Below are 144,179 nucleotides of genomic sequence, written 5' to 3' on the forward strand. Positions count from 1 at the left end.
TGGCGTTGGCGAACGCACGTCGGACACGGATCACCGCGATCCGCAGGCAGGGGTCCACCAGATCACCAGCAAGTTCAATGTCAGTGTCAGTGTTTGCGGCAAAAGAGTGTTCCGTCCATCAGTGCGGACGCCAATCGACACTGACGGCAATGCGACACCACGACGATGATGATGATGATGATGATGGCGATAATGATGGCGAATGGCAACGGCTGCCTGCCCCGGTGGATCGAGTCACGTTTGCACGATCGGTCGGCTGCGATCTCCAATCTCGCGCTCTCCGGTCCGCTCCAAGAGCCAGTGCCAGATCATCTAGCCACGGCCTCGTGGCCTTACGCGAGCCGGCAGCTCGCAGCGCGGCCAGCGAAAAACCGTCACCGGGCTGCCGGGTTAACGTACGGAGCAAAGGCGAATGTTTGTGTGGGGACGTTTTTTTTTCGAAATGACAGGTACCGACGACAAGGCGAAGTAATACTTGGCGCGAAGGAACAATGCAAAACTATGATTTTGGAGAGCGTAATGTTGCTTGTCGGAAAGGTGTATTGTGTTTCGGAAACAAGTTTTTTTTTTTTATTTTGCTGAGGGTTTTGAAACGGAACAGGCTACACGAAACCCTGCAGATTGCGATGGCGATGGCGGCCCATAAGGGAAGGGACCTTGGCGGGTGTACCCGGGCTGCTGTTCTACAGCTACGAGTACGAGATCCGCGTGTGTGTGTGTGTTCTTAAGCGTCACGCTCACCCAGAATGCTCGTGCACGGCGAATAAGAATAAATTAATTAGCCTGCCCCACACTACCCCCCCCCCTCCCTTCGAATGCTTGCAGGACCGCACCAGGGCCCCCCTTGAAGCGCGCATTTGCACTGGTTTCCTACCGTCAAAGGGGCCAACAAACTGACGCCGCGTTCTAAACTGCACCTTGCCGTTCGCGCACACACTACCAGCAAGCGCGCGCGTCCTTGCGCGTGTGCCTTCCGCCAGCCAAGCGTCAACCTCGTCAAGAACTTTCCGCCACAAACACACACACAGACAGACAGACAGTGCCGGGAAAGGGAAAGGATACATAGCGAGACAATGGCATTGCCTTCGAAAGGGGCGGGTGGTTCTGAAGCGCGCGTGTACACTGCCGAGTGACACACACCGATTGGGAGGGCAATCCTTGGACCGGCCGCGAACCTTGAAAGGAGCTGCATTTTCTTGCACTCTGTCCATGTGCGTGTGAGTGTGTGTCCTCCGGTACTTTGCTTGGGATTCGAAGGGTGTAATTTATTTTGCCATTCGATTGCGAAGCGATCCAATGACAAAGCGAAACATCGGAAACAAACGCCTTTACAGGCTGATAAGGGTGAACGGTGCCTTAGAAGCCAGCCGCAGCGCTGCTTTCCCGACCGGGGACTGCTTCGCCCGGCTGCGCTGCAATTAAATGCACTTGCGCATTGTTTCGATCGATCATCGCTTTGTTTACCACTCGGCTGCAGCATATTATCCTTGTCTGTGCTTCTGTTCGTTCGGCGTCATCTGATGCTAAGCACTCGGCGCAGGAAAGCTGACCTCCAAGCGGAGATAAAGATCGCGTAGCCCGAACGCACAGCTGATGATTGCAGGCGTTGCACAACAAGACCTCCTGTTTCTCTTGCAATCGATTCTCAGCTCATACAAGTATAATATTTGTTCGCACTCTGACGACTTGTATCGCCCTCACCCAACCCGCTTCCGTCTCGGTGCACATTAGCATATCTTCCATTAGATTAGTGTAACGCTTTTTTTTGCGGAACCACCTGTTACTAAGAAGCACTCTACTTGGGGATAGTCTTGCCAACTTGGGGAAGGCAAACACTTCACACCTTGCACACCCACACCGCGTAGAAGCCGGTACGGTGTATACAAACAAACAACAAAAAAAACACCACCACGGTAGGAAATTCCGACGACCGCTAGTAGGTTAATTTGCTCCATTCCATTCCGAGCGCGGACAGCAGGCTAATATGTAATCAACGTCAGTCAAGCGGCGGAGAATGATAAGGTGAATCGATTCGCAACGAACGCAATGCGATACACCTTGGGAAGGGTGCGCTGCAAAAGGCGGGGTAGAATTTATTGTACGAGCATCTTAACACAGAATGAGGGCGACTTCCAAGAGCAGCAGCAGCAAAAAAACAAAAGGTTTCACATGATGTCTGCTACTATCCTTAGCTTGGTTGGTGTTATGTTGGTGAGTCAACATTGCTGGAACGAAGTAATGTCACGGGATGGTCTGCCCGCTCTGTGCTAGGAGCAGGAGAATCACATGTTACTATACCCAAACAATGATTGTCACCATTCCTTCTGTCAGAACATACTAGACTGATCATCTCTGGTGCATGGCCATTGAATACTCAGCAGTTTTGCCCTGCTCGATCATTCTATTCAACCCAGCAAACACAGCACGCTTGCCACCCCGAAACTGCACTCCAGCCCGGACAGGTGTGCAGGTGTTAACTCCTGTTACTGGTTAATTGAAACCGTTTTACTATACAGTTTAGCGTACAGTTTGCATGTTGAATATGCAATGTTGTTTGCACGCCCGGTTTGTAGTGCGTCAGGTCAGAAAACCTGCTAGCACGATCCCACGCCAGCACGGTAGGAAAGCGAACGGTAGGCATGAGCAAAACCGGTCGTAGTTGTGATAATTATAAGGATTTACCCTTAAAGAGCATCCTTGCATCGGATCGGACTAGCGAATTCGTTGGAGTTGGCGAGCGTTGGAGTGACGAGATGTTCCTGGGATTTTCCTGGAGTACGATCAGAAGCGATCAGTCTGCACGAGCGCCGGAAGATCTCCATAATAAAAAGCATTCAAATTTCAAATCTTTCCTATACGATCGTACATGATCATCGCATACGTTCAAATTTCACAATTCTTTTGAAGCTTCTGAACAAGCGAAGAGATGATCCTAGGATTTTCCTGCTCGTAAAGCCCCGGAGAGGAAATCCGAATCAAGAAGATGTGAAATACGATCGGAAGAGCCCACTCTACACGTAATCTGGTAGATCCAACCCATACAAAGAAGGGTTCGTCACTGTGATGTCTCCCCAAGCTCTCGCTTTCTTCTGACGGGATATTCCCTATCCAATCGTACCCATTCGTCGTCTAATTTCGTAACGTTCACCCGAGTTTATGACGCCCTTCCTACTTCCTATTAACGAATGTGGTGAAAATCCTGGGAATGGGAAATTTTGGAACCCGCAACCTCGCACTCTTATGTGCACACCTCACGCGCGCGTGTACTTGCCCACCATTCGCAGCACGGTAAACGCACCGGTCCGATGCGTTTGGAATTACCCGGAACCGGTTCTTCACCTGTCTCGGGGCCCCCAGCAAACCAGCTAACGGGGGTTGGGCAGATGAGTGGTAGGGGACGAAGACGACACGAACCGCATCACGTACCGCGTCCGATCGGCAAAAAAGGCCCGTCCTCTCATGCACAGTAGAACACGCGCGGCCCCCGCCCGTCTGTTGCCTGTTGGGTGGTGGTCGCCGAATCGGGGAATCTCCGCGAAGACGCTCGCTTTGCTCGCTACGGGGCTGGTGCGATTTTGCAATGACGTACCGGACCAACCAACCGACCGACGCCGGCTCTTCGGCCGTGCCAATATAGTCACGCAAAGCGAAGGGGATTCCAGCAGCGGTCGGCGAGCTTTGCCAACCATTCTCGTCTCAATCGTGTGGTCAACGATCTGGTCTAATGTCATTATTCCGCATCGCATCTGTCAACATGGTCGTCGGTCATCATCAACCACCACCACCATCACTACCGACTGCTCCATTAAGGCTAATATTCTCGAACAACACAAAACCTTCCATAGGAAAGCTTGCAGCACGAAAACAAACGACAACAAAAAATTGGCACTCGGTGCCTTCAGTCTTGATGAGTTTTTGTCTGGCGCGCGAACTAGAAAACGGTGGCGAAACACTCATTCGTACCCACAAACGAACCCTCGCTATGCAGAGGGAGGCAGAGAGAGAGAAAGAGATAGAAATAGAGGTAAAACCCACATCCCCATTTGCAAGGTTATATTGTTATATTACGTCTAATTACGATTATAATTGCATAGCATTTCGGCAATAAGCGGTAACTTGAAGCGTTTCCTCAAAATTAAAGCACAACACACAAAGTATGAGCTAGCAGAAGCAGAAGAAGAAGAGAAAGAAGAAGAAGAGGAGGAAAAAATCAACAACAACAGACATACAGGATGATGCAAACTTTCGCTTCTGAGCGTCATCCTTATTGGTAGCTCATCACCCTGCCCCGCAAGGCGCCACTCCAACTTCTTCCCGGGAGATGGACGCTTATGATGGGGGAACGTTCCAACGGGTCCGGGATATCTCTAGGTCTGCGCGAATCTTCGAGAGCCTACAGACGGCCGAACACTCTTAACTAGCCCATTAGCAGGGGCCTCGGTGCCGGCTGCCGGCATTCCCTGAAGATGCGTCCCTAAAGCGAAGACGACGACGTGATCATTTTCACGCGCCATCACCACCGAGGCGCTGTGTTCGCGTGTCTCGCGGGCTCCTCTGTAAACGCACTTTTAAATCAATTAACTCGGGACGCTTTTACTCTATACAGACGCTTGGTGTTTGGCACATTAGCGCAAGTGGTCGCAAGTGGCAAAGACGCACCGTTGTCAATCAAGCCAGTTTATTGTGATCCTCTTCAGTCAGGCCGCACGGCCCGATCACCGTACCCTGCCCTGACCGTTCGTTTGTGGTGCCGCAATTTTCGGGTGTAGCGATGCTGTTGCTGGCCATTGTAATCTTCACACCGATGCGCCATAATTATGCAGAATTTAATGCTTCATGCTCGCTCTCTCTCTCTCTCTCTCTCTCTCTCTTTCTTGCGTCTGTGTCCTTTTGGGGTTATTTTTAGGCCTCGCACCGATTGTGATGGACGGAGGGAAGGTTTGTCTTGAGGGATTTACACAACAAAAACCATCACAAGTTTTGCGTATGCGTTGACGCGCCCCAAAACAACAACACTTGAACGGTGGCTGCATGTTTTTTTTTTTTTTTGTTATGCTTGCAGGCCCAAAACAACTCTGTTGCTCTGTTGCATATGATCTTTTCGATATGTTATGGATCGTTTTTTGCTCCTCTGCGATCGAAGGAGATGTAAAAAAATAAGGTACACGATGTGTTTGCTGTATTACAAGTGTTCCTTCTTCCCCGTTGCCCAGCACCTGGAAGGGTGGTTGTGAAATGGTAAACATAAACCCCATCAATGGAAAATAACGCAAAACAATGATGCTTCACTTTTTTAAGCATCGGCATTAGAAAGCAGTGTGCGTACGTGACCGTACGCCCGAAGGTCATTTGGCTAAGTATCTGGCCCCCCTCGCCCGAGAACACACTCTTCTAGACTGTTCCGAGTAGCTTCCTGCACCACCTGCTGGGCTGCGTTTTCATGAATGAAAGTGAAGCGAACAATGGAAACAGTTTGAATGGAAGTGGCCGACCGGTGGGAAAAGCGTGCACAGCTGTGCCTCGATTAGCTGATCCCGTGATAGTTATCACGAACCACACAAATGAATGAGGAAAATCGCTTCGCCTTCATTCATCGATTCCGGTCCTAATGGGCGTTATCTAATACAGCGGTGCAGCTGCCAACGCTGCCCTTATCTTATCCGCTTGTATTGTTCTAGGACGCGCACGCAATCTGCCCCGATCTGTACCAGTCTGTGCTTCGCATCAAAATTGCTGGCAATAATTAATTGTAACCGAACGCTTCAATCGATCGCTAACAAGTCTCATCTATCGATCTAGGCGTAACACGGCACAACAAATTCCAGCAAAACCAGCGCCTAATGTTAGCAACGATGCGAAAAAATCACACTCTTCTTCTAAGTGAACAAAATATTCCACCCTTGCGGAACGTTTTCTTCCATTACGTGGTGTTTAATGGTTAATCCACCCATCCGTGTTGGGTCGCTGTGCGGCTGAAGTTACCACCACCTCTCGAGATTGAGATGATTCACGCACGGCTCTGTCTCAGCTGTCGCTAGCGCCCAAGTCCACCGTGCAAGTGCGCGGTGACGCTGTGTCGTTGGGAGATTCCGAACGAAAGATCGCCGTCCGGGGCTTCCCGGTAGGCTTCCGAAAGAATGAATGTTTCCGCCCATCGCCCCAAGACATCGACGCCTCGTGCGAAGACGACGTTAAACCTGATCTTGTTTGTTTATATCTTCCATTTCTCTTCGCTGTGGATAAGGGCGGCTTTCAGCAGCGCACCGTTGTCACCAATGGATTATAGTTGGAAACAATTTGCCTCCCAAAATCGCATCTATTGATAACATTTTGTCAAAATTACAAAAAACGCTGAATAAAATCTTTAGCTTTATACTTTTTATCATACAGAATTGAACTGGAACTAGAATATTACTTAGAAGACTTCATTGGAGCATTCAAGATAATCATAACAAACATAAGATGTTGACGTTTTCAATTGTTTTATAGTCTTTTTGATAATCTTGAATGCTCCAATGGAGTCTTCTAAGTTAGCTTACAATTTTCGGTATAAAACATTGCAACAAATTATTAATTTTAAATAATGCTGCATACTTAAAACTGAACTTAGAAACACCATTAAATGCTTGAAGTAAAGCAATTTGGGCATAAAAAGCGTGCCTGTGAGACAAAATTTGACTCACAACGGTCGATTAAGACGCATGTTAGACAAACATTAGCGACATTAATACAAAAACTGGGTCCTTAGAGACAAAAATTGGTGGGTTTGAGGCGAATGTTATCGCCAACGACTGGTCCGGACACTGGTAACCCTTGTATGGCCGTCAAGAGGCAATGATCACGCTTCTATTGTCTGCCAGGTTACCGCACAGCCCAGGGATACCTGACGCAACTACTCGAGCCACTCCAGGGGGTCTTGAGGTTTGAGGAGCTACGTGAAAAAATGGGCCCATCCAGGGTTGATGAAATTATTCAAAAATATTGCACAGGTAGCAGTGGCCGGTGACATTTGCCGGCCTGCGAGGGTAGTAGGGCGTCGAGACGCTTACACCATTTATTGGCCATCCGGGGTGCGTGAGATAATAAAGCAGCGGCAGCAACAACAGTAAAAGAAAGGGTCACCGTGCTCGGTTGGTAACAAATGCTTATTCTATTTTCTTCAACGAAACAACTCTTAAAAACGGTACCTAACTTCCTTCAAAACCCCAAAATCTGCGCTGTAAAAACAAGAAACAAAAAATCCCGCCACTACCGTCGCTCGGTTAACCGTTTAGCCACCGCACAGCCTGGCTAATGGTTAGCTAGCAGCCAGAACCGGGGACCAGAACCTGTTTAGTTTGGTTGCCCTTCCTCCTCCACTGGCAGGGCAACAAGGCGTCTCGATACGCGGGGCGTTCGATTTTTCGGCCATGCGCCGAAAAATCCCAAAACCGGAGCCGGCCTCCGGTTCTTCCGCATCCAAATTCCCGGCCAGACCGGTCTCCGTATTCTGGGAGCACGGGTCATTTCCGCAAACCCCGGCAATCTGTCTCGTCTGCGTGTCTCCCTGTCTGCCTGCCTGCCCGATTGCTACCTGTTGCTGTTGGCTACCTAAAGCCACCTTTCTGGGCAGACAATCGGACCGCGGTTGGGTGAGCGGGTACAACACAACAAGGAACAACAACAACCCTTCGTAACACAACACTGTATAGTTGTCCTGGCTCGGATTGTGCGTCGGTCGTGTCGTGCTATTGTTGTGTCGTACGAAGCGGCCTGTCCAATGTTGCACGGTGGCCGTGTAATGCGCACGCGCCCCTTCTCGCTCGCACACCCGCACAGGTGTGTGTAGCATAAACACACGAACCGGCAGGGTGAGAGGGGGCTAAGGGGGTTGCTTTGGCCCGCTTCGGCACACACAGAGACGGGCGCATGTCGCGTCGGTGCTTTGTTGCATTCGTGTGTAGCGGATTCGTCGTGCCCTCTCGGGTGTGCGTGTGTACATGACGGGTGGGGGAATGCTGAGCCATGCTACGTCGCGCGAACGATGTTCGTGTGTGTGTGTGCGGCTACCCACCCCTACAGGCGAACGAGCGCGCGCGCAAAAAAAAAACCGGACCCGGAGATCGAACTGGCCCCACGCGCTGGCCTGGCGGGTATTTAAACTGATGCAAACCAAAAGTGGCATGCATTCATTGGTTTGCTTGCGTTTTGCAAAGTGCCGAAGTTTCGGAGACAGCGAAAGCCCGTAACACAGCTCGAGTGGAAGGTCCTTGCCTTAGCAGCTCGCCGTAGTAATTTAATACAGTAACGCTTGTTCGTGCGTGTGTGCAGTGCAGTTTTTTGTTTCGAAGAGTTTCGAAAGATCCCTGAATCCCCTCGGTAACAGTCACGACCGTGTGTGTCCAGCGATCTCTATTCCCAGCTATAGCGAAATCCTACCGCAAGGAGTCGCTATTTGGATCATCCCCTAAACACACAAAACACCGCGAAAAGCGCTAAGCATTAATTAGACGGCACGAACTGCCCGCTCGAAGTCGCTCCGAAACAGGAAGTAGCAGTTTCTACACGCGAAAAAGGCTACTACAGCAGTCAGTTGCAAATTTTACAAACGTTCTTATCACCAACCTTACAAAGCACCAAATATAATGATGGCCGTCGCTGCTGCCCAGAAGAACCGTGAAATGTTCGCGATCAAGAAATCATACAGCATTGAGGTAAGCTATTGCGGAGGAAGGAGTTGTCTGAGAGTCCTGAGAGGGATAAGGGAGGAAGTTCAAGTAGTTCTGTGCAAGATTTGGAGGAACTCTTAAGAAAAACTGGAAAACAAACTGCAACAACCTGAGTGACTAAGTGTGCAAGTGCATTGATACTGTCCTGTGTGTCTGTGTGGGTGTGTGTGTGTGTGTGTGTGTGTGTGTGTGTGTGTGTGTGTATGTGTGTCTTTGTGTGTGCCCAGTGTTGCTCGAAACAACTCCAGTAGGTCCAGGAATTACATGAATTAGTAAACTCCTTAGGAACAATCAATTCCAACAGTTTCGCTGAGAAATTTGAATTCTCCTAGAATAGTGCCCCTTTCCAGAAATTCCCTACATTGTTGCTACCACTAATCTAGTGTGTACAATGTGTGTGTGTGTCTATACAGTGTGTGTTCAATTCAGTTTTTTAATTGAAAAGCACTTATCGTGTGCTTCGTTCTAACCCCACTCCAGAGAGTTCCCTTCTCTGTGTGCAGGCTTTTCAAGATGGCAACGCCACTTAGCTGGCAATGATAATTGCCTGGGAATGGATGGATTGGAGCAAGCGTGAGTCAAGCCCGTGGTGAGCTGCGAGCTACCACAAACGAGGAGAACATACTAAAATTCAAGCCTTAGAACAAGCTGCTAATGTGCGATCGCGTTTGATTGCTTGAAGTTATCCTTGGATAATCGGAGAAGCGTTTCGTTCTCTCTAAGCAAATATGAAACAGCAAGCAATGTATGTGTGTGTGTTTTTTGTTGTTGTTGTGCGTTTTTGCTTTGCGGCATTTCGGGTTGATGCGTGCAATAAAACTAGCTCCACAGGTGGGCCCAAAGGTGGTTCTAGAAGCTTTGATAAATGGTTTACGATTGTCTCGTAAAATGTGATATGTTGTCCCGCATACGATAGCGATGTTCTCTTTATTTCATTTTACCGAAGGTCGGTTCCTTCTAGAATATCTTTTTCTCTACGAAAACCTTAGTGTGGCACAAAATCAAGCAGAAATCAGTTTTAGCGAACGCGTTTCAAATCGTTCGCATCAATCATTCGCTTTAAAATCCTTCATGTCCCACAAAGCAACCGGGGGGAGGGAAAAAAACACTTCTAGAAGTAGATTTTCCTATCTCCCCCGGAGTGAAATCGCAAACACATAAAAGTTTCACCTGACCTGTGCCAGGCCTCGCTGATGTGCGGGGCACTTGCGAACCACCACAAACAGCGCAGGAAAAAGGAAACGGATCGGCGACGGCGGTGATCGGTCGGTCGCCGAAATCGATTCATCATCCTCGATCGGTCACCGTAATGGAACCGAAACCTAATTACGGCCAATTTCCTTCCCGCCCCCGCCATACGGCCCCCGATGTTGAGGTTAAGGCCGTCGCTTCGGAAACGGAAGGAAATCACACAATGCATCGCTCGCGCGCACACACACACACACATACGAAGCGCAGAAGGTCACCGACCACTTTTGCTCGTACGGCGACGACGACGATCGGTGATCGGAAACTGCCAAAGCGGTCAGGCCAAGAAAATGGCCAAGCTAATTTGCGTTACAAAGTTTTTCCTCTTGCTTTGTGCTGGCGACGGCTCGTTGTCTTTCTGCGCTGTGGTTCCGCGGGTTTTTTTGCTGGCACTGGCCCGTATCCTGGCCCGTAAACGGTTCCCTCGCCAATGTTGACTCGTTGGCTTGTGGCGAGCTTGGGCTCCGTTAGATCAATACAGCGCAACAGACCTAACCGTCATGCCAATTTTCCCTCGCCGAGTGGCGCTCTCCAAAGCAAAGTCTCGGGCCCACTTGACATCAAAGGATGTCGGCGATCTTAGCCAAAGCTAGCCGTGGCTTTGTTGCTAACGGACACTCCTTTTTTCTATGCCGTTCTGTACAGCCCAGAACGGTTGTCGAAGCAAACAGAAAAACGAGTTGTGCGAGGCTTGCGGAAGTGATTGCCACGCGCGCAGTCCGTTGTCCTGCGGTCTCCGTGGCCAGGTGCCTTTCACCAGCCGAACCGAAAAGCCCGCGTGAGACGGGGGAACTGTTGGCTATCTCAAGGTCAGCTGGAGCGGAAAGTGGACAAATCGGGACCACCGTCGTCCCCTTCGCGTGCGCACCCCCCCTCGAGAAGTTTTGGGGTGTCTTGTTAAAGCAAAGTACAAACAAGATCACGTTCACTCCCAGCAGCACAGAGACGGACAGAGAGGACAGGCTTTAGGCAGGGCACGAAACAGGGCGCATTATAATCTACTTATTGACATTGAATTTGGCAGCAAATAGGCAGTAAAGCCCGAGCCCGAGCCCGACCCGAGAGTGAGTGTCATTAAACCGGTCCTCATTACCGACCAGCCCGCAGCACGAACGCACACACACGCACACACACACAAGACCTTCCGGAGCGGGAATCCTTCGCCAAGATCGCGCTCAAGGAACTCCACTCCAACTGGTGTGCTCCAACTGATGTGCGAAGATGCAAACGTTGCTTTTTTTTTGTGCGAGAAGTGTTGGAATGCATCATTCATGTACAACTCGTACATGCACCTGTCACGCCAGTGTTGATGGATCTGATGGAGGTGTTTGGAGTGCGTGCCACACTAACAACTAAACACCAAACCGGGTGCACCTAGCAACACCTGCCAAGCAACACGCAGCCCACGCGCAGGAGGCCACCCTCCAAGCGCTTTAACGCCCGTTACCAATGTCAATGGCGAACGAGGCGATCGAAGGTCCCGCAAAGCGGGTGCTAACACGTGCTCCGGTTGCTGGTGGGGAAGGCGGGGATTGCTCTTGAAAGGTTCCGATCTTCCACTAGGCCTCCTACCAACCCAAAAAAAAAAAAAAACACGGAAATGGAACCAATTTTTCGGCGGTCCGACAGTCAACTGTGTTCGATGAACTGTGCATTCTGACACGCACTTGTGGTTAGTTGCTGTGTGTGTGTTGGGGGAAGAGGAGGTGGATGGTGGTATTAAGGGGAGGCACACACACACACACACACGTCCACACACCAGCACACTAATCAGGTCAATTCGCGTTCGTTTCGTTGCGCACCGGTAGATCGCGATCATGTCAAGGTTTCGGCCGTAAAACCGATTCCGAACACTTTACAACATACCGGCTAGGGGGGTAGATGTATGTCTTGGGTGAGCACACACACACACACACGCATATAGATGTGTGGTTCCGGTGGCATGGGAAAATATGGTCAGCCGGAGCGGAGCAACACACAGCAAGCCCGCAAGCGCATTTTGCATCGCGTCGATTGCGTCATCGCGGTGGCCGCAGTGGCTGTTTGGGAGGAAAAAGGGTGCACCAGCCCCGTGTGCGCTTGTTGCATCAGAAGCACGCGCGTGTGTGTGTGTGTGTGTGTGTGTTGACATGTTGGCGTACAAACACACACGGTGGCCACACGGTGAACATTTCAATCACGGTCCAGGCCGTGGCTTAGGCATGCGCACGGCCCACCGATGGTCATTAGGCGCATAAAAAACTCACTGACACCCATGCATACGATACGGCCGAAGGTGCTGCAAAAAGGCACCCAGTTGGTGGCTTTGACCATTTTTAGCGGTCACATCATATGCCACCGTGCTGTGGTCTGCGTGTCGGATGGGCCTCTTGCAATTAAAGCATCTTAATGTACGGGGGAGCAGCAAAAAAAAAGAGCTTCAACAGAGCTTTACATCGATTAACTAGCGATTAATTCTCATTTTCCTCCTTCCCTACTCCCTCTCTTCCACCTACTCTTTAGAACGGATACCCATCCCGGCGCCGTTCTCTGGTCGACGATGCCCGCTTTGAGACGATTGTGGTCAAGCAAACCAAACAAACCGTTCTGGACGAGGCCCGCGCAAAGGCCAACGGTAAGTAGTAGCTGTAATGCGGAAATGTCTTCCGGGCATGCTGCCCTGTCGCCTGTCGAAAGACCCGCACACACACCCAACTAAGTGGTAATTCCTGTTTGTACTTATGAGTTTTGCTTTTGTGTTCTTTTTTGTTTTTTTTTTTTTTTGCTATTTTATGTTCTTGCTGTCATTTGTCGAATTTGGCTGTGTTGAAAATCAAAAAAAAAACGACGTCCACCTACCGCAGACTCTAGCTTGGAGTGTACCATTCTGCAGGCCCAAGAACAGCATCAACAAGGTAAGGGCCGTTCACTCTGCCGGTCGAAAGCACACGAAGCACACAAGAACGAGACCAGCAAGGTGGCGCGGGTTTCAGCTTTTCCGCAGAGGAACTACTGATGGCTATCGCCCCCTCCCCCCCCCCCCCCTCCTAGAACGATTCTGAAAGGGAAGGGAAAGGGTTCTTTGTAACCCAGCAAGGAGTTGGTGGACCGCTTTTGTCACAAAGCGAACCAAAAACGGGCCCACGAGTAGCAGTGAATTTTGAACCAAACCAACCGAAGGTCACACTCCAATCTCCGTTCACTTTCCAGTGGATTGTTTTAAGTTTTATGTCTTGTTTTTTTTTTGCTACAATTTTTGTTCCTCTCCACTACCTCTCCGCACCTGCTGTGGGGTAGTTTTCAGCCTCCCTTCAGTTTTAGTTCTTTGTGCTTTTGTGTTTCGTCTTTCACGATTTTTTTACCTTTAATTTCTGTTTTTTTTCTAATTTTGTTTCCTTCCTTTTCTTGTGTTTCTGCTTTTCCGTTCCCTTTTCCGTTCGAATATCATTTCCGATCACGCAGAAGACAAAATTCCACAAGAGGTTCAACAGACAGTCGAGGATCAGAACGATGACGAAGAGGAAATTCGAATGGTCGCAGGTAAGGCATCGGAAATGGCTCCAGGTTTTTTGGAGTTTCTGTTCCACTATTGCCTGATTTTCATTCTGCATGATGCATTATTGATGTACTTATGAGTTTTTCCCCCTCTTTATTTTTGCTCCAATTTCCCTGCTTTTTGTATGTGTGTGTGTGTGTGTGCGCGCCTGATTGTTGTATACTTAGTTGATGAGCTACCCCAGAAGCCGCAGGAACACGTTCCAAGTGCCGACGATGAGGACAAGGAAACAGGTACGTGTTTGCTACTACCAAGCATCTTCAGAAATAGAGCATAGAACAACACCCCCTCTCCCAAGAACCACGCTCCCAGGAACTATTCGCTACGAAAGTAATCCTTTCTCCGCTAGAAAGCTTTTCCACGTCACCATAATTCATGCTTTACGTCAGCAGCGCATTGTCCGTTGCAGGCAAAAGGTCACACAATAAGCTCCTCCTTTCTTTTCCTTTCTTTTTTTTTCGATTCGAAAATTGCTCCCCATTAACGGCAGCTCGAAGTTCACTCGGTCCGTTCCTTTTGGCACATTTGGCGTAATCGTGTGCCTTCCCATTTCTAGCTCCCATAATCGCCCGCAACTCGAAATCCCACGCGCCCGGCAAGGCAATAATCTTTCCCCAAAGCGAGCGAAGCTCACCTTTTTAAAAAAAAGGAAAAATGAAACGGAGGAAATAAAAAGGATTTACTTGTACGATTAGTGGCTGGACACGGTCCGTTGGAGAGCTACGCTTGGAGCGCGTTTTTCCCACCGCGTGGAAGAAAACTGACAAAGACCGTTATTAATCGGCGCGTTCTTTCCCCTTTTTCCCTTTCCCGCCACTAGACGCTGGGCTAACGGAGGAGGAGGTTGTGCTGCAGAATGCCGCCTCGGAGTCGCCCGAAGCCGAGAAGGAGGTGGTCCGTGCCGCCGTGGTCGTACGGCTGCGCGACGGCATGGGATCGCTCGGACGCATCCTCAAGGCGGTGGAGGCGTACCACGGCACCGTGGTACACCTGGAGTCGCGCCAGTCCCGCAGCGAGGGCGTCCAGTTCGACGTCCTGGTGAAGGTCGACATGGCCCGCGCCAACCTGCTGCAGCTGATCCGTTCCCTGCGCCAGACGCAGTCCTTCGGCAGCGTTAGCCTGCTGTCGGAGAACAACGTCAACGTGAAGGCGCCCTGGTTCCCGAAGCACGCCTCGGAGCTGGACAACTGCAACCATCTGATGACCAAGTACGAGCCGGACCTTGACATGAACCATCCCGGTTTCGCAGACCAGGTGTACCGCGCTCGTCGCAAGGAGATTGCCGAGATTGCATTCGCCTACCGATAGTAAGTACCCCGCCGGGGGGGTTTCCCAAAAAAGTTTTGTGGTGATGAGCGTGATCTAACCACCTCTTTTTTCATCCCCCGCCCACACCAACAGTGGAGATCCGATCCCGCACATTGACTACACCGAGACGGAAAACAAGACCTGGGCGGCCGTGTTCGGGCGCGTGAAGGAGCTGATGGTGCAGCACGCCTGCTCGGAGTACATTGCCGTGTTCCGGAAGCTCGAGGACGAGAAGATCTTCGTGAAGGAGCGCCTGCCCCAGCTGCAGGAAATGAGCGACTTCCTGCGCAAGAACACCGGATTCACGCTCCGGCCGGCCGCCGGTCTGCTGACCGCTCGCGACTTCCTTGCCTCGCTGGCGTTCCGCATCTTCCAGAGCACGCAGTACGTGCGACACATCAACTCGCCCTACCACACGCCGGAACCGTAAGTTGATAGCCCATTTTTTTTGCCTCACTCCTCCCCTTTCTGTTTCCGAATGTCGATGCGACGATGCTTTTGCTCAATCCGGAAGCTGCCAAGCTCCCCTTTTAGCTTTCCATTACGGTGGCCGCTGCTGCTGCAGCAGAAGTTCCTCGTCTACGTCGTTGCTTTTGATGAGTGGCTGCCTCCCTTCTCGCACTCTAGCACTTGGGTAGAACAATTTATGGCACCATTGTGTGCGTGCAAGGACATGTGAAAGGAGATGTGTGAGCAGCCAAATGGGCCATTTTCCTGATGCTTTTTAATGCTCTCCCGTCTCGCGCGGACGACATCCAGCATTTGGAACTGAAAGTTCACACTAGAATGATGCATTCAGGGGTTTTTTTGAGAATAAAGAATGAAGCTTTAGACTCAGCTTTGCAACATTGTTGCTGCCATAAGTGCTCCTTTAGACGTCTTTTTCTGCGTGAGCTCTCTCTCTCTCTCTCTTTCTCAAAAGTAGAGTTTTATTTAAAGGAAAAAGAGATTTTTCGTTTTGCCTATTTCAGGCTGAGTTTCAACCTTTATCCTTGCGCTCTCAGGCACAAGGTACCGCTCAATACACTTTGGCCCTTTCCTACATTTGTTCCAGTCGTTTGAACACTCCAACAACCCTCCAGCCAGATGTACGCAGTGGCAAAAGTGGCGTAAGATGTTCATAATAGAATAAAATGATTTTAACGGTCTCGCACCCGTCGCACGCTTGGTGTGCCGCCCGTTTCCGGAGCCCGAGAGGTGCTACGGCCAGACTTGCTACCACTTTTCGCTTCCACTCCCTTTCCCTTCACACCCACCAAAATGGGTCATTTCCGCTGGGAGTTCTGTGCCACATTGCCACGTGCCATTTGAAGCTAAGCTTTTGATGTATTTTCCCTTTTGGCTTCTCGGCTCGTTGCTCGTTGTCACCTCCTAACAGCATCCCAGTCCGGAACAGTCGGAACTTGTGCTTATGCCCTTATGCTCTGTACATGTCGGCGGAGTCGACGCAACAAGTCATCATCCTTGTCCGTTGTGCGGTACCGAGTGGGGAACTATGCTTGCGCATCAACAACCCCTGGAAAGGAAACTCAATTAAAATGTCGCTCGAAAGCATTCCACCCGGGACCCGAGCGATAGGTCGGTTATTGTAATTGATTTTTCCGATACTTTCACATCGTTGATGACGTCCTCAATGATGATGCTGATAGGGAGTCATCGAATAAATGCCTTGTTTTTTGTTGCTGTCTCTAGTGCCGCTAAACGATTGGGAACTAAAATGGGAAAAGTTGCCATGGTTGGAAAGCGCTTCAGAAATTCGCCTTCATCCTTCAAGTCAAATCCACCGTCCCTCTGGGGCCGCAGTAGAGCCACCGTAAAGATAACGCTGGAAAAATAGAATTATTACGAAAATGCAAAGCAAAAAAAAAAACGAGAACGCAACATTCGAGTCGACATGTATTGCCATGTTGTCTTTGCACGATTTCACAATTTCACTCATTCTTATGTGCGTGTGTCCATCTCTCTGCTCTCTGCCATTCCCAGCGATTGCATCCACGAGCTGCTCGGTCACATGCCGCTGCTCGCCGACCCGAGCTTCGCCCAGTTCTCGCAAGAAATCGGATTAGCCTCGCTCGGTGCGTCGGATGAGGAAATTGAAAAGCTCTCGACGGTAAGTAAAGGCGCAATAGATGCCACCACGACCATCACCACCACCACCACCACCAGCAACAAGTGCTTTAGCACTCCCCCCTCAAAAACGAAGAAGAAGAAAAAGAAAAAAACCGTTCCACGGACACCCACCTCCCCGCCAAGTAGCAAACGGTAATTGCGCCTCGGGTCGAACCCCGACAAAAAGCGCGATCGCAATTCTCGCCAGGTCATCACCACATGACCATACCGATTCGAGCAGTTTTCGAGCAGCTAGTTTCGATGAAACCCACCACTCTAAAACACTTGCCATTGGCATTAACACACACAAACACACATGGAGAGTACAGAGCGTGCGTGCAAAAAACCGGAAAGGAGGCCACGAAGGACACGGGCCACTGTTTTGCGGTCACTTTGCCTGCTCGCGCTGGACTTTCGCAGTTTAGAAGATGATGATGTGTGTTTGTGTGTGGCGGGTGGTAGGTTGCGTGCCGCGCTTAGAACGGTTTTCTGTTTTTTTCTTCTTTTTTTGCTTCTTCTACCTCAAACTCACCTAGAACCAACTGGATCGCAGCACAGTTTAGCAAGTGGCGTTGATTTATTCCGATCCAGTTACGCTGAGCGCTGTTAATCGCTCTTGGTTGGCGTGTAAATTGGCGTTAGCCGTTGGTTCTGGTGCTGGAACAGGTTCTGTTTGCCAGGCAAGGGTGCTCAAACGCTTCCCTTTCTCCTTCGCTTCTAGGTATACTGGTTCACGGTTGAGTTTGGGCTGTGCAAGGAAAAGGACGAGGTGAAGGCGTACGGTGCCGGGCTGCTGTCCGCCTACGGCGAGCTGCTGCACGCCATCAGCGACAAGCCGGAGCACCGGCCGTTCGAGCCTGCCTCGACCGCCGTGCAGCCGTACCAGGACCAGGAGTACCAGCCGATCTACTACGTCGCGGAGAGCTTCGAGGACGCGAAGGAGAAGTTCCGCCGCTGGGTCTCGACCATGTCCCGGCCGTTCGAGGTGCGCTTCAACCCGCACACCGAGCGGGTGGAGGTGCTCGACTCGGTCGACAAGCTGGAGACGCTCGTGTCGCAGCTCAACACGGAGGTGCTGCACCTGACCAATGCCATCGCCAAGCTGAAGCAACCGTTCTGCTAAGGTTGCCCACGCCTTGCAGTCTACGCGCACCAACACCCTTCCGTCTCACTCCCAAAAAAAACCTTAAGCAGCAGCAGCATGTGATCTGATGCGTGTGCGAACGTATGCGTGTGTATGTGTGTGTGTGTGAGAGAGAGAGAGCGAACGAGCGAGCGAGTCGGAGCGAGTGAGAGAGAGAAGCGAGACACTTTTAAAAAGCAATTCACAAACGGGAAGAAAATATGTCTTGATCGACAAAAGGACAATAGGCGTATGCCTCCTCTTACAACGATGTCCTGGTCCCAACCCCCTGGTGACGCGTCCTGGATGACGCCCAGCAAGCGAGGAAAGGATAAACATAGGAGGGGGTCACGTTAGCTCTCGCCATCCTGCGGACTACGCTGAAAACACGATGTATACTATATCCGCTACTACCCAACAACAACTACATCACTACTACTATTACTACTACTACTACTACTACGGAGCAGTATTCTACAAGCAAATCGCAACCCCCACTCGCAAAAAGGGACGGTCGCTCGATTCCCTGGGTGTGTGTGTGTGTGTGTTTGAGAGTTTTATTTTACTACGTTTACTACACCCCAAGCGCACCAGCACACCCTCTTTTAACCGTATGATCATCATACGATCGAACCGACCCACAACGATCATCCTTAGTACTGGTGGAACATTGTACAAAAAGCTGAGCGATGTGACGATGCGGCGCTCCGTATTGTCCGGAAAATATGGACCACCCCATCGCCACTAGGGTCGAAAGCGCACCCACAGGAGTATCCAACTCCAACGAAAAAAAAAAAACGAAAACCAACAACACCGCCACAGCTGTACAGCTTCGGTATTCGAAGCTTGCGTGTAGCCCTCGCAAACGAAGTGAACGAAGGAAAGGAACAATCCCATTTTGGGAGGACCGAACGGAAGAAGTAAACGGCAAATTTACATCGCAATAACATCGCCACAATCACTCCCCCGTAACACCAACAGAGAAGAAAAGATTCCTCAGACCGACGACTCGATTCGGTAGTGTCGAGTGGTGTGCAGCTCGAGTTCGCTCGTGTTCGTGTACTGAGCGTTTCCTCGTTCCCGTCGGCTTCCTCGACGAACAAACATAGCAAACCGGACACCGTAACGCAGAAGCGTTACGGGGGGTGGTTCGCGTAGCGTAACGTTTTCGGTATTTTTTTTTTTTTGCTAAAACAAAAACAAACGGCACGGACGACACACAAAACACACTGGATGGCTGCCAGCCTGAGCTTCTAGTAAGGATGAGCAGGAGACACAACAACACCCACACCTACCCTTTGTCCCACCCATCCAACAACTGTCCGTTTCCTTCCGCCCGTTCCTTCCCCACCAAATTACCGTTCCCTGTTTTTTTTTTTTCGTTATTGCGAGTCGATGTGCAGTTTTCCCCCGTGAAGATCGTGTGAGAGAGAGTATGATCTCTTTACCAGTTCCTTTCCCATAATCCCAACAACCCATACCCCAATTCCCTAGCTCCCCAACCCAACCAAGTTATGTGTACGTCCTGTCAAAAACGTAAGCGTAGAAAGAGTATTGTTTTTTCAAGAGAGCATATTTTTTTATTTAAAAGTATTCTTAGTATTGTATACTATTTAAAGTTTAGTGTTTAACGGTTAAATTATTCACTTGACTTGATGCGGAGAGATACTTTGTTTTTCGTTACAACGCAGAATAGCAAAGATGTGGCAGTAGCAAGGTTCAGGGAGGGGGCGGGTCAGGATCGCGACGATGGCTTGAATAGTTCATTCCTGGTTGTTCTCTCGCGCTCTCCCTTCTCTATACCGCATCTCCCTGCGAATGGGACACCTTGCACCCATGGCCATCGAAAATCGTAAAGGAAGTGACTGTCCGATACGATGCAACATACCAACACATGGCCACGATGGCCATTGGGTGGAAGCGTGGTGGGATAGAGTTTGGCAAAACGGGGACCAAAACACAATTGAACCATTCCATCCCTCCTTCCGATCCTGGTCGGTGCCAGAAAGTGCCGGAAAGTCCCGCTTCTTGAGTGAATGTGGGCGAAACCGTGCCGGGTGCCGTACCACCCTCTTTCCCCCTTGGTACATGCCTGCGGTATGGCAACATTCTCGGCAGCAAGTTTTTTTTTTTTTGAGAGAGAGCGAGAGAGTATTCAAGTATCCTAAAAAAAAGACAACACACTGCAACGAAAAAATTCATCCTCGACTGTCTGTAATCTCATGTTTGTTTTTTTTTATTAATATATAAATGTGTATTTTTTATAACTGTGTATAAAGCAAGCAGAATATGAGCATGGGCGGAAAATTTCTATTTATATTTATATATACAAAAAATACCCAACTGGACAATTTGACAATCTTAGCACGTGCACGTATAAGAAAGTGAAAACAAAAACTTACAACAAAAAAAAAAAACAGAGTAAAGTGAAAGTAATGTGGATACAGGTATAAATTTTCCGTCTTCATGAGATCATCTTATATGTAAAAGCTATCCAGCACAAAAGTAGCGATGCAAAATAAAAGAAACTAAAAAAAAACAACAAGCAAAACAAACTCTTCTTTCGTTTTTGTGGTCTTTGGTACTTGATTTGAGAAACTTTGGGATAATGGTTCTGGTTGAAAACTTCGCCTTGACATTAAACCTTGAATTACAATGCGAGGAAGCAAATAAATTAGCTAACCGATTTTAATTAGCACTAAAATCTGAGATTGTAATTAATTCAAAAGTTTGTTTTACGATCAATCGATTCAATTAGTATTACTTTCCTTCTTTTAGTTTAGTAGCATAGGGTTTTCTTGACTTCATTTTACTATTAGCTTTTCTATGTTTGTTTTCTATTCCACTTCTAACTTTGTCAGAAGTATCGTTAATCTCATTACATATTTATTTGCTTTTGTTCGCCCTACCTTTAAACAAAATCTACTTACTCGTTGTTAGATTTGGCAAAGTTCTTCAATTTGTTTACCATTTTTCTTATTTGCTAGTTTATTTTTTCATTACGTCTAATTTCTTTAATCATTTGTTTTGTGTTAATCAAATTATTTGGACAGAAAATAAAAGAAGAAAATATATGATGAATGCAAAAATTGCAATTCAATTGCGCATATCCAATGATATTTTTACCAGACAGCTAATTATCCTTTAGTTTAAGTTACAATATTCCACATTGTTCAGATAGTAGTGTTACTCATTCAAAGAATTTTAACTGTTCATAAACTCATCAAATATCCCAAAATTTCAATATTTCACTACATAATGCTAGCTTTTTTATAGCCACTAATCTGTGGGCTTGGTTCTCAGTGACTTTAGTGGTTTAGCGATAGCTGTAAAGTCATTCCTAAATAAAAAGGGCGTTGAGTGACATATGGGGCTTAAATGTATGACGGGCAAGTTGTTAAGTCGTGTGAGTTAATCACTTCATTACAGTTGTACCTTCGATTAATATCATTTTTTATTGAAAACCTCTCTTTATTCATCTCCACCTTGGTAATACAAATGTATTTCTGTACCGAACAAGAATCATAAACCAACTCTGGTCAAGTTTCATGCCTCTGATCTGTCGATTTCATTGTGTCTCAGCCTATTCGTTCCAGCGTATCTGTTCCAGCATAATTTCCGCTTTGGAGTATTCGTTCTCGAATGATCGCAAGAAACACTGTGAAGGGTAGGTGCTAGACGAGTTTAAACAAGCGCTAAATCCTATTAAGCTGTTCATTCTTGCGTTAACATCAGCATTCGAGTCGCTTAATGTGTAGATAGTCTTTCTTAGATGACAGTTCTTTGTCCTCCGTATAAGACCCATCGTATGCTGCACGATTTTTGTACTTCGTAGAACGACCGGTAACCTTGACTGTGCTAGGACGCTTAAAACGGGCATGTTATTGAACTGTTGACGTTTCTCTGTTTTAGTAGGAACGCGTTTGACGCGTGCTATTTCAACGCGTGTTTGACACTTAGGATTTTTGAAAGAAATACGCATGTTTGTGCCAAATACAAAGCATGGAGCGTTAAGGAGAAGAATGAACCACGAGCTTGCTGAGCTGTACGGCGAACCGAACATCCTGACGGTGGCGAAGGTTGGTAGGATACGCTGGCTGGGGCATGTCTTGAGGATGCCGGACTCATGCCCCACCAAGAAGGTGTTCGACAGCGATCCCCAGTTCGGCATAAGGCCCAGGGAAGTACAGCGAACGCAGAAGAAAGAAGAGAGAGAGAGAGAGAGAGAGAGGGAGAGAGAGAGAGAGAACAAAAAGAGTTTATTTATACCTTTTAAAATTCATGGAAAGAAAATACGATGGAGCACCGTTTATCCGGGCTCAGCGGGACTTTACCTTGCCCGGATATGCAAATAACACGGATTATGAGTCAAATAATATATTTTATCACAAACTCCTGATTAGTTTCAAAAAATTATCTTATTTTTGGATAAAAATTGCCAAGTTTTTATCAACATCATGTTTTTCCTTTGAGAATATTTGAAATTTGCCATGAATTATAATGTTTTTGTTCTGACAATGTGCTCTGATAACCGATTTTTTTTAAGTATCCTTCTCATAATGCAATGTAACTTTTATACTAAACTAGCATTTTTAAACAGCACGGGTAAACGGAGAGCCGTATAAAAGTTACCCGGATAAACGGCGCCCCACTGTACATACTTTGTTCATCAGCGAATCATGAATCCATTAACACATACGATCTCAAACAATTTTCAAACAAATTTCATAAAATATTTAAAAAAACATACATTCCCGTTTTATAGACAAGCGATGGTTTCGGTTGCAAATAACAAAAAAAACCATTCAAAACAACACCGTTTCCCTCCAACCGTCATCGCTGAAATGTTTCACGCGAAATCTTTCCATTCAAACCGTTTCAGTGCAGCGCCGTTTTCACGCAACGAACGAAAGCGAACATTCCTACCCCCTTGACGTTACTTTGACACAGCAGTGACAGGCAACCAGAGTGACCAGAAATACCGATTTATCTGTATTCCTACCGATTTTTTATATGCCTACCGATTCACAGATGACCGCCCTAAAACTACCGATTTTCCATTTATCCTACCGAAAATCACAGATATTTGATTTTTCAGTCGTTTAAGCTTAATCTGTGGCGCTTGGGATGCTATTTCAAGGATTGTTAACCACATTTGTTACTTAACGCGCGGATGCACGTTTGTTTGCCTGGCACTTTTTATCCGTTAAAATTTAATGTTCATAATAAGTAGAAAATGTCAGTTGCGTGGATTCCGAAAATTTCTCGTCAAAGAAAGTCATTTAAATTTGAATTTGAATTTCACTGTCGGCGGTTGAAGCTTACCCGACAGACAAAGAGAATGAAATTTTCAGGCGAGGGGAAGGTAGAAACACACGGTGGGGGTCCGGCCCAAGATCGGATCCGAAGTCCGTTGTTTTGGGCTGATAATTAATGAATGGCGGATGGAGCGCTACCACAGGGAGAATGCGCTCTCTTGCTCATTCTTCTTCTTCATTTGGCACAACAGTCGCTGCCGGTCAAGGCCTGCCTGTACCCATTAGTGAAGTGGGCATGGCTTTCAGTGACTTATTGGTACCATAGCAGGATAGTCAGTCCTACCTATGGGGGGTCGGTCTATTCGGGGCTTGAACCCACGACGGGCATGTTATTAAGTCGTTCGAGTTGACGACTGTATCACCAGATTGGCGCTCTCTTGCATGCCTTTAAAATACACGAGGCGCTCTCACTGAAAAGAACGCTCGCTCGCGCTGTTTCATTGTATTTTCCTCATACCCCTTCCTTTCCGTTTCTTCCCGAACAAGCTGCACTAGTGCGAGCGAGACACCGATACCACCATGCCGCTGCGAGAAAACCAAACTGAGCGCGCAGGCTGAAAGTGAACGCACACATTCACACATGTGTAATTATGTGAGTGCAAAAACTATGTGGAAACCAAAACACGCTCGCGGCTCTGCGTAATTCCGTGTATTTCCAACCGTCTCCCCCTGCTTCTACATGCCCCTCGACTGAAAGTCGCACACTTTTTCATTCTCTTTGCTAGCAGGATAATCATTAAAATAATTGATTAAATTTAAATTGTTGTGTTCTGAACAGTGCTCCTGCCGAAATCGGCCAATATAATCTGGCCACACTGGACCGCAGGGCAAAAGCTCACTCGAAAGTTCAAGAACCGTCGCAAAACGTCAAAAACGACCGTCGCCAGCGCCTCGAAAACGTTGCGAGTTTCGTTCGCTGGCGACGTTGGTTTGCAGTACATGCGACGCCGGTTTTGACGTTTTGCGACGGTTTTGCGACGGTGGCCGCCAAAAGCTCGCCTTGCCCTGTGGGCAAAGTGACCAGAAATACCGATGTATATATATTTGGGTTTGAAGGAAAAAATCTCAATTTTTTGTAATCATTGAACGATGAAACTCAGCCAAACAATCAAATCAATCTAAATAATCCAGCGAAAATCAAATTACAGCACGTACGATAAAATAGTATCCAATGGAGCATTGCAGTGGCCCTAAGCGGTCGCGTGGAGCCCCAAGAAAAAGAACTTGCCACCACTGAGAAACAAGAATGAACATCTTAGTTATTCTTTGGTTTAGAATTCCTAGTACCATTTTCAGATCAACACTTCAGTAAGAGCTTCATTTGTGTAACCGCTGAACCAAATCTAATCCATATCCTAAGTAAAGGATGCATATTCTTTTGAAATGGAACTTTAATTTTGCGCAATATTACCCCCCCCCCCCCCCCGCTTTCACTTCTTTCAACTCGAGTTAAGTTTCGAGTTTTAACCTACCGAAAACTACCGATAAAATTTTAATGCGCCTACCGAAAACCGCCAAAATAATCTGGCCACACTGCAGGCAACACGGCTGTCAGTGTAAAAACTCGATAAGATGCATAAATTCCGAAGTTGTTGCGAAGATAAATAAAAATACGCACACACACAATGGGCGAAAGGGCGAGCGGTACCGAGCAGAGCGTTTAATTTGCCCTTAACCACCCCCACCGATGTTCGCCAAAACGATCCTCCGGGTGAGGTAGTGCGGGGTGACAAAGTGATAACAGTGCGTGTGTGTGCTATTGTAGAAAAGAAGGAAGGACGAGCTGCACGAGAAGAAGCAACAACAACAAATGGTACGATTGTGATAGACAAAGAAGGGAGTGCGGGTGCAGCGGACAGGGTCCGAAGATATATTCTCCGTGCGTGTGTGTGTGTGTGTGTGTGGGGCGAAACAAAGAAACGATCACCCACCGTCATCGACATCATCGTCCCAACAACACGGTGTTGTGCAAGTTGTGTTGTGGTGTTTTTTCCACTGTTCGTTTGTTTGTTCCTTCTTCCTTCTATTGTCGTTCGCGGAAGCATAGTAGGCAGTGGAAAAAGGTGAAGAGAGAGAGAGGAAGTGTGTGTGTGTGTGTGTGTGTGTGTGTGTGTGTGTGTGTGTGTGTGTATCAAAAAGGAACACAATCATAGAAACTACGAGATAGAGCGCCTCCCTTGTTGCTAGTGGTTGCCCTGCCTGCCGTTCAAGCTGCCGTAACCAGTTGTAACGCTACGTAGGTACTACGGGACCCCCAATCTACTCGCAACCGTGTGCGTGTCCGTGTGTGTGCGTGGGCGTGTGTGTGTGCGCGCGGGAAGGGGTCGTGTTTTCGTTATGCCAATCGGCACAGAAATGGCACAGCTGGCCAAGTACGTGGGTCACTGTGGCGGTGCCACTAGTCATCGTCCGGAATCGGCACAAAACGCCGGGAATGTCAGCAGCAGCAGCAGCAGGGAAGTGTGAGCGAGCGAACCAGTGAACGTAGTGTTTGTGTGTTTGTGGTGCGTTGTGAATTGTTACGTGTTGTATACAGTGTGTTATTGAAATAAGCATTTAAAGTTGAAGAAATCACTGTTCACGGGAGCTGCTTCGGGAACGAAATAGGGCAACCGTGTTTCGCTATCTTTATTGTGTGTGTGTGTCCATCAAAGCAAACACAGTGTGCCACGAAACGCGCGCGTCACGGTGATTAGAATGTGTTTAGTGTGTATTGCCTCCCCCACCCCGGTTCGACAACGACGAAGAAAAACCGGAAATTCCGCTAATCCTTGACTGCGAAAGCGCACCGCTACAAAAGCATCGCACGATTCTCCCATACGGGTGTGACAGAGTGTTACAGTAGTGGAGGTAGAAAATAGAAGCCCCGCCACCCCGCAACACGCCGTCCATCAAAGGAGGAGGAGGAGGAGGGAGGTTGTTCCATTATCAACACAACCGCCGTGTGTGTGTGTGATTGTTGTTTCCCGCTGTGCACACCAATCTACACGCACACAGATCCACACCCCGAACGCGCGTCCATCAAATGCAGCAGGAGGAGGAGGAGAAGGAGGGAGAGACACTCGAGACCCTCGGAACACACGAAACCACGGAAAGAAGGTCAGTTATATGTTTCGATGGGCGATTGGTGGCGCGTCTTCGCCACCACCATCATCATCACCATCGCCATCATCAACAACATCAACCCATCTTGCCGGCTGTGTGTGTGTGCGTGCGTGGGCTATGTGCGCACTGTCCAAACCGGCCAAACCAATACCGAAATTGTTCCAACCTATCTCAACATTTTTCGGCGGCACATATTTCGGCCGCCTGGGCCCGCTTATCGATGGCGCTTCGCAAGTTTTTCTCCGACGCCGTGTCGTGTATCTCGGCTTCAAACGCCCAACAAACCGTTTGTATGGCTGTGTGTGCGTCTGTGTGTGTGTCTCGAGGGAGCGCACGGACGCAAATAGCGCACACAGCGGCACCGAGACACTAGGCTAGATTCAAATTGTTTGTTTGTTTATTTTTAGTTAAAAGTTCGTGATCGACACAGATTAGCGGCAATGGCCTGTGGGCCTCAAACACATACCAACGCAAGGCAAGACACGACCGCAGTGTGTGGAGCAATATCGAGAGCCGGGAGAAACAGGGAACGGGGTCGGACTGTGCGAGACAATATGGCGAAAATGTCGCAGCAGACGCTTTGGGCCTGTGAGCTGCGTGTTTGATGGGGGAGGGGAGTCATTTAAATATTACCATCTCAATCCTCCGCCCTGAGAGAGGCCAGGCTGCGGAGAAGAAACTTGAATCGAATGGGACGGTACGAGAGCAGCTTGAGCAACAACGGTGTGACCGGGCAGGGGGGAATTGCATAATCTCGTGTAGAGAATGGAAGCTTCCGCTGGCGGCACCCCCCGGCGGATGACGATCGATTGCACATGCAAATCTGTCCCGGACGCAAGGGGACCGGACTAGTTGGCTTCTCTTGTAGGCCTGGTGCTAGAGGGAGACGTGTGTTTTGTTGTTGTTGTTGTTGTGTATTGCACTGCAGGAGTCATAGGGCGCGCGGCCTGTCTGACACCTGTCCGTCGGTGTGCATCGGTGGGTCAGCAGCACCTAGAGAGCAGCATGGTTTCCAAACGACCAAAAATGACCTCTAACCTATCGCATTGTGTTGTCTAGCGGAGGGTGCACAATCAAAACAGACGATTCGGTGCGCCTCCAGAAACGAAAAAAAAAAAGAGATAGTGGTGGGTTGATTGAGGAGAGGGTGGAGGGTTTTATCAATGCATTGGACAGTGGGTCAATCGGGGGATTTTTGACGGATCAATTTGGGATCTGCGTTTTGAGGCATTGAAGAGGAGAGGGCGGTCCCGCGATTGGTGTGATAAAACACAGAGCACTTTAATCAGCCTGTCATGCCGAACGCAGCCTTTTAGCAGACTCATTCCTGTAGGTAATTAAATTCTTATAAGAGTGTTAATTTGGGAAGGGAATTTCCAATCGCTTTGGTTTTGTTTTTATTAATATATATGTATTATGCGCCCAATATGATTAGCGATTGATTAGGAACATGATATGCCAGAATGTTTCAACAAAAAACACACCATATAAAATAATAAGAAAAGAAGATGTTTATGTACATCTCTCAACACGATGTTGTGTCTGTGTATAAACAAGCCGACTTTTTAATAGCTCTAACGAGGTACAATTCTAACAGCTCTAACGAGGTACAATTCTAACAGCTCTAACGAGTTTTCCGAGTGTTTCGATGTTGTCGATGTTTTTCAAAACAGCTGTCAAATGTTGCATTTCCATCACAATAATGTTTCAGTTCTTCCACATGATTTTCAACACGTCTCAAGCTGAATTGAGTTTGACAGTTCTTTGTGGTGTTTTGACAGCTGTTGAAAAACATCTTGGAGGTGATGAATAATGTTGTGCACATTGGAAAGTGACTTAGAAAACCCTATATTGATTAGTCTGTTTGTTTACATGATGATATAGTATTTAGCCAGTGCTGCTTCTGAACCAATGTGATTAGTCTGTTTCATTTACCACTTGACAATTTTAGCAAAATTATATAGAATTATGTTATGATGTGTATTTATCATGATCATATTAGTTTATGAGACTAAGAGGAAGACTGAAACTTGTCAAAAATCAGAGCTGTAGTTGCATCCAGTACAGATTACAAGTCAAAGTGTTTTTAGCCTAAATATCCAATTTTTGTGTAGCGTTGTCGGTAGTTTAAGCCAATGGGCTCCATCCTGTGGTCCGTAGCGTTAACAGAAGTGGCCCGCGATAGAAATGATTTCAACAGGCATATCTAGAATAAGATTTAATCATACTTTGGTTCAAAAAGCTTTGATCTAATGCTACAATGTAAATGCCCTCAATATATTAGGGCCGCAGCAAATGTTTTTTGAAAGCCAAGTGGTCCAAAGGTCCTAAAAAGGTCTCCAGATCATCGATTAAGGTCACCTTATTGATGATTTGATGTGAATCAAATCGAAGATTACAATGATTGCCGATTTTAAACATTGAAAACCGACTTAATCTAAATGTCAAAGAAAACCCTGTATTTAATTATTTTTATGCAATACATTTTGTACGAAAAGATTTGCTCAAAGAATGTACATTTTTAGCAAAGTTTAAATTTTGTACAAGATTTGTAAATGTAAGAAACTAGTACACAATATGAACTGCAATAAGTTTTGGCCAGCTATGTCCCACAGTCGCTGTCCACTGTGCCACACACATCGCCAATTGTCTAACGCGCCATCAGCCAACAGCCGAACGACGGAAAAAAAACGGAACTGTATATTTGCACAGGCTGAACAGCGAGGGAGGAAACCAGAGCGGGGGAAAGGGTTTGTGTCTATCGCGGGCACACTCACACAGCACTGCGCAACGTTGCATCAGCAGACTGCAAATGCAACTGCAATCCCGCAACAACAGCAGTGGTGCTGCGCCGGCCGGCGTAATATAAATATAGTCACGAACGGCTCTCCGTCCCACCCGGCCCAGCCATCGCGGCACAAATACCAATTAAAGCCAGCCTCAATATCACTGTCAAGGGCTTTCAGTGTGCAATGGCGTTTGGGGTGGGTGGGTGCTTGCAGTGCAGTTGTTGTTGTTGTTGCTTTTCGTTCGACTCCCATCGCTCAGGGAACAGGTGGGGAGGTGGTGGAGGTAGATTTCAAGGTCTTCTCAGTCGCCTGAGTCCGGCAGGGCGGGAAGAGGGAAAAGGACCGAGGCAAAGGGTGGCTAGACGCTGGATTGATGCAATATCGCCCGTTCAAAAAGGGGTGGTGGTGTGCATTGGGTGCAAGAATCCTCTTTTGATTTGGCATCCGTTTTTTTTTTGCCTTGCGGAGGAGGAGGCATCGCCAGTGTGCCCACCTCCACCAAAACGAAATTAAATTATTTTTGGCCGCGTTGCAATTAAATGCAGCTCCCGTGGCGGCGGTGTGCATTCTACGACAAAAGAAAAGTCAAACGAACGAATGGGAGTCATATGCTGTCCTGCCTTGTTTCGTCGTTGGTATAAGGAAACGAATGAAACTCATAATTGTATGGTGGGCACCGGTTTTCCGCTTTGCCCGAAACAATTACCTTTTTAATCTGATGTTTCAATCTTTAATGAAATGTGTGTGTGAGTGGGCGATTGGTATACACTTAATTATTCCCGGGCGCACTGGAAAGTCATGGCCATTTGCCTGTGCCCGGTCTGTGTATGTGTGTTGTGGTAGGCAGAACCGTGTCCAGTCGCACGGCAAATTGCGCTACGGCATTACAGGGTTTTCCAAGGGTCACTTTCGAGTGTAAACACTGTGTTTCACTGCGAGCAAGATGTTATTTCACATCGCTTTGATATTTCATTTTGAGCATGTTAATTTTTACTTTCTTCAGCATGATTTTCAACATTTCAATGGCCTGTTGCCATCGTTTTTTTCTCCGGGGGGTTGAAGCCGAATCTCATCAAGATTCGTGGAACATTTTCAAAATTATTCTTACATGCATTTTGATGCATTTTTATTACAATAGCGTACCAATATGAAAAGGATGAAGGTATACCAATTTGAAAATGGTTTTCGAAGCCAATTTGAAAATGGTTTTCTAATGTGCACAGATTTGAAGGATTTTACAAGTCTGTTCCGAAAGTGCACATCATGATTCGCCGCCTCCAAGATGTTTTTAACAGCTGTCAAATGTTGTATTTGCATCACCAATGAAATTTAAATTTTTCCACATGATTTTCAACACATCACAGAACACTGCCACATTTAGGTCAGCCTGTGATGTGTTGAAAAGCATGCAAAGGAACTAAAAAAAATGTTTGTGATATACATACACCATTTGACATCTGTTGAAAATCATCTTGCAAGCAATAAAAAATGTGGTTGGTATTGTAAATTAACTCAGAAAACTCTGTGTTCACCGCCCGCTAGATATTCTTCAACAGATACCACATATTGGCTGATATTATTGAATCCGTTCGTAGCGGCGGCGTACGTCCTGACACTCATTTTCCTAACGGACTAGATGATTGCTACAGTTATTCACCGCGGCGTTATAAGACCGAGCATAAGAAATGTGTTGTCATCACTAAAATTTCTTATGAGCGCCGAACGTCCCCGCTACGAACGGATTCAATAATACCAGCCATTGTATGGACATCACAACAGTTCGGTCCATGTACATGATTTTCAATACATTACAAAGCTTTGTTAAACTTAATCCTGCTTGAAACGTATTGAAAATCATGTGGATGAATTGAAATATAATTGTGATACAAAAGTCAACTTTTGACAGCTGTTGAAAAACATCTCGCAGGAAATGATTTTTTTTTCGGGAGAAACGCTTACAGGGTTTTCCAAGTCACTTTCGAATGTGCACATCATTATTCATCACCTCCAAGACGTTTTTCAACAGCTGTCAAATGGTGTATTTGCTTCAAAATGAAATAGAAGTTTTCACAAATGATTTTCAACACATAACAAAGAACTGTCACGTTCAATCCAGCTTGAGTTGTGTTGAAAATCATGCTGAAGGAATTAAAAATTATTGTGATGGAAATGAAATATCAGATTGATGTGGATTTACATGCTGCACGCGGTAAATAACAACGTTTACATTCGAAACTGACTCGGAAAACCCTGTAAATGGAAAAATACTATTGACATAAGAAATTGACTCGATAAACCTTGTATGATGATGGAAATGAAATATCATAGTGATGGGGATTGACATGTTGCTCGCGGTGAAACACAATGTCACACAGTCAATTACATTGACTTGGAAAACCCTGCATTATTCTTTGCCCTCGCCCTTCGACCTTTCCTCCCTTCCCGTTAAACGTTGTTGTTGCAATGCATTGGTGAGAGTGTTGGGTGAAATGCGCCTCGTCACTATCAGAAAGGGGAAGGAAGATAAGAAGAGAAAGAGAGAGAGAGAGAGAGAGAGAGAGAGAGAGAGAGAGAGAGAGAGAGAGAGGGAGAGAGAGAGAGAGAGAGAGAGAGAGAGAGAGAGAGAGAGAGAGAGAGAGAGAGAGAGAAAAAAAATAGATTACTTCTGCTGGATCCATAGGTCAGTTAATGTTGCGCGCGCACTGATACAGAGGGGACTTGGTCATTGGGATTGCGTTTGGGTTTGAATTGGCAACAGGAGCAATTATTGTGATTAAGTGATCATTTTCGTCTGGTTTTTTTTTGTGTTGCGATGGCGTGTCATGGAGCATTTCCTATTTCCGAGCCGTTTTTAAAATTGCTATTCAAGGCTAATTTTCGCTTATCACAATCTCTTGCTGTAATGCGGTTGATTAGTTGGTGCTTTTTTTGTAATGGTGGTTGTTTTGTCTTTTTTGTGTTCTCGCCGAGGGGAAACATCGTGTGCAAAGGTGATAAATTCGGTTTAGATAATGCTTATCAAAATGTCTCCTGGGCGGGGGGTGCCTATCTTTTCACCCCCGTTTGTGGCGGAATCCATCCATGCAGATTGCGTCACCTGTGTCTAGATTGTACTGGTTGGAATCATTTTTTGGGCGCGCTTGATACCTAAAGCACATCACGCTTCATCACGATGACGGTTTGCTTTTTTTTCTTGTGAGGTGATGCTTGCAAATGTGTAGAAGAGAGCTAGAGAAATACCCACAAAGATTGTTTGTACCTTGTATGATGTTGAAAATGAAGACGGAGGGAAATGTCGCCACTTCACTGCGTTTGCTTCGCCCGGATGGTCGCTGCGACCGGCCAAACAGTTAAATAGTACCCGGGAAACATGAACAAACATATCAAAAAGCAGAAATCGCATCCACTGGGTTCGCAGAGGCAAGCAATTACGCCAAAGCTCAATGCGATCATTTTGGGGGAATTTCGGTATGACACTCTAGTCCGCGAACTGGTTCAACATCCCCCAGCTGTGTCCCATCGATTTTTTTCAACATCATGATAAAAAAGCTCTACTCCAACAATTTTGTCGCGAAGAAACAGAGGATTTTAAATCGATCAAATTATATAAAATAATTTGATATTGGGGATATTTTTACTAGCCTGAGTTGCAGAAAGGAACAATGACTATTTGGCACCATTAGTAAGAACATTTACACCCTTGCAACACATCTATTATTGCAGAAAAATTAGTCCAATTTGTAACGATAAATTAGCAACGATAAGTACTCTCGATAGATGTTGTAACCATTTCGAATGACGTCAATTTTTACATCTCACTTACAATGAATGTTAACAGCATTTAGAATCGAAAATGAAGTGCACAATCTTGAAAACTACAGCTGCCATGTAGCAAAAAAGGTTCAAATTTTAACTGGTTTTTGGAAGAAATATGTATCAAAATATCAAAATTCTACTTAGAAATACGACATACTATTTTGAAAAGGAGCTTTCGTACATGAAAATTAACTTAAATGCCTTACTGCGAATTCAATAGTGCTTCTGCAGTTGTTCACTACACAAGTTTTAAATCCCATTCGCGTGTTATTTTTCAACAGCAAATCTCGCCCACTGTACCGACTGCTGCTGGGTTGTTTGTTTTCCATTTGACACGTCTCTGCGTACGGGGTGTTGGCGTCTATCGAGCGTTCTTATACGGCTATCAATGGTGGCAGGAAACCCACACAGACACACACACACACACATATAGGGGGCTCTAACGGCAAACGCGGGCTATTCTCGACCACACTCAACACAACTACATCCTTTTGCGACGTTGATACTACCACAAAACAAAATGCCATTCCGACGACCACATTTGCTCATACGATTTATTACAGTAGAGAGAGAGAGAGAGAGAGAGAGAGAGAGCGCGAAAAAAACAAAAAGAACACTGAATCAACCCCGTTGGATGTATGTGTTCCGGGGGAGGGGGGATGGTTTGCTACAGTTGCGCTCCATACATGTACATTTACACCCTCTGGTGTGGCCCTGCGCCCGTACCACTTCAGCTTCCCTCAGGATGACTGGCGGACTGGGCGCGCGAAATCTGCATTAGGTGTATTGGTGTTTGCGCTTGATTGACACTGGTGTGGGGTATTTGAATAAATTTCGCGATAGTGTTTTATTTTTTCTAATGCACATTTACGCCCCTCCCCACTGTGCATTGCATATTACGCCACCGTTAGTTGCATTGCATTTGAAAAAATACTTAACTGCACGCCACTTCCAGCCCGTCAGCAAGCGTCCTCTGTCGGGAACAGGACAGGGCAGCGCCATCTGGCAGCTCGCTCCATCGGGTTTTGCAGCATATTCGAGCAGTGTTTGTGCGCGCCCCCGTGCTCGTTCGGAAATGGCAGCATCGAGCAGTCGTCGGTTGTGGAATAAATCAATAATTCAAAAAATGTGTGCAACCATGTGGCGTAGTTTTTATGCTCTCGCATGCGCGCACTACATTTTCCATTCCGCGCTACAAATGTCGGTATTAATTTTCGTAATTAACAGGATGAATAGCGCAACACAAACGCACACGTAGCTACAACTCTTCCTAGGATGTTGTTTTTCTGTTTGCGCGTTTGTTGCTACATGCGGCCTAATTCGTCCTAAATGGTAGGCTTGATTGATTATGAAGCGACTGCACAACGGGCCTGCAAACTGAACCTTGTGTGTGCTTTTGACCTCTCGCCAGTAGTACTACGTGGAAGGTAAAGGTGAAGCACTTTGGCAAATTTGCTTTCATTTGTGAGATAATAATGCGGCGCAAAACATATTTCCCGGGAATTGTGGGTGTGAGTTTGTTTAATTGCAATCAACGTCCGGATTGAAAAGTTTTTTTGTTGTTGCGCTCGCTCTTTTTTCCTGGTTTCTGGAGCACAACGACATCTCCGCTGCACCCGTGCGGCGCTAATTAATGTTATGTTTCCCTTTTATCGGTGAAAGGAATAGCGTTCGTTTTTTTTGGTTTGGTGTGCTAAAACAAATAGGATTAGTACGCTTTTTATGATAAATATCACTCGAATAAGTGATACGTAATTTAGTTCAAGTTCTTGTAGATCAAGAGTTCCACGTATGTGTTAAATTCATTTTCCACTGTATCTTTCTTTCGGCTTATGTAGGCTTTCTATACTTGTTTCCGTGTCCGTGTCTACGAGAACTCTTCATAGACAAAACTGTGCAATATCAGTATAAAAGATTGAATATTCTGCTTTTGGACTTTGCTTCTTCTTGTTCTTCTTTGACACCACACAACCACTGTCGGTCAAGGCCTGCCTGTACCACTAGTGGGCTCGGCTTTCAGTGACTTATTTATTACCAAAGCGGAATATTCAGTCCTTCGAATGGGAGCACGTTACATTCGGGGCTTGAACCCATGACGGACATGTGGTTAAGTTGTACGAGTTGACGACTGTACGAGGGAACTTAAAATTAGAACTTGATATGTAATCAACGGGAGAAACACACCTGACTTACATTATGGCTTTTAGACAGTTGTGAATCTTATTAACTTGAACATTGTCTAGATACCTGGACAAGTACATTGTGTGATATTTTTTTTGAATCAAGAGTGTGAAACTGAATCGCTTTTCTGTATGAAAGAAGTCAACAGTCAGTAATACTATGAAAAAAGTTTACGATATTCTTTAATGTTTTCGGTTATTAGAACTTGTCCTCCTGTACCATCTTTAGTTTTTTTTATTATTTTGGGATATTTTACAATTTTAATAGAAGAAACATGAAATAAAACGGACCGCTTGGTACTTACTCTCGCGTTCAATAAAGGAACATCCTCGCCAACTTTAGTTTTAAGCAATTTTAGTTTTGTTCTAAGTAGTCCACCACTTAGTGCAAATCTGCATACTCAATTAACATTGCGAGCTCGAAAATCGGGTTTTCGAGCTGTTTTCCTTATTGTGGAATCTTTAACTTCCCTTAAACTGCACCAGTTTAAGAGAGTTCTGGGACAGGCCATTTAAAATCGACTATGTTGTGGCTTTTTCGTTGCTTTCTTCTTTGTCCTATAGGAAATAATGTGTCCAATCGGTCGTAAGATAGTAATATATGTGTAAAACACCGTATTTTCATAAAATAACGCCGCACGAAATGCATGTAAAACTAATTGGACGCCGTGATCATGCGATAGAAGAAGATCATGCATACGCAGACACGAAATATTTGCGCTTTCAACACGATTTATCACACACAAATCTACAATTTTTGGTATTTCGAGCAGCATTCGAGCAGATCACGGTTAACAATTTAGAACAAAAGTCACTTGGTTATACATCATCTCTAGAATCTTGTTGTATAAAGTCATAATCAGTACCTGTTCTGGATTTGGATCAGGAATCATTCCCCTTTCCAGTTTCCAGTTTCAGGAACTTCAAGTTTCGCCATTTTTGTTTGTCTTGTTGTTTTGACAGCACAACATTTTACCTGGAAACTGTGCAATTAATTTCCACACTCACAGGAGTAAATTACAATTTCCCACTGACTGTGCGTGTGTTCCGTGAAAAAAAACAGCCATTCGGCTTCTCGGGATTGGACGGTTTGCGCATTCCATTGATTACATTGGATGTGTTCTCCTTGTGTGTTACATTGTCAGGTTCAGTTCCCAGAGGCTACGGAATCATTGATCGGGCTGATTACAATTTACAGCCTGCATTCAGGTAAATTATTTGCCTTTTTTTACTCTACCTTTTTGTATTGTGAAATCGAAAGCAACATTGTAGAGAGTGTACGGTGTAAACACCAATTACATTATGTAAATGCACACCGAATGTGTGTCGGAAATTCCAAGCAATACCAGTACTACAACTACTGCTACTAGACCTACTAACTGCAAATAATGACGACTTTTCTTCCCTCTGGTCAAGTTACTCCTTTGTTTCGGGAAGTTCATTTTCGGGTGACGTCTTTTAAAATGGTAAGGTGGATTTGCTTGTGGTGTGTGGAAGGTGTAAAAACCATTCTGCTGCCCTTGCTCTGTCAACCAGCGAGTGAGAGGTAGAGAGGGGTTCGAGGTGGATCAAGCAAAAGGCTTGTCCCCAGTGACGGGGACAAACTGCGTCCGTTACCAAACAAAACGTGCATCGCTGGCAAAACTGAAACCAAAGCAATTGGAGCCCTTGCCAGCCAGCCCGCGCGAGCGCGTCAAACCGTCAGCGGGTCAGGCAAGCCCGTTAAGTATGCTGGTGCGTTCGTGTGTGCGCGACCAGACGGGGATATGGTGAAGTTTGTGGAAGGAGAAGGGCAGGGGTGGTAAGCCCTCCAAGCCCCAAGCGACACACACACGCTGTGGGGAAGGCCAGTGGAAGGCAGTACCGAACGACACGGGGCGGAATTTGGGTGGAAACTGTTTCGTGTGCTGGAACGTACGTAAGAAAATGTGGACAAAAAAGCGAATCGAAAAGTTAAGAGATCCTGTGTATGTGTGTATGTGTAACAATTGCAATCCCGCCGGCATCGAGGATGTATTGATTCCGATCGGTTGGCGGAGGAGGAAATGATTTACTTAATTGAAAAGTTCCGCTTAGCCACCGCGTAATACCAGTGCACTGGGGGCGGTAAACTTTGGAGTAATTGATCGGTCTCTAAAGGGCGTGCTAAAAGTGTTGTGTTGGTGTGTGATTAAAAGGCCACAACAGTGTGGCAAATGGCGGGCAACGGACACATAGCACCCATGGCAACGTACAGGAGGCATGGAAGTTGTGTAGAATTAGATTGGGCAGAAATACGAGCAGGAACCTTCGTGCGAACTGCGTGGAAAACTTCGCAAAGCGTTGTGGGGAGTGTGGCAAAGGAAGAAGAGGGAAAAAAGGAGAACTGGAAGTACCTTAACCTGTTCGTAGTGAAGTGAACTTAACCCTCTTCTCTGCGATCGACGGTGGGGCAGTGAGGTGGCGTGTGCCTGCATGTGCGTAATTCGAATCGCTCGATGATTGACGAAAATGAAATCGAAGAAAACGTCAGTTGGTTGACGCTGAAGGATGTAGGGTTTCTGCAGCATTTGCAAATATGGTTTTAAAGTGAAAACTCCAGCAAAGTTGTTGGGGAAGGTGAGAAGTTGCTGTGTGTGTGTGTGTGACTGCGTCGCACATTGCATGCCGTGTGCAGCAAAAGTTCAGTTGGCAAATCGTTGGCCTCAATATGCATCGGTTTGACCAGCGAAGCGATTGTCTGGCCAGTTTGTTCTTAAAAAAACATTAAAATCGATTTTGACCATTAAGGAAAAAGGTTAATCAAGTTTGAATGTTTCGAGTGGGCACTAGAGATGGGATGAGTCAGTTCGCCAAGAACTGGTAAGTTCGTTCTTTTCGGTAAATGAACGAACTGGGTTCACCTAGCTATTTTAGTACAGTTCATGTATTTGGTTAAAACTAGTTTGAATTGAACCCTCCGAACAAATGGACGAACAATCGAACGAATGAACATATTAAGCATGAACGATGTGCTGAACTGAACGATGTGCTAAACTGAACGATGAAGTGTACTGAAATATGGACTGAACTGAACTAAACAATGAACTGAACGAAACAAAACAATGAATTTAACTGAATAATGAACAGATTTAAACGATTGTATTGAACGATCAACTCAACGTAACTGAACGATGAACTCAACGGAACGGTAAACTGAACTCAAGAATGAATTGAATTACACGAAGAACTGAACTATGCGATGAACAGAATTGATCGATAAACTGAACTGAACGATGAACTATACTGAATTTTGAACTGTACTGATCAATGAACTGAATTGAATGACCAAGGAACTGAGCTGAAGTATGAACTATACTGATCAATGAACTAAATTGAATTGAATTGTGAACTGAATGAAATTGAACCACGAACAGAATGAAATTGAACAATGAACTGCACTGAGCATTTAATTGAACTTAACGATGTACTGAACTGAACGATGGACAAAATCTAACGATGAACTGAACTAAACCATTATCTAAACTGAACGAAGAAAGATATGAACGTTGAACTGCTTTGGCAGTTCTCGTTCTTGTTCAGTTCTTTTAAAAAGAGCAAACTGAATCGTGGATGTCGTTGAAAAAAACATTATCCAAGCCATATTGGGCATGATGGAACCGGAAAGAATACCTTGGAATGATGATTCAACTTCCCTTCTGAAAATTATTCTCACTAGCTAGCGTGACTTTGCAACTGTCAAGGGCAAAAGTAGCGTCTGACAGCTGACCGACAATGTTCGTGTGGCTCACTGCGATCCACTGAGAGTTTCATTGCCACCATAAAGCACCTTCCCGTATGTGTCCCTTATTTTTTACCATAGCCATTATCTTACGACTCACAAGTCGTACGTGATTTTTGGCTCAACCGACATTGGGACAGTTTGGTAATGGGGTCGAGGGAGAGCAAAAAAAAAAGAAAAAAAAGTAACGACATGTGTTTGATGGATATTGAGTCAGCCAAACCCTGAAGGTTCTCCCTTTTGCTCCCATTGATTTAGTTTGTTGGTGTTGCTTCTTACAACTGTGAAAAACAGCGCTACAAATACTACTACTACTGCTGCTACTACTGCTCTGCTAGCACTGAAAGGTTCTATGACGCCACAAATGTGAGCTTTCAATCATCATTCGTTTGCGTGAGTTAATGCCGTTTTGCGACCGTGCACTTATCTGTCGATGGCTGTTTAAAGGCGCTCTTTGGATGCCGCTGTGGTTGTCTGCGGTTAGAGACAGAGAGAGAGAGAGAGAGAGAGAGAGAGAGAAAGAGAGACAGTACTGGTGGGATGACTTTGGCGGGATGATGTGGTGGATAATCAGTTGAACTATTAAGTATTTTTAACTATTTTTAAACCCACGACACTCTGACGAATACACCCGTAATGGGGGGTTTATTGCAAATAGGCAGTCGTCGTCCCACTCGCACCACAGTCCCCCACAGCCCAGAAGCGTCTTTTATTGTAACACAATTTGCAGTGGAAAATGGGTTTCCTTTAAATTAGAAACGACTGATAAACATATTACCCCAGCGGGAGAGTCAAATTCGCGTCTCTCTAGTTCGCATCATCATACACCTACCGCCGGGCCTTTCTTCGGACTGTTATTTATGATTTTGCTTGTTTTTTGCTTGGGAGTGTGTGTGGGTGTGTGTGTGTGTGGGGGTATGTTCCCATTAATTTGATTCTTCTCCGATGTCCCGCTGCCTAATGTCGGTCACTCTTGCGTTGTCTGTCGGGTGGTAGTAAACAACGGCGGCCGGCCGGGTCACGCTTCGTTCAACGTGCGCAAGCAATACACCACCACAACACATATAGGGTGCTGGCCAGTTTCTGACCGTTTCCGCCATATCGGTCATATTCCAACCTGTTGGTGGTCGGCCCCGTTCGCTCCCGTAGGTCCAGGGAGGGTGTTTCCTGTTGCCTTTTTGCTGAGGGTTTGTCTGTGCTTGTGCAGTATGCCGTGACATACTTGTTGGTCGGTCAAATCCAACTGCTGCATATTCAGGGAAACGGGCAATGTTGGATGATGGTTTCATTGGTTCAATGTTGTCTTTATTATTTCATTATATTATAGTTATCGAGCGTTTGTTAAATTTCATTTGAAATGATTTACATGTCCGCATTCTTTTTAAAAAATGTATTAGTAGTTAAAATCACTCAGAATTTTCAAAATTCTGAGAAAACATCTCGGATCTCTCGCCAGAGATAGTGCGTCTTGAGGCCACTTACCACCAGGTACACGGGGACAGGTCAGTCACACGGCAGCATGGAGTCACTGTCTTTCCCTGCTGCCTTGTGTGTAGGAAGCATCAACCTGACGGGTATCACAGGTAGGAGGTTGTATGCCCTCAAGGGATGTCCCATAGCAAGCAAGCAAGCAAGCAGGGCTCTGTTTATCTTACCATTATGGTTCGGTTTTGTCCTCCGCTGACCTTACCCGGGAAACAACAATAACGCGTGTGAAGTTGTTGACCTATGGTAAAATGCTGCCGCTTTGTCCTCGGGGAAGTGCACCTTCGCGGAAGTGAAAATCAAATCATCGTTTCGGTAAATCAAGTCTTCTGCAGATTGTTTTCATGATGAAGATAAGATGAAGATTTTTTATAGCATAATCAAAATTAATTTCAATGGACTATGGAACTATTCTTTTGGTTGTCATCACTACCAAAAGCGCTCATATTCCTTGTCATAACTAATGAATAAAAATCATAAGTTTTTATTTGCCAGAATGTTTGTATTGGAAATTCGGCTTTGATTTATATGTTGTAGTTTTTTTAAATCATTTTCCGTGTCATTGGTTTCTTAAAAGCACAGTTGCATACCTTCCAGACTATTTAGTGTATAATTCGAACGAAGAATTAATTACTTTCCTTCTATAGCCTTCCTCAAAACTGTCAAAAAGTGTAGGCTTATGTCGAGACGGAAATTTTGAATTAAAGAAATGCTTCAGTTGTGTAGAAATCATCCATCCATTACCAGTCTCGTGTCGTCCTCACATGACCGATGTACTGTTGTGGATTGCTGTAGTGACATGTTGTACATCTTTGTTTGAAACCGTGAGCCCACACAGCAGCACTCTCCGCTGCAATCGCATACACACAATGTAAAGCCTATCGGTAAGCCAGCAAGTGTACGTGACTGGAGTGGCGCAAAACAAATGGTCGCCAAATATCGCAGGAAGGGACAGGAATTCCTGTACAATCACAATCATCCGCTGCTGTCCAGTGGGCATGCACGGGGAAAGACTTGTAAACTTCAAATTAGCTGAAAGTGTGGGAGGTTCCGAGGTAAACTTCCCCCGAAAAATCCCACCAACTGACGTAACACGCCGAGTGCTTTCTAAGATATCAAGCGACGATTAGCTTTCTATATCGGGCACAATACGTACTGGAAACTGTTTTTCTTGTGTACGTGTGTGTATGGGTGTAAATAGATGGTCCTTGAGCGGTGGTATGCTGATTTCTTGAGCTTGTTTGAGGCCAGGGGTAGGCGCTGAGATCTCCTGGACCCCGGTTGTCAGGCACTTTGCGCGGTTGGCTTTAGATTATATACGTACGGCACAGTATGGTACGGCATGTGCCTCTGATTGCCGCCGACGTCCAATTGTTGCCGCTCGCTGTGTCCTCATTTAGACTGTGCCTGATATTAGCGACTCACCACACATCCCCCTCCCTCTGCCACCAAGTTCTCCGGTACGGTAGCTTAACGATCTTAACTCCGGGCGGATGAATGGAAAACTGAAAAGCCACCAGAGCGCCCAGTTGGTGTTCTAATCAAAACGTTCGGGTTGGTTCGGTTTGCTCGGAAGTCCTAGGATGTGGTTGGTCGTCCACATCTTGTGCTTGTTCTTTGGTTGTTTGTTTACCCCTACGCATCACCTTCAATTACATGATTTTCTTTTTTTGGAGCAAACCATATCGGAGACACTAATCATTTTATCTTCCCTCTTTTTGTTCCCCCGTTGCAGTGTAACCCAAATGCCAATCAACTGCATGTGAGGAGTCTCAGCGCTGCTTCGCATGTCGCCGGACTTGCTCGGTGTGTGTGAGTTGCGGTAACGATATTCGAGTCGTTGTGCAAGATATCGAAGTGTAGAGACACCGGGGGAGAAATAGAAAGAAAAAAAGGAACGACGACAAACGACGGTAGAAGGACAGTAAAACCATACCCGGCCGAGACGAGTGGCTGGGCTGAGACAGTGTGTCGGTATGAACGAGTCTCGCCTCAGTCTCGTTCCTCCTGCTGTAGTAGGTGTCGAAGCTGCACGTGGGGCACACCCGGCCGGTGCAACGGTTGCGTCAACTGTTGCGGGCAACCAGAATGGCGCACCAGTGCAGGCGAATGCAATGCTGATCCCGGGTGACAACAGCAGGCAGCATCCGGCCGCCGCCGGCTACGATACGGACGGCGAGGAAGACCCACCGGTGGCCGGTAGCAACGCGAACACGACGGATGATACGACGCATTCGAAAGACCTGACCGATACCAGCTACTCCAGGTGAGTTTTGCAATCGATTGTTGTGCCTCTTTTCCTGTTATAATGTAATAGATTTCTTCTGGTCATGTTGTGTATATGTGGGGTTTGTTAGCCATAGTGGCCTGGGGCCGAGTGGTTCGCTATTTTGCAACAGCAGCGCACTACTTTCCTGTGGCTTCCGAGCGGAATGAGATTCGCTTCCCGGAAGGTTTTGGGATCAATGTCACAATGTAATCAAACCTTATTTTTTTGCGCAACCGAAGGGGGAGGCGCAGAAGTATGTCAATTGCTTCGGACTATTCTTCCTGGAAGTCAATTCCTGCCAGACAGTTTCCGTTATCACGTTGGTCATCCTTTGGTAGGCCCTTTAGTGCTCGTAAACTGTGTGTGCGCGTGGTGATTTGGAAATTTGGTCTTCGCACGAAAGCACTTACAGCAAATAATGTAATGCAAATATTCATATCATCGGTTAGCAGCTAGGCTTGGTCTGCGGCGCACACCAAGCGTCTTGTGTGCTCTTTTGAAAGCTTTGGCGATAATGAATCGATTCTGCAGAAACGGACACTTTTGGACGGCTGTTTTAAGCCCTCCTGCGATCCAGATGTCACCAATCTTGAAGTTGGCATTTATTTCGATGTTGGTTACTACTTTTAATCCTTGAACTGGCTTTCTTACTCGATGTTGGAAGGATGTTATGAATCTTGGATTAGTCTAGCCTAACTGACAAACTCTAAGCGTCTCATGACGATTCATTTAGAGTTTGAAGTTCGTTAATTGCATTTCGATTGAATTGTAATGAGGATTGATCGTATTTTGTCTCTCTCTCTCTCTCTGTCTCTCTCTTGTTGACCTGATCACAATAGAGCACGTCGTCGTGATATGGAGCTGTCAACCAGGATCCATGGAGACACCCGATCGCGCGATAGGTCTCGGTGGGACATTAGTGGTGCATTAGTCCAGTATCCTCATAACCTCGGCCTGCAACTATATTAGTGTGAATCAACATGGTTTTGTACCCAGGCGATCTACAACGACTAATCTACTAGAATTTGTTAGCAAATGCCATAAATCTATCGATAACGGTTTACAACTAGATGCTATTTATACGGATATCAAGGCAGCATTCGACAGTGTATCGCACTCCATCTTGCTAGCGAAATTCGACATACTTGGTCTCCCAAACCCTATGATAATGTGGCTTAGATCATACCTTACAGATCGTCAATATTCTGTGAAGTTAGGCCCGTACATGTCAAGTCCAGTGCATGCATCTTCTGGAGTCCCGCAGGGCAGCAACCTGGGTCCTTTGCTGTTCCTTTTTTTCATCAACGACGCGACATTGATCCTTCCGGCTGATAATCATCTACTGTACGCAGATGACGCGAAATTTTTTCGTGTTATTCGTGAACCAGAAGACCACGCCCGACTGCAAACTTCCTTGCATGAGTTCCAGTGTTGGTGCAACCGTAATGCTTTATCCCTATGCACACATAAATGTGAAGTCATCACTTTCAGTCGTTCTCGCTGCCCATCATTGTATGAATATGCGCTTGATGGACAGTCCTTGGTGCGAAAACTATGTGTTAAGGATCTAGGTGTTTTGCTCGATACAAAACTATCATTTAAGGATCAGCTGGATCACGTAGTAGCCACCAGCAATAGAATGCTAGGACTACTTATCAATATGACTCGCGAGCTTAATGATATACCTTGCACCAAGGCGCTCTATTGCTCACTTATCCGGTCGTTGATGGAATATGCAAATATCGTATGGTGGCCAACTGCAGCGCGTCCGTTAGCTCGATTGGAATCAATCCAGCGCAAAATTTCACGATTTGCACTTCGCTCATGGAACCAAAGGCTCGATTACCGGACTAGGTGTTTACTACTACCCACCCTAAGAGAGCGTATACGAAAAGCCAGGTTGTCGTTCGTCACGGGACTTCTCGACGGCCGTATTGACTCTCCGTCACTACTGGCTGCCATCAACCTGTACGTTCCGGCCAGGCCGCTCCGGACTCGGGCAATGTTGGCCCTCGACGACCGTAGAACGCAATTTGGCTCCTCTGACCCGTTCCTACTTATGTGCCGTGCTTTCAACGCTGTCAGTGACGCTTTTGAGCCGAGGATTTTGCCAACTGAGTTTAATGATCGTGTTTCTGTGTTAAATTTGGTTCCATAGTGCACATTTTTATGTTCTATGTTATTGTAATCCATTGTAAAGAACTCATTGTAAAACATTACTAAAATGGTTCGAGATGGCATTATTGTCCATCGATAGACAAATAAACATAAGCATAAACATAACAACCTTCGCCACCGTCTGGATGCTCGATTCGGCGCCAAGCTCGAACACACTGGTTGAAGATGGTCCGGAGGATGGGTCGCTCAAACATGCCTAGAGCGTTTGTATCCTCCGCTAGGAAGGTCCAAGACTAGTGTTTCTAAAGGACCACCGGACGATCAATGTTCGATATATCTCACATTTCGTGAGGGCTCGAAGTCTTTTGGATCTCTCAGCAGTCGGCGAAGCCCATGGTATGCACGAATTCCCTGCATATTTGCGTGGTGATCGCCGGATTTCGCTGGTGATGTCGTTATTCGAAGTAACGACTGTCCCGAGATAGCAGACCACCTCGAGATTGTCGCCGTCAACTATTACACCGCTTCGCAGACGGTTTGAGTCTCCGGCAAGCAGGTATTTCGTCTCTGTTGCATTGATTATCAATCAAACTCTTGCTGATTCACATTTGAGTCTTACGCCTCACACACCTTCGCTGTTGTCCTGCGGATGATGTCGATGTCATTTGCGAAACCAAGAAATTGGAGAGACCGCTAGAAGATCGTGCTACAGATGTCGTTGTGCACTAGCCCCGCAGTTCTAATAACTCCTTGCAGGGCGGTGTTGAAGAGCAGACGGGAGAGTCCGTATTTTGTCTACTAACTGTATTTATCTACAAACAGTGATCTAGATATGATCTTGTTTGTTTTTATATTTATATTATTTATATTATTTTTGTTTTTATTATTCTTATTTATTACTACTACTGCTATTACAATTCGTTTTACTATTATTTATTTACATTGAGGATTTTGGAATGGGACTTGTGAAATGTTATTTTCTTGTTGTTTCCTCTAAGGGCTCAGTTCTTATCTTTATTCTGACAAGTTCGTCACTAACTGTAGGACTCGTGGTAAACTAAGCCTAATTCTTAGAAATCGGCAATTTAAGAATTTGATCACAGAATCCCCTAAGCACGGATCATCTATTTAGATATCTAATACGTCAGTCTTTAAATGTTTTTGTTGACACGACATGTGCCCGGTTTACTTTACTAAAAAATAAAGTAACAACAAACGTAGGCTAGACCGTGTGTCTGTCTGTCACAATGGGTCAAATAACAAGTGCCATGTGTGTTGTAAGCGAGTCGATTCGCAACAGAAAAAAAGACTCCACCAATCCATTCGTCATTTGACGTCAGTTATGGAGTTATGGGGCCGGGTTATGGATCAATCTTTCGCCCGTGAAAGATGTAACAAATGCTTCATGGCATGTGTCAAACCCACGTGAGTAAGAGGTTCCATTCACGCCGGCACGGGCCATTCATTGGGTTTTGGTTTTTAGTGAATGACCATCCGCCTCCATTGATGGCTCAGTCATGCCTACCCAAAAGTATCCACTTACTAAGGATACTAAAAAGGATCATATTTTAACGGTGTAACTCCTGCAGAGGTTACTAATTTTGTGATGCTTATTACTTGAAAAATAAAGCGCGAAATTAAATATTTAAAAGACGTCAGAGGATTAAACGACAACATTTTGCGTTGCGTCGTTGCGAAAGTTTACACTAAAATGAGTTATTGCACAGCTATTGCAATCATTTAACGGCAGCATTGTACAATATACCGCAGCAAGAAGAAACCGCACCAAGCAACAGATGTCACAGAAGAAATTGATTTGTTTCATCACCACCGGAATGCATTCCTGCTATTTACCCAAGCAGCACTCTCCGTGCAGCAATCCAAGCGCCGTGTACAAACAGTGTGCTCTAGCGATACAACAATAACAATCGAAAAAAAAGGCAAACAAACAACAGCCACTTAATAAATGGATCAAATGCGATTTGTGTTTTTAAATAACTCTACTCGACAACTCTGTCCCAACGTAAACGACACGATCCGCTAAGGCCGACCAAACCGGCGGAGACACAGAAAATAGCCCAAACAATCGACAAAACACCACACCACCGTCGTACGTCATCAAAACAAACAGCATCACCAGAGAGCGCAACATCATCAGCACATTTGATGCCGATGGGAGGGGAGAACAGTGGGGGTAGGGAACTCATCTTTCTGCATCATCACCACCGCATTTCCATTGTCGTCGCCAGTGGAGGAAGCGATGAGTTAGAGCTCTCGAGCGCGCGCGCGCATTTTGATCGCTTATACGGGGGACGTCAAATTGCCGGCCAAAGGCCCGCTAAACGGCCTCCTCTTGCTTGCACTTACCTTTCTCAAACCATCTGGGAGGGTGAGGGTGGGTTAGGTGGAGTGGGGTCAGTAAGCAAATTGTCTTAGCAAATTGAAATTGGTACGCCAGTGATCGTGTTTCCAACGCTCAAAAAAGCTTTTCCTGCAGCAAAGTTTTCACCAATTCTTTTGGAGATCTGGGAGGGAGGGTTTGGGGGGGGGGAGGGTAATTTATTGATAAGAGGAGATTGATACACAGCGGGAGAGAAAAAGACAGAAGGACAGAGAAAGAGAGTTAAATGAAGATAACATAGCAAACGAACGGTTGGGGAGGCAAACGCGCTTTGACCGTCTTTTGCGCAAAGGGGAAGAAAGAGGAAGAGGCCATTGCTGCCATTGAATCAAAGACAATCGTGTAGGTCGTTTGAATTGTGTATGTGTGTGTCTATTTTTTGTTATGCTTTTTGTTATGAAGCAAGAGCGAGAGACGAACCAAAAAAAAAAAACGACGATAAGGCACGATGAGCGAGAAGCGACACGAGAAAGCGAGACGGATCAACCTGTTTAGTGGCCAATAATCAGCAATCGCAAACCTGCCGAACAGATTGAAGAACTCGCTCGCTCATCTGTTTTACGTTTGTGTGTGTGCGTGTGTGTGTGTGTGTTGGTCGTGAAAACTGAGTGCTCCACCGGTGCTTTGCTCATTCAAACACAGCAGCATTCGAAAGAAATGGACCGCAACATCTTACGCGGCCCCAACTTACTCCTTCAACCCTCTCCGCACCTTAACTTCCACCCCCCCCCCTTTTGTTTTTTTTCTAATCTATCACCAATGCGAACGCGTGTGAGTGTGGGTGCGCGCGGCTGGTCATGGTTGCCAAGTCAACAAGCATCGCCAAACGGTTTGATTGAAATCCGGCCGGTTGGGAAGTGGGGTGGTTTGCAAGCGGTGTTGGTGGGTGTTATGAACAAAAGGAAGAAGAAGAAGGCGTCCACTTAAAGAGAGAGAAAAAGCGAGAGAGCGAGAGAGAGAGAGAGCAACTGTATTTGCGTTCGTCAACAAATAGTTACATTGTAAGGGCAAGTTATGAATTTATTACGCGATCCGATGGCACACACCACAAAGCCCAACCCACCCAACCACCCCTCGCGGACGGTGCCAATAGATCGCACACTAACGCTGCCTTCCCAAAACGGGGGGTTTTGTGTGTGTTTGTGTAAGTGTTCGGGGTGTCATTCCACAAACCGTTCTCTCCTCTGCTGAGTGGCGCGCGAGTGTCGGGGGTTGAAATCGTGTTGAGTGTCCGTTTGAGTGACCGAGTCAGTCTTTGGTGAGTGACTTAGGGGGGATGGTCACTGATACGGTGATTATTGTTTTATTCATTTTGCTAAGCAATATTAATAATTGTAATGATAATACAACACACTCATACTTTGTTGTAAGATTATTGCACCATTTCAAAAACTGTAAGTTTAAGACCAATAATTTGACGTTGTGTTGTTAATATTGCAACCAAAACGTGTATCTTTTCGACACACATTGATTCTGTGATCATTAGAAAACAATCAATCGAGAGCGGGGGACATTGAATTGGCTCCCGAACTGCGCGCTGTCGGGAGCTATTTTCGGCGCTCTCAGCGAAGCTTTTCTCAGCAGCCATTGGGACGGCCGCCACCCTCTGCAACACTCTGGTTTGGCCACTCACACACCTAGCGTGGCACGGCCAGGCTTCTCGAACAGCCACACAGAGACGTAGCACACACACACACACACACACACAAGGAGACCATTATCAGCCCAAGTTTGCCACTTGGTTTCGTTCGCCGATAGATTTGCTCGCAATTCGCATTTGCTCTCTGTCTCTCTCGCTCTTCCGGCGTTATCACAAAACGGTTCGTGGCGAGTGAGCTACTTGCCACCCCGCCACCCCTCCCCCGCAGGCCCATCAAATCCAAATCAAACAGCACCCCGCGCATCGGCTGGTGGATGGTTGTTAGTGAGTTAGTGAGCGCCGCAACGCGCAATAGACAAGGGAGTGAGCGTCGTGCTGTGTGTTAAAGCCGAGAGCGCAACAACATAACACCCGGCCCATGGCCCGGCCAGGTCCGAGCGCGAACCGTTTTCAGTCGCCTGCCGCACGTGGTACTATCGGGAAGTAGTGTGCAGTGGCTTGTTGGCGAGCGAGCGAGCGCGTGTGCGTCTTTTGTGTGTGGAAAATCGCGTGCGTCCAACATTTGCAACCGCGCGCAATCGAAATTCCTTTTGGCTACGCGTGAATTTGGTGTTGTTTTTTTTGTTTCTTCTTCGTGTGCGTTCGTGAGTGTGCATTTTGTGTCCCTCACAACCTTGAACCGAAACACAGCCCCCCCCGCATCATCGTTGTCTTCATCAAAGGCGCGTTCGCGTTGTGTGTCTTTCGATTCCGCGCGTGTGTCTTATCGGAGTAGGGGAAAATTTGTAACGCGAATAAAGAGCAAACAGCAGTGTTACGGTGAGCCAAACGAGCGATTAATTTTCCCTGTTTGTGTGTGTGTGTGTGTGGCAAAAGAAAAGTGTGTTTTCCACCACGCACAGTGCGTTAATGAAAAGCGAAAACAATTGTGATAGAGCAGCCAGCAGCCGCAGCAGTTTGCGTATCAAAGCGTGCCGAAGATACATTTCGATCGGTGCCCAGCATTGCCCTTTGCCTGTCTGTGTCCGTGTCGTCTGTGCCAAAAAATAACACTCATCCACCTGTTGCGTCAGGTTGGGGTGGTGTTCGTGTGTGTGCGTGCGTGTGTGCGTGCCCTGTATTTCGCTCCGGCCGAATATTCTGGAGAGGAGAATGTCCTTGTGCTTCTTCGGCCTCATCCTCCCCCCACCCAGTGTGACAAACTCTTCAGCCCGTGTGTCCGGGTCAGTGTCTCCGGACGTCCGATTCGTGTGTGTGTGTGTCTGTGACTGCCTGTAGGTAGGGTCAGGGAAACTGGGTGGAAAAACCTTGCCCAAACTGTGTGTGTGCGATTTTTTTTTTGTTGGTTCCTTTTGAACAAACGAAAAGAGAGAAGACGCACATTTGTCAGACGCAATACATCTCGTCCCGATGCTGCTGCTTCCCGGGGCATTGTCGGCCATCCATCCAGCTCTTACTTGGATTTGTGCGCGGCTCGATATATGTTGTGAGTCGTTCTGTGTGTGTGTGTGTGGTTGGGAGCATCCTTGTACCGTGCCTTGACAGTGTCCTTTTGCTCCAAAGTTTTTCTGTTCGCTTTCTTTGGGGTGTGGTATTGCTCGCATTCACGCGCGCGGAAGCTAGAGTGTTGTTCGCCCACGGATTCTGATGCTGCTGCTCGTTTCGTGTCGACGGCATATTCCACAGGTTGCCATTGAAACGACGTGGGGTTGCGCAGACATTGCATTCGCCAAAAAAGTGTGGGAATGAGTTTGCAATTGTGTTGATGCGTGTGTTTTTCTGTGATTTATTTGAAGAAAAAAGGGCTACGGCATGGTAGCTTCTCGACCATCTCACACAGGGTGAGGTTTTGCGAAAATCTGGCCCCGGCGGAGAATGCTTTCACAAAGCCCACCGCCGTTGTGACGCTTTTCCCACTGCAACGAGGCAACAAACGAAGGCGGCGAAGGACCGCAGTTTCGGTTCAATAGGTGGCCGTGTATGGAGCTGTGGTTTTAGAGCCTTTGGGGGGGGGGGGGTTGGTTGTGTAAGTGTGATTGGCAAAGCTGTTTGTGACAACTTTGTGCGTGTATGTGTGGGTTTGTGAGAAAATCGTGAGGCCCCACTGGAATTGGGAGGAATGAAACATCATACTCCTACTTCACACTTGCCCAAATGCGTGTTTAGTGACTGTGCTCGGGGGCTCCGGTTGGGTCCGTTTCCTTGTTTATTACACAAACACACACACTGGGCGACACATACCGCCCCCTGGCAGGTGCTGTAACAGAACCGGGCGAAGCATGACGAGAGCAGCAACAATTTACACGCGCTTTCGTTTCACTTTTGTTGTTGTTTTATTACTGCACACACACACACGAAAAAGAAAGAGGGAAAAACCGTTCCATAGCGTTCCGTTGTGTGATAGGGCATGAAATTGATAGCAGCCAGAAGAGCATAATTGTGCATAATTTGCGCGAAAAAAAGGAAAAGAAAAAAACAACAACAATCGGTTTTTGTAAGCTCGGTCGTCCCTGATAGCCATCAAAATGATTTAAATGAATCGAACATCAATATTAGCAAAAGGTGGCTCGTGCAAAAATGGTTTTGTCTCCTTTCCGCTCGGAAGGTTTTTTTTTTCTTTTTGGTTCGGCTAATAACGATTTATGAATTGTATGGTTGTGAATTTTCGTTTAGGGTCTGGTCCACCACCCTGATGGACGGTGGCCCACTTGGTTGGCTTCACACAAATCCTTAATTCCTGTCGCGTGTAGCTTTCGCCAAAAAGAGCCACCTTTTTACCCCCACCCACCCACAGGAGAGGTAGGTGGTGGTGTGCAAAAAAAAGCAACAGCAACAGAAAAAAGCGTCAAAAGTTACACCAAACTAGCCTCTGTACCGTGTGTTAATCTCACGTGTAACAGCAGTGGACGCTAAGGAATACGGAAACAGCGGAAAAGGGCAATTAAGAAACACAAAAAAGTGTTAAAATATACATAAGTAGAAAAGAGAATTAAGAAATGAAAAACAAAACGTGAAACAATAGAAACAGCTGGAAAAAATGAAAAAAGAGATAGTGAAAAAAAGGAAACAAAAGTCCAAGTACACAATGAAATGGAAAAAAAACGTAAAAAATGAACTTGGGAATAGTACAAATAAATAAACAAACAGTAAAGCGGAAAATTGGATCAAGACAATCGAAAAAAAAGCAAACAAACACAAAAAAAAATAAAGTTACAAAATGGTGAAGAGACAAGAAAAAAAAAAAACAAGCAAACAAAAACAAATTAAAACTATTTCCCAAAGCGTAGCATCGCTCAAAAGACGAAACAAAACTCGAATGGCGAAGGGCTTTGGCAAAGCAAACGTATTAAAAACATATTGCAAGTGGATCGTTGGTTCGGATTGCAAAATTTTGCTCCCCGATGCGTGCGTGTGTGTGTGAGCATTAGTGTGCATTCGTATGTGACCGATAATGGATGCTGTCAGGAAACTTATGACGAATTTCCAACGCTCGGTGGCCGCAAAAGCGCTCGGAAAACTGCCGCCCAGCAAGCAGCGACCCCGTTTTGGACAGCGGTTGTGCGATGTGTGGGCAGTTTTCCTTCCCCCATTCGTCACCGGACCAAAACCGAAACTCTCCTTTCCACCCTGTGTGTGAAGCCTGCCAGCACCAGGCGTACACACGGTCCCGCGAATGAATGTGTCCACCCGAAAAGTGAATGTCTTTGCTTGCTTCGTTTGGTTGGTTTGCGGCGTTTGTTTTTGTTGAAGCTGGTTGGCCGTTTGCTTCCCCCCAAGTTCGATTTTTTTTGGTGCGATAGTAAGTTTCTTTCCAGTTGGCAAAGTTGTTGTGGTAGGTGTGTGTGTGTGTTTATGAAAGTTGATTAGTGTGCAAAATGTAGGTAAATGTCAAACGTAGTATAATTAGTGTACGGCCGTGTATGGTGTTGTACAGTTTCGGACGGTTGAGATAATTCCGTACGGTAGCGCAGGCCCAAAAGGTTTTTTTTTTTCTGTGGGGTTTGAAATATCGACCATGAACACACCTGCTTCCCCGGTCTGTTCCTTTAATGAGTAGTAGGATTTAAATACCTAGTACTGCTTGCAGCTCGTCCTTTTTTTGTTTTCTTATTAAAAGCAAAACGCTTTCTGTCCGCTTTGGAGCTTTCAACTCGTTTGTCGAATGCTGTTACAGCCGCGGAACACTTCACAGAGCAATGCTCTCTTTCTCTCCTTCTCTCTCTCTCTCTCTGTTTGGCTAGAATTTTACCAGTGGAAAGCATGATTGACATTCACGGGTGAGTGAAAGTAATTGAACCCGTGTAAAAGGCGGCAGCAGCAGCAGCATCATTTCCAGAAAGGCCCTGGCCAAGAAGTTTGCTTTCACGGAATCCGGCGCTTTAGCCGCTCAGTTTTGGAACATTTTCTAATTAATTTAATTGATCTCCGCCGAGTACGCGCTCGCGCCTGAACCCTCCCTTCCCGCTCTTGGTCTCTCTGCCTCTCTCTCTGTGGCCCTCTTTAGGTTCTTCAGGTCGTCATTTTCATCACCGGATAAGGTTTCTTATCATGCAAAAATGGTTATTCGCTTTGCTTTGTTTTTTTTTTTGTTTTTGGGCCGTGAAAAAAGTCTTCAAACAGGTTCCTCGGAGAGGAAGGATGGAAAATTTGATTGAAGCAGCTTTGCCACAGCCAACACGGCGCGCCCGTGCTAACCGTGCGCAGAGGAAGGCTTTCGGCCGTGTCGCGAGGAAGCGTTTTCCCGTTTACCGATAATATCTGGCAGCTTGGGACTTGCGTTTTTGCTAGAGTCGGTTTGTCCTCTTCAGCCGCTGGCCGAGCACACTTAAGATGATGGTAAACTGCTGCTTTTTGATACTTTCATAATCTTCATAGAAAGGAACGAAAAAATGGTTTCGATCAGCCATCAACCAATCGAGACCGCACACAAGGACATCGAGGAGAACACACTGTGGCAGGAAGGGAAGTCGCACCAATAGTCGGGAACAATCGGCAGGAGAGTGTTTTTGTTGGTCGTGTCTTTGGTTTGCTCTTGAGGCAACGGTCAGGGCAGCTTCTCCGTACTGCTTGCGATAGAAGCAGCGTGGCGTAGAGCCAATTGCACAACAAAAAAAAAAAAACGCAACCAAACCGAAGCGCAACGTAGCCCTGCGTGTTCCCCGTCCGCTGCTTGCAATCAAAATACCGCAACGCGCTTATCAAATCCTTCCACCGTTTTTTTTAGAACGGACCGCGGACTTACCGTGTGTCCGTGGTGTTTCCTTCTTTTTCGGATTGGATTCAATTTCCGAGCCGAGACGGGAAGCGTCGTCTTATCGGTGGAAGGTTTCGGGCATGGCACGGCAGACGATGGGGAGTCAGCAGCAACTGCGCGCCTGTTGCAATGACCTATGTTCGCGGAAGGAAGAAAAACGAAAAAAAAGCCATCCATAAGGGGCAGTAAGTGTATCAACAGCGAGTAGAATGCAAATTCCATTCAAATCCGGAATGATTTGCAAAATTGGACTCATAAAAGTACTAAAAAAACACGCACACAGACATTTGTATAAATAATCACAATTAAAATGTCACATAATGAATGGGGAGGAGGCTTGCGATAGCCTTGTGTCGATGATTATTAGAGCAACACAGGCAGTACGGCCGCGAATGTCAAGCAAAAACAAAGAAGTGAGTGAGAAGCTACGATCGATCTTGTTAGGAAGTGATGGGCTGCTTTTTTGTGGGTTAGAATTACATTTACAAACAACCTGCATTCCCTGGTGGGCTGATAGTGAAGGGCACGGACACAGACGCACACACACACAGACACGCCTGAGATCTCGGCGGGCCTTGCTCGCTGAACACTGTGCGGGATAATGATTTATTATGTTGCGAATGTGGTGTACTTTTTTTTTCTTTTCTATCGGAAATCCGTCATTTATTACCTTCAATTTAAAGGTTTTTTTCCCTCTTCTATCAGTAAGACGCCTAGCAGTAAAAGACTAGCTTTACGTGACGCACATTAGGTGAAAAGTGAGACAATTGCTGAATTGTGTTAGAGTGTGGTTTTGGTTGCAGTGCGTCAGTAGACCACGACACGTGCGCAGTTTGTGTGTACGCTTCGAGCTTATAAAAAGTAAACAACAGTGTTATAATAAGGCGCAGTAGTGTCTGTGGCAGTGTATACAAGTACAACGTTGATCCGGAAGTGAAATTTAGTAAAAATTCTCCACCAGAAGATGCTTGCCAGTGCCCGGCGGCTGGCGGTTGTAGGTCGGCAGCGCAGCTGAGCAGCAGTTCGTTGCTGTGACAGCGGCGGCCCCGTAAGAGCCGGCGGCCATCAAGCTGGATCCGTCCAGCGGTAGTCCGCGTGCGGAACCGTCAACGTCTTCAACATGTGCAGCGACGGTACGAGCTGCTAAGCAACGGCCAGTAGTGCGAGACGCATCCCATCGCTACCACGAACAAAGCAGCTCCTACTCGGACGAGCTTACGATGAACATTTCCACCGAGTACGCACCCACCGACGGGATGAGTCGCTCGTCCTACACGCGATCATCCTATCGATCGGCCTACTACGGTGGGCCATCGGAGATCGGTGGCAGTGGTGCAGGAGCTCTCGGCTCGCAGCAGCATCAGCCGCCGTACGGTGGTGGAGTCGAGACGATCGGTTTTGCCGACGGAGGAAACCACTCGCGGCGGCATCACGATCGATCGGCCGGCATGGCGGTGGGTGGAAGTTTCGAGGGAGATTGTAATGAGAAGCCTTTCTACGCCCCATCCCCCCTTGGGTCCGATTCGTACGCTTCGGACGAAGGCAGACACTCGGGCGGATATCTGGCGAATCCTTACTACGGTGCGACGGCCGGTGGTGGTGGTGGTGGTTACGGGCATCAGGGTAGTATGATGCGCGCTATGCCACCCGAGCTGGGAATGTACGGTGGAGGATGCTACGGCAGTCCACCAGTACCGTGGTACCAGCTTCCGCAGCAGCAGCAACCGTCTTCGTATCATCAGCAACAGCATCCGGGACATTCTCAGCACCATCACCATCACCACCACCATCATCCCCACCACAGTCAGCAGCAGCATTCGGCATCGCCAAGATGCTACCCGATGCCACCGGAACATATGTACAATATGTTTAACTTTAACAGGTAAACTTCTTGGCGGGTGGTTATTTGTAACGCCTGGGAGGCTTAAAAATCCAAGCAGGACGATTGTTTGAGCCATCGATAAGAGAAAGGTTGTTTTCATTTGGGGGTTTTGTAGATTAGGCTTGTGATTATGTCATGTGATAATGTATGAAACCGTAAACTGAACAGTTGCTTGATATACAAAGGTAATCCTAAACCTTCTCAAACATCAATTCATCAGAACTGCGTACCGTTGCATCTCCGAGTTCCAAGAGTATCTAAGGACATCAGATTTCAAATATTTTGTATTCTGATCAGACCATCCATACATTGTTGTTTATTTATGTTCATAGTAATTCTAAGCCTAATAACAGACTTTACCTCCAACAACACTTTTAAAAGGTTGATCTTGAAAACAACAAAACCGATTCGGCAGTCTTCCATCCCACTGTTTGATGCATTGATGTTTGTTGTTAAACCCCGGAAAATCCCAAATATCAAAATATTGATATAATTACTCATCATTAGTTTGTACCTGCAAAAATACTTCATTCCACTGCACGTGCACTAATCCATTCTTTGCTAGAATTCCATGTTCTTGGATTTCAGAACCGTATCTTCTTACCATTTCTTTGCTTCCTATTTTTTTTTTTTGGAAGAACGCGTCAATCGTTTTCCTAGAATTGACAAAGTCTTTAAATGGCGAACCGGGGCTTAAATATCCCCAGAATAAACGCTGAATTGGATAAAAACTGTGAACTTTTTCCTAATTCAATTACATCTTCTGTAATGCCGTGTGCCTCGTGCACGATACTTCAAAGATGGTTCAATTTGCTAATACCGAACTTTCCCGAGCCGGGGAGACCCTCGCTTTAGCGGTAACTCGTCGGGGGTTGGATTTCAGTTTAGAATGCATAGAAGCTAAGACCCATAAAAGCGTTTTTGAGTCGTTCCTTATCTTTTTGCCATAACTCTGCCTACCAGGAATTATCCGGATGTGTATCGCTCTCCGCTTTTCAATGTCTAGACACTAAACCCGTGGCAAAACGGGAAGAAAACAAAATTAGCAACACACATTTCGTGGTAAGCATTCATTACTCATTTCCGAGTTTTGCTTTTTTGCTTTTGTATCCTCGGTCCTCGTGAATCGCCCGATTCACCGACACAGCACCAACTCGAAGGTGTGTAATTTAAATGTTATACACCAAACTTTGTAGCTCAGTACATTCTGGCGAAATGCTGGACGAAAGTCGACTTGATGAAGTCAGGCTAGCAGCCCATTTTGTACCACTAACATCTCTCTTGCTCGACTGTTGGCTTTCCTTCCGAGCAGCAGCAGCAACAGCAGCGTTTGACGGGCAAACTTTCGCGGCAGCAGCAGCAACAGCATCAGTGATGTATCAAATAAACTTCCGACGCTTACGCACCCGTCCCTCCGCGCCACCCTTCTCTCCAATGCAAATACCGTTTAGGGAATCAATTCTCGGAAGGTAGAAAATTTCGTCAAAATGTCAAAAAGTAAATCTCTTGGGATACGTAGGGCCCCCGCTTCCTGCCAATTGTTGGATGGCTCGAGAGGGATAGGGATGTTGACAGTGAGGGATGGTAGTTATTTCATTGCCTAGGACCGTTCGATCCTGGACCGGGTTTTCTTTGCACGCCTTTTTAGGTCTCTCGGTTAAGGATATTTAGCCATTTTGTACGCTGTCCCGGGTTCGGCTGAGATACTTTACCTTGCACAGTTTCTGACGTTTCTGTTGAATACAGAAGCTGCCGCAAACACCAATGTATTGGCCTGAACCTTGAGCACGGACAGCCTGCTGGAGCTGCTTTGGTTCTCGCCATTAAGACCGTCGCGTCGTGTGTACATTGTTGTCAGGCGTACAAAACACGACGTGTGGGGTGTGTTCTTTTTCCCGCAGTCGATACCCTCGTTGCTGCTACTTCTCGGATCCTTCACAGTTTGAATTTTCTTAAGATGTTCCTCATCTATCAAAGTCGGGCATTCCAGTAACGCTGTAGTTAGAATCACGAACGAGCAAGGTGTGCTATTCGTTCGCCCGCACACCATTAGCAATGCATGCCTCCGGGCGCAGAATCAGGAGCTTGTGTGTGAACTCATCAAGTTGCACTGTGAATAATGGGAATCTAAAAACTACTCACTTCCACTAAAACACCTTCCACCGTCCTTCCAATCAGCAACGGTTTTCATCACTTCATTTTATTGAGCACACAATTCCAACGCGTGTATGTGTTACGCAAAAAAGGGCAAGCGAAAGGTGAATCGGTGCAGCGGGGCTGAAGTTCAACAAGTTCGAGGGGCGGGGGAGGGGGGGATGAAGGGAAAGGTCCCGATGGGGTGAGATTTGTATCGATTGCAAAATGATGATACGTTCCTCTTGAGCAAATTCGCTGCAACAATGTTGCAACAAGTGCATTCTCCACCTTCCTACCCAAGTCGCCATTACACTAACTACTAATACTACTACAGCCAAATTTTATTGCTTTTCCACTTGCACAACACTGTAGTGTATGTGTGTTTGGCGGTGTGAAGCTATGTGTGACGGTTGCGGTGAAAGGGTGTGTGGACCCGCGATGCACCCTTGGTGGGTGGGCGATCGGTTTCTTTCGTTCTCTCTCTCTCTCTCTCTCTCTCTCTCTCTCTCTCACTCCCTCTCTGTCACTCCGTGTCAGCAAAGAAGCAACGGATCACGTAGTGCAGCACCGGTATAAGTCAAGTGTTATTAGTGTGCATCAATGAACTACCAGCACCTACCCAACCACTACCACTCGTTCAAACGTTCTCCGGTAATGTGGCCGGTAAGTGTATCTGGGATCGAGAAAAGTACGCCCAAAGCCTGTATGGCTTAATCGTTTCCCGCTATTTCTGTCCCTAGAGAGCTTGTGGGCGTTGGGTGACACAGGTTCTTCCGGTTGTCAGGTAGAAAGCCGGTTGGAATATACTGGAGTTTTATTTCTTTTCTAAATGAAGTCTTTAATCCAACTGATAAGGAATAAAGTGCGCTTTGCAGGAAGCGTTCACTCTCTGATGTTTAGCCCAATCAGCGTCGTGCAGAGGATAAGAGAGCAGGGAATTATAAAAGCGTAAACAATTGGACCAATTCATTTCCATCCCTTGACCACTTTTTTCTCTAGATGTGCTCTTTATTGGAGAGTTTCTGTTGGTGTTGTTGATGAGATTGAGTGCCTCCTGACACACCGTAGGGTTGAGGATTTGTTGGTTGGTACTGTGTGTTTAATAGAATTACAATCGGTTCGTCCGATGACTGTTAAGACTGTTAAATAAAATTAATCTAGTGTCAAAGTCAAACGGATTATGATGAGATTTGAATACACGACCTCCATTGTGTACGGCTGCGAGCTTTGCACTACACCATGCGACTGCTTTCCTGATGATGCGTTAAAAGTTAACGTGATTCGGCAAGTTCATCACAAAAAAGCGTTTCAGTATATGCATTTCATCCTCGAAAGGAGCAAAATATGAGTCACACAAATAAACAACTTGAAATAAGCTGTTCATAATTTGATAAAAAGTGTTCAGTGGTTTCCACGTCCCGCAAATTGCTAGTGCATACGTGTGTACTGAAATGGCCCTCATTCCATTTCCTTTTTCATTTCGATACATTGTAAGCTTGTTATGACCCTTCTGGCTTGCTCTACCTGTTCCGCCTAGCAAACCCTTTGAAAATGAATTTTCCCATGAAATATCACACACTCGCACGATGCAACTAGCCTCTCCACCTTTTACCACCTTACCGGCAAGGATGGTCAACTCTGGTTGGACAGTTCCAGCAGGGACATAAACTAAACGTTTCAGTATCCGGTCGCAGTCGCATTACCGAAGCGGGGCTGTGTTTACATCGTGGTTTTCTTCACTTTTATCTGCTCCATTTGTGGTTGACTCTCTCCCTTTCCCTCCCACTTCTCTCTACTTGCTTTTCCTCTGCCCAGGGGATGTAATGCAATAGCCAGCCACATTCAATTGAATGGTCACACAAACATTCCCGTTTAAATGCACACTGTTGCAGCTATTTCCGTACCGCTTGTAAAAGGGATTCCAGGCTTACATATTGGTAAATACAAATGCACACATACAGTGGTTTGGTGGAGGAGACTTGGCAATTTGCTGTTGCGTCTCTGTGTTGTAACGCTTGTTGTGCTGTTTGTCCAGTAATTATTTGCATATTTACAATGTTTCCTCCCGCGAGAGTGGGTGCAATTTACGGTGTGCGAAGAAACTGCAACAAGTGAACACACTCACACAACTCACAGAGAGTGAGAGATGAAAAATGGCACGTAGCTGGAAGCAATGCAGTAAATTAAAGGATTGAAATAATTAACAACAATCCACATTCCCCCATTGGTGCGGACGCGCGCGCCCGATCATCCGGAACAGGCAAACGCGCGTCATCGGGATCCTTTCGCGCCTGGGTGGCATTGGGTACGTGTTGGACACGCCATATCAAAACACTCCTGCCCTACAACAACCACCCAGCTTGCCCCTGGTCAAACCTATCATCAGCTTTTCCCGCAGGCAAATGTAAATGTAATAAGCAGTAATTAGTGTTACCATTGTGTTTGGCGATTGGCCACTTCACGGTTTCGGTGTGGAAAAACTGCGCAGTAGCAGCAAGGTGATGTGACGTGATGGGTGGGCGCGATTGTGCCCGGGGGTAGATTTGCTGACCCAAACGCCGTGCAAAGCGACGACGGCGGTAGAGGCCGCGTTCCGTTGCGGGTCGTTTGTTTTTTGTTTTGCCTGCTTCTTGGCTTGTCCGTGACACGTGATCGGCACGGCTCCAAGCTGCACCAGGAACAAGTGACCGAGCAATCAGCTCCCGAGTCTGTATGTGTTTTCCGGGAGGGGTTGATTCGAGAGCCAACAGCCTGCAAGGGAAAGTATATTTAGCGCTGTTAATCCAACGCTCTTAGCAGCAATAAAAGGAAACTAGTCCGCGCTCCCTCGAGCTGGAAAGTGCACTACAATCTTGCACTTGCACTTGAGAATATCAAACTGCAGCACTCTATGTTGTGTTTTGTTTGGTACACCACTTGTCTCTCACTCCGTCCCGGTGCTTTGTCCGCGAGTTCGCGTATTGAACTTGATCGGTGGCCACTCAATCATCCTCGAAGACGCCCGGCCCTTATCTACACACCGTTGTTTCATGCAACTTGCGGTTCAACTGCAATCAAAACGATCCTTCTCTCTTTCCTGTTCTTCCTCTGGTCGTACACTAATTGCTCAAGCGGAGGGGATGCGAGCTGATAGCAAATGTTCCTTTGCTGTGGTGTAGTGGTCCATTTTCTACCAAGGATTAAGGGGAGCGAACCATTGCTTCCAACTACTATTTACCCAGCGCTTCTGCTCGTCCAACAGGTAGCAAAGGTGGGGTGTGACGACAACTCGGTTGATCGTGTGATCGCTCTGTAATCGTTGCTGGAACCGGACGAGCTCCTGGCACGTACCCATCGCACCCCTATTGTGCTACGAGACGGTGGGAGAAAATCGGATGCCCTCCCCCTCCAGTTCATGCGCACGCAAACCGGCAGCAGCGATTGGGTGGCAAGATTCCGCTGTTTATTATCGTTGATTAATTATCATCAACTCGGCGTCAACAAGTTGGATTGCTGCGCGCCTCACCGTGCACGGTAGTTTGATACGCCGCGCGGGTTTATTGCAACATTGTTGCAACTAATATGCACAACTTCTCTGTGTGTGCAGCATGTGGTGTGTGGCGTGTTTGTTTACTGAGATGGGCGTTCGGGGCGAATGGGAGGTGCATTAGCAGCTTTTGCTACGCTGTGAAGTGCATTCTGAAGGTTAGCCGTTTCCTGACGTTGTCCTAGGTGCTGTTATGTAATTGTTAATTATATAAATGGGTTTTTTTTTGCACTATTTTCATCACATTTATTTTTTGTTTTGTTCCTGGATCTTTCAACAGAAAATACAATTAGAAGAAAGGATTTCCCTTTGAACAGTGCATGCAGAAGTTGAATGAATGTATTAAGGGCTAGCATATCAAGCAAATATTAAGATTTTCCTTGTTTTTACTTCAAAATTGAACACGTATTGCCCATTATGATGTTTTTTGGGCCGGTCTGATGGTACAGTCATCAACTCGTACGACTTAATAACATGCCCGTCATGGGTTCAAGTCCCGAATAGACCGTTCCCCCGCAGCAAGGATTGACTATCCGGCTACGTGGTAATGAATGAAGTCTCGAAAGCGTGTATAGGCTGGCATGTTTTTGTAGGACGTTACGCCAAATAGAAGAAGAAGAAGAAGGTGTTATAATTCAATCCAGTATAGATGATTCGAACCAGCCACATTGCATAAATCACTTATACTTGAATAAAATGTTCTGATATATCATTCATATGTCAAAGATCGATAACCGATGTCGAATCGATTCTAAGATATATTGGGCTAAAAATTTACACTTTTCTGTATGGAATCTTTGTATTCTTTTCATCTGGGAATTATTCAACCTTTTTTATGTATTTTGCAATAATACTGGCTGTTTGTTTCCGTTTCATTTCATAAGGCTTATTATTTGGATTATTGGATTATTTGCATTGACTTTTCTGTTTAATTCTTTGCAGTATTATGTATCGAACTGCTTATCCCCTGAACACAACTGATCTAGATTTATCATCTGACTAATCTAACTATCCTGTGAGTGTATCAAAAACAGTAAGACAGGAAATTAAAGTCCATTTTATTCATACATCCAGAATATACAGAGATTCTCATAGAAAAGATAACGTCTGATGTTCAATCGAGATACGCGTAAAAAAATCCCCGAAAACAATGGTTCAATGGTGATTGAAATAATTGGGTCTATCATTGAGTAATCATTGTGCGAATATCACGCCCGTTCCTCTGCTTGCTAATTAATGCATGATTCACTTAACTGATATGATACCCGCACAACTTCCACATCTTTATTGTCCATCTGTGAAGATAATTACCTAATCTTCCAAATGTTCGCATCCTCTCGGAAGATATTGAAAGGATTTCGCTGCCTCACAAAAAAACAGAGCTTAATATCCCTCTAGCTACAATAGCGTATCGCAAAAAGAATGGAGTAATCAATCCTTGCCAATACTCCCCTTCCAAAAAGAAGGAAACATCCCCGGTAAAGCTCTTTTGTGTAAACAGGAAGCTTGGGATTTCGTGGAGGCATTTCCCGAATTTATCCAAGCGCAAGCACTTTCTGTGTTCCATTATTCTTCCATTGCCCCACGCTGTCTACCTTTTCCTGGAACTGTATTGCGATTTCGCTTGCTTTACTTCCTCCTCTTCCGTCGCACCGTGCTCTACTAGTAGTTGATGAAGGGGAGCATTATGAAATTAGATGAGAGTGTGCGCGCGCTCGCTTTCTCTCTCGGTCCAGGAATTATGTTTAGCTGATCTTGTAACAATAACAATTCTTCCCGGTCTGCTCGTCGCTTCCAATGGAGGAAGAGTACTCAAAGAGCACCACCGCATCATTATCGCAGCGCGCTCGTGTGTCGCTTGCATCAATAGAAGTGAAGGTACTCCAGATACCGGGGCCCTAGATTGGCATCGGCATTTAGGGACCCAATTGAAGGCGAGCTTTGTCGCGCGAACCTATCATAACCGTTTCATCGTTCAATCACGTCCTTGCTCGATCGACCGATTCTTCTTCTCTCGCATTCTTTGCTCTTGCCCAAAACGTGCGCCCGGGATGATCCGGTTAGATAATGCCGCACAGCCACGCGCTCCTTTACCGGCATTCTGGTACACTGCCATCCCTGCGTACGTCTTACTTCAGGAGCCTCAGAAGAAGAATAAAAAAACCTCTGAAATTAATAGTGAAGATACACAGAGTTCGTTGCAGTTTGGATATCGATAGCAGTAAGCGTTGCTAACTGTTCGACTACTGCCCGACTTCTGCTGCTGCTGCTGCTACTACAAGGCACAGGAAGGTAGGAAGACGCACGCTGTCCCGGGAATAAAGATCCTAGAAGCAACGGCAGCAAACACACGCACACACATACACACACGTGTCCCAGCCCAAACCAAAACGGTTCGACCGAGGGAGCTGCTCTCGATCCCACCCCGAGGCTGCTGTTTCTATTTCTTCGCCTCGCTCGCTGGCAGCAGGGGCTCATTTTCCGAAAGCCCTCGTCGGTCCCGGGAATATCTTGATACAGGTTTTCGACCTTGTATTAGCGAATTCTTGGAATGCCATTCAAAATCGTGCACTTGAAACGGCAATATTGCGTAAAGCACAGGACCGCTCGGGCCGGCGCTGATGGTGCGGTGGCTCTCTTGTGTTTGGGGTTTTTTTGATGGGGGAATGGGGGCTTTACTACCTACCCAAGGTTCGGTACGACTCTCTTTTTGTGAAGCATGAAATTTTCCTCGCACCAAAGTGGAGCATGCTGGAAATATAGAGAGATAGAGAGAGAGAAAGCGAGCGAGAGAAAGGAACAACCACCGTATGCCCTTTTTGCTTCTTATTGTAAGACGACAGCGGCGACGGTGGCAGGATCGGAAAAGCTTTCCTTCCACAGGTTCTTTCGCCACTGCGAAGAGAAAGTGAAATCTAATCTTTCTCTTTCGCTTGGAGCTTGTTTTTTTTTCGGTTTGGTTTGTTGTTGTTGAAGGGCTGCCACTTTTCCGTTGCGCCTACCGTGTAACCATCCATCTGCTTTTTTTGGTCCGCCAAAACCCTAACCTAGGCCTTGCCTGGGACGCGATGCGGCCTGCCGCTCCTGGTAGGCATGGTATGGTGGTGGTGTGTTCGTATAAAGAGGCCGGAAAACACCGAGACCCGTCGTAGTAGCTCTTGACAGCTTTCGTTTGATTTTCTTGCTTGTCTATTTTTTGTTTCTTTCCTTTTTTTGGCGAAGGGAAATTGTTCGGTTCTGACGCAAGACTTTGATGAGTTCTTGAGGCGAGGAGAAAATAGTCTAAATAATTCCGAATTCAAAGGAAATGCTAAAGGAAATGCTGTGGATGTATGTGAAGCATCAGCGGCGTATCGTTTTGGGTGGATTAAGGGGGGGGGGGGGGGGCTAGCAGCTTGCAAGAGTAAAAAGTGTTCGAGTGTATGTGTGGGTCCGTTTCTCTGTGTTCTAGAAGCAATTCGAATGTTACATTCGCATTCGCTGACTAATTTCGCTCACCTTGTGCAGCGAGCTCCTCCTCTCTCTGCTCTGGTTGGAGCCGCCGTGCGCTATTCGAATGTTCACGGTAAAGTGGACTTGTCATCTGAAGCTTCAAGATAAGCGTTTTTATTTTTGTTGTTGCTGTTGTACCACTTCTTCAACGGTGTGTGTGTGTGTGTGTGCGTCTCACTGCTTAAGGATGAATTAGCTGGAAAAACATTGTCATCCTTTCGGAGCTAGAAACAGCTGGCGAAAGAACGAGAACGAGCAAAGCTGGGATGCTGGAAAACGACCGGGTGAGGTCAGGTTCGTTGCATATGATGCTAAAAGGATTTTGGGAGGCACACACACACACACAGGGACAATGTCGATGACAAGAAGGATGCCGGTTTGAAGAGTCCGCTGTTGGCGTGTCCTTTTCTCGGGCAATGAAAGAGTTTCTTGGAAATGTTTCGGTGCTGCTTGCTGAACCCGGCAATGCCGGCACTGTAGGCTCTCGAGCGACGAGTGGTTGCGAAAGGAAGTGGTGGGGTTAGGAGGGGGATAAGATGCTCGCAACCAAGCCGGGCAAAAATGCTCACCCGAAAACCCTTCTCTTCCCTCTAAAGAGAGGAGATTGGGACAGAAGAAGAGTGTACATCTTCCGAGCCTGGTTGCTCGAAAATATGGACCCTTTCCAAGGGGAACGACGAGGATCAAAACGCACCTTTTAGCGTATCAACCCACTACCGTCACACGAAAATCGGGAGTGAAAAGCGATGGTGGCGAGGACAACGACGGCTCTTGGCAAAAACGTGTGCGGTGTGGGAAGTTTTGAATGAGACATTTAATTAATCATCGAATTTATTCGCGCACACCAACCAGACGCGCCTCTCCCTTACAACCAGAAGAGCTGCTAATGATGTAAAAGAGAGCCCCGGATGAGGTGTGGTGGTGGTGGTGGTGGTGGTGGTGGTGGTGGTGGTGGTGGTGGTAGCGGGAGCACTGGGCGAGCATTGAATTTTCACCGGTTACTGAAGCGTGCCAGTACCACAACTTTTCGGTTGCGATGCGTTGCCATAGGAACGCTAATTATAATGATAAATGTGCTGTTTTTATTAGGTTAAAAGAAGGAGTGTGGAGTAGGGAAAAGCTTAATCGTGTGTGAGGAGATGGCGGGAAATAGAGAAAAGGTGTGTATTGTTGGATACTTTGTATGAATCTTTGAATGGAATAAACTTAGTTTGTCTGTAGATGATATGTTGATATATAATTAATTAGTGAAACAAGTTTTCTCTCGTTGCTTCTTCCTTTATGTTTGCATGTATTACCATATTTTCTAAGTTTTATTGCAAGTTTAAAATACGAAACACAGTTATTCTTTAAATATGTTGTAAAACACAATTGTGTTTATTGTCCACCAGCCGCCAGATCTGGATTTGAACATCATCCTTTCGTTTACAAGCTTTTAGCGCTAGACACGACACTATCCATCGTGCTTCAAAGTTCTAGTGTTATATCTTGGTTTGTATTTAACAGTTGTGCTTTCGTGAAATTCGTGGATGTAAATAGTGTTTAAAAGGTTTTACCGTCAATACAACTTTTTTGTTTATTCTTCAACCTTTATATATCTTTAATACAAAATTTTCCTTCAACTGCTACATTGTAATACAATTCGTTCGCCTTGAAAATTCATTCCTGGGCAAAATATATCCATCCTCGCTGCATGGTGCCAGCATAAACACAACGCCAGTACCGCTGCGTTTGGTTTCGGGAAAGTCGAACATTTCCGCAACCAAAGAAAAGGCTGAGCGTTCAAGCTCCCAAAACAGACCTTCCCTCGCAGCGTACCAGTAATAGTGATTGCTTATTCTTCACCGTTCGGCAGTGACCGCCTTTCGCGGATGTTTAGTGCTGTTAGTTCGTGATGAAATGCTTGTGTGTTGCACGAGAATGGCGGGAGCAAAAAAAACACACACACACCACAGCCAGCACAGCGTATAAATATAGCGTTGAAGATGCAGATGCAGATTTGGTTCTTATTTCAGGATCTCTGTTTTCCGTGCATCGTGGGTAAATGGGTGGCAAAAGGGAGAGGCTAAAAATAAGCGAATCGTATTCATCGAAGGGCGCGTGGGCGGGCTTTGTTTTTTTGTTCTTTTCTCACACTCATTACTTCTCCGTCTTTCCCTAGCTGTCCATCAAGTAGATTAAATGTGTGGCCTGCTCGAGAGCGATTCTTGTTTCTTCGACCTAATTCTGGACCGAATGTGTCACACCGTCCAGACAGGGCCGCGGTGGGCGCTTGGCAAAAAGGGGTTGACCTTGTCCTCCTTTTTGCAATAGTTTTACGAACCAGATCACGCCGCGACGGCGGCCGGTGTCGAATGTTTGTGCTCCGATTGCATGCACCGCGTAACCGGACGCCGGCGGGTGTGTCCCGTGGCTCAGAATATGACAAAATGAGGCGCTTAATGTTTGTGCCGCCGCATCCCCAAGAACAGTATTAGGGAAGAAGTAATGGCTGTGTCGGTTCCATACGTTGTCGTATTTCGCTCGTGCCGTGCCGCGTGCCACTATGACGGTAGTCTCTACTCGGTCGTAATTGGCGGGACGAGATTCGAGAAGCTAGAGGACGGCAGGCGGGCACAGAAACTTATAGGCCGTCGCCAGTGCAACAATGTTGCCGTCTATCCAAACAAAGATGGTTCCTCTGCGCATTAGTGTGGAGTGGGCCGGCACTGGCCGGCCATGCACCAATTGCACTCCCATCACTCGGTGCCGGTGTGCATGCGGGGGGGGGAGTAATCGCAAACAAACACTCCACAAACCGCATCGTTCCGCCGTCGTTCCCATTTGCCCCCTGTATCCCAGAGGAACTAGGGAATGAGTGCAATTCGCCGATAGTTTCGTTTTGTTTTGCACCGGCAAGTAGGGTAACTCGTGAGAACCTGGGTAGCTTGGGGGGATGGAAGATTTCTCCCTCTTCCACGAGTATTTTTAACGCCCAGTCGGTCTCATTTCAAGCCATCCGCGGTGCTGTCGGAGTTAGCGGTATGGTTTGAAATTTCAAACTTCAGCAGATATTTACTCCGCTCTTTTGTGTCTAGACGAAACTCACGTGTTTTGGTGTTGTTTTGATTCTGCTTCTATACGATTTGATTCCATCCGACAGATGTCTGGGGAACTTCACAGTCACTCATCGTGGAAAAGGCTTTTAGCTGGATGGAGCAACAGTAATAGAGAGTTGTCTGAACATGATGATTATTTTGGTTGAAAATAAAACCAATTAGTTGCATCATTATGGCACGTCATTTAAAGCAAGTGGAACCGTGGATTACCGATTCCACGAAACCAATTCGCCACGCATTAAAAATCCGCTGGTTTTCTGCACAACGCATGATCTGTTAAGCCTTTTTCCCACATTTGTCAAACCGCGCACCTACACGGGGGGAAGTGATACTGTGGGCACGGGTTGAGTTCATTAGTGCAGAATTAAAACGATTCCAATGCGGTGTGCTGTTGGTAGAGGGCGATGATTGGCAGGAAACCTTCTCATCATTTGATTAATCATTTCTCTATTTCTCTTGCGTAACGGCTTGTTTTGTGTTGACGTAGGAAGTGTGTGGGGTTGGTAAGCCGCCACTCAAGTAGGACGACTCAGTTTCAGAAATCAGTACTGAGAAATGAATTTGAGAGTGTTGTGGAAGTGATACGTATGTTTTGATGTTTGAAAATAATCATCAAAGAGCTTTGTTTGAATGTCCTATTTTGCGCAACATTTGTATCAGTACTTTAAATTGGTGTTAAGCGTATGTGAGCAAATTAAATTAATTTAACTATTGCCCTTTACATAGGTGTAATGGTGATAACATTCAATTTGGAGATAGACATTTCATCATGGCTTTCTAACAGCAATAACTGATCGTTAACTGATGATCGCTTGCTACTCTGATTGTGCAACTAGATATATTTAGGTAGTTATGAAAGACTATTCGCATCTTTATTTCCCTCAAAATGCTCCAACTTCTTGCCGTATTGACTACCGACTACCTCAATTGATATTTCACGAAAGCAATTTCTCGATAGAAAGCACGAGACTTTTCCATAGAAATAAAATAATCAATAAAAATTAATTACTGCTTAATGATTCCGATGCTGGAATTTGGAGCGTTTTTCTATGAAGTGAGTCAAAAATGTGCCACCGTGTAATGCTTCGCATTTGTAGCGGAAACCTAGCCGCAGCCCGACCAACTGGAAAAAGCGCCAAAACGTTATTCGCTGTTGCTCTCTGCATTTCCCAAAAAAGGAACAACTTGCACCCAACTGGAATGAGATGAAATTATCAGTAATTGATAGGAATTTCCAGTATTCTGAATTGCTGGAAAAATGGAACAGACACACATACACACCTATTTTAAAGAAACACTCTGCTAATACGTTCCGCTGAACTTACTTCGGTGGTCGCCTGTTGGTTGCGTTCTCCACACCACTCCAAACGGTTGTAGCACGGCAGCAGGAGCGGACATAGAGGAGCAATTGTGGAGGTGGAATAGAATATTGATTTCTACTTTTCTACAACACTGGTATCGCAAACTAACTCGAAACACTGATGACATTGCGCAATTTCCAAGGCACGACTCCACATCCATACCACCGATGCCTACCGAGCGTGTCTGCTCGCACTCTCTCTCTCTCTCTTTCTCTCTCGCCCCCCGAAACTCACGCTCTCTCTCTCTAATACTGTGCAGACCCTACAAGCACAAGCTGACGATTGTTCGTCAATAATTACCTCGTGCCTCCAATGCCACCCACTACCAACTCACCAGGAGACACTTATAAAGACACGGCGAAGATAGGAAGAGGAAAAGGGAGACACCCTACACGGTTAGATTTCGGGACCCAATTTATCATCGGAAACAGAGTCGGCATAAGTATATTAATTTCGCATCGAGTATTAAAAGCACACGTAAAATGGATGTCTCTGCTGTGAGTGTATGAACGAGTGTGTGTGTGTGTGTGTGTGTGTGTGTGTGTGTGTGTGTGGGCGTGTGTGTGAACGTATGGTTGCGTAGAGCATCTCTCAGAAAGGTAAATAAATGCTCGGTAACAGAGATGCGCCGCAGCAGCTGCCTATTTGCCGCCGCCTATCAGTCCTTGAGCCGAAGATATTGAAGGTTCTTTTACTGCTTCCAATGCTGGATCGTTCGATGCGCGATCTCTTCATCTCTTTCCATCAGCTCTTTGCACCTTACCGAGTCAATCACAAGTGTACGAACAGCAGCCTCCCGAGAGATGCCACACGCACCTAATTGAAAGAAACCTAAGGACTTTTGTGCGGAACTATGTAAATACAAATTAAAACGCGTTCTGGCTCGGACGCTTCTCTTCCAATTGCTCATGCTGTTTACATTGCTGGAGAAGTGGCATTGCAGAAACAGCATATTGATTGCGCGACTAGGTTTTGATCGTGTTTTGCGCGTGTCTGCGTAAGCGTAAGTGCCAACCTTGTTGTATTTTGCTGTTCGAGCAGATAATCGAAACCCTGTTGCGTCTATTGAGACGTCTGCATTCATCATCTCCGGCAAAAACCACGGATCCCACAGTCCCAAAAACTGCCAAAATCCGTAAAGTCATTGAATGAATTGACTGTTTCTACCCTTTTCCTAGTCGATCTCCTCGAAACCACTCATTCCGTTTGCCTTTCCCAGCCCTTTTTGTTAATGTAAATCGATGGTCAGGCTTGTTGCAACCTGTTAGCAAGCGGTTTCAGGCACCAATCGGCAACGGATTCATAGTCATAGTGCTGCGCTGTGTTGAGACGTCAGCAAAATCGAAGTGGCGATCGTTTGCTGTACAAGTTCGGTGTATGTGAGAACTAGCTAGTATTAACTACCACTACTGTTGCTCTCGTGAGTGCCTCTTTACTGGCAAAGCAGGCAGAAATTGGCGCGCTCCACCTGTCGTTTTCCACGCGCTGGTGTTCAAATCGACCCGCCATTAATCATACCGCCTATTTACTAGCCTAATGTCCTTCTAATGGGTCAGTTCTCTATTCCCTCCCCCTCCCGACCACCCACCTTCATCCGGTAAAACAGCCGAAACAAGTTTTTCGTTGAGTGTGGTAGTCGTAAAATAAAGAGAAACAACGTGTTACTGCAACGCTTACATATTAATATGCTACCACCGCCTAATTCTCGCTCACCCTCTCTCTCTCTCTCTTTCTCTCTTCTTTCCAGAAATGGGCGCGAGGCGCGAAACCGGGCGGAAAAGAACCGGCGAGACAAGCTTAACGGATCGATACAGGAACTTTCGGCGATGGTGCCGCACGTGGCCGAATCGCCCCGCCGGGTGGACAAAACTGCAGTGCTGCGCTTCTCGGCCCACGGTTTGCGGGTGGACTATGGTAAGAAGGGCAGGCAGGCAGGGCAGACAGGAAGTCTGCAGCAGTATGTTTTAAGTGTTACAAGACGTTCATTAACACACATTCTCTTCCCAACCATTTCGTCTTGCAGTGTTTGGCAAATCTAAACCGGAGGAAACGGTCAAACCGGAGGCACAGGACTCGCTGTTTCGCATGCTGAACGGATTTCTGCTCACGGTGACGTGCCGCGGCCAGATCGTGCTCGTGTCGCCGTCCGTGGAACAGTTTCTGGGCCACTGTCAGGTGAGTGAGAATGATTAGTGGAAGTCGTGTTTTTTTTTTGCCACACTCTGTTTTGTCACTCGTAACTTACACGAATTTGTGCGCTGTTTGAACAGATGGTAGCAACACATGATGATGGTATGCCGTAGCCGATTATTCCGTGCTAACACAACCATGTCGGGTTCGGTTTATAGCGGCAATCTAACAAATTGAAACAAATTAGCTACTGACCTAATCATTTTATATTTTTTTCGTCTGTGATATTTTCATAATTTTGCGGCTAACTTAATGTGGAATGATTATCCACATTAAGGCACTATATTTACAGATTGATTTCTTAAAATCCGTATCTATTTCGAGATTGTTTCGTCGCTATCTAATCACTTTATCTATCAGGGTTTTCTCGCTTCCATTTTTAACCAATCTTTCGGTTGTGTTGTATTGAATAACATGCGTGTCACATTTAAATATATCCATTTATAATTGGATGCGTGATATATCTATGCAAGCTCCCGCTGACAACACTGTGTCCCCCTCTCTCAGCCTGTCCCTCACGGGGGTGAAAGCCGACACAGCTTCGTTTAACTATTCATCTTTCTATCAAATAAGCAAAAAAGCTTCCAAAACAAACCACATAAAACCACCCCAAAAGCACACACACACACAAACACCAGCTGATCACAACCTTGAGTTGCATCGGAAACGATCGGACGCGATCAAGAGAGAGAGAGAGAAAGAGAACAGTCCGTTGATGAAACGCCACTTAAATTGCGTGACTAACATTGGTAGCTTGCAGCGAGATTTGGCATGTTTCTTTCAAGTCAAAAGTACAACAAAACAACAACGTTTAAACGCTTGTCGTAAAGTGAATAGACACACAAAAAAAATTGGCACAAAATGATAACTATCTTAGAGGTTTTGCAATACCGCTCTACTACCACCAATTTCCTTCGCGTGGCGTTCGGCGTTTTGGCGTATCACCCTGCACACATGCAGAGTGGTGCCGATTATCGTGCCTACCCCCCCGTTACTAGCCTCACCGAATTAAGGCTGAGATTGCTTCGTGGGGAGCGGGTCTGTCCACTGCTCTGTCCACGTGTTTGGCGTAGTTTTTTCGCTCTCTCTCTCTCTCTCTCTCTCTCTCTCTGTCTCGTTTTTGTTTTTGTGTTTTCTACGTCCGCCTCCGGTGCATCGAAACTACTAATGTTTACGACGACCGGGGCTACCTTTCCCTTTCGCGGCGGAACACATCACGCTGATTGTGGAGCTTGGCAAGGCTGCACACAACACCACACTGCTGGCAGTTGCAAACTGTCAACTCTTGTGGCGTTTGAGATGGATTTTGGGGTGCTCTGCTCCCCTTCAACCAGCCCAACAAAAAAAAAAAAAACTATAATTTAATGTGTTTTTGATTTTTCATATGTGTCGCTCGCTGTGGCATGAGAATGGAAGAGGGTTGAAATGCAATCAAAAGTAGTTTTAACGCAGTGTCTTGCCCCAACACCGCGCGATAAGTCTGTGGCAGTTTAATGTGTGGCTCCCAGGCAGCTCTGTCGGGGGGTTCCCCTTTTTTGGGGAGCTTTTGATTGCATTGCGAGCGTTACTTTCGGGCGTTGGGGTAACATGCAATGATCCGCCGTTGGCTGGTGAGCTGTTGTGTGCAGGGGAAGGGGTAGGTAAAGGCGGACATGTCAAGGAAAATGTTAAAAATTTGGAGATTTATAACTACAGCGGGTCAAATGAAAATGGACACCTGTAGACAACGTTATAAATTGAAGAAGTTTACAGTATTTTACCATTGCATTCCTATGGCTTTCCACGTCTTGGTCCAATCCAAATCAATTCCTCGCCGACTGCTCATTCAACCATGAATATAGGAATTGTAGGTGCCACACCTCGTGGAATGCAGGATCTAAAGCATTATCGGTCACTAACAGCTGACACATTGCTTCAGCTTACAGAACAACAGTCAAGAACTTGTTTTTAGGAAATTACTCAGAAGAAAGTCCACGACCCCACCATGTTTAATGGACTTGTTTAATGGTCAAAGCCATTTTTCAACCATGTCAAAATTAAACTTTTTGATATTTCTTATCCCAAAGATACTCTTATCTATTCCTGAAGAATGTCATACCAATGTCTCTTCTATTTGTTGATTTAAGTATTCCAAATCGTGACAAAATATTGGATTTCGTGAGGTGCCTCATCAGGCCTTATTTAGTGCCTTATTTAAGGTATTTGATGACATCTAGTCATCGCCAAATGATATAAGAAATAAAATAAATAGCAAAATAAATGAAAACTAGATTTTTTATTGCTTTAATGTTGGTTCTTTTCCCAGTTTTTTGCTTAATAATCACATCAACTCTTTCAGCTACTATAACCTCCTAAAGTATAAACAATTCGAGTTGCAGAGCGTGAGATCCGCAGTAGTCAAATTCGATCCCCGCAAGGGACCGCACGATTAAAAACTTGTTTTGTTCGTGAATTTTGTATACTTTATGCCAATTTTGTTTACGACTCCGATGTTGTTAATCGATCGAAAACAAATGAGACAAACAAGCGCGACAAGCCACAGTCGAAACGTCTAGAAACAGATGTGTTTGCTTTCGGAATGCTTGATGCTTGTGGTACTAGACAAACTGGTAGCTACTATTAAGTATAACACATAAAGGCGGCTACTTTTAAACCACTCTTCACTTGTCGCATGCTGACGGTGGTGGTGGCATTGCAAATGTCAAGGACTTAATATATAGAGCCGCGAACCAGCCGGCGCAAAAAAAAAAAAAATCAGCAAATCCAAACAACGTTCACAAACAGTGTTCGATCGTGTGCACCAAACAGTAGTCGATCTGAAGGAAGGCCTCCAGTGCACGCGCTTAAGGACGAAGGAACCGATGCTTGCCCCCAAAGGGGGTGGAAAGGAATGCCGCCGTGTGCTTGTGGCGGAACCATTTCCACCGCAGCAGACGCACATATTTCCACGCACAGACGCACACACACACACACACACGCACCGTGGATGCACACGGACGATTGCATCTTTATCGGGAGACTGCAACCCGCACCTCTCTATCAAGCGCCTCCCCAGGTGCCTGGGTGCTGTAGGGGCAACGATGGGGCAAACGTAAACATTCGTGACTACGTGCCTAACAGAAGGATGTCTTCGCTTGTTTGTTTACCGAGCTGGTGTGTGTGTGTGTTCACGTTTTCTCCGCCTGGTGTGTGCTACAGCCAGCTGACCACACCCGCCCAAGGTCACCGGGGGCGCATACAATTCGCGAACTGAAAGCGAAACAGCAGAGAAGGCAGCCTGTTGATTCCTTTCCTCCGATCTCTTACGGACCTTTCAGCTTTGGCGGCCTGTAAAAAGATTGCTGTAAATTTCTCCTCATGTTTTCCACAAAGCTTTGGTTGTGATACCGGTTTTTGCAACCGAGACACCAAATAAAAATGAATTCAAACACGCCAAAACGACACTGCGCGAATAACGCAAGTGTGTGCTGATTCGATTAGGGTGAACCAAAAAAACAAAACAAGCAAAACTGGCCTAAACCTGAATTGTAACATGTTTGGAATGGAATTAAAGCTGTCCGTTACGGCGGGCTAGCGATGGGTGGGTTATGTTTTATGCGTTTTTTTCTCGAAAAAACAGCATTCCCAAACACATGCTGAAACGTTTGCATAATATGATTAGCAGGAGAGATACAATGATTTTACTTCCCATTTTCCACTGCCCTGCATCGAGCAGCGAAATGTCACACCCGGTGGCGAGATATTTGTGTGTAAAGAAATTGTGCCGCTAATATATAGCTACACTTGCCCGGGGTTTGGGCCAATAGTCCCTTGCCAAACGACGAGGGGACGTGCATTGCTTTCGTAACCGGCTCGTACAAAGACGATGGCCGGAAACATCCCAGCTCATGTGGAACGGTGATTCAGTTCCATCTCGGTGGGTCGCGGTGGCACCACCAAAGCGCGCGGCCCGCAAACAACAACGCCGATTGCAAATACTTATCAACGGGCGCAAGATGATGGATTAGTGGCAATCACGGCCCTCGCTCCCATCCCCAAAAGTGCAAGAGTCCAGTCGGTTCGCTCGCTCGCTGCCCCGACCGTGTGGTTTGTCTTGTTTTTGATTAGATGCTCGGTGCTCGGGCTCTCGGTACGGCATAACGATAAGCAAAAAGGAACAAAATAATAATGTCTTTTGCGAGCGATACGACCCCAAAAAAAAGCACCTTTCATGTTTGACTGTAAGTGTGTTCACAGCTCAAGAAGACGCTACAGCGCTCGATAATGAGTATCATTTTTTATTCGATTCCGTTAATGAATTGGTCTCTCTCTCTCTCTCTCTCTCTCTCTGTTTGTCTCGACTGTTTGGCAAAATTAATCCTCCTGTTACAGCCACATTTTATTACAACATATTAAATTTCATTTTATTTACCGGTTTTATTAGGCACTTGGAAGCAATTTTGCCTCCAAACCAAAGGTTCTTTGGTACGCTCGTCCCCGTTATCAGTGTCGCTAAATGATTGTACCGGAAACATGTATTGCCGCAAAGAACAGAAAGGCGAAGAAAAATACCAAAACAAACCAATTAATCCCGTATGTTTTTTGTTTGTTTTTGCCTCACTCTTCCGATCTCGCAGACTGATCTTTACGGGCAAAATCTCTTCAACCTTACCCACCCGGACGATCATGCGCTGCTCAAGCAGCAGCTCATCCCGTCGAACCTGGTCAACATGTTCGACAACGGCGGTCCGAGCACCAGCTGTGGTGCCCCACCGGCCCTGCTTGGCTCCGGGGAGGGTGGATCCGGCACGCACGGTACCGATGGGGGCGGTGAGTTCCAGCGATCGTACGACGACGAGGAGGAAATCGACCGAAAGCTGCGGCAGGATCATCGGAGGTTTACCATCAGGTAAGAGATTTCTTTTTAACCTCAGCGACAACAGTTGTTTCACCGGTTTGCTGTTTGCTTGCGCAGGATGGCCCGGGCTGGACCGCGATCGGAAGCGACGACCTACGAGCTGGTCACGATCGATGGGTGCTTTCGGCGGGCGGATTCGGCACCGCGTGGCAGCAGCAGCAGCAGCAGCAGCTCCTCCGCCACCAAAGCGGGAGCCGCAGGGGCTGGCGGTACGGCCGGCAGTATGCAAATGATACGGCGGGTGCGGGGCCGCGACGACGCCATACCGCTGCACAGCATCAACGGGAACGATATCGTAAGTGTTTGACATTTCCCTATGCAAATGAGGTTCGCTGGGGGAAAAAAAGAACTGAATGAATGTTTTGTTTGTCCGGGTTTAAAAATAGATGTTTATTTGTTTACTTTTGTGTGCGAGGGATGTCACTATACATGTCCTTCTCGGTTGTGAAAGGTGGGTAGTGTTTGGAAATGTTTATAGACGTTTAGAGCTGCATCACCTGCTTAATAGACCACGCCCTGGCTGGTTAAAGCGCTAAGAGTACTTAATCTTTGCGCATCATGAAAGGTTGTATATGATGAGACACGGACAACTCCGAACAAGTTGAATGATCGTAATGGATCTGTTTTTGTCTTACTAGTCGATGTAAATCACCACGTCCTTCGAAGACATCCCGGCCTATTATAGGCTTTCGAGACTTATTCAGTTGCCGGATAGTTAGTGCTTGCTACGGGGAGACGGTACATTCTAGACTGGAACTCATGGTTTTTTTTACATTTGGACAGGAAATGGCACTTGTCGTTTTCTCTTCTGATATTTCAAATAACTTCAATCTTAAGATTTATACATTCGGGTCTTCTTCATGAATATTTTTTCGAGGATTTGTTGGTTTTCTGGACATCCGCAGTCATCAAACAATTCCAACTTGTCCCTATCGAGAAACGTTCCAAATAACAATGTGCTCTCTGGAGCGCCCACAAGATTCTGATCGACTCCGTGTTCGATTCCGACTCTTGCAAAAGCAGAACTACTAGTTCCACCTGGAGTCGAAGTCGTCCGCAGTCGGAGGTGGAGTTGTCCGAAGACGGAATCATCCGGAATCGGAGTCATCCAAAGTCGGAGGGGTCATAAGTAGGAGTCGTTTGGAGTCTGAATCGGCCGGAGTAAGCCGGAATCAGAATCATACTAGAATTGAAGTCGCCCGGAGTTGCCTAGAGTCGATCAGTGGTAGGCCGGTATTTCATTTTTTTAAAGTTTTTTTTTCGTTTATTGCTTTGCCGAAGTGAAGAAGAGATGCTTTGTGTGTGCACTTCGTAAACAGGCCTTTGTAGCTTAGCGAATACTACAATGTTTTGCGACAGCATCCTTGCTTGGTCCATCTCTAGCCCCGACACGCACCTACTGCGATTCCGACCAACTCCGGATGACTTCGACTCCGGACGACTTCGACTTCGCATGACTGCAACTCCGGACCACTCCGACCCAGAACGAATCCGAATCCGTCTTTGGAAGACTCCGATTTCGAGTGACTCCAACTCCGTATGAATTCGACTCAGAATGACTTCAACTCAGACTCCGGATGATTCTTACTCCGAGTCTGGATGACTCCGACTCTGAATGATTCCGACTCCGGATGATTCCGACTCCGGACGATTTTAAATGGTTCTGGACGGCTCCAAATAGTGTTGGTTGGAACTACCTTCAGGAGTCGGTTCCGTCATTTTAGAAGTCTGATTGGAGTTGACTCGTGATTTTTGCCAACTCTACTCATCACTAGTATGTACCATAACTAACCCTTCAAAAATGACCAATAATCAACATCATATTGTAGCTACATATCGTACACTGTAAAGACTATTCGGCTATATGCTATATACTATATACTAACAGTCTACACCACTTCACTCTCCTTGCCATCCCTCTTCGTTTGCAGGTTCTGATTGCTTTAGCGCGTGTGATGAAGGTGCCATCTATCTGTGATCGATTGATTGAGGCTTGCAAATATGAGTACAAAACACGTCACCTGATCGACGGCCGGATAGTGCAGTGCGATCAGCGCATCTCGATAGTGGCCGGCTACCTGACCGACGAAGTGTCCGGCCTGTCCCCGTTCACCTTTATGCATCGGGATGACGTCCGATGGGTGATAGTAGCGTTACGACAAAGTGAGTTGACTAGGTGTTGGCTGTTTTTCTTCTCATCTCTTTCCATTCTAACTGTTATTTTTTCGTTTTCATTCTTTTCCACCTCCCTCCAGTGTATGACTATAATCAAAACGGCGAATCCTGCTACCGGCTGATGTCGCGCACCGGGGACTTTATCTATCTGAAGACGCGCGGCTACCTGGAGGTGGATAGCGATACCAAAGTGGTGCAGTCGTTCGTCTGCATCAACACGCTCGTGTCGGAGGAGGAGGGCCAGCGGCTGGTGCGCGAGATGAAGCGCAAGTTCTCCGTGATCGTCGACAAGGTGGAGCTGCCGGACGAGAGCGGCGAGCCGGTGGTCGAGAACCCGAAGCAGATCGAGGAGGCGGTCATGAATCTGATCACCAACCTGCAGCCGGACAGCGAGGACAAGCTGCTCAACACGATGCCGGCCTCGCCGGCCAGCAGCATCAAGTCGGGGTACGGGGAGGGTGCCCCCCTCGCGATAGTGGCACCGGAGAAGAACTCGGTCAAGTCGGCGATCGTGAAAAGCATCAACGTGGTGTCGATTGCGGCGAAAACGATGCGCGAAGGCCGCTGCTCGTCCGTGTCGGGCGGCGACTGGTCCCCGATGGGGGGCGATCAGCAGAACAGCAACGGGAGCAGCAGCACGGCCAGTAGTAGCGTCAGCACCGGCATGCCCAGTCCGTCCCGATCGGCGTTTGCCGATGGCATTGGTTCGCCACCACCGCCACCACCACCACCTCCATCGTCGCTGTCACCGGGCGGCGTGCAAAGGCCCACGGTGCTGCAGAAGCTCGATCCACAGCTGTCGGAGGAAGCGGCGGCGGTCGGTGCGAACGTGGAGCAGCGCGTGCCACCGCTGCCCAACTCGCAGCACTACTTCACGCAACCGTTCTCACCGTCGGGCGGTACGACGCCCGTGCCGGTATCGCTGCTCTCACCCGCCTCGTCCCACTACAGCCAGCGCAGTGCGCGAAGTCCGTACGGTGGTTGTGGCAGCGGCATTGCTTCCCCTCCGGCCGCAATACACGGTGGTGGTAGTCGAACAACGACCGTGCTGAAGCGAACGTACAGCAACAGCAGCATCAACAGCTTAAACTCGCTGGACAACTATGGCGATGGTGGTGAGGCTGGTACGGGCGACAGTGGCAAGCGGGCGAGGATGCATGCGCTGGGCAACAGCGATCTGGCCAACTGCTTTAGCGATCTTATCAACCCTGGCTCTGGTAAGTGGCGACAAATTAGCTCACATGCTCAGCAAGGATAATTTGAGCTTTCAACTTTCACCTGTAGATCTTACATCGCTGCTGCCGAACTCGTTCGAAGCGCTCGATCAGTCTTTGCTGACGATGGAAACGACGACGACCATCATACGGGACCGAGTGAGCGGCTACTCCAGCTTGCATGAGTCGCAAAATCGGTTGGATCGAATAGTGGTGCGTAACGAAGGGCGGACAGGCAAACAGGCACCAATTAACTCTCTTTATCTCCAACTCCAGGAAGAGCATCAGGAGCAGCGCGAAATGTTACAGTCAATTCAGCAAGAGTACCAGTTGCAGATGCAGTCCAACGGGACGGGGAGCGATGCAATAGAGGCGGACAATGGTAGTGTAGGTGGTGGTGGTGGTGGTGGTGGTGGCGATGAACCGAACGGAATGCTGTGCAATTCCCTCAGCCAAAGGGTCAGTACGATCACCAGCACGATGGCGGCCGCCGCCACACCGTTAATGATGCCTTCCGTCATCACGTCGAGTGTTGGGCAGCAGCAGCAGCAGCGGACGGCTGCAACGGGGAGCGCTGGACCGGTGGCTGGCACTGCACGATCGGAAAAGGATGCAGGGAGTTAATGTTCATCAATTCGAACGATCCTTTTTCGCCGTTGGCGCTGTAAATCTCATCACAGAACGTACTTTTCGTCCAATGATTGGACACCTTTTTTGCTCCGGTTTTTAGTTCTTCCCCTCTACCCCGACTACTTCCACTTGCTTCCGTTCGTGGATTTAGTTTTTATTTTACCTTTCTATTACACCATTTCTTTTCGCTTGCAAACAACCACCGAGGTGCAAGAGCGAACCCGTCGTGCGAACATTTTTACCATGGGAAAAAGGACGTTTGGTGCATAAACGCAACAAACGTTGGTTGTTATTATTTCGAATAGAAGCGAACAGAGGAGAAGGAGAAAGTGCTAACGAGAATGGGTTTTAGGAACGTTGTAAACGTGCAGAATGGTGGCAAACTATTCAATACAGGCTCAATGTTGGGTGATGGATCTTTCTCCTTTACCCCCTTTCCTGCTGCTAAAAAGCAAAACATTTTAAGTCAACGAATTCAAACAGGTCAAACAAACAAACAACGGCACGGATGTTGATGAATGTTGTACATATTTATACACACCATGTATATTTACATGAGTTTTTTTTTTTTTTTGGGAAGTGATGATATAAAGTATTCTCTTATGCGTTAGTGAGTGCGAGAAGCTTGGTTTTCTCGCTTAGGAGACACTGAATTCCCTTTATGTACCATACCCTTACACCATTTCGGACCAGCTCTGTGACGTGAATCCAAATTATTGTTGTGCTAGAGTTGGTAAACCTATTGGCGTGTGCGTCGTCGGGGGAGCGTGTTCTTTCCAAAACGTGGAGTGGTCCAACGTCCAACGACGACGCTTGATTACACACTGACACACACACACTTGTATAGGATTAGCAAACTGTTTCCGTTGTAGGCTAGGGTATAATTTGGAATAGGAAAAGCTCTATGAGGTGCGGATGTGTGTGTGTTTTGTGTGCAAACGGTAAGGAGAAGAGATTTCGTGTCTAGTTTTAATTCGTTTACCCATGCGGACGCGTGATCGAGTAAGGTATGGTTTTGTTTTTGCTAGCGTTTAAAAATGTGTAAAATTCAACCCACTCTTCATCCCGGGAAGAGCAACGGGTATGCTGTGTGTAAAATACCGTATACCATAAGTCCCATACGAATGTAATTTATCCAACGCACGGAAACCAGGTCTTCATCCGGGGCACAGCTTGTTATACAACTGGAAGAAAGCGATATATTTTTATTGTTTTCCTTTATTTGTTTTGTTTTTAAAAAAGAGAGAAAGAAACGAATGTGTATGTGTGTGAGTGTGTGAGAGAGAGATAGAAAGGATAGTAAAATCGTTTAATAAGAAGTTTATTTAGACGCTGTTAGGACGGGTGTTTAATAGTCGTTGGATAGGCGCGGGCGATCGCCGAATACACAAAGAAACAAGTTACTGATACTGATGCTAAGGTGTAATTAGTAGAATTGGAACAAAGTTACTTTTTATATGTAGGTGTGCGTGTGTATGTGTGAATGTGAATGTGTGTGAGAGTGTATTGAAGCTAAATAAGGGGCAAAAGGCATATAGAGGCGAAACAAAATGAAAAAAAGCCGTGGACGTCACAAAAATGTCCACCTCTTTTTTTAATGTTTCCGTTGTGTTTGTTGGTGTGTGTGTGTACGAACGAATGTATGCAGCGAAAAAAAAACCTGGTCAATTCCAGCAATTGTGTAGTAGGAGTTATAACAAATTAAAATAGAAGAAAAAGGGAAAACTAAACCATACTGATGTAACGATTCTGTGCCTGCCTGCTAGAAGAGGATCGAACGGGAGAGAAAGGACAGCACAGGAAGCAACTCAATATGACTATGATATTTATTTTACCTTTTGTTTGTTTGTTTGCGTATTTACCTTTTTAATTTCAAACTCATGCTCACACAGAAATTGGGAAAGTTGGCAGTTTGAAATACAAATCAAGCTAGATGTAACCACTTTAATTCAGGAGCAGAAAAAGGGAACAGGAAGTATAAGCAGAGGATTAGTTGTGAGCTATTTGTACACCGATTAATTAGCCTTATAAGATACAAACACAGACACGAACCCACACACACACACACACATCGAAACATGATATTCTGAGGCAATATTAGTTAAAACAGCTCAGTTGTAGTGATTTTAGAGAAGGTTAGCAATTCACAAGGGCCAATTCATTGTCATTCAGAGTGGCAAACGGCAACACAAAAACACACAGGAAGAGAGAGAGACACTCCAAGCAGGAAGCAATGTCCCTCCAACATTTGGCAGTGTCCTTCCTTTGAGTGGGATTGTGTGGCCATTTGTCGGCCTGCTGGCAGAACGAGTTTCTTTACCTTATTCTATTCCATTTTCCGTTTTTCCACAACCCGGCCAAATTAGGGCAGCGGTTCCGAAGGTATGCAAGCAAACCAAAAGAGCAAAAGCAAAACAAGAAGAAGACAAAAAACAAACAAACAAAGCATGTTTTACAACAACTACAGCAACAACAATAACACTCAAGAAAAGAATAATAAAAAGAGAAACACAATACCAATTGAACAAAAGAAGAGCAAAACACAATCATTAAATAGAGAAGATAGCGAAGAACAACAACAGCAGAAAAAAAACGTTCCGAAAACAGTGTCATCAGAATATAACGAAAAGGGGAAAGAAAGAAGATAAGTACGCGTTTGACTTTTTCACAGTTATTTATTTGCTTGTACATGGTTGCACTAAACATTATAGGCTTGCTTCGCATCTTCTTCTTTCTTTTCTTCTTCTACTTCTTCTTCTTCATCATCTTCTTCCTTTTCTTCTTTTCTTCTTCTTATTATTCCTTTTCTTCTCCTTCTTCTTCTTATTCTTCTTCTTCTCCTTTTCTTAGCATTCGCTATCATCTCCCAGGCCCTTAGACAAAACATACATTGCACTTTAACGCTCATCTTTGCTTGGCGTTCGATCTACTTAAGGGGCAGAATTGCCACCTAAAGGATCAACACTCACACAAACGCAGCTAACGGATACAAAGACACTTTTCCTCCATCGACATTCCCTCCTTCCCTGATATCTTTCCAGCAACTGACTCTCCTCTTTCTCTTTCTCTCTTTCTCTCTCTCTCTCTCTCTCTCTCTCTCTCTCTATCTCTCTATCTCTCTCTCCCTCTCCCCCTCTCTCGTACTCTCGCTATTTCACGAAAATTTCCACTTCCATTGGTTGTGCAATTAGAAAGTTCATTTGTTTCTTCTGTTTTGTGTTGTTCCTGTTGGTTACGTGCCTTTTCTATTTGCTGCTGTTGGTATGCTTTGCACGAAAAAGACCGTATTATTCAACCACAGGCGCTTGCAAATACAGGCTTACGTTGCTATATGTATGCATGTATGTATGTATATGTATAGATCCATTAATCAGTGTGTGTTTTGTTTCATAGTGTTAGTTTTAGTAGCTGCTTCCCGTGCTTCCATCGTTCTAATGTTATTGTTCCAGATTGTGTTTGCTAGGAGGAGAGTTACAAGATTAACAAGTTTTTATTGCATGTTTTTTTTCTCCCGGCGCTTCAACTTAAGCCGGCATGGTTTTTGCGTAATGAATGCGCCACTGTGTGTACTGTTTAAGTTGTGTAAATGCTTCGCAATTTATATACCTTTGGTGTGTGTGTGTGTTGTGTTTATGTTGTGTACAATGTTAATAAGTGTGCATTGCCGCTCCGGAAATGAGTACAGTAGAACGACAACGGCACGATTTTCTTTTCTTTTGTTATCGATTAGAGTTTCTTATGTTGGTTTTTGTTCCTTTTTTGTGTATTTTTTGTTTTGTTTTGTTCACCTTCTCTTTACCTCTTAACGTGTTACTACTTCTTAGTTGCTTTGTTTTGTTTTTGTTTTTCATTATGTTTTCTTTTTGTTTTGTAGAGTATTGTTAGCTGTGATGCCTGTGAGAAGCGGATGTACGATTTAACTATAGTAAATGTTGTATTTTGCCTGGTTCCTTCGTTCCCTGCGGCCCCAAAACGCGCGAAATCACTGCTAAAGCTTTCCTGCGACTCTGCACAACTCTTGCCCTACTCTAGCTGCTTTGTTCGTTCGTTCTGTGTAAAGAGTGTAAAGTAAAGAGTTGGGAGAGAAAAAACCTCCAAAATCAAAACACACGCAACACCAACCGACTGCCTAGAAAGGGGCGGCTTGTAACGTTCGCTTCGCGTATAGTTTTGTGTGTGGGTAGGACTTTTGGAAGTTTAAAGTCACCGGGAGATCTTTAGATTTGTTTTTCCACAAACACAACATAGGGAAAGAGAGTTATTTTTTGGTTTGTTTTGAATTTTGCAAATTTGCCTCTAAACGCTGCTCTAAAACGTGTTGTTACCCAGCGGCACTGCCAATAGGAGTTTGCGTTAGTTTTGTCTTGCATGGAAGAAAAGCGACTATATCTTACACGAAGCATTAGATTTTTCACGTTTCATATACTTTGTATTCGATCATTCCTAAGCCTTTTCATTTTTTTTGTATTTATTATATCATTTTCTTTTCATTTCTTAACTTTCTCTCTCTCTCTCTCTCTCTCTCTCTCTTTCTGTGCTATAAATATAGAGTTTGCTTTTCCTTCTCTTAACAGCATTCCATCCATTTCACGAGCGTGTATGTGAGTAGTAGTGTTAGATCAGCATTGAATGAAGTATATTGTTACTAATATCGCTTGCATTAGTTTCAGGTTTTGTATGTTTGTTTTTTTTCTCGTCTTGCTTTTCGATTATCTATCTTTCGCGATGACAAGTTTCTTCCATTTTAACTACCAGTATGTACAGAGAACTAAACATGCTGAAAGAGCAAAGAGCAGAAGAAGATGATGATAAACTGTTTGTGTGTTAGCTTTCAAAAACTCGAAACAGTATAGAGTTAAGGAAAAGTTGTAACCATCTTGCCCGTTCTACCAGGTTCAAGTACCTTGCCTGGTGTTCATGTACCTAATGCTGTTTTTTGATAGAAAGTTAACATGAGCTGCAGCTCCGCCAAAAACCGAGAGAGCCACCGTGCCCTACTCGTCCTCCGTTGTGCATTTACCTACATACGTCGTATAATTTGCCGTAGAAAAAGCGAAAAAGTCTGCTCAAACTATGCCTTTCCGGAAAAAACCGTTACAAATGTGCTACAAAGCCACATATGAAGTATTGGGGAGGGGTTACGGAAAGCGTGCGATTAAACGTCTACACTCTGGTCGACACTGCTTCTCGGTCACTAAAACAGCCAATTTGAGAGTAGCGCCAATGGAACGGCAAAAAAGCGCGATCGAAAAGCATGCCCATACTCTACATACGCACTCCCAACACTACACACAGGGTAAAACATAAACAACATAATGCTAACTAACGAAGCACACCATCCCCACTGGCGGGAAGCAGGGATTGTGAGACTCTCGTCTCGGCTGCTTTCTAACATTGAGATACTTTTCTTTGGTTTTGCATTGGTTTTCATGATTTCTTTAATAGCTAAACTGAAGGCCCCTTATGAGCAATGTCGAAGGGCTGATACTACTACTACTAAAACTGTACAAAAAAGCTTGACGGGTTGAAGAATGTCTAACTGAAAGGAAAACCCTCGGGAGTGCAAGAGTGAAAGAAAGTTTGCTCCTTGGCGGTGGATCCAAGCCCAGTTCTAGTTGCAATCTCGCTGGCTCGCTTAGTCTATGTAGATGTCCTCTATCGGATATGCCGTCTCTATGAACTTCTGGTAGAATCTCTGAAAAGCTCGCCTGAGAAGATACGCGGACGGATCATGGTGTTAGCAACAATCAATAGATCTTCCTTTGCCGTTCACAGATTGTCCAACTTACCCGACCGCCTCCGCAACCGGGCGGGTCGACTCGGTACCCTGGAACACGTGGCACGCGAACCGCTGCACCGTCGGATGCTTCGTGATGAAGCCGATGTAGCGATGATCCCTCGGGTGAAACGCACAGAACGACACGTTCTTCAGCGAGTAGAAGTAGTCTATGCAAGGGCCTTTGGATTTTTTGTTCTGCAAAGGGAGGAAGAAAAACCAACATACAAATTAGCTCCAAAAAACGTAACAATAATGTCGTGATGTCATGAGAGTGTCTAAACTTTTGAGCGCTACTAATGTACACATTTTTATTGCAGACCCGCTGCTGTTTCTTAACGCTCGATAAGCGGCTTTACCATGTGGAACTTATTTATCACCTAATTGTATCGACACACATACTAATGTGTAGTTTCTAATCCACACTAGTGGTGTGCTCTCTAGAGCGCATCGAAGACTTCAATCCGACTCCAGTTATTGTTATTCCGATTGCAACTCCGGCAAAATCTGTTTCACTAGTTTCGCCCGGAGTCACCGGGAGTCATCGGGAGGCGTCCGGAGTCGTTCGGAGTCGCCCGGAGTTGGCCTAAATCGGAGTAAGAGATGAACTTCCTGTTCTCAAAATATTGCACTGGCCGTCCTAGGATTACTTCAGACGACTCCATATGACTCCAGATGATTCCGGACGATACTGGATGACTCCAGATGACTCTAACTCCTGACACCTCAATATGACTCCGGACTACACCTGATGACTCCGGAATACTCCGAACGATACTGAATGACTCCGGATGACTCTAACTCCGGACAATTCCGAACGATACTGAATTACTCCAGATGACTCTAACTCCGGACAACTCCGGCTGACTCTGACCAACTCCGGACGACTTCGAAAGACCCCGGACGATACTGGATGACTCCGGATGACTCTAACTCCGGACAACTCTGGCCGACTCTGGCCAACTTCGTACGACTTCGGATGACTCCGGACGACTCGATATGACTCCGGACGACACCCGATGACTCCGAAAAACTCCGGACGATACTGGATGACTCCGGATGACTCTAACTCCGGACAACTGTGGCCGAATCTGGCCAACTCCGTAAGATTTCGGATCACTCCAGATGACTTCAGATGATTCCAGATGTTTCCGAACGATACTGGATGCCTCCGGATGACTCTAACTCCGGACAACTCCATATGACTCCGGACGATACTGGATGATTCCGGATGGTTCTAACTCCAGACAAGTCTGGCCGACTCTGGCCAACTCTGGACGACTTTGGATGACTCGGGACGTCTCCAGATGACTCCGGACGACACCGGATGACTCCGACTCGGGATAACTCTAAACAGCTCCAGATAATTCTGGGCGGAACTACCTTCCGGATTTGGTTCCAAAATTTTCGGAGTCGGTTCGAAGCCGACTCTGGAATTTTGCCAACTTTGCCCATCACTAATTCACATGTATAATACTGCGGCCTGTCGTGTTATCATGCCTCAAAATGACTCAAATTGCATGCCTCTTGCACGCGCTTTTGAAAGACTCAAACACACACACGCACAACATACTCACCCGCGATCGATCCACCATCCTCAGGCCCTGGTCCGAGATCTCCAGTATGCACGGCTGCGCCTTGGGCGACTCCGTCCCATTGCCGACAATTTTCCGCACCGCCTGGCAGACGACGCCCGTACCCTTGTGGGCCATCGTTTCGACCGAGCCGAGGTACCCGAGCAGATACCGTTCGCGCTTCATCTCGACCGAGGTCGGATCGAAATCGTTGTAATCCAGATCGACGGCGTACGCCGAGGGAAATATACCCTGCCGCCCGGTGCGCAGATTGACGCCCTCGCACCACAGATCTTCCGCCTCCTTCTGCACGTAGATCGGGTCGCCGATCTCGATCTCGATCTCATCGTGGTGCCGCGGGATGAACTTGTGCAGGGCCCGGTGCGTCGCCTCCAGCATCTCCAGCTGGCTGTACGGGACGCCACCGTACGGCGGGGGAAACGGGGACGTCACCGGCGACACCGGCTGCACTGGCGGTGGGGACATGCTCTTGTAGTCGTTCGGCGAGTGGGCCGTACTGTGCCCGCTGTCCACGTCGCCCAGGCTCTGCAACCGTTCCGAGTCCGGGCTGGAGTCCTCGTCCAGCAGGTAGCTGCATTTGAGCGCGAGCAGCGAGCTCTGCTTGAAGAAGGTCGTGCCGGGCTGGTGGTGATGCGATGCCGGGTAGTGATGCGGTGCCCTTCGGCTGCTGGCACTCAGCTCGTCCGCCAGTGACGTTTGGCCGGCGAGCAGCTGAAGCACGGAAGCTGTAAAATTTTGCAAAAGTGTATGTTAAACTAACGAATCGAGTTCACAACTGGGTAGGTGGCACGGGGACTTACATTTACGATTTTTCGGAATCTCCGGCAGCTTGCGCCTTCGCCGCTCGACCTGTCCCGGGATCCAGGGCAGCGAGCTGGTCCTTGCTAGCTGGGAGCTGCTGCTGTTCGTCGTGGTGGTTGCATCACTCGTCACGGAAGCACCGCCGGCCCCAGCCTGACCCAAGTTCACCGCCGAAGGATGCTGCTGGGAATGCGCGTCTACGTCAGCCGTACCTTTCCCGTCGACCGTGTGTGGCGTAAGGTGCAGCTGCAGCAAGCTTTCCGGCCCAGAACCAGGCGCCGTCGTTGCCGTCACCACCAGCAGCTCATCGTCACCATCGGAACCGTCCGAAGGCTTCCGGTGCGTCGTTACGACCGTCCGCAACCCATCGCCAAGCTCGTCGTCCTCGCCGGTGCTGCTGCTGCCACTGCTGATCGTGCTAATCGTCTGGATGAGCTGCTGCGTCTTGCTCGGCGTTCCCTTCAGCACTGAGTCGACCGTCGTGCCGGTGTCGCTCGCCGACAGTGGCCCATCCTCTTCGTGGTCCGACGAGGCGTCGCTCTTGGAGGAGGGCGTATCGTCCAGATCTAAATCTGCCACCAAGCTGCAAACGAGAAGCACACAGTGTAATTAGTTTAGTGCGAGAGAGAGAGAGATCTGCTGCTCCAGTCGGCTGCAATCGAGGTGGAAAATTTGTTTGCTAAATCGCATTAAAAGTGTCCTCCTCAAAAGCCAATCTAATGGGAAGATGTGCAGTTGACCCCATTGCTTTTGGGTCGATTTCAATTGTCTGGCTGCTGCCAGCGACACGAACCCGGAGGCTTCTTTTTTAATAGACTCCAGCACTGTCCAAAATGTCAGGTTCGTAGTCGAGTCGAGCGTGAAAAATGGAGACCCGAAAGGAGCAACAAAAAAACGCCGATTGGAGCCGTTTTGGGTAGGATACCGCATCCCATAAAGACCTCCGCCCCCCGGGGTAAGAGTATTGATCGGATTTTATCTTCCGCTTGTGACATCACTGTGGGTAAGTGTGTGTGTTTTTCTTTTCATTTTTTCCATTCTATCTCACATCCATGTCCATCCATCTTGCAGGCAACCGTGTCCGTTCTTTCTTCAACGCAATTATTTCGACGCCGGCATCGTAAAGCCATCGTGCGATGATCTTGGATCCAAGGGAGGAAAGACCTCTACGTCCATTGCACAACTTGCTTCCTAATGAAGGTTTATTGGAAGAAGACACACACACACACCCACCATCCGGAGACGAAATTCGATTAACTTTAGCACCCTTAGCACTGGCTGTTTGTTAAGAGCGTTACGCGGAAAAATAATGCCCCCCAAGGACGCGAGCCCAATGTACCCCAAGAATGATGGTTCCGGGCCGGAGGGCTTCTGTTCTGTGTCACTCGCATGTGTGTGATTGACGACAATTGACAGAAAACAGTTGCTTATGTTGCAAGAAAAAGCATAAAAGAGCTCTAATTGATTGTTGTCTCTTTCGGTTCGGAGTGAAATAAATGCAACATTAAACTGAAGCAGGATGACTTACAATGTTGATGCAGAAACCGCTTTCCCTGCCTGCACAACCTATGACCTTCCACCGTAGCCGGCTGTCCACTTGGACCCTATTTGTTGATTAAAAACCCCCTGAGCACTAGCACCAGCGAGTGTCAAACGTGACTCATTAGCAGACACAGGGAAAGCAAGCTGCAAGTGCACGTGCACGTCCTCCGCTTTCTCACTCATTAACCTTCCCGTGTGCCATTTACATACAAAAGCGAGTGAGTGGACGAAGTAAGCAACATGAAGTAGCAAAAAGTAAGCAAGGAAAGTGCAGTTTGTGTGTTTGACAAGGCCTTTCTCTTCGCTGGCGAAGGTGCGTGTGGCGATGGTGACACGCTTCTTCTATTTCTATGCCCATTTGCAAGGGGCCTCCTCATCGTCAGGCAAGTCATCTCTTACTTATGCCTCATCATAAAGAGTGCGCTGTTGTATTATTCTCTCCGGGTCTAGTTGCTGTTTTTTTTACAACTGTCCGAAGCATCCCGTCTAAATACAGCAAGGCGGATGTCACACAGAACGGTACCCCGGAAGGCCAACGCTGAAGGCATTATTAAAGGCATCCTTTTCATCCCAACACGGGTCTTTCTTTTCTCTTTTTTTTTGAAGTACAAAAAAAAAGGATAAAAGAGAGAAATGTAAATAGTTTGCGTCATGCAGAGGATGTAGAAGGATGAGAAGTAGGAAAGAGCGAGGCTATTTTTAGTCAACTTCGTTCACAAATCACAACGGATCATGTCCACGAATAAGAGTAGGCCTTGGACTAACGCGGCGCTTGCCCATCCGTTGCCAATATGAGATGCGAACAACATGACAACATGACACGAGCGGATGGCCTTTTGCACGTCAAGTGTCGAAATCTTTGCACGCTCAATAAAAGGCAAAAACATCCTCAAGGAAATTAACGCACACACACACACGGACACACGGACGCGAATACACCTGTGGTGAAGAAGAGTAGGCGACGACACGTACACAAAGCGGGCAGATGTTATTGCATCCATCAGCGCTCGGCCCAGGCAACTGATACGCAAAACTTCGGCCCAAAGAGGGGATTTTTCCGCATCCGTCACACGGTTTCTTTATGCATCATCATGTCGCCCCGTCGTACACCTTTGCCTTGCCCCCCATACGCTCCTTTTGCCGCACCGTGTGTCAAGGATGGGGCAAATGGCGTGCCGCTGGGTTTCCTTTGCTTATTCCAGGCAATGGACTGATTTGAAGCACACAATCACACACACACACACACATACGTTTTGCTTTTCCAGATATGCACACACACACACACACACAAGGACGGCGGAAACCAAGAGGGGAGGAGAAATAAGGCCACAGCTCCGTCGTCACCTTCAACCGTTGAGTGGAAGTTTAACAAGGTGCAAGGAAATTATAGGCTCTGGGTAATTCGGTTTATTTTCCTTCGTTGCTCCACACCGCCCCACTTCCTGTCTAATCGCTTCCTTGTAACATGTAGCACACACACACACACACACATACAGACTTTACTTACGAGTAGAACGGTGCGGGAGCCTTTCGGAACGTTGGCAACGCGTCCAGATTTTGACGGAGCTCCTCAAACTCCGTGTCGGCCATGGTGGAAGGTGGGTAGTGTGTAAATTATACCAAGCTGGACACACTATCGAACACGGGCACACACGAACTCTGGTCGTTGGGTAATATTTTGCTACACACACACAATCACACACACTCTTCAGGAGTGAAAAACGATAAAGCCTGGCACACTAGATCGAGCCATCGGAGCGCAAGCGATTTGCAAGCGATTTTCACCAAACACCAACACACCCTGTTTCAGCTTCTTGGCAGCAGCACCACGGAGGGGGACTCTTCCAACAAAAAAAAATCCCCCACTGGTCGAGTCCCTGCTGTTGCTCCCCCTCCCACTTGCTGCGGGGAGTGTGGCCGCAGCAAACCAAACCACTGGACACAATTTCTGGCACAATTAATCGGGACAAACTTCAGACAAAGTTCTACTAGTGCGCGAGGCTGTACATCTTCGACGTGTGATGGCCGCACTATCTACTCTCTGCAGGACGAGCAAGCCCTCACGCAATAATAGGCTCTCGCTCTTTTGCGTGTGTACCTGCGCGCTCTCTCTCTCTTTCTCTTCCTCTCCCAAACTAGAAACGTTTGACGTTTTCCAAACGCACCATCATTTTCCACAGTTCCCCCGTTCGTAGTAGAAGAAGCCCCGCGAGTGGTAACAGTCCACAAAACTCATGCGATAGAAAAACAGAGCAAAAGAAAGATAGAAAGAGAGGGCTAGAAAGCGAGAGAGATTATCCCTGCTGGTGGTGACGTTTTTTCCACACCTTGTAGGCAGGAGCGAAAGGGAGCGAAGCGTTTTTTGCAAGGATTTTCCCGTGCGCCGCCGAAGTTGAGAGTGAGAGTGTTTTGGTGCTGCCCTCCGGTAAACCACCATGTGCCAGGCGCGCCGTTTGCGTATCGATTATGGCATCGCGGCAAAGGGGAATGCTGCGCACATGCGCAGCATGTCGGTTTGAGCGTTTCTAATCCTTCGTCCAGGGCAGGAATGGTGTGCAAGGGATTTGTTTTTGAGAGACCTGGACGAGTGTCAGGTGACGGATGACTGGTTTTATGGGACGTTTGCTTGTTTTGAATGGGGTAAAGATGTTGAAGTTTGTCACGGACGATGACGTAAATTGGGGTTTGAATTTGGGCGCAGATAGTCGTTGCTATAAATATGGTATCATTTTGAATTTGAATTTATGATACTCAGTTAAGTGACAAATAGCATTCGATACTTTATTTATCAAATATCAAGGAAGATGGAGACTTGCGATTTGTACTTCTGGAACCTCCTTACAGAAAAAAACTCAGGTCCGCATGGTCTTAGTCTATTGATATCTTTTACAATAATGAACATCGCAATTTGTAAAGGTAATGTCCGATTAACAAGCTACTTGATGTTATAATAGTTACATTTTAACGTTAGAAGTATTACAAGTGTGAGCAAAGAATTTCTTTTTCTAAAAGAAGAAGACTTTTAAATTCTGATCCCATAGCGGTACAAGGCCGGATCCTGAATCCGTATTTGCTGTGGTGCTGATCTTCCATTCGTATTGGTCTTGGATCCAAACCATTATATTCTGATTCTGAGTCCATATCAGTCTAAGAACCGGTACCCAAGCCATATCGATGTTAGGACTTATCCTCTAGACCCTATTGGAACTATTTCTGGGCGAATATCGATTCTGTGGCTGATACTGATCCCTGCTGACTGTGAAACTGATCTTGAACCTATGCCGTTCTTGATACAAATTTCATTAGGCTCCAGGAAGGTATTTCAAACACATACCCTTTTACGATATAGATTCTAGAAACTCTAGAGTAGATGATAGAAACCGATCTAGAAGCTGATTCTAATCATCTACTACTCCTAAAACCTACTACCAGTCCTATAACCTACAACCAGTCCTGATCCTAGATGCCGAACACATACCATTTCTGGATGTGATCTCGAACCAATACCTACTCTGTGTATCAGTTTTTATGCAAATCTGTTCTACAACTAATCCCAAGTCCATAGCTGTTGTGGAATTGTTTCTAAACTAAACCCGTTCTCAGAATTATTCAAGGAACTGCAAAGCCCGATTGATTCTCTTAGTATTCTCTTGATAAATCCAATCTAAAAACATGACTTGGAAAGGCCTCAGTCATGGGATGAAACGCATACTAGTGCTGTTCCTGAACTGATATATGTGCAAAAATGAACTCGAAAATGAACATATTAAAACATCATTAATTCATTTTACAAATATCTCGTTTATAAGACTAAAATCTTCCAGTTAGAAATGATTCTAAACCGAATGATCAACATTCATCTTTCCAATTTTCATTATTCACAAGCGTTTATAACAGTTCACATAGTGCCAATAGTGCCTAGAGCTGCTAAAGTCCTTCTAGCAATGTTGAAGTGGAAATTTTGACAATTATTGTAGGTCTTTCTTACGGTCCTACTTTTCGATGACTTAAGTTCCTGCTGTTAAACTCCAGGGATTTAGAATGATTTGCAAAGTTTTATATAAAATCCTGAAACGTCATGCATGAAGCGTCCCAACGATCGTGTCTCATTTGCTCTATATGTGACAGTCATCTGTGCATGATGTGGCAGCTAGCGCGTGTTAAACAGTCATTGAACGGAACATTGGAGGTCTCGTTACTCTGATTAATTTGTGCGTTTTGGGAAAACCGTTCACAAGTCTTGTTGGAAATAGGCTACAAATTCTGTAGTGCAAATCAGTTGCTTTGTTTCTCTTACATCATCAAGCCAACCAAGGGTTTTGATGAAAGATTTACATCTCTAAGCCGCTTGTAATGTTTCTTAGTATGAGAAGTTGAAAATTCTCTCCAACAAAGCGTAAAAGAGGTCCGTTTTTTATAAAGAACGCCTTTCAGTTTACATATCCAGCTTGGTAGCATTCAAGGATCATCAATCAATGAGGGGTTCGTTAAGAAACCTTTCTTTCCTCACTTAAACGGACAAGGCATAACGGCAAGGCTCGCCAACCAGTTGATTCCGCACGAAATAGTGAACCACATCTACACAGCCCCAGCTTGATGAATATATTCATGAATTAGCGTTTATCGCACGTCCTACGCGTTCCTCACGACTATCGCGGAACGATCCACCAAGAAGTCGTTACATTAAGTGCATCCACTGGATACTGAACAGTGTGAACGGGCGGTAGGAAAGGGAACGGAGTTTATCTCCTGCTCCTGTCAAATCAAAGTCGTCGATCGATCTCACACCCTAAAGCCAACCTGTCGCTGACGCTGAGCAGGAAAGAAATCAGTAAAATCAACTCGCAATCTCTCAGTGCGCTTTTCCTTTCCTAAGATACCGTCCTTGGACGGTATTTCCAATCGTCAGTCTCGAATAGCTTCCCTCTATTCAAACACCCGTACCAAAGCACCCGAAGCAGGAAGCAGAAATCAAACCGATCTGGGGATGGGCAAAGAACAAAACCCACAGACCCAAACACCGCTGACTGACGGACGGGCCTTGTGCCACAGGGCTACGGTTTTATTTTCCCAACACGCTTCTCCACTTTTCCGCTTTCCGTGCTCTGTGTGTTCACAAACAAACCCCACACACCAACCAGAAGATTCAGTCAGCAACAAGTGGAAATGTGTGACTAGGCAGCAGTAGCAGCATTGTAACATGGTTTTCCCTTATCATCACTATCATTATCCACTGCCCGGGCTCCACACATGCTCTCAACTCTCTCCCCTGTGGATCCTTTTATTTTGCAAAGGCAAGCGATTGAAGCGTGTCTTGTGTTTGTCTGCCTTTTCCTTTGGCAAAGTGCACGCTTGTGGTCGTTTAAGTGCGCTTCAGGGTTCCGTTCTTCAAAGCGGCCGCTGCTCCAGTGTCTTCCCTTTTCACAGCACGGAAGCATGGAACGATAGCTGCGAAATTAACCAAAAACCAACGACCCTTACACCCATTCAAACTGTGGGAGAAAAGAAAAAAAGGGTCAGCAAAACGCTTCTTTAGTATAAGTTAAAAGTCACCGAAGAGCAGCACAATAGTGAGAAGAAATTAATTCTACACTCCGTTCGCGGTGACGCAGATGCTGCCGGACCGAAACTCCTCGAGAACCTCGGCGTGACGGTTATGTTGCCTCGCTGGGAGGACTGGACGAAAGGGAAGCAAATGTTCCCGTTCCCTTTTGGCTATCCTGCTCCATGCGTGTGTGCGAGAGTGAACGTACGAGTTCTAAGAATAAATGGCGCCAGGCAATGGGGAACAAATAGTGATTTTATACAGAATGGCTGACGGTAAGTACTCGAGCCGGTAGATAAACACTCGAGGGCTCGGGAGATGAGATTCGGTTTCTTTTTTACTCCTAGTCCGCTGGTTTCACTGTTGCGGTCTTGTTGCTGGGTGGATGATTTACAATGTTGGTGCCAGTTATTCAACACCAGGGAGGGAAGGAAGAAGGCAAGAGGCCTGTGTAATGTCTATCTAGTAGCGATAGGTTGAAAGGGGTTTTAGTTATAGAATTAGATACATTTTACCATTCAATGTCTGAGTTCTTTCTTCAGTTTCAGTCAGTTTTAAAACCTCATAAACGCAACTTCCCTCAACAAATTGATCAATATCCACAAGGCACAATTAAACGTCTTGGATCGTTCATTTTATTGTTTTCCACCTTAATGACAGCAATTTCAATACATCCGAACAGTTTACTGCAAGTCGCTCAGCACTCACAAAACGTTCACACCAGAAATGTTGATAAGTTTGTCCCAACGGTAGTGAACGATTCCATCATTCGTCATTATTTTGCCTTCGATGCCTCAATGCCTCCATATCCTCGGCTCATCATAATCAACCGCTCGAAGCTGCTCACCGCCCACCCATTGCTCGACTCATCCACCCATCCTTTCCAGCAACAAACACAAGAACGAAAACCAGCATAAAATCACCTCGACGATAAAGTTTAGATTATTCCTGACATTATCGTGATTCAGCCAATCGTGGTGGTGGTGGTGGTGGTACGCCGTTGGGAGTAGTGCAAAATTTTCTTAAGGACCGTCCGATGGGAAAGAACATCGAACCGGCACATCCATCGTGCACAGGATGAGGATGAGTAGAAAAAACACACACTGTAAACGGTTGGGATATCACTTGGGAAGGGAAGCGGACGATTTTATGCTGGTTTCGTTCCGAACGTGCTCCGAAGGAGGGAACTGGAAGGGTGTGCTGACTGAGAATGAATCGGTAAGCAAAGCTAGAATATATATATGTCTCTACACCACATTCCCCCCCTCTTGACTTGTGTGCCTACAAACAGGCCGACCCCAATCCCCACCCAATTGGGATGCTTCTTTCTGCGTAGGATGGCGGCAGAATCCTGCCACCGTTTGGGGCAGAAGGTATAAAAGCGCCATTAGTGATTGGAAAGCTCACCAGTTGATACGAGTGCGTCGTTCGTGCTGTGTCGTCGTTATTCGCAGGGCACATTGGCCACTGTTTTCTGGGGTTGCTGCAGTGAACGTTTCTGTTTGTCAACGGGATTTGTGAAGTGCAATAAGTGTTTTCGGTTGGACTTTTTTCCCCCTCTCAGGTGTGCAAAACGATGAGTGGCTCCGGCAAAGGATTATTGGGATTATGGCTGTACCATAGCGGCGATCAGGAGTGGGCCGTTAAGGAAGGCAGCCCGTTACATCGGCGGAAGGAATTTGCTGTAATTATCGCTTCCTCATAAGTGTTTGTATGTTGTTAAAACTGACCCAAAAACAGAGACATTTGGTGCATTTTTTGAAGACTCTTGGCGAAGCTTTCTGAAGGATTAAGTGTGCTAAAGTGTGTTGGTGTGATCTGTGATACTCTGGAAAGGAGCAATATGATCATAACTGTATGAACGTTACCTCTAGACTTTTTTGGCTTTTTTATCATAAGTGATGGTTTGTGTGATTAATTCTCCATAGTTTTCATTTTATAATCTACGTCGAAGAGAAATGTGAAGAAATGAAACAGTTAACTTCTTACGGTGTTTATGCGCAACAGGTGTTTGCTAGGAAGACTTCGTGAAAGATATTGAAATGATACGATATCTACAAGAAATCGTAAATTAGTGGAGATTGACTTTATCTTTCCTCGTATTAACCTGCCTAGAAAATAAGTTTTTGTATAAATTTATACAAATTAGCTTTAAATCACAACTTTTTCAGTTGACAAACGAGCCATCCTTCAACAGTAATTTTGTGAATAGTTTAAAATTTGACTGCACTCTACTCTACTGTCCTATTTGATACTGATGCTCGTGAACAGTTACGAGTATTCCGACGGTAGATGAAAGCGGAGTTAGTTTGTCTGTAATGTGTTACAAAACAAGGGCAAGTGAAACAAATACAACACAAACATTTTTGTTTGTTGTGAGCTGTCTAACATAATACGCTAAAAACAGTATTATATTGAGCCTACTTTTAGCTTTTTCAGCTTTTTCTCAGAATTTATAAATTGAAGTCAGAAATAATATGTATTGATAACTACATGTTATGCTGAAAACCAGTCTAAAGAGGACTTGCAAGGAAAAGTCTTATATTTCTTTAGGATTGTCTCTGTTAGGCCTTACAATGTAACTATCATAACGGAATCCAAATTTAAATTGCAGTTCACGTTTATTAACAGTCGTTGCCACGAAATTTTGGCCATAAGGCATCAATTTTTAACAGTACGCATCAATTTATTACTCTAACGCATCTATTTTTGTCTGCAGGTCAATTTTTTGCTCTTGTAGGAATCATTTTGATTTTACAAATATGAAAACTGTTTTCAAACATTATAAAAATTACACAAAAAACTTAGTAATTAGATTGTCTATATGAAAAATACCTTGTCTCCAGACATGGCTTACACACGATTTTTTTCCACTTCAATAAAACTTCCATACCTGGCATACATATTGTTATATTTCATATTCTCTGAATGAAACTAAGAACTTAATTTTAATAGTTTTGGATATTACATTTTCAGACATTATAAACCGATTGACTTGCAGTGAAATTTGATGGCATAGAGTCAATCGGATAGAGATTGACATAGAGACATAGAGCATAGAGAGATGCCTTTGAGGCAAAAATTGTGAAACTTTGTAAAAAATTGGCACGTTAAGATCGTTTTTAGACCTGCTATATTTTATTGAATATTTTTCAGAATATGGCATATCGTACATCAAAAGAAAGGATATTCAAATCCCCGAATATTTAAAACATATTGAAATACTTAACTAAATGCATTTCCTTGTAATTCCCTGCTGACCATTATGTTTGTGCCTTGAACAAAGCGGAGATTTACATGGAAATGCGTTTAATTTATAAATAAAAAAAGGTCCTTTCTTTTGCTGTACGAAAAGCAATATTCTATATTCAATATATTAAAAAAACTCAAAATTTTCACACTCAATTTCATTTCAATTCATTTGTTCAATTTCACTAGGGGCTCTAACGCGTGCTTTAGAGACAAAAATATGTGAGTTGGAGTCAAAAGATTAGCGGCAACGACTGTATACCCGTTTTTTTTAATATTTTAAAATCAAAAGTTTAGCACTATTGTGCTACCTGGTGGATCTGTGACATTTACATTATATGTGTGTTTCTTCAGAATATCAAAACAATCCAAGAACATATCTTCAACCTCGCTTAATGTAACAAACTTAAAAAAAAGCTTAGCATGAGCTTATTTTAATTATTGTTAAACGTTCTCTGTGAATTAATTACTTCTCATTCAAAAGCTGAGGTAAAAACAACCTCAAATGATACGAATTGAAACTCACCCAGAATGATTGAGAGAAATTAGTGTGCACCCACAAATATTTGCTGTGCTGTAGTCAACTATGAAACGAATTTATAAATGGAATAGATTAATCTGCAACAAGGCATTTTATCGAGGAAAAAACAAAAATTATATGAATATTTCCCATTGCATACCTTCAGGCGCATTCAAATACTGGCCAATTTTCTTATGCATACTTTCAACCAAATGTTAGTTCTTACTTGAGACGCGTTCAACCGAATGTAACGACCCTATCTGTATCACCCCCAACAACACAGAAATCGGCCGACCACAGCAATGGCAACGAGCGCAACGGATCCGACCGGACGTCCATCATCTTCACGCTGAAGAACCAAATCGGTGGTTTGGCCAGTGCGCTGCGCGTGTTCCAGGAGCTCGGCATCAACGTCCTACACGTGGAGCTGAACAAAAGCGGCGAAATGTGCGACAGTGCGGACGTCCTGGTCGACATCGAGTGTGATGCCAACCGGCTCGAGCAGGTGCTGCGACTGCTAAAGCGCGAAGTGCAGTCGGTTAACTACGCCGCCCAGATTAGCAGCGATGGACCACCGCCGACGCCACTGTCCGCTTGTGGTAGTTTCGGTAAGTGAGTTGGACGTTTCTAGCATGTTCTAGCTTAACGATGTAAGCTACTTGGGCGACAGATTTCGGCGAGATGCATTGGTTCCCGCGGAAGATATCCGACCTGGACCGGGCGCAGAACGTGCTGATGTATGGCAGCGAGCTGGATGCGGACCATCCTGGGTTTAAGGATCCGGTGTACCGCAAGCGCCGAGAGCAGTTTGCGGCCATTGCCAACTCCTACAAGCAGTAAGTATGCCGTTCGGTTGGAAGGGAGAATTTTTGCTTCCAGACCATATTATTTTCTAATCATGAAACTCTTGCTCTTTTTTCCTATTGTTCCTTGTCCTCGGACACCAAACAGTGGCAGTCCCATCCCGAGAGTTCAGTACACACCGGAGGAAATCAAAACCTGGTAAATTAGATTTACACTTTGCCAATGACTTTGCATATCACTCCCCACTTGCTTAAGGCATCGATCGAGCCACTGAAAAGAACACACCGGAAACTCTCGACATCCTGTCGAAAGGGACGTTAGCTCCAAACGGATGGGTGTAATCAATCCAGTGCTACGTCTAACGAGTGTCCCATTCAAACGGGTTAATTAAGTTACGCCCAAGAACTCATCTTTCCTATTAAGACGCCTTTAGGATCCTTGTGGTTGTTTTGGTGACGTGCTAAACCTTTTTCCCTTCCCGTTTCTTTCCGTTAAAGGGGTACGGTGTTCCGTGAGCTGCACAAGCTCTACATCAAGCACGCCGTGCCGGAGTATCTGGAGAACTGGCCCGAGCTGGTGAAGTACTGCGGCTACCGGGAGGACAATCTGCCCCAGCTGCAGGACATCAACGTGTTTCTGAAGCGCAAAACTGGCTTCCAGATCCGCCCCGTGGCCGGTTACCTCTCACCGCGCGACTTCCTGTCCGGGTTGGCGTTCCGGGTGTTCCACTGCACCCAGTACATCCGCCACTCGTCCGATCCGTTCTACACGCCCGAACCGTAAATTGAAATTTCGAATTATACAGTGTTTCTGATTGGGTGCGTGTATAATTTGAAATTTTGTATTTCCAGCGACTGCTGTCACGAGCTGCTCGGGCATATGCCGCTCCTAGCCAACTCGAGCTTTGCGCAGTTCTCGCAGGAGATTGGGCTCGCTTCGCTCGGTGCGTCCGAGGAGGATATTAACAAGCTGGCGACGCTGTACTTCTTCACGGTCGAGTTTGGGCTGTGCCGTCAGCAAGATGGCAGCTTTAAGGTGTTTGGGGCCGGGTTGCTTTCGTCGGTGGCGGAGCTGCAGCACGCAATCACCACGACGGATAAGATCAAGCGGTTCGATCCGGAGGTGACGTGCCAGGAGGAGTGCATCATCACAGCGTACCAGAACGCGTACTACTACACGGACTCGTTCGAGGAGGCAAAGGAGAAGATGAGGTGATGCGAGAGAGTTGGTGTTGTATTTCTTCTCTTATTAAGAGCATTTCCGTCGCTTTGTACAGGGCTTATGCGGACACCATTCAGCGCCCGTTCGGCGTGCGGTACAATCCGTACACGCAAACGGTGGAGGTGCTGAGCAATGCGAAGAAGATCACGGCCGTCGTGAGTGAGCTGCGCGGTGATCTGAGCATTGTTTCGTCCGCCCTGAAGAAGGTGTCCGCGATGGATGAAAACCTGGACGTGGAAAAGATTGAGAAGCTGCTGTCGAGCAGTTTGCATGTGAGTGTATGAAAATCAGTACTTCAGTGCTTTATGGTTTTACTAAATGCTTGCTCTAATTGAAGGTGTGCGATAAAACACTTAATCCGGAAGAACCCGACGGACCCGAGCAGACTTCAAGTACACCCAATAAAGAGTAAAAACGCTTAAAGGGAACTCGAGAAGAAACAATAGTTCGTCCTGCAGGCTGCAACACGTTTACACAAAATGTACAATAATAGACAGTGGTGAAATGTGGCAAGGAGGAGGTTGGTGGGCGACTCAGAGCGTTGCCGTAATTCGATTGCCGTCTCTTGCAAAATGACTCAAATTTCCTTAACTATACAATCAACGAATGCGCAGTGGTTGTTGGGCAACATTCTGTGAAAGTAAAGATAATCTATATGTCATTAGATGTGAACTGTAAAATAACTCTTACCCGTTTCTGTACAATCCTATGAATAAAATGCGTAAAGCAACAAGTTGAGAAAAAAGGCAATTGCAGGGTTGTTGTTTCAATTGTTTGCACTCATTTTAAACATCCAGAGAAAAATGTCAAACGCATGTTGCAAATTAAGTTTTTGTGCATCAAGATCATTATGGTTTGCTTTGTAAGATTGATTCGATTACAAAATTTCTGAAATGTTTTTGTACAAATGATCCAACTGAAGGTGATAAATAGCTATAGTTATTAAATTGAAAAATGTTTGCACTTGGCATCCGTAGTACATTTCATGCAAAAAATTACTTTCATTCGACCAGTTTGTCCATTTCCTGATCGATTTAAAAGTGAAGAAACTTATTATTAAGACAGTATTTTCCTTACCTTCAATTTGAACACTTTACTGTAAAATTATACATATTTACATGGATTTTCATGCTGAGATTCAAATTTCATAGGGTGATCGCATCGTGATCTCAGCGTACAATTCGGTAGATGCATCGGCTCCTACAAAGCAGGAAAACATCGATTCCCAACCGGGTCTGCATTCACCTTGAGCCTGAAATTGAGCATAATCAGTGTCCAAAAGTCTTTCATTGTTGTGATATTACAGGGTTTTTCTTAAGTCAGTTTCAAGCTCGATTGAGTTTGACAGTTCTTTGTTATGTGTTGAAAATCATGTGTTGAAATTGAAATTTCATGTTGAAGCAAATACACCATTTGACAGCTGTTGAAAAACATCTTGGAAGCGGTGAATAACAATGTTTACATTCGAAACTGACTTGGAAAACCCTATATTGCCTGGCATCAAAGAGATCAGTTAAAATAGAAGTAAAACATATAAAAACAAAGAATAGCTCAACAGTAGTCAAAAATAATTACTTAATAAATATTGTATTTTTAAAATTTTAACAGAAATTTCCGTTAAACTGTTGTGTGCCTTCAAACATTTTTAAACTGTTCCACCAACTGTTATACATGTCTCCACCTCGCGACAGTAAGCTTTTTCGAACAGCAGAACCTTTTCTAAAGAAAAGCATGCATCTGCTCGAATAATTGCTAAGCACGGGGTGCGCTTTTGCGTGCAAAGCTTTCGTTTGTAGTTCATTTCAATTTCAACATTCGAGCAGTTGTTGATTGAGGTTTTTTGAAGTTATTGATGCGGTGCAGTTTTAACAGCCGTGAAATTGATGGATGATGGAATTGATGGAAAGCAGATACAATATCAGTTCATGCTACTATAACACTAGAATCTATTTTTCAGTGTTTCAAAACTAGCAATAAGACTCGTTCATACACAAATAAAGAGGCTTGAAATATATAATAACTTCAACAGATTTCTCCAACAGAACTCTCAAGCTACGAAGTGAAGTGAAGACTTGATGTGTCCTCGATCGAGCTCGATTCAATCTAGAACTGTAGTCACTTCCCAACCTATGGTCAGTAGGTCAACCAAAGTCTTCCATCCGACAAATCTTCCTTCCAGAGATCCTGATTCCTAACCACTTTTATCCGTCAATAAGGCAACAACATTACCCTCAACTCGATTCGTTCTTCCAAAAAGGGGTTTCACACAAAAACAAGAGGGACACAGAACGCTTATCATCCCCACCCCCCTGGCCGTACTTGTACCGTGAGCTCTGCCACCCACCGAGTGCCCATTCGGCGCTTGGCCAACCCTCCGACCAAACTCTGCCGGCGTACGGCAAACAGCAGACACTCCCTACCGTTTCTGCACTGCACTGACCAGATGGTACTGGCTGGCGCTGCTGACTCTCTCTACCCCTGACAAGGAGGAGAGGGTAACATGAGTTTCGCCTGCACCTTGTACACCCTTTTGTGGAAAAAAACGGCGAACGTTCGAGGACGTCGACGGTGATCTCAATTAGAAACTCATGAAAACAAAACAACAACAACGTCAAAAAAAACCCATGCACCACGCGGATGAACAGGGCGGGACAAGGATAGGACGATGCAAGCAAAAAATTCGTAATAAAATAAATAAAGCGAAACAAAACAAAACCATCTCCGTCCCGTCGGGCTCACCCACCCGCGTTGTGCGGAACACAGGAACTTCCGGGGTTTGATTTTTTTTTTGCTTTTTTGCATGCTGCAACTGGCTCGCGCGTAACCCTTTCCGGTTTTGCCGGCTCCGGACCGCACGGGGTGCAAGGGGCGTTATTACGTCGTTACCCTTAGAATGGAGCGAATTTTGCTTAGAATCAATATTACAAAACCTTCCCTTCTCTTCGTTTCGTTTTTTTTATTTTGTTTTGGACCCATCACAGCATCAGCACTTTTTGGCTCGACCGCGTGTGTGTGTGTCTGTGTGCATGTGGAATATGTACATATTTTATGTAATATCCGTTTTGTTCGCTGCTTGATTTCGTTTAAAACTCCGCTTTCCGTACGTGTGTTTGTGTGTGTGTGCGTTGGTTGTTTTGTTTTTTGGTTGTTTGTTTTATTTGTTTTGCATTTTATGTTTTGCAGTTTTGTTCCCTGTTTCTAGCGTTGGTCGCTTGGTTTTGATTACGTTCCGTTCTGTGAATGTTCCAAACCCAACAGTTCAAACCCAAACGATACTCAAAGGTGGTGTGTGACTTCCCTCCGTGTGGCTTTCTACATTGTGCAAGGACAGCTTCGTTTATACATTTGTTTTTTTGGTTGTCTCCACTGACGCTGACTTACAACACCAACCGAACACACACGCACACACATAGATGCGGGTGCCTTGTATTTTTGTAGCTTCGCTTGTTTTAATTTTATTTTCATTATTTTTAAATTAATTTTGTTCCATTGCACACAAGCGGCAAACATAGAGGAGACGGTTGGCTGGGAGGGGTAGTGCAAAATACGAAACAGCGGGCTGAACGCACAGGGTAAAGGGCAGGGCGAACAAAGAATGAATTTCGTTTTGAACTGTTTTTGGGTAGAAAAGGTAAATGTATTGCTAATTTGAAATTCAACAAAGTTTCTGTTCATTTTGTAGAAAAAAAAGAAAAGGCAATTAACCATGATTTACTCATGAGTGGTGAGCATATTCGATGAGTTACATTAGCTTAGAAGATAAGACTGTATGATCAACGCAATGGCGTAATATACAAACCAATTATCATGGACTCATTTTGGAATTATCATCTACTCATTGATGTGATTTTTTGTTTAAATTTGAATTATTTTAATTATTTCCTTTTTATAAAATTTCACTTGACATTTTTTTGATATTTTGGATATATGTATCATTATCCTTTTTCCATTTTTAGGTTTTTTCTACTCTCTTTTTCTATTTTTACTTCTTCTTTCGACTATTTTCTGGTTGAGGTTATGATAGAACTATTATTTTTGAATTATTTTACAATTCAAGTCAGTTTTTGTCTATTATTCAATCTCCATTCAGCTATGTTTATGATCATCTACTCATTTATATCCTTTCTTACCATATTATACTTTATACTCCTATGAATCATTAATGCTTTTTCCTTCATTTTTACAATTTTTGCTTATAGATATGATGTGGACTCCTTATTATCCCACTTTTGTGCATCTAATCTTTTGTTGTTCTCTGTTTTCTTTTCTTCCTTCCAGTACATTATTCACTTAACGCTGGAACGTTTCTACTGCAGCTCTTGTTAATGTTTCTGTTTGATATTTAATTTGTCCTTAGGATGGTTGTTAACTCATTCAAACATGCTGAACTATGATAAAATTTGTTTAATTTTATTTGTGGAAGATTCCTATTTGTCTTCATTCTTTTGTTCTTGATTGTCTCGTTGCGCCTTTTTTTAGGTTCCTAATGTTCCATTACAAATGTGGCCTATTTTTCCCTCGACTTTGTCCCCTAAACTTGTCCTTGGTCCTTGGTGGACCTAAACTTTGTCCTTTATACTGTAACTAAAATGTAATAAAAAATCATTTTTAATACTTTATACTTGATGGTTTTGGGGGAGTCCCATTGTACAGTCATCAACTCATACGGCTTAACAACATGCCCGACATGGGTTCCATCATAATATGGACCATATGGAAGATTTTATTTTCAAAACTTTATTTTTAAATAATAATGTGCTAGCGTTGTGGTCTGTTAACTCACTAAATTCAGTGATTTTGTTGCACATCGGGGGTCATCGGGGGTCATCATTTTGCTAGCATAAACACCGGTATTGTGTGGAATTTTAAATGTTTTTCTAAATCTAATTGTCCGTTCAGGTGCAAATAAAATTAACTTTTCTGACAACTAAGGAGCGTCCATTTCGCTAGCTAGGAGTTAAGCTATTTTTTAAACTGGTTTTTTTTGTAGGCTCTGATGTTTCTACCTCTTCTCTATTTGAGCACCGCATTCAGCTAGGAGTTTTTCGTACAATTTTTTCAATCAAAAGAAATCTATTATCTAAACAAGGTGTCACAGAGCCGTAGATTGTTCAAAATCAATTGTAGTGTCATTGTTTAGCGCAATGTCGTCCGATTTTTTACTTGTTATGTCTCTCAATCGATGTGTTTCAAAGCATTGCCCGACACTTTTGGTTGTGCCTCACTTTGATCCAGTGCACAGGATAAACAAGAGCGTCGGCAAAAGCTGTCAAAACACCTGCACAATAAGGCACACGACGGTCAGAGGCAACCCATTAGGCGTCACTTTCCGCGACAAAGCGCGGGCGACCACGTCCTTAACACCGCGGAAGGATGCCTTCTCCCCCCCCCTCCCCCCACCAAGCGTTGGCAGGGCAACAGCAACAAAAAGTGCACCCGGAAAAATCAAATCTCGCCCGCGCCTGTGTCAAAAACACGCGAGTAAGGTGTATGTGGCACTGGGGGGTAACAGCAGCAACAACAACAAAAAACTCCCGAAATAGACGGTCACAATTTAGCTCGTTCCTGCTCCGGTTGCTCACAAAAGATGTCCCGGGCAAAAGGGGAGGTTGGATCCCCCTTCCTTCATCACACTTGTCACCCTGCCTGAACGCACGTTGTTGGAGCTGTATCCCCGAAAAAGCTGTTCCCCTTTTTTAATAAATTTAGCGTCCACTAGGGCCGTCCGCGAGCCCGCGCACACACACACACATACATTTCTTTCTAGGGGGTTTAGGATGAGTGAAACTCTAATGACGGACTTCGATGCGTTGGCCCCGGTACGACGTTTTTGGTATCGTCGTCGTCGTCGTCGTCGCGATTAGATTGATTCCGGTGCAGGGCCCATCTTTCGCTGTATTTTTTCTCTACTTCTTCTTTTTGCTCCGATGCCACCCTATTGCTGGGTGTGGCAAGGGCAGCAAGAAGCGTTACCGCGTTCACGTTGCGACTGATTCGCATCCGGTGAGCGATACGCCATCATGTGTGTGTGTGTTGGTAGAGGTAGATGGACGCACCTTTTTTGAGGTCCTTTTTTGTATTTGGCACACGAAAACGCAAGGTGCCTTTTATTCGAGGGGGGAAAAAAATCCCTCCCTCACACACGCTGGAGGTACAGGATAAATTCAAAAATAAATGAAGCAATAAGAACAACAGGGAGGGGTGCAAAAAAAAATGCACGCCAACGTCGCGCCGCCAACAACCAGCGCAGTGCGCGCGCGAGCATTTGGAGATGGTTTCGGGTTTCGCGATTTTTGTTCCCGCCACGTATATGACATCGTTCGTCGGCCGGACACTCGCTGTGGGGAATGCGCACGGGGTGGCTGCCGAGATGATGCTGCGAGATGATGCTGCCTAGGACTGGGACCGTGCAATTTCCCTGCAGGCCATCGTTCAAAGTATTCTTACAGTGATCGGTGATGGGATGAAGGGTTAGCGGATAGGGGTGTGTATATCCGTTTTAAAGGCAAGAGCGATGGGAGTAGGTACCCGAGAAATGGAAGGGAAACAGCCACACACTAGTTTTTGCTTACCATTTCACTAAAAATCCCGGGACTGCGGGTTTACGTAGAGAAGGTTTTCTTTTCGCATTTTTTTCTGCTCTCTCTCTCTCTCACTCTCACTCTTTCTCTCTCTATCTCTCTGTCTTTTTCATTAGGTCGTGCGTCACATTCGAATATTCGAATTCTAAAATTCGCCAACGCCATCTACGCACACACTTCCCCGACAGTGGTGGCCCGCTCTCCCTGGTGGTGAATCCGAGTACGAGGGTGAGGTTTAATTTTTCACTCTTTACTCGTGATGCAGCCGGTTGCTGCGTTTTTTTTTTCATCCCCTTGTTTCAATGCGTGTGTATGTATGTGTGTGAGTGTGTCCTTAGTTTCATTTCAGTCATCAATTCTTGTTCCGCTTGGGTATATCAAAAAAAAAAACTACCAAAAACGAAGAAAAAACAATAAAAAAGACGGCGAAAAAAATGACAACGGAAAGGAAAACCCATTTCTCCGATGCTTCGATCATTTTGCGCATCCTTTTCCCCATGCCTTGACATCGTCGTCGTCGCCGCGTCTGCCCTGGTCTGCCTTTTCTCAATGGCATCGAAGTTACCTACGCGCGGGGACGGCCACGGCGGTGACTGCAGGCGGCACCAGGTGGGGAACCTTGGGGCTTTTCTTTCCCTTTTTGTTTGTCCCGACTGCCCCGTTTGCCCCGTTTGCCACGGGAACTGGCAGCGCATCATCAAAAGAGTCACAACTTTCGCTCGCAAGAGGCCTTACGACGTGTGGGATTCTTTCTTTTTTTGGTGCGTTGTTTTGTTTTTGCTACTCCTATGCTGGGATGAGTTTGGAAAAATAGCGAACGCAAACCCTTTTCGCACACGCATCGAGTCCTGCATATACATAGAGATACAACCGCACAGAGATGAGAACCCCGAAAAGGGGGCAGCTGGATTGTTAGGTGGCCGTGTGGTCAGCTTCGATGGGAAGGGAAAGAATGGATTTTGTGAGTGAGTGTGTGTAAGGAACGGCGGATGGCGTCGATTCCCGAAAAAACGAAACGAACAGTAAAAATGCACATTTTTCTCCACCAGCAGGTTTTTTGCTTGGTTTTACGTGCGCCCACTGTTGGCTTTGGAGGGTGGAACGAGTTGATGGAGAAAGGCCTTTTGCTAACGAATCTTTAGATGGAAAAATTCAACGCTGGTGTTGTATTTCAATGCGATCCAGTGCGGGAATTAAAATAGATGATGCAAATTGTTTTTTCACTCTATTTTTTAAAGGAGTTTTACACAATTTTCGTAAGCTTATTTAATTTTGTGGCAATATTTGGTTTCTTTTATGTAATATTGTTTGTTTTATATTATTTTCTTTAATTTATTTTTATTCTTCTAAGTGTTTTTATGATTTTTAATATTTTTTTAATGATTTTTAATATTAAGTACTTACCTTTATCTTTAAAAGCTTTTTCACATCCAATTTTAGTACTTAAAAGAATTAATGATTCTTAAGCCAACATTTCAACATTTCTAAAAGGACTCTTAGAACATGCCGAACTGACTTTGTTGCTTCCATTATATCCTTTTGTGAATAAGTTCTCCTGCCTCCTGCCCCTTTCAATTCGATTGCATTTTTAACCTTTAACCCGCAGCGCTTGTCCACTGTCTCCATTCTGAAGCCTGACACGCCTCAATTTACCCGTACTGCTGCTGATGCTGCTGCTGCTGCTGAGGAATGCTTGTTACTGCCTTTAATTTGGGCAGCAAAAGAACTGGGAACAAAAAACGAAACTGAAAAACACCTTAGGATTTTCAGCTTCTCTTTTTGCTGCTTGTGCTTTCTCTGGATCCCTCATCCATAAAAGCAGGCAAGTTGTGCGTTTTTTACCCTTGCTCTCGATGGAAATGCCTTTCCGTTACCATCCCGTGTGAAGGCATTTCGGTGTACCGCGCTGTATGCACCACCCCCAGCCATCCAAACTCCAGTTTTCCGATGGCTTATGCATATTATTGCTACGGAAGCTTGTTAGACGAGCAATGTATGGAACATGGAAAAGCATGAGAAGTTTAAAAAACAAAAAGAACAGGCCAAACCAAATTTACCGAACGAACACCTACCAAGGATGCACATCCACCATTTAGTAAACGGATAGCACTTCGATCTTGTGCAGGGACTTTTTACCCCGTTTCTGTATTTTTTGGAGTATTCGTTGCTGGTAGGCTTTTTTGTGCCTCTTACTCTCCCGTCCACTTCGGTTAGCTGAGAAAGGTAGACTACCAAGCGGGTGGGTCATCTGAGGCCTATTTTTTGCGTTTGCGGTACGTTGGCTAAAGCCCTAAAGTGGACGATGTGTGCGTTGTGCATGCGTTAGGTTAGATGTGCCTGTAATGTAATTGATTTTGTACAATGTTCGCACACGCTTCGATGGAAGAAATCGTTTGTGGAGCGTCCGACGATCGCCAATGTGTTCGGGGCAGCTTTTACATGAATTGGAGTCAGGCTGGATGTGTAGCACAAAAACTATCCGAAGATATTCTACCAGGCATTCACGAGCTACGTGGTCGTGGAGCGAATAATTACAGTTCTAGTCGTTTCCTTACTTTAAAGCACCGTTGTGAACGCTTTGTTGGTTTAGAATTAAAGATAACGCTGTTTGTGGGATAATTTTTATAAGTTTAAAAGCATCTTGTGGCTGGTATTACATCCTTGAACTTGTTAGTTTTAACAACTTCAATGACTTTTCGTAGTAAACGTCCGCTTGCAACATGGTCTGAGCTGCTAGGTCAAGTCATTTCGTTAAGATTTTAAATTAAACATTGCTTTATTCACTAATAAATACAGTAAAATGTCTCTCTATTATCACAGTTGCTTCCATTCTACATGCATGCAAGGCTAAATCGACTGTTATCTTCAGAGCTACACATGATATGGGCTTCTAAATTCCTCATGTTAAATTATTGAACATAAGATCACATATTTATCGGGAGAGGAAGTTGTGTAGAAGTACTTTTTTTTTGACACTCAATAGCAAAACGTTTGATTAGTTGCACAAACAATATTCATATTTCTCTAAGTTGTTCATCCCTTCCTGTATAATCTTAGAGAATTTATCTTACCGTGTGTCTACATTAGTTCGAACTTTTCTTTCAAACCTTTGGAACCCTCCATCAGGCTTATCGAATGTCATTTTTTTACATTTTTGAGAGGAGTTAGATGGGATTGACAAGCAGTTAGAATTCTTCTTAAATAATTACATCTAGACAGGGTTTTATAACTACTTCTGGAGAGCATGCCTTCCCTTCCCAAATTGTTGAAACTGCAAACCGTAATCATACAAGTTCAAATCAACTCAAATGTCTCGGGTCCGTCACAATCCTATTGTCGAATGGCTTTATTCACATGAAAAGAAATTGTTTACTGGACTTATTGGTCGGTTCCAATGATGTTTTGTGCTCGTCTCATGATTTATTCATCTTGTCCAATACATTTTTCGTTGATTGTCATCATTTATGATGATGATAAGTACCACCTCTTACCCCCAAATCAGGTATGAGATGGACGAAAAGTATCTATAAGATAATTCTACTCTAATAGTTGTAATAAAATAAAAAATGGATCTGGAAAAGCAAAAACCTAAACAATTGGTATCGTTCGATTGGACATCAATACTATTGAACCAAACAATTCTGGGAATCGTCTAAAAAATCGTGGGAACTCATCAAAAAAATATGGGAAGCAACCAAAAATTATGGGAACCAACCAACAAATCGTGGCAAACCCTGTATATAGCAAGAACAACTAATGTACCACAGAAACTGTTTTATTGAGCCTTTTTTTGTTAAACCTGTGTCAGATGACTGCAGTTGTACTTTTGGAGCAGATTCCAGAACCAAAAGTAAAGTAAGCGTCGATGTAATGCGTCCAGATCTGATACTTTTGAAGTGCTTTAAGCATTTCAAATGTAGTTCCAGAACCTTTTCTGAGTGTTTACTGCAACTAGTCACTTGATGCTGACAACTTGGTGCTCCAGATGATCTACAATCTACAACGACACAACTAAAGCAGGATATGTTTCAGCTTTTTAAATGATTTAGGAAATTGTTCGACATTTGAAAATACTTTATAAACTTTACTAAACGATCCCAATGCGGTAATGTAATTAAACGATCCTATAAGCTCAATTTAACAACAAAAAAACCGCATACAATGATCCAAAAATTCAGAATGAAAAACAAACTCAAAATGTTTGTCTGCAAAACTCTATTCCCATGCACCAGCTTGAGCCTATTGTTGCACTCTCTGCACAGTCAAACTTGACCTTCCAAAAGCAAAATCCTTCACCAAAAAATGCATCGCCCTGCAGATGATACGATGACGGCGATGTGCATTGATAAGGTTCCGGACAGCTGCAAACGACCAATGTTTGTAGAACTTTTTCTCGCAAAAACAGGTAAAAAAGCCCCACCGAAGGAGAAACTTTCCCCAAAATCAACCCGGCGACGGTGGTCGGGGGTTTTTCACAAACATTTTGAATTATCGTTTACTTCTAAAAAGTGTGTTTTTCTTCTCTTTTTTTGCACTCTCCACCATCGAAAGCATTTATACCAGCAGTAGTAGTGCATCGTGAATGCATCTTTCCCGCGTAGGAAGCATCCGGCCCGCACAGGCTGGTGCAGTGCACAATATGCATTTTCTCTAGTGCAAAAACTCCACGGTCCAAAACCGCAACCCAAGCAAAAGCGCCAACGTTTTGTTCCGCTGTGCATATATATATACATTCAATCCTCACTATTCCCTCCATCTAGAAGTGGGTCCTTGCTACTGCAGTTGCTTACCGCTTGTCCGGCTTTAGTGGTTTGCTTTTTTCCAGAACCGTCCAGACCTCCGCTGCACACGATTTGTAATTGAACATTTCGCTTGATTCACTTCAATCATATTCAACGCACAAAACGCAAAGGAGCGCACCAACCGGTGGCTTGCATCTCCCGAATTCGTCCGAAAATGAAATTGAAATCCCACCACGAAAAACCACTCGTACCGTGTACGTGTGTGTGTGTGTGAGTGCGCCGTTCAGCAGGACTATAGTTATGAGCGATTCAAGAAATTCCTGCACACGTCCCGGCCAGATGCCCAGTAATCTTTGTGCATTCGCTGGCCCGGTTCCTTCCAGCGCCGGAAGTACGTGCAAGCAAGCACGCACGCGGGTTTCAAGCGTACACGCTTCGTTGCGCGCGTTGCGCTGTCTTTGGCGATGGCGCTTGGCCGCTCTGTTTGCTAAGGGTAGGACGGAGTGTACTTTTTCAATTGGCCCACCACCACCACCACCCCTGGCAGGCAAGTGTAGGCGTATAAGTTTCGCCGGCGTGGTGATGGTGAGAGAACACATGAACACGCATAAGACCGGGGTGGAATCGCGCTTTTGGTGGCACAAACCGTGCCATCCGGGCTAGCAAGCACTCTGCACTTGGCAGGCGGCTGAACATGGCAGAAAACGTGCGTTTGTGTGTGTGTGTGTGTGCTGCAGATCCATCAAAGAACGGTTTGCACCGTGCACCGGAACACATCCGGAAACGAAAAATGCTTCCACGGGCCGCGAAACGGATCCTTCCCAGGGCTGTGCCCCAGCAAGAAGGATCTTGAGAACTGAGCGCGCTGGCGTCCGTTTTTGCTGAACCGGACTCTTTTGCAGGCTGAATTTCTATTGCCATTCTGGAGAAAAAAAGCGAGTAACTCGCTTGTGGTGTGTGTGTGAGAGGGATTCAATCCACTGGCACGACCACTTCCTGTTTCAAGTTTCGCGGCACTAGCAAAATTAGCCCCCGGAATGGTTTCGGACAAGTAGCGAGATCATCAAACAAGCGCTGCAATGCAATCGTAAGAATTGGCCGGGTTTGGACGTTTCAGACACCAAAAAAAAGGGCCCTTTTCTCGCTTCTATTTACCAGACCGGAGCTGCAAGCCGGTGCTGCATCTATTCATGTGTGCAGCGACTGCAGGACGACGCACGACGACGACGACGATGTAGGTCCGTGTCCGTGAGCGCGTGGCTGTTGAACATTTTCCTTCACAAGCGCTTCACATTTTAGCTTCGCCGGGTGCTTCCAGTGGGGCCGGGGAGCCCGGCGATCGTTTGTCAAAACCATTGCAATCGAAATGCATCCGCGTACGGGGGTTTCCAGTGTGCGAAAATCTTCACACACGCACACACAAAAGGGATGGCCACTTTTGGGCAGCGAAACGGGCGAAAGCCAGCACTCTCCAAGGGAGAGTGAAATTACACGGCATGGGACGGTTGGTGTGTGTGTGTTTCAGTTCAGCTCAGTGCAAAAATCTGCATACATGCCTTGAACTGAAAACTCCTCCCATTTCCTTCTGAAAAGGCTTTCCCAGTTCCAAGCCCGGGCTGGCATGGAAGCGAAGTGAAATGTTTCGGGTTTAAAATAGTGAACCATTCTCATCAATTGATGCAGTTCGGTGCGCTTTCATCAAGAAATGTCATTTCGTTTGATGTCGGCTGTCTCTGCGCGGTTGGTGCGTGTGCGTATCTTCACAGGGTCTGTACGTGAGAGATCCTTGTTTTTTGCATGCGTGCATGCTTGTTCTTCTTCTTCTTCTTCTTTGTCAACCACTTTTGATTGTCAGTTGCTGTACGCAATTTATCAAACCGAGGACCTAAACAAAAAAAAGAGATGCTTGAGCAGCCTCCCAAAATGGCAGCCATTTTCAATCAAAATCATTTGTTTGTTGTTTGGGGAGTCCTTTTGCATGTGGACATGTCCGGGGTGATGATGAACAATTTTCGGGTGAGGTTTTTTGTTAGCTCTGTGGCTAAGTGGCGTCTGCGTTTGGTCGGAAAGATTTGTTCATTTGGGCCGTCATTGTTTAGTAGGATGGAAGGGGTTTTAAGGTGATTTGTGTGTGAGTGCAAGCAGGACTGTGACTGAAAGCTCTTGAAATGCCGTATCAAGAGAAAGATAAGTGACGTGCGTGTCACGCTGAACGTGTGAAATTCGCTCCTTCACGGAAAGCTAAGACAAAGCACCCGGGGCCAATTGCTGTGCTTAATTGCATGTCTTTACCATTTGTAGAGGGACAATACGAAATTTCAATTGAAAACACGATTGGACGCCATTATGTTGAGTATTGTCTGAATAAATACTGACGGATATTTACTTGTATTGTTTTGAGTTAAGGAATAAAATTGGCGAGTTTAGTGAGTGCCACAGCATAATAAATCAGCAATTCAAATCTTGCTCTGGTCGTCGCACCGAAAACGAAGGAACTTTTTCAATTTTAAACAACCCAAGACCAGATTAATTGCGCATCAATTTTGTACAGGCTTTAAGTTATCGAGTTCAAACTGATCAAACCCCAAATCATTGAATTACACTCCTCTAGAACCGTAACAAATGAACAACTATTGTATAAATAGGCTCTAGATAGCCACAAAAGACACATAAATGTGCTCTGTTTTAAAAATCGGTATGAACTTTTAGGCCGGTTTCGATGTTTTTCATTCCTCAAGAACAAATCCAAGGTTTGGCTCCAGGCTTGATTGGAAAAATTGTTCCAACGCTTCATAACTAACGATTTATTATCACACAGAATCGACAGAAAAGGACATTTGATAGATTTTTTAGCAGAATATTCCTTCTTATACCTACTTCTTTCACTTGTACCATTTCACTTGCAGTTACTGTACTGTAGAGACACACTTATGTGAGATTCTCTCAATTTTGCGCAATACCTTTTATACCGCAATACCACGGGATGTTTAATATCTTTTCAATAAAGTCCTTCTAAGGTTTTATTTAGAGCCACCATTGAGGCTATTGAGATATTTGCTACATGGACAAGACGCCGGATGAGAATGGAGCCCACACACCCTTGTAGAAGCCGCCATATCTATCAACTAAGACATGGCTCATGGTCAAAGTAAGTGAAGTATTAACTTGACTTACCTTAACTTATATCAAAATGATTCTAAATGAACTTTGTGCAACGTAAAATGTGCAATTTTCTGACTTTAAAGGTCTAGAATCGATGAATGTTGATTGACTGGCAAAGTTACCTGAAGCGTTCTGCAGTTACTTAAAAACTGAAGAACTCTGAAATGAAAAAAATGCTCAAAACCCATTCCAAAAGCATGTAGAAGTAATTCAACAAACATTCAACATAGCCCAACTACAAACCATCTCCCTTCCAACACTGTGTAAGTGATGTTCTCGTAAGGAATCTTCTCCCACAACAAGCAAACGACCTTCCCCATCCAACCCATCCCTTTCCCTCGGTATCATCCCACATCTCGCAAAAATGACAAAATGGTGCTAAACGACCAGAAAGTGTGTTTAAACTGTTGCCTTCTTGTATGCCCGGCACGACCCGGCCCGACCCCAAAAACCCCGTTACCGAACGCACCCGAACCTCTCGCAGCCCCAAAACGGGGTAAAGGCTTTCGGGGCATAAACTTCTCCGCACGGGAAAGGACGGTAAGGATGAATCGAAAACCACCACCTCAGACACTGTTGAACGTGTTTGCCTCGGTGTCTTGGGTTTGGCTCAAATGTGTGTATTTGTGTGTGGCAGTGTGTTTGCTTCTTGTCCTTTTTTGCCGGCATCCAACCGGCATCCTGTTGCTCCAGCACCGGCGGTTGTACGGCGGATGTGTTTACCGAGCGAAAGATTCCTTCTCCCGGAGCGGCTGGGGGGGACTGGGAAAATGTCTCGCTTTACCGCCTGCTCCCTAGCATGATGCTGCTGGAAGCAGGGCGAGACAGAGGAACAGATGGGTTGGGGGTGCTATGGGTGAGGTTCGTCCTTGTGTGTACCGAGCGCACGAACCAACCCCAGAGCTGTGTAAGGATGAGAGCAGTTGTACCGAAGGCAGCTTTCTTGCCACTGTACGATGGGATGCCAAGGTGGCTTCATTGAGTGAAAATTTACTTTCCCTTTCCGCAAAGGACTATTCGTGACTTGATAGCTACCATCTTGTTCGTAGTGTCGGTGTGTGTGTGTGTGTGTGTGTGTGTGTGTGTGTGTGTGTGTGTGTGTGTGTGTGTGTGTGTGTGTGTGATTGTGGAAATTACTCCGCTTGGTCGAGCATTTCGCCTGCTCGCTAGACGGCAGCAGAAGGAAGATTAAGATTCACTTCTCTCGAGGGCGTTCTGCAAGGTCGTTTCTTCCTGGGCAGGATGGCAATCGATCCCGCAGACGGAGCGCTGCAGCCGAGCAGTGATGAAGGGAAGCGTTGGCTGTTGATTCTGGTAATGATGATGTTACTCACCCCAAGCTTCCGGCATCCGTCGGCACGGGGTTTTGCCGGTGTGGCTTTTTTGGTTTACGCTATCAGGGGTTTCGGTTTGACAAATCGCAATTGAAACCACTCCCCTGCTTGATACGGACAATTTGTGCAGCTCCGTGTTGATCCCCGTCGGGTCTGCCGCACCGGTCGGCAAGTGATAGGAGCAGTAGCACCATCCTGTTGCTCAAGATGGCAACAGTCTGTGGGAAGATGCATGCAGCGGATAGAGATGAATTGAAATTTTGGTTAAAAAGTACCATGAAAAAAGGCTGTCTAGGAATAAAATAATTCAAAATTCAATCGTACGTTCCAGCCTCTTGATACGCGCCTCTTTCCGAGGAGCCCTAGGCAAGCAACCACATCTTTGCGGCACCATGTTTATTTTTTACGCAATAGAGCACCCCTATGTTTGCGCACGAATCATATTTAACGCACATTTTAAAAACTCCACCAGCTGATAATGATTGTTTCCCTTCCACTCACTTGAAAACTCAACGCGTTTTATATCTGCAATGTGGCTGTGGAAAAGCCTCGAGGCTATTTTTAACAGCAACTTGAACCAATCGTGCTCGCTGTTGCGCTTGTTGTAGCGTTGTTGGTGAGTTCCTTTTTCTCGTTCGAATCACTCTCTCACCCCTTTCTATTTTAGTCGGAATAATTTCATTTCATCACTCACACATTTTTCCGCGGCACCGTTTTTCCCATTTACGAGTGTAAATTAAATGTAAGTTTAATGATTCTGCACTGTACGGGCCTCATCGGTCGATTGCCAATCGTCGGTGGGTGTTCGCTCGACGCGCGGCCCTCACCTGTGCTGGAGTGTGCTGGAGTGTGATGTTTGCTACTACAATTTATGCATCTCTCTTTAACTCCCCTTGCTTCCTCACACCGTCGGCAACCATGTTTAAGCAAAGAGTGTGTATGTGTGTGTGTGTGCTGTATTATTTTTATAAATATATATTTTCCGCAACATTTTGTAGCAACACCACACTGCGCCGGGCAAAGTGAAGAGGGCCGACAGCACTTCGGTGTTTCATTTGGCGGTTTGCACTTGGTTACGCTCAACTGGCCCGCGCACTTCTCCCGAGCTGGGGTGCTTTGGACGAGGCAAAATAAATGTTGAGCCAATGCTGTTTCGCCATGCGATGTATGTGTGCTTTATGGAGGATAAAACCTGATGAGTATTGCGGCTATGCTGTACAACAGGATGAGTGGCTCACCCCCCGTGCGTGAGCAAAGATCGGTGAGGGGAGGTTTCCTAGATGGGTGTTTCCGAGCCTCCGGGCGATGTTTCGTGTGTGTGTGTGTGTGTGTTTGTGTTTGGGCGGAGAGTGAAGCTGCAACTGTTTTAATTGATAAGAAGAAAAATGAGATTCCAAAACGTTAACTGCCGAAAAGCACGCCAATGATCGAACGGATTGTTGTGTGATTGCAAATGTTTAATGTGGTTTTATTGCCGGTTAGGTGGGAGAGGAGATAGCGTAGCAAAAACCGAAATCGGTCTATAAAATCTGTTAATAAATTGGAATAGTAAAGCAGGGCGAGCATATTGAAGCTCAATGGTTAACATTAGTTTTCATGTTAAAATTTGTGCAAACCGTACTATGTTGCAATGTTCTTTGCATATTTCTCTAACTATAACGCTTATTTTTCTTATCAATTTTTACATTCGATATTATAAGAACATTTTATTACAGTTGTCGCTTAGTTTTGGTTCCATTTCTAGTTTATATTTTTGTCTCTAAGGTACCTATTTTTGACATCGTGTCATAAGTTTTGCTCCTAAGGCCGAAAATACATGACGCGAGGTTTCCTTAGGGTCATATCGGCCTCGTCTGCAATCTCGCTGGCAATTCCGCAGATATACCTACCGCGAGCAGTTCTGAATTTCGTCGGTAACGACATCGAATGACGCTTCATTGCTATTCTGAATTGACAGTCGAGTTATACGAGTTTGGTCGCGGTACCGAAGAAACCTCGCGTCGTGTATTTGCGGCCTCAGGCATCAATTTTTGACCTGTAAGTCAATTGTTTTGTTTACAAAATTAAATATAGAATCTAAAACTGTGTGCTCGATTTGAAACTGTAATACAATTAAAGGTAAGGAATTCCTAATTAAATTGACGAAATTAACTCTATAAAAATTAATATGCCTATCTTTTATGTTTCAATACAGTGAAAAAAGTTGAGATATATTTCAAGGTTGATGTAATTTATTTTTATTTTAAAAATTAAGTGGTTTTGTGCTGATTTTGTATGTTTTCCGGTTGTCTTAAATCTATTCAAATACTTTGTAAACATATCATAGTTCCTACAAAGGTAAAAAATAATCTTTACTTAGAGAAAAAAAAATAGATACGTTAGTGACAAAAATGTCAACCACTGTTGCAAAAGACCAATTAATTTGGAGAAAATTGTTAACAATTGTTTTTGGTAAATAATCATAAATCTAGTTTTGTTTTCTGTATTAAGAGATAGTGCCGTACAAAGAGGTCGAAAGCTCCTATTTCGGGCCTTATTATACATTTTCTCACTCACCGTTATCCCAATGGCTATTACAAATGGAGGGCATCGTACTCCTTCTTCGACGTTTGCCGTAGCACCATACTGAACATTCACACATCATGTGATTCAACTATTAAAAAAGATGCAAAGTGTTGCCCTAAATAACATTCAATAAAGTTCAGTGGTTGCTAAATTGATGCATTAGGTTTAACTTAACCAAGTTCTATAATAAGCGCTTAATCACTTTTATAATTTCTGCTTTAAATTTGCTCTAAAAGCATAAAGCTTCTCTTACCATACTTCGTGGTATTATCCTTTCGATAACCCAATCCCTATAATCAGTAATTGCTTCTTTTCCTCCTTTCTTTTACTGTTAGCGATCAACGTTTTATGGCTATCGTTTTGGATTCTTTTAAACAAGATAAATGTTCCTATACATTATCTTAAATGTACATACATAACTGCCACTATTATCTAGCCAACATTACTCAAGTTATTTCAATTATGATATTTTCTATATTTTAACCATTGAAGGAATACTCTTCTCCCTCGACGTAACTGCCCTGCAGCCAACTATCCAAGTGTATTGACGTATTCTGCTAAGTGGCTACATATCTCAGCCAAAGGACTAAACGGTCGTGTACTGTTTAAAAGCTTGCCTGGAAATTCAAATAAAACAAAACTTTCGAATCGGTTTTGCTACATCCCCTACAACCCCGCCTGAAAACCGCTCCCCGTGCTCGTGACATAATGCGCAATTTAAAAAGGCATAATGCATCATAATAACAGCAAAGGAGCAAGCGAAAAAAAAAACAAAAAGAAACCATACTGCCTCCCTTCCATCGACCGGACCGTTTCGATCGTGCTCAATTATTAGTATTGCCATTTTTGTGTTTTTTTTTTTGCTCCACAATCTCGAAGCGCATAAAGAGTTAAATGCACCAGTGCTGTTTTGCGTGACCACAAACGTCAGCGCCGGAGACTGACACTGTCGCATATAAAATAAAATGTCGAATTATGTCCATCACTTTGCATTAATAATCGCTGTTCCCCCCCCCTCCCCCCCCCCCCCCCCCCCCCCGGATACATACGCTGAGTGTCCATTTTAGTTTAATCGAACCGTCGGGCGGTTGTGGTGGATGAGGATGAGAAGGGGTAAGTTTGAAACAATCCCGATCCCGTCCATCATTATCATCTTTGAAGGGTTGCGAGGTGCCGGGCGTGGCGGTGAGGCACCGAAGTCCCAAGTCGATCGATTGTCGATCATAGTTTGTGAGGGGCTTTTTCGTTAATAACGAATACAACTTCCAACCATTCCCCAATCGCTGGGCCAAATTATGCATCGTGGGCTCGAGGAAAATGGGTTCAATTTTGGTGAAATTGGATTGGTTTTGGGGCGCTCTTGTGTTGTTCCATTTTGTTGTGGATTTTCAAGGCATTTTTTCATGGATTAAGGATCATTATTCTATGGTTTATTTCAGTGTAAGAAATTATCTAAATTATATGAAATACAGTTTGCCTTTTAAAACCATTAAAATATCTATACGGATATGGAAAAAATAAACTGTCATTGATTCGCAACGAATGATAAATAATGATAACGTCCACAGCACAGCAAAAACGCACCATTTATTTTGTTTTTTTTTTCATACCTCCCCTTACCCATTTTCTGCATTGTCGATGCGCTTTTCCTTTTCCCCCGGTGGACGTGAAAAGACATAAAAACGAGAACTAAACTTCACACACGTTACGCAAACGCCTGGGCCGACGGTATACGCAGTGGCTGGGCCAAAAGAAACGCCCCAGGAATCGGGCCCCGTTCGGGCTATCGGGCTCCAGACACGCACACACTCACACACATGCTACAGGCCTGCCAATAATCGTTGACGAATGGGTTTCGTTCTCTTTCCTTCCCTGCGAAACCGCCGTAAATGGGGTCTCTCTCTCTCTCTGTTTTCGCTAGCATCCTTCACGGTGTGCTTTCTCTCTCTCTCCGACGCTCTCTTTCGTAGCTTTACTCTCTTGATCCCCCCAAACCCCCTTTATACATGGATGCATTCGGTCAAAGGAGGCTCCGATCTTGCAGGGGATCGATTTTTCGAGGAGCCGTTGCCTTTTTTTTGCCACCTTTAGCGGCAGACACGCAACGCAAAACCTTTTTTTTTGCTGTTTTGTGTTTGCGCACCTCTTCACACTAGGATGCCAGCGCTTACGGCAAGGTCCAGCCATTTGACTTACCACCCCTGGAAGTTTGTGGTGCGCCCAACGAAAGAGAGACAGAGAGAAAAGGGCCTCAGAAAAAGAAGGTATCTTCAAGCGTGTTCGTTTTTTCGCGAGTCTCGATTATTTACGAGGCAAAGGAATGGTACAAAAAATAACCCCCATAAGAGCCCATGCTTGCATGTATGTGAAAAAGCGCTTTGTTGTGTATATATATAAAAATATAAAATAACTATTGTACGCCTTTTTTCCCCTCCCTTTTCCCTTTACCAAAAGGAGTCCCGCCAGGCGGCCATTGCACCACGACCGACCGATCGGGACCGATCGAGGAAATGCAAATGCAAGATTGCATGCACTGCAGTCGTTATTTGGTTGGCAGCGAGTGTGTTTATGCTGATGTTGGTCTCCCCCCCCCCTCCTTAACGCACCTCCCCGACCCCAATTTGCTATCCTCGCCAAGCTCTTTTTATATTTTTAATACTTTCCCGGCTTCCGAATTACACACCACACACTCGGCCTGCTCGCGTTTTTCCTTTTCACCGACCTGACCACCATCATCATCGCCATCATTACGTTGCGAATCGTGCGAATTAATGAGCTCACAGAGTGGAGTTTTGTCGGGCGAAAAGCGCTACGAAAAGGATGATGAATGTAGTGCGGCCGCAGCCGGGCTGTGTCCTTGCGGTGTCTGTTCCTCCACTGGGCGATTTGCATACACTGTGAATTGTGTTTTTCTTTAAACATATTAAACACACCCGACTGCAAGTGCATCTTCATTATCTTGCAACGCGAATGAAAAAATGGAAATAAATAAATAAATTCACAACTCAGGCCCGATCGCCCTTGATTGGGCGCTGACCATTTAAACTACTCCTTATAATAAGCGTTTTTTGTTTGCGGGCTCGAGGTGCACTTGCACACAACCTCCAACTCCAACCGCTGGAACATTATTATTATGTCCCATTCTGGGTTGCGGCGAATGCACGCACGCACACGCAATGTTTCCACTGTTGTTTGGTGCTGGACCTGCTCGGTGCAAGGATGAAGGAAGGCGGCCATTTGCCTTGCAGCGATTTGCATTTGTTTTTGTGCAGCCGAAAATGGCCGTGGGCTGCCTTTTGCCGGGGATGGGAGATTTGGCCTTTTGGAAGCTGCAGGACACTGTGCTGTGCCGATTGTGTGTGTGTGTGTGTGTGTGTGTGTGTGTGTGTGTGTGTGTGTGTGTGTGTGTGTGTGTGTGTGTGTGTGTGTGTGTGTGTGTGTGTGTGTGTGTGTGTGTGTGTGTGTGTGTGTGTGTGTGTGTGTGTGTGTGTGTGTGTGTGTGTGTGTATGTGTAGCTGTGTATTATTATTATACACTTCGAGCATTCGGGATTGTTTATCGACGTAAGCGGTTTCGAGTGAGACTGCATCAATCCATTTAGCGAACCGTTTTTCTTAAATCGAAATCGAAGAAACATTATTACAGGTCCTGGTCGGAATGGTCTATTTCTTGGGAAAAAGGGCACATTTTGCAATCAGTTTTGCAACCGTCTTTCTCACAGGCACTGAGAGCACCCTATAAATTCAATCATAAAAACAAACCCATCAGCAAAATCTTCTTGCCACAAAATTGATCAACGACCGTTCCCACGGGGTCCAGATGATTCGATTACGTTGTAACACGACGACCACGCCTGAGTGCGGCTGCACTCAACACTCCGACTTTGTTGTTGCTTTGCTTTGCACAACAAATGTGCATTAGAACGTGCATCGAATGCCCGATGCCCGCGCAGCATTACAGAGCAGATCAATGCAGTCGTCTGTAGCCCTCGCACTGGAAAAAGGATCCCAATCCTATCGCGAATGTTGGTGACGCTTCCCGTCCACTAAACTGCACTCGATGTGCATCAACCCCTCGTCGGTGTCAAGGTGCATCGTTTAATTCACTTGTCACACTTGCCCGATTGCAACCAGTTGCATCGCACGGTACGGTTAGCACGCGCCCAAACCCAGAGCCACGGTCCACGGTTTGCTACAACAAATTTTCAAACTCCCCAATTCACATGAGCTAGAAGAGTGTAATTGTGTATGCTTTCCACCGCTTACAAATAGGCTGACTCGTATCACGCGGCATCAATATTTCACCGATTGCATCACAACTCTTCATTTGTTCTCTTTGTTCTCTCTCTTTCCACAACCTCCCCCCAAAAATCGGACGTTTTAGAGACAGTTTTGGGGGGATAAATATAAAAGTGCAACAGTAAACAAAACGATCGCTTCCCACTCTCTGCTGTACAGCAAGGGTTGGATGCATCTCCCTCAGGATGCACTTCACACGACAAAACAAACATTGACATGCTCGTAAAAAAGTCACATGCACTTTTGGGGGCAAGAAATACGTTCCCCCCGAAATTGGGAATGACCAAAAAAAGGCATCGCCACTATCAGGACACTCCCGGCACCGGAGCGGAATACGGGGATCGGGATGTGGGACAATGGTGCGTAGTGTCAATGGTGTAAAATTGTTATTCACTTACCTTTCCGGTCCTGGCTCTGTGGTTTGGGAATGCATACAAACAAAGCAAACGAAACAAACGAACAAAAAACACACACGGTTGATAGGGGAATTCCATCATTGGCGTATTGGCAAAATAACACCTCTGCTGCACCCATTCGAGTGTGATCACTTTTCAATCCCTGCCCGGCGCTTGTGTGCGCTGCCGAAACGCACACTTTTGTGTGCACCGAACCGCGGAGGATGCACCGTGGCCACGCGAAGTGCATTCCTGGCGTGCCGTCCGTGGGGTTATCCTCACACGGTGGTTTTACATGCAATCAAACGCACCTCACCCCCATACGCACGCACAGTGGGAGTCAATTTGACTGCACTTTACCGGTTTGTGGCTGTTTCGTTTCACAGACTGGGGTACTGGCACGCGCGTTCTGTGTGTGTGTGTGGGGGTTTTTTTGTTATCCAAACAGTTCGGCGTGGTGCATTGTGCGGGAAATCTTTATTTTCTCTCGGCACGGTAAAACCAACCGCCGGTACAGCGAAACGCCGAGGACACTTGTTTGTTGTCTTTTTGTGCGTATGTGGAATATACCAAAAACCACTGCAGCCTGCACTTTCCGCGTGCAAATGCAAATGCATCCATGCAGTTGTTGGAGGGTGTCAAATTTTTTTTCACTTCTCTCTCTCCGCCCGGTGGCTTTCTGGTCGCGTGGCTGATGGCTTTTTCATTCCTTTGTGGAGTTTACGCTTTCCTGTCGTGCTTGTGGCAAACTGAAATCATGGCCCCCGTGACATTGATGCTTCGGATGGATGGGACCATAAGGGGGGGAAGGGTGTTAAATTCTCACAGCAAGGTGTTACCGATGCATTTTGTTGGAGGGTTTGGTGGGGGATGGTAAAAAAAGCCAGCCAGCCTGGGGGTTTTCCACCCATAATTGATGTGATGAGAAGATGGGTTTTTATTTTCGTAACAGATTACTTGTCACAGATATTAATCCTGTCGGTGAGTAATTAAGATGAGGCTGATGCGGGGAGTGGTTGACGATACGTGGTTTTAAAATGTCAAATAATCTGACACCTGATTGTAGTGCCTCAAATTGAGATTTTATCCAGATTTCATTTCATTTAAGTGATTCTTTTAAATTTAGGTTTGTTGATTTATATTAACGTAGCCGTACAGTACGTTGATATCCTTTTCATGACTCGATAACTTTTCAAATTGAACAACATGCTTATTTCTTAGCTTTGCACACAAAATATGCTCCTGATTTGCTATGTGTGAGCTAAAGGGTTTCCCAATTGCTGTGGTTCTCTTTTCGGGAAGTCTTTGGTTGTTTGGTAGAGGAGAATCTCAGAGAAATACGTTCTTGGGTGCTGGCTAGTGATGTGCTCTCTGGAGCGGACCCACGACTTCGATCTGACTCGAAATTCGATCCAATCGAAATAGCTTGCTCCACCTTGAGCCGGAGTCGTTCGGAGTCGGAAGAGGAATCATCTGGAGTCGGAGTCGTCCTTAGTTAGAGTAGTCTGGAGTAAGAGTCGTGTGGAGTCGGAATCGAAGTCAACCAAAGGATTTCGTCTCTGTTGAAGTCGATGGGAGTCGTCCGAACTACTCCGAACGATTTCTTAAGGCTCCGAATAATGCTGGTTGGACCCTACCTTGCGGAGTCGGTTCCAAAATGTTCTTACTCGGATCGGAGTCGCATCCAGAATTTTGCCAACTTCACTTATCTCTAAGGCTGACTATGAGGTTGTGTCGCAGTATCATAGTCATATGTTAGGTCAATGTTGACTCCTCACTTAGGCTAATTTCAAATGAAGAATTTTTTTGAATTAGAGCTGTTGATGATCATCTTACCGAATCTGAAGAACACTTTAAAGACATCGGAAAAGCTGCCTTCAAGTTCCAAAGATAAAACATTAATGCTTTAGCTCACTAATCCCATAGTCATGGAATCGTTGAAAAAACCATATATATGCTCTCCAATAAATCTCTCTCTCATTCTCTCTTTTTTTTTAATCTCTCATTCCTTCACACCATTTTTCGCAGACACGTCCCACGGTCGATATTGATATGTGCCGGTCGATTAGCGTTGCTGCTTTATTTATCAACACGCACATTAATAACCTTCCACCGTGACATTTTTGACAAATCAAACAGTAATAAAACGTCACGTCGCGTGTAATGTGTGCCACTCTGGGGACACGGGTTGTGTCACAAACACACAAACACAAACCCTCGACTCATTGCTCCTTTTTCCCTGTGTCACTGGGTTTTTGCAACCTGCAAATTGATGCCCACCTCCACTATGCAATCCATTTCCTCCACGGCCCATTATCACGCGGTACGTGATCGCGGATAGCGCTGGATTGATGCGCTGGACGAGCGGCTGATCGATAGACGTACGCGGTTTTTTTGTGCTGGCTGCGAGTATCACTACTCGCCATTCGACAGTCGGTGACGCGTACGCGATGCAGGCGCTAAACGACGTGACGGTTGTTTCGGTGCTTACTGCAATAATGGCATTGTCGTAATTGCAGCGTCAAACGGGGGCGATGGTACGGTTCAACGGGAACCAACTGCGAGTTGGTGATAATAGTACCGGAGAACGATTTTACAGGACGTCGATGATGGTGTTTCGTTCGTAGGTTGGGATATTGATCCGTTATGGTTGCGCGTGATGGTTGCGGAAGGATGCAGCCACAGTGACACAGCGAGCAGTGTGTTTAGCACGTGCTTCTGTGCATTAAAACCGATTGGGAAACCGATCAACCACGATTAGCGAGGGCATTATGTGGACGGTCGTTGAAAGCTATTGATGAATTTAAACACTTCTTTACAGCCTGCTCTGCAAGCTACGCAGCCTAGCAATAATAAGTGTGGGGCATTAATTCGAATCAATCCGTGCTCGAGCTTCCGAGCAATTGGCCCGAGGATTTCCAAATTATAACCCATCGATACACCCCCATTGATCGCAGACTCCGTTGCACTATAATTTGATTATAATAAATTCAAATCCAAACGCTAATTTGCCCCATCTAAATCGGCTTCTGTGGGGGTTTTTTATGTTGCTTTGTCCGATTTTTGCATCGATTTTGCTGCCGGCGCATCAATCTTCCCCTGCGGGAAGAAATCAGTAGCTTTTAATTGCATAATGAAGCGCTTTGCTACACTGAACCAATCGCTCGTTTCGCTACTGTTTTGGAATTTAACCGTGGATAAAAAAATAAATTATTATGTTTCTTTCGTTTGCAAAACCTCGCTCAAAGACAACAGACGCCTGGTGAAAGAAAGCAGACGTCTGGCGAGATTGCTAAAGCGCGACTTAATGGGGAAAGATATTTTGTAGCATGGAAAAGATTCCAGCTACCAGCAAAACAGAACACAACGGAACATTCAATTGCATTATGCTCGCTAGCGGATGCAAAGTCGTGCAGAGTGGAAATCAAAAGCGTCGCACGTTTGGGACATTTATTGGCGCTCAAAGTAAGCAGTCACCCACCGTTCGTTGTCGAGGCTTCCCAAGCTCTCCACAACGACCTGTAGGTTCCCGGAGAAGAAACATTTATTTCTTACATTTAAGTCTCCATGCCATGAGCATGCCGGTGCCCCACACGATGCCCACGAAATCGTGCAGTTTGCTGATTCCTTCCCACCGCACCCTTCAGCACAATTTCTATTAACATGATTATTTATAATAATCATATTACGAGCAATATGTTTATTAGTATGCAAAACTCTGCGCCTGATGGTTCTGGCCGATGACAAAATGCAGCCACGGAGCTGCTCCTCGCGCCGCTGTCTCCGATGGCATTGCTTGTTAGTCATCGTTTCGTGATCACTTGGCCGGGACTTGGCGGGAGCAACATAATTTCGTGGGCATCGTGTTGCAAAATGGTTCTTCGATCGTGTATCGTGGCAAACGGTAGCGTCGTTGCTACTGTACTGGGGTGGCCGTGTAATGGTTTGCAGAGACACAGGGCGGGCAGGCTTTTGTGGTCGCCGGTGGTCCAACACGCTGTAGTACCCTTCTGTAATGAATGTTCTGGCGGGGCGAACGGTAGTTTGGCAGAGGCAGTGCGCAGACAATGCACACAATTTAATTTGCTGCAGTTGGAAGCGGAATTGGGGTTTGCTCGTTTAGGGAGGGAAAATAACGACAATGAAAATGATTACACTGGTTTATGTTGGACTGATGATTGTATTATATTTTTCAAATAAATTTCTAGTTTTTCAGAATAACCTTCATTCTCTATAAATCATCTAAATATTCCTGGAGGATCATTGAACCATTTAGCAAGCATTTTGAAAGTATTAAAAAAGTTTCATTTGAGTTCCGTTGACACATTTGGCTTAACTACAATTGAAAGATGTCATCGGGCACAATATGTCAACCAGAAATTAAGCTTCTTGGACAGAAATTCAGCATAGCAGTGTTATAGAGAAAAAATTAAATGCTGATTTTAAACATTGATCTTGTATCAGGGATAGAAACATATCATACAACAATATTTTACAGGACATTGATTCATTAATAAAACAATCGTTTTACTTTTAGTCTTTCTGCAATCACAATCTTTTTTGTATGTTCTTTGTTCGCTTTCAATGCATTATTGTGGCACAAATATGAGCAAGCAGAAGTTGACGACCAACAACATGCCAAGCATGTAAAGTTATATTGTATCTTTTGATACCACAAAGTTGTTTTTATACAAATAATATATAATAGTACTACCAATTCATAATTAGCAAATAATTCACCATAAATAAGCCATTATAGATTTAAAGACTCAGTCCTTAACCATCGTATTGACTTAATGATAGATTTTATTACCAGCAACAAAACTAATTGTACAGAATACTTCACTCCTGGCCAAGTGAATATATGTCATTCATTTGTTCCATTTTAAATACTCTCTACCCTAACGGCCAGATGTTGAGTATCTAGAGCCTGTGGCATTTTCGATGGATTAAAATTTGTATGTGATTTTTTCTTGATCGAATCATGGTTATTACTACTTTTTTCTTGTTAAAAATACTTAAAATAAAATCATGTTTTAAAACTGAAAAAAAATTAGTTCACTCTCTATATGTCAAGGCTTGAAGTTGCGTCTAGTGGAATGACACCTTGAGTGGAATGACCACGATTTGAGCTAGCGATAGAGGATCTCTTCTGTCTACAAGATTTTTATTAAGAACAATTTATAAAGTCATTTTCGAATAAGTTTAATTTCTACATAAGTAATGCAATTTCCTAATACATAACATTGGAGCTTGATAGGCAAGAATAAAAAAGATTTATTTTCCATTTATCAGAACATTCCATGCCAACATTACCCGGAAAAGGAAATGTACCTCAACCGGACCATATGCACCTATACATTTCTGCACAAAAGATAAAGTCAAATCAACACATCACACCACACCGGGAAAAAGATACTAGTACCTGCGCTTTCCGGACTGCTCGAAACTACTAATCTAAAAAGCAAACATTACCAACACGTTCCATGCCTGCCCGGCGAGATGCTGCACCAAGCAGCAGGGATGGGAAATGTTTTAAGAAATAAAACTATCACAAACGGGAATGGAGCGCTCGGTGTTGGTTATGTGTCTCCTTTTTTTTGCGTCACTCGAGAGTTCTCAGTTGTGTTCTAATGCAGAATCAACTAGCCGCACGGTGCCACCGGGTGCCGATGAGCAAAGGGGAAGAAATCGAAGCTATCTTTCGCACAACATTGAACCATTGTTCGAAGCGTCCGAGAAGCCTACGTAGGTAGGTGTGTGTGTGTGTGTGTGTGTGTGTGTGTGTGTGTGTGTGTGTGTGTGTGTGTGTGGCCAAGGGGACCCATTTTTGCACCACTGCTGCACTCAAGCGGCCGAGGAAAAGCGGCGGAATAGGCAGAGAAGAAGCGTAGAAACATCCCATCCACACGGACAACACGAACACGGCATGTTCCCCGTGCATCGCGATTCACGATCAGACGTTTGTTTACAATCCATAACCGGAAGGGTGTTCATCATCGTAGGGCCCAGGGTTTGCACATCCTGTCCTTTCTACATTTGCTTTTGCCGCGGACTCTATCTGCGGAGTGCATCTCCTTCGCGGAATGACATCGGCTGTCGCTGTAGGGACACTCACTCCTAAGGACCTTTCCGGGGCTGGTTGGCTGGATGAAAATGCGGGCGTCTGGTTCATTTTTTATGCGAACCAGTCGATTCACATTCGCTAACGAATCGCGACATGAGTGTATGTGTGTGTATACGTTCGTTGTTTGATGCTTGGCTATATATTCGGCTGAATTTTGGCATCCATTTGACTAGACGCGAGGGTTTCGCATCGGGATTTTTTTTTTGTTGGCACACGCGAGCCCCTTCTTCCATATATGCTTGCTTCAAGTGAACGCAAACGATCGAATGCATATTTTCTAAGGCCAATATCGGCACCATATCGCACCAGCCACTGGGACTTTGGACGCTTTTTGCTGCGGCTGCTGCTTCTGCTGCTGGGAGAAAGAGCCGCTAGCAAAACACACGAAACTTCTAATCTCGATGCAGCTCAAGTGCCAGCGGTGCAGCGGTGGACTTCTGCCCAGGTGAGGTTGCTTTTGTTATCAGCGGAAAGATAAATAAACCGTACTGTGTAGTGTACACCGTTGTACACCCTGTACATATTCCCACCGCCACTTGTCTCACAGCACCCGGCCAATGTCTTTTTTCTCGGGGAACTTTCCCGAGTTTTTTCCTAGCGTGTTCTGCGTAACTTACAGTATCTAATAGACGCGTGTGAGTGTCGCTTTTTGAAACTGTTCGACTTTGAAGTCAATTTCGGCGGGGTTTGCCCCCAGTTATGGTTGCTTTCTTCAAACATGGTCGTCGTATGGGAGTTATTGGAAAAAACGGTACGTTGGACGTGACCAGCAACGGCTCCAAAGTTAATTCCACGAGCTTTGTATTGCTTGTTTGGCTGGGCCGAGGGTGACGGATGAGGATAGCTTTTTCGATTGCTTAGGAAAGAACTGTAACATGCTGGATGCAACATTGAGCTTGTTGACAAGGTCTGAGTATTTTGAAGAGTTTTGAAAAAAATGTTAAATCATAATTCTTATTGTTAATTTGAAATCTGAGTTCAATAACTGTTAGGATATTAAAGATATTGGAAAAGGTAGGAAATAAGTAAGCCTCGCTATCTTCTGTAATAACTGAACATTTTAATTAAAGATAGCAAAATATCTAATCTTCAAAATTTCATCGATTGTAATGTTTATGCATTTGTCTCGATTATAGGCTGTCTGCCGTAGTAAACGACGCATTCCAATAACTTTCATTGTTCATTAGTCCTCTATTTGCACGCGTATTGTATGCCGAACATAATCACATCGAAAGAAGATCAAAAGGACCAGCAACTTGTTTTCTTCTTCTTCTTCTTATTTTTCTTATACAATTGCTTTGACACAACAATTGTTGTCGGTCAAAGCTTGCCTGTACTACCAGTGGGCTTTTTCTTTCAGCAACTTATTGCTTACCCATAGTCAGCATATTGTCAGTAACTTATACCCAAGAAAAAAGAGTGTCTTGGTTTGAGCTGAAAACCATCGATGAGGCACTCTATTAAATAGGTGCAACGAACAGGCCTGTACAAGCTTAAATAGCCAATATAGGTGCAAGCGCACTACTAAAGGGCAACTTTAGACTCAAACTTCATTTTACTTCAATCATCAATCTTCACTAAAAGTCAACCCATTGTGATTGTCGATTGTTGTTATAGGGCCTGCGAAGAATTTAAGTTATTAATATCTGTATAGAGGATAAGAACCGATCGTGTTCAGTATTGTAGCAGCAGGAGAGACTACCAGGCCACGTATAATAATACTACGAGGCTAGGACATTTAATGTTACTAAATCGGGACTAGGAATCCTAGGAATCCTAGGAAAGTAAAAGAATACAAAATTATGAAGCCTGAATGAGATCTCTAGTAAACTGAGAGATAGCTAAAAGTGACCAAGAAAGATAGTAATAATCAGTGCTTAACCCTATGCCTGTAGTTTACTTGTGTCTTAGAGCTGAGTCACATAAGAAGATGCATTGTTAATTCAGACCGTTGAAAACAAACAAAGGTGTTGGAACTTACACTTAGCTTTAAACTTATATCTACATTATCAGAAAAGTTTGAAGTCGGAAAGAACATACATTGGATATGTTTATCCGTTTCCGTGTCCCTAAATATAGTACAAAAAATATATACATTTGATAGAAATTATAGAAAAGCCTTCAAAATACTTCCAAGCTTGTCAGAAAGCTTAGAGCTCTAATCGTTATACATCCTCAGAAACAAGAAGATCTGCTCACTGAAACTTAACACCATTCTATGCCGGCCAATCCAAATAAACTCCAATGCAGCACCTGATTACCTACACAAAGGATCCAAGTCCCAGCCTAACGTAAACCTCCAGACGGCATGAATTTAGGCAAATTTAGTCATCGCTTTTATTCCAAACATTAACAAACACACAAACTACCCCATGTGATTTCAAATCTCTCCTCCCCTACCCCTGATTGGAGTTGATAGTTTTGTGTCCTTCGGTTCGATTCTAATGTCCAAATTATGCGCCCGGGAGCCTCCGGCAGCCTCAGCTCGAAGAGAGCAGCAGCAGCAGCAGCAGCAGTAGCCACCGCCTGCTGTCGATAGGTATCGCACAAAAACAAAACCCCAACCCAATTCGTCGTCCATTTCGGAGGGGGTTGGGTTCCACCTTGGTGTCCAATTATTGCTGACAGGCATGCACGGTGGACACAGTGTATGCACACACATATATAGCACACCGCCTTACCGCCGGTTTTATGAACAAATCTTCATTTTTCTTGCCAATGCCCCTGCCGTACCGTTCTCGTTGGCAGTCGCCGAAATGTGCTACAAGCTAGCGAAACAAACCCCGTTCCGCCGTGCCGTTTCGTGTGACAAGCAAAAATAAATAAATCATTCCGTATATTAGAAAACCTCGGCCTCGTGTGGGGTGAGTATTTTCTAAAAAGCCCATTCCCCCTATACCCTACCCGCACTCAACCCGCTTTTTTAACCTCGAACCACCCTTCCAAAAACTGCACCGTGCAGGCCGGATTCGTAAGGAGTGTGTGTTTGCAGCCGCTCCGTGGACGCAAATAAGTAGACGGCCAAGTGTGGATGCCCCAGGTGCAGGTGCCAATGGTGGAGGAAGGATAAAACATTTTTCTCCGAAAGTAAACCCAATACCCGATGCCCGTGTGTAGGCCTGTATGCAACGGATCCGCAAACGGTCCCGCAGTCGAACGAATCGAGCGCGCGCATATATAGAGACGTTTTTCGATTCGATTCGGCATCGGGCACACACTCCCACCCGTTTGCTTGCCCCCTTTCACCTCCCCAAAAACCACGTCCAGTGAAAACCTTAGGCAAGGGCTGCCCTTGCCTTTGTGTGTCGGGTTTCCTGGGCGGGCGAAAATCCCCGGCAGAAGAAAAAGGATCTACCAGCACCAACAGTAGCAGCAGTAGCAGCAGCAAATGCGAAATAATATTTATAAAGCACCGAAAAAGCGGACAGCACGGGCACCACTAGGGGGAGAGTCATGCGGTGCACAAAGTGCACACTGCCAGCAGCCACCCTCCGATGTTTGGCCCGGGAGTTTGAGAGCTGGGAGCAAAATGCTCCATCCTCCAGGTTTGTCTTTCTCCAAAAATGCGGGCAAACGGCGGGCTTTGAGGTGGAAGTGAAAAGCCTTCCCGGGGTTCTAATCGCGAACGGGCGCCCCGAGTCGAATCGGTCGAAAGAACGAGAAAACTATCCGTCCGTCCGTCCGTTCGCACCGGTAGGCCTGGTGGATGGTGATGATGGGACGGGGTAGGCTTTTTCGTCGATTTTATTCAGACAGTCGCAGAGGTTCGAACATTCCTTTTTGCATTCCCGGCATTCGATTCGGCCACGGTCGTTGCTGCTGTTGTTGTTGTTGTTGGAGCAGCAGGAAGGGAAGAGGGAGGGAGGGGTACGGTAGCGCGACTGCTGCACGGGCCACAGTTGCGCGCTGACGGTTCTCCCAATCGTACATCTCGGAGTTTGCTTTCTTTCCATCAAAAAAGCGCCCCAGTGGCAACTGCGTACCCGCCATATCCCCTCCACCCCCATGGTGGACATTCGGATTCCGTTTCCTTCGAAGGTAGCGGACAGCAGCAGTGGGGAGGCAGCAAACGGTAGAGACAAACATAGAGCAAACAGTTCGGCCTGCCATCATACGCACGCGGCGAACCTTTTGCACCAGGCACCATCGGTCTGGGAAATGGGCCTCCACACGCGTACTCCCTTGTTCCTTGTTGCTGCGTTTGCTTGTGTTGTGCTGCGTATCCAATCAAGCTGACCGAAAACTACGTCGTCCGAGAGAGCCATCGTCGTCGTCGTCGATGATGTCCTTCCGTGCGCAAGGTGGCCAACGATACGCGACGGTGCAGTGGACGGTTGGTGCGCCTGCCTCTGTCGCTAACGCAATGTGCGAGGCTGTATGAAGGTCCCTTTTTCTCAATATGCAAGTGTGTGTGTGTGTGTGTGTGTATGAGCAGGTTTTGGTATGAGGGGCCGCCACCATGACGACGCCAAACGATGAGACATGGGCCCCTGGGAAACTGCACCATCCGCTTCCTGCGGGGGGGGAGGAGAACCCGTTCGCGCGTTCTTTCCGTCATCATTACGCTTCTTTTCCCTGGGCGCATCTCGTACGCATCTGCGCCTCGCCGTAATATTTGTCTCGCTCCTTCTTTCTCTCTCCTTTTTTGGTGTGCGTGTGCGTGTGCATGAACCGGGCACAGGAGGAACCGTTTCCAAGGGAGATTCAAATAAGAGATCAATGCGTACAACCCATTGCCGATGCGATGCGATGCAACTGTACACACCGTAGGGAAGTTTTGCTGGAGATTTGGAGGTGGGTGTGGGCGAGATGTGCGTGCGATGGGGTGATGATGCCTGAACCACGATGAAAGCTTAGGGCTTAGGAGCTTCTTCTGGCAGTGCGAGCGGGATGGAGAGCATCCTGGGCGGGTGGAAAGCAGCGAACCTCGGTGCCGTTTCGAACCGTGCGTTTGGCCAGCGAGTATGTTATTGTATTATATTTTAAAACCCGTTCCTTTTTGGCTCCCACACGAACGGGATGGTGGAGCTGCATCTCTCTCCCTTTCTCTCTGTCTCCCTTTCTCTCTCTCTTTGCGTAACTATATAAGGAATGGGGAAGGAGGCTCGTGTGTGTGTCGTGCGTGGAAGGAATCGAATTGGAAGCCGTTCCAGTTAGACGGAAAGATATCCTTTTTCCCGTACCGTTCGATGAGGAACGACCGTGCGGGCTTTGCCTGCACACTGCACAACGACGGTGCTGCTTGGTGGAACTAATTTGTCGATTTCTGTTTCAGCATTCCCTCCTCGCCCTTCTTCTTGCTGCTTGCTAGAGGTCTTGCCTTGCGAAGCCGCTTTTCACGAGACGCAGTTTGCGCAAAGTCCTTGCCCGGGCTGCGAAGCGAGTGAAATCCTTGTGGTGAAATGGCTCCAACACACACGCACACACTCCCACCGGTACCGGGTCCTTGTTCGGACAGCGAGCGCGGAAGAAAAGGCTTTCCTTTTCTGTTGATCGAAGAGGGAGCGAGCGAGAGAAAGACACTGTGTGACGGGCGGTGCGGTGCAGTATCTGCTGCTTGCTTGGGGCCTGCTCTGCAAGTGTGGCGCAAGTGTGCAGGAAACACGACACAAAACCTGGAAATTCAATGTTGAAACGATCTGTGCAAACAAATATTATACACACACACACACACACACACACGCACGCACACAGTTACCAGGGGTCTTGGGGAGCGGGTGGAATGGGAGTTTGCTGCATTCCAGGGAAAAATCCAACTGAAACCCACGCACACACACGCCCACGAAAACCCCGAAACGCATTGCGAGGGACAACCGTGGTAGGTTTCGATTTCGAAATCAACGTTTCTTTCAACGAGTGGATGGGTGGGTGCGTTTTGAGCCTTTTTCACAGTTGCATGTGTACAGAAACGAACGGGGCTGGGTCCGTGGGCTTTGTGTCGAATTGGTACACGGACACGGAGAAGAATTTTCGCAAACTCAACGGCATCGGATGATTGAAGGCGCTCGCTCGCGTCCCGCGCTTCGCCGACACCGCCCTCACGGGTCCGGGCGAGATGTTGATGTCGATGGACAAATTGATTTTAATTTCCATCTTTTTCCCCCGACCGGGTATGCGGGTTTGTGGGGGGGGGGGGGGGAAGTGCAGTAGCGAATGCAGTTACGGGCCTGGGCCGGGCTGGTTGATCGGCAGCATCATTCATCAGCTGAAACAAACGGTCGGATGAAGCGGGAGACACGGTTGAAGGAAAACCGCAGGGATTAGGAAAACGAATGGCGCGTTCCGAGTTTCAGTGAGACACCGTGGTTCATAACGAGATTGTGTGAGTTTTTGAAACACAGAACAAAACAAGAAAGCTTTTAGCGTTTGGAGGTTTGCGTTTGGATTTACAGAATGTGTTGTTGTGGAAGGTTGGAATTGTATATAAATCTGATCGTAAGACACTTTTACATGCCACAAGTCTTTTTCTACAAAGTGTACCCAACATTATGAATAAAAAACTGTTAAATAGGTTTAAAATAAATCAATGCCATAACATATTAATACTGAAAATACAATTAAATAGTTCAAACTCACTCAATTTCAACTTTTGAACAGAATTCCATAATAATACAACCAACCCCCCGGAGCAAATGGTGATGGAAAATGTACTTTCATCACAATCTTGCAGTATTCAGAATGGTAATAAAGCAATTAACTCTTGGTTTGTCTGTGCGTGTGTATGTTACACAACTCCACTTCACCACACATTTACTCGCGGGAAAAACGGGAAAACCGAGCATACGAGCAAACGATCAGGTGTCGCTATGAATTAACCATCGACGTCTAATGAATCGGGGAATGACTCGGAATGATGAATCGTGTGAATACCACACCAACTCCACCAATTTCACCCTCCTTCTGTGTGTGTGTGTGTGCGTCTGTATTTTTTCCCGGTTGTGGGTAGAAACGGCGTAAAATTGCATTTTATACCCACTTCACCCCATGTTAAGTGCAGTTCTATTATTTGTGCCATCCACCAGGCACCAGCCCGAAGCCATTGCCGGCAACATGTGTTTGTGTATGTGTTTTAAGTTAACAAGGATCAAATGGATGAAGGGACAGGTGAAAAATGTACAATCAAAGTTCGTGAAATATACAACACCTTGTGCAACATTGATAACGTTGTTACTGTGTGTTGGTGTGTGTGTGTTGTTCGTTTTTATGCTTCCGCTCTGGGCAGAACAGATTGCTAGCAAAACGGTGTCAGATTGCTTGGCAAAGGGGATTGATTACCGCGTTGGTCGCACATTCAAACGGAATATTGAAGTAAACGCATAGTAGTGTTGGTTGGTGTGTGATTTTTCCAAGCATTTAGAGATGTTTTTTGCCAGATTGTAAAAGTAATAATTTGGTTTGAACGTTTTTTTTTAAACGGTCAACTGATTGAGACATCAACCGTAACGATGATTTGTTTGTGGGGTGAATTATTAAAAACATTAATGGGGTGGTTAAGTTTGGCACAGAGCTGAAGAACTTGGTTTAAAAAAATACATTCATTTACGTTAATTTTTCAGAACAGTTTCCAGGAAATTTGTCGGCGCTGTTTTGTCTGGCAGGGATTTCTCGTGTACGTCATGTCGTACCATACTGTTTATGTTATTCAATAACGAGGGTTTTATTTTACGGATTTGAGTTTTGTCCACTATAATATACGAATAGGTAAAACAGATACAGCAAAAAATGCACAATAAAGGTTAATCAAAGCTGCTTTTTATTTTCTCAGCTAAAGTTTATTGAGTTGTATAATGGATACTATAAACGATTATGTTGCCAGAGAAAACGAGTAATGATATCATATCAAATAGAGGATGAAAAGGCATAGATTGCAACTGTTTTACAGGGTTTCCCACGATTTATTGGTCAGTTCCCATGATTTTTTGGTGCGTTCTCACGATTTTTTGGTCGTATCCCATAGATTTTTGGTTCGTTCCCATAATTTATTGGTATTTTCCGATTGGACATCAATACAATTGCACCAAAAAATTCTGGGAAACGACAAAAAAATCGTGGGAACGCACCAAACAAACATGGGAACCCACCAAAAATTGATGGGAACCAACCAATAAATCGTGAGAAACCCTGTAAGTAAGAATTTTATCTCAATTCGAGGATATTGTTTGCTAAAAAACTCGGGCAATTAGTTTCTAATCTATTTATGTTATTTATTTGTTCATTCGTCTATCTATCTTTTGATTCATTAAATTATTTACTTTAATTATTTCTACATTTGTTTATTTTAAAATATTTGTTATAAATTAATTTAGTATTATTTTATTTTATTAACTATTCAATTATTTATTTTTTAAATGTGGATTTATTTGTCCTGTTATGGAAAAGAATTTAGCTTTTGATTATAATCATCCAAACTATCGTTAATTATAATTGCTATTATCTTCTTTTCTTTTTGTTTCTTTCGAATCAAAGTCTAAAATATGGCAAATAACTTAAACTTAGATGGAAGGTAAATAACATAAATATTTTGACTACATATTAGCAATATAAACCACAATAAGTAGCAATAGGTGTATACAAATTGTGAAAATATAATGAATATTTTATTTACGCATCTTAAATTTGTAAAAAGTTCTTATCTTCTGTTGAATATAAGATCTGTAAATATTAGAACTATTCACTTGTTTCGTGCTATCTTTCAAAGGTTATACTTCTTTTCGCACTTAAAACACGCCTGGAAAGTAGAACTTTCTCCTGAAATAATTTGTTTTTCAAATATCTAACACACATGTCGCACATCCCACTTTGCTCCACCTGCAGCGCACACGTGTCTTAATATAATTACAACAAATGTTATGCTTGCACCGGTAAAACCCCCAAAAACGCTACCAGAGAGAGGGCAAGCGAGGCAAGAACCACCGAAAAGCCGTTGCAGCCAATTTCCTTCCTCCCTTCCAAATCCAGCTCTGGACGATTAACGAATTGATTTCGCAATAATTTCCTTCCCCACGGCCGCGCGTATGACACTCGACCGTGCCGCAGACTTTAAGCAGACATCTGTGTGACATTTCACACCGCAAATATTTTAATTTGCATCTATTTCCCAGCGACAGCGATGTGCCCAAACAGCCTTACCACTTCCGGGGGGAAACCGGTCGAACCCCGGGCCGGAGCGGAGGAAAATAATATAAACCAGGCACAGTGTGTGCACCGCATGCTGCCGCCAGTGCTTTCACCGGGGCCACCACATATTTATACGAGCATGCTTATTTATGCTTCCACTGCAGAATGCAGCCTGCATGTGTGTGAACGGGTGTGTTTGGATCGGTGGATTGCCAATGAGATTATTATTCAAATTTAGATCATTTCCTCGTATCCCGTGCTTGAATGGGAAGAGCAGGCGCGGCATGAAAGCGAGGCGGAAACAATCCCAAAACCCGGCCAGACAACACATCTCCACCATTCGAGCATGCGGATATTTATCGAACACAAGTGCAATTCGGAAGCAAAGTGCATCGAGCGTGTATCGGAACGCTCCCTGCTACCCATCCTCACAGTTCTCTCGATCCTCCCGGATCCATCTAATAAAATACAACATAATGCACAAATCCAGCGCAAGCCCGGGCCGGGCCGGGGCATTTAGCACGCGGCACAGCAGTCGAGCAGCCTTCCCTCCACGGTGTGACAACACAATTATAATCGTTTAGTTATAATTTACACAAAGTTTCATCCGCCAACTCGCTTGACGTGTGTCAAATCTCCATCAATTGAGTAATATGATAATAAGCGGACCAGTCGATTAAATTACAAACCGGACGCCGGATGCTCAGGCACCGGCAAAATCCGGTCCTGAGCGCAACCATAGGCTCAACCCTCCCTCCCCCGAAGACCGTCCTCTTCAGCGACCCATCGGTTGCTCCACCGATATCGTAGGCACCATTTCGCTGGAAGTTGGCGAGATGACAGGTTTAATTATAATATTGATATAAATATTTCATATTTCAAATCCATTCCGAAACGTTATTGGGCTAATTATACGGTGCGATGGCGATGGTGGTGCTGGTGTGTATCAAATGAGGCGGATTGGAACACGTGTCAGTGGGTTAGAAGAGGTGAAGTGTGTGTGTGGAGAGTTTGATCCACTTTCAATGCTCCGGAAGTTTTTTTTTCTGTTGTGTTGTGTGGTTGTTTGAACGGTTCCGTTCCTTTTTTATTTCGATTTTATTATTCAATTTCAAGCGCACTTGAATCGGCGTGATTGATGAACGAGAGTGTTTTGGGTTGCAGTGACCGATGATAGTGTGGTCCAGACATTTTTATACAATATTTTAAAAGTACTTTTTAATTTTGATAAATCGCTCTAATTAATAAAAATAAAGCAAATTACAGGATATCTCAATAACTGTTGACACTATGCCGTGGTATTTTGACAGTTTTTTTTATATGTTAAGACTAATTATGTGTATCTTTAAGATCTACAGATTCTATAAATTCATAAGTCATGAAGTTGTATAGAAATAGAAACTCAACCTGACTATAAATGTTGGCTCGTTTCAGAGAGAACTATTTCATCCTTAGCTTACCATCGAACTCTAATTGCCCTCCAGCATGCTGTCCAACTTGCATCCTACATTCGGTTATTGAATTCCGTTGCCATTCGATAGCAAACAAAAAACCTCAACAAAAAAAAAAAACTACAATCCCACTACACGGACTTGACAGGAACGACCATCAAGAAAATCAACTCAACGGGTGGAAAAACTGCACCATTTTCCACTTTCGGTTCTTTCTAGCCTTTCTTTCTGTGCCTGTGATTGTATCACCTTCGCGCTCAGTAGCTTTACCATTTCTCTCGTTTGGACACTTGGTCTGTAACTGGGGAAAAGTGTGTGGAAGAAAGGACATCCCCATGAAGAAGAAGAAGACACAACCCGAAATGCCCAACGGCTAGACCCAAAGTCCTCCAACCCATGCTCCTGTTTTTTTGTTTCAGTAACTTCGATTACTTTTCCTACTCGGGAGTGTCTTCCACCTGTCCTGTGTAGTCGCTGTCGCTGTGGTTGGTCGCGGAGTGCAGAGTGTTTCTACCAAGCGCTACCAAGGAAAGGACACAACAGGGCACACCAGCGCTGTGCAATAATTAGATTTCAGTGGAAAAATTGCAATCTAATATTATTATAGTTGTTGTCGATAGAATATTCAAAATGATTCCGGTGTTCTTTCCGATTGTATCGGTCCGGCGCCAACCGTGGCGCTCCGTGTTGGCACTTCGTGCTTCGTACACAGAAACGCTTATGGTGGTGGTGATATGACAGCATGGACGATTCTGTTGATTTGATTTTGATGCAGTATAGTAGATGTTGCTACGGGGGTTTTTTTCTCGGGTGGTTTGGAGACATTGGTTCGGCACGTCGTTTGATCATCATTGTAAATGGTCGTAGGGCTCGTTGAGGCATTCGTCATTCTTCTTCATTCAGAATTCCTGGACGTATTTGCAAAGTTACCGTGCTGGATGTAGTTTTTCTGCGTGTATTAGACACAAAAAAACCAATGCATATCTTCGATTAAAGTCGATAGATTCTAGTTCTTTAGACTAGATGCTTCTTTAAATCATTCGATTGCTTCTATTATAACACAATTAAAAATTATTCCCAAAGCTCCATTCATTGCTTGCCTTCCCGCAGTCATCTCTTTACAGTTCAATATTAATAGCCAAAAATTCGCATTAAATAAAGTCCTCCTTTGCCGATCCAGCCCCGTCCAGCCAGCAGTCACGTGACGCTGCAGTTTAGACACGCCAAAAAGGGGACCACAAGTCATAACACCTCGACCGAGTCGAGTGTTCCCACACGATCTATCGAACCATCACAACCGAACGACGCCGAACGTGGACGCGTTGCGTGCAGTGCGCGGTTTTGGTACGAGTCATTAGTTGTTAAATCAGGCGAAGAATTTGAAACAGATCACACGGCACCCCCTCGACCGCCAGTATCCCAGCTACAACGTGCGACAACGGAATCGACACCGTCATCCGGCTCTCCCCCTGGTTGGCAGGATGGTAGGAGCCCACAATGACCGTGATATTTTCTTTTACATATAATATGTTGTGCTTTGTTGTTCACAGCTGGTCGGGTCGATTGGACTCCGGTCCGGCGGGGGGATTTTTCTTTTTTTCTTCCAGCATCAATGATTGTTGCTGAGGAGAACCGTCGTTCGTTTCTTTATTTTCCATTATGAGGTGTAAAATTGCACCATTTAATCTTTAATCTTCGCCTCATCGGCCTCAAGCTCCGGCACGAAGGGTACGCTAATCGAAAGAAATGCGATAGAAATCCTCAATAGGTTAGTGTGGCGAGGTAAGAGGAGAGGGCGGGACAAGAATAAAAACAGTAATAGAGGCAATAATATAGTAAAAAAGAAACAGAATCAGTTCAAAACGACACACAAGGGAAGTGGAAAATGGAGAAGATGAAAAGAAAAGAAAAAAAACACAAGATCACCCCCAAACACACGAGCGCAAAGTTATGAAATAAATCCTCAACCGTTGAAGCGTTTGGGCGATTAAGTTGTAAATCGCTTTTGTACGCTACGCTCAACCATCTCGGGACGGTTTTCCCTCTCTCTCTTTCTCTCCTCCTTTTGCCCTAGGACCTAGCCGCTTTCCTTCCCGGACGGAAGCAGCGCGGTAGCAGCGCATAACGCATCGCACCCGTCTGCCGCGTTAACCTGTCTGCGCTCCCCCGTGATCGTACCCTGATCGAAATGAATCGAAATGAAACGATCAACAAACAACAATGGCCCTGCTGAAAATGCGCGCGAGCCACAAACAATCGGATGCAGCAAACGCAAAGAAATGGAAAAAAAACCGACCAGAAGGGCCACATGGCAGTGCTGGAAGAGGGTGGACCGGTGGATGACAGGGCAACATAAATATGATCTCAACACAAAACAACAGCAATCTTAGAGCAACAAAAAATAAAGAAAAGTGGAGCGGGTTATGGCAGATTCTATGCAAACCGTGGTCGCGTAATATTTAAATTTCACTTCCGCCTGCGTCACGTTCCGTTTTTGTTTTAATGCTGTTCTGCTCCATTTCTTTCGCCAGGCAAAGTTCACGCCAACAGACACACACACACACAGCGAGCAGAAAGCATTAATAAACCGACTGCGACGTTCGTTGGTGGATCGTGGCTCGTCAAAT

General features: G+C 45.4%; 4 protein-coding genes across 9 annotated transcripts in view; 3 read left to right on the forward strand and 1 right to left on the reverse strand.

The window, feature by feature from the left end:
- LOC120908669 (tyrosine 3-monooxygenase) overlaps nt 1–20,473 on the forward strand; it is a 24,281-nt gene extending 3,808 nt beyond the window's left edge. Inside the window, exons 1-9 of one of the 2 annotated variants that reach the window (XM_040319896.1) lie at nt 8,161–8,693; nt 12,459–12,570; nt 12,800–12,850; nt 13,398–13,475; nt 13,659–13,724; nt 14,312–14,798; nt 14,893–15,225; nt 16,783–16,909; nt 17,630–20,473. In XM_040319896.1, coding sequence (XP_040175830.1) covers nt 8,625–8,693; nt 12,459–12,570; nt 12,800–12,850; nt 13,398–13,475; nt 13,659–13,724; nt 14,312–14,798; nt 14,893–15,225; nt 16,783–16,909; nt 17,630–18,031 — 1,725 coding nt within the window. In that variant the 5' untranslated portion in view covers nt 8,161–8,624 and the 3' untranslated portion in view covers nt 18,032–20,473. Of the gene's footprint in view, nt 1–8,160; nt 8,694–12,458; nt 12,571–12,799; nt 12,851–13,397; nt 13,476–13,658; nt 13,725–14,311; nt 14,799–14,892; nt 15,226–16,782; nt 16,910–17,629 lie in introns of those variants that run through there. The other variant, XM_040319895.1, reaches the window with a different exon arrangement.
- Nucleotides 20,474–24,914: 4,441 nt separating this feature from the next.
- On the forward strand, nt 24,915–81,948 carry LOC120896555 (endothelial PAS domain-containing protein 1-like). Of its 3 annotated transcripts, XM_040300751.1 has the most exons (11): nt 24,915–25,853; nt 25,886–26,448; nt 42,220–42,750; nt 71,369–71,535; nt 71,645–71,796; nt 76,428–76,699; nt 76,766–77,003; nt 78,640–78,871; nt 78,964–80,100; nt 80,168–80,310; nt 80,374–81,948. In XM_040300751.1, exons 3-11 carry the CDS (start codon nt 42,461–42,463, stop codon nt 80,719–80,721), a joined length of 2,979 nt encoding a protein of 992 aa, XP_040156685.1. In that variant the 5' UTR covers nt 24,915–25,853; nt 25,886–26,448; nt 42,220–42,460; the 3' UTR covers nt 80,722–81,948. The 3 variants fall into 3 exon arrangements, with proteins under 3 accessions (XP_040156685.1, XP_040156684.1, XP_040156683.1); XM_040300750.1 differs by lacking the exons at nt 24,915–25,853; nt 25,886–26,448; nt 42,220–42,750 and adding exons at nt 48,839–49,691; nt 54,810–56,008; XM_040300749.1 differs by lacking the exons at nt 24,915–25,853; nt 25,886–26,448; nt 42,220–42,750 and adding exons at nt 48,839–49,691; nt 54,832–56,008.
- A 1,620-nt stretch (nt 81,949–83,568) lies between these two features.
- LOC120896556 (JNK-interacting protein 1) lies at nt 83,569–92,467 on the reverse strand. Of its 2 annotated transcripts, none has more exons than XM_040300752.1 (5): nt 91,949–92,467; nt 88,899–89,482; nt 88,081–88,823; nt 86,517–86,701; nt 83,569–86,435 (listed from the first exon to the last, which is right to left on the reverse strand). In XM_040300752.1, the coding sequence occupies exons 1-5, from the start codon at nt 92,029–92,031 to the stop codon at nt 86,363–86,365; spliced, it is 1,668 nt and encodes a 555-aa protein (XP_040156686.1). In that variant the 5' UTR covers nt 92,032–92,467; the 3' UTR covers nt 83,569–86,362. The 2 variants fall into 2 exon arrangements, with proteins under 2 accessions (XP_040156686.1, XP_040156688.1); XM_040300754.1 differs by lacking the exon at nt 91,949–92,467 and adding an exon at nt 91,414–91,472.
- A 92-nt stretch (nt 92,468–92,559) lies between these two features.
- Nucleotides 92,560–102,522, forward strand: LOC120896557 (tryptophan 5-hydroxylase 1). 2 transcript variants are annotated; one of them, XM_040300755.1, is made up of 8 exons: nt 92,560–97,204; nt 100,039–100,363; nt 100,426–100,591; nt 100,707–100,757; nt 101,057–101,338; nt 101,411–101,770; nt 101,836–102,052; nt 102,118–102,522. In XM_040300755.1, exons 1-8 carry the CDS (start codon nt 97,064–97,066, stop codon nt 102,190–102,192), a joined length of 1,617 nt encoding a protein of 538 aa, XP_040156689.1. In that variant the 5' UTR covers nt 92,560–97,063; the 3' UTR covers nt 102,193–102,522. The 2 variants fall into 2 exon arrangements, with proteins under 2 accessions (XP_040156689.1, XP_040156690.1); XM_040300756.1 differs by lacking the exon at nt 92,560–97,204 and adding an exon at nt 97,381–97,670.
- The last annotated feature ends 41,657 nt before the right edge of the window (nt 102,523–144,179 follow it).

This window comes from Anopheles arabiensis, chromosome 2 (genome assembly GCF_016920715.1).
Source record: "Anopheles arabiensis isolate DONGOLA chromosome 2, AaraD3, whole genome shotgun sequence".
In the NCBI taxonomy this organism is placed as follows: Eukaryota; Metazoa; Arthropoda; class Insecta; order Diptera; family Culicidae; genus Anopheles; species Anopheles arabiensis.

Coding starts and splice junctions, on each gene's coding strand:
- LOC120896555 (XM_040300750.1), top strand. CDS start 55,347: ATGAACATTTCCACCGAGTACGCACCCACCGACGGGATGAGTCGCTCG. Junction 78,872..78,963: donor GATAGTAGCGTTACGACAAA/GTGAGTTGACTA, acceptor ACCTCCCTCCAG/TGTATGACTATAATCAAAAC. Junction 80,311..80,373: donor ATCGGTTGGATCGAATAGTG/GTGCGTAACGAA, acceptor CTCCAACTCCAG/GAAGAGCATCAGGAGCAGCG.
- LOC120896556 (XM_040300752.1), bottom strand. CDS start 92,031: ATGGCCGACACGGAGTTTGAGGAGCTCCGTCAAAATCTGGACGCGTTG. Junction 89,483..91,948: donor GCTCCCGCACCGTTCTACTC/GTAAGTAAAGTC, acceptor TCTCGTTTGCAG/CTTGGTGGCAGATTTAGATC. Junction 86,702..88,080: donor GGATGGTGGATCGATCGCGG/GTGAGTATGTTG, acceptor CTCCCTTTGCAG/AACAAAAAATCCAAAGGCCC.
- LOC120896557 (XM_040300755.1), top strand. CDS start 97,064: ATGAGGATGAGTAGAAAAAACACACACTGTAAACGGTTGGGATATCAC. Junction 100,364..100,425: donor GTCCGCTTGTGGTAGTTTCG/GTAAGTGAGTTG, acceptor CTTGGGCGACAG/ATTTCGGCGAGATGCATTGG. Junction 101,339..101,410: donor CCGTTCTACACGCCCGAACC/GTAAATTGAAAT, acceptor TTGTATTTCCAG/CGACTGCTGTCACGAGCTGC.